At 43.7% G+C, this 144,179-nt stretch overlaps 1 protein-coding gene across 2 annotated transcripts; it reads right to left on the bottom strand.

Annotated features, from left to right (window-relative positions):
• Positions 1–37,118: 37,118 nt before the first annotated feature.
• Positions 37,119–98,037, bottom strand: SALL3 (spalt like transcription factor 3). 2 transcript variants are annotated; one of them, XM_078687565.1, is made up of 4 exons: positions 97,598–98,037; positions 76,918–79,854; positions 76,361–76,701; positions 37,119–40,145 (listed from the first exon to the last, which is right to left on the bottom strand). In XM_078687565.1, exons 1-4 carry the CDS (start codon positions 97,767–97,769, stop codon positions 39,720–39,722), a joined length of 3,876 nt encoding a protein of 1,291 aa, XP_078543691.1. In that variant the 5' UTR covers positions 97,770–98,037; the 3' UTR covers positions 37,119–39,719. The 2 variants fall into 2 exon arrangements, with proteins under 2 accessions (XP_078543691.1, XP_078543693.1); XM_078687567.1 differs by lacking the exon at positions 76,361–76,701 and having other exon boundaries at positions 39,972–40,145.
• Positions 98,038–144,179: the final 46,142 nt, after the last annotated feature.

Below are 144,179 nucleotides of genomic sequence, written 5' to 3'. Positions count from 1 at the left end.
TTAGAATTATATGGCCCATCAGGAGAACTTTGCCGCACGCAACAGGGAATTAATGAGCAGTTCCACGCATATTACACGGAGCTTTACCAGAGCAAGGTTGTGTTGAATGAGGATGTCCTCGGGGAGTTTCTACCGGCGGCTGATCTCCCAGAGCTTGATAACTCAGAGGCTGAACAACTAAGCCAAGACATCACATTGGGAGAAGTGAGAGGTGTGATTAAACATATGGCACGTAAGAAAACCCCAGAGTAGATGGGTTGCCGGTTGAGTTCTATCTAACCTATATTGATCTGATAGCACCTAAATTAGTGACCCTCTACAATGAGGCAAAGATGACGGGATATCTTCCTGTCACTACCCGTGAAGCGATAATAATTCCCTTATTGAAACCGGGGAAGTCGCCCTCAGATAGAACTGCGTACCGGCCACTTTCTATGCTTCCTACTGACTATAAGATCCTGAGTCGGATACTGGCGGCCCGGTTGCTCCCCCATATGGCCCATTTGGTGCACGAAGACCAGGCGGGATTCATCCCGAAGCGGAACACGGCTGTTAATGTGAGACGGCTACTCCACATTTTGGAAGCTAACACATACTCGAAGACACCCGCTGCCATTTTTTCGGTGGACATAGAAAAGGCTTTTGATAGTTTAGAATGGTCTTACTTATTTCAGGTTATGTGCTCATTTGGGCTGGAGGAGGACTTTGTGAGCTGGAGGGCATTGTTATATAGATTCTCTATGGCACGCGTTAAGACTGGAGGTTTGATCTCGGACACGTGTGCGGTGAGCAGAGGGACGCGCCAGGGATGCCCACTATCCCTTCTGTTTTTTGCTTTGGCTATTGAGCCCTTGGTGGCCAAGCCAGGACGGGACGTCGATACAGGGGCCTCGCTGTACATGTGGTATTCAGTACATTGCGCTATATGCAGATGATGTTCTCATGTTTTTAGCGGACACAGGAGCTGCCCTCCTCGGAGCGAGACGTTTGCTCCAAGACCTTGAACTGGTGGCGGGCCTGAAGGTGAATTGGGAGAAGTCGTGCATGTTTCCCACTGGCCCGGTGAGGGAGGGTCCTCTGAATAATAATGGTGAGCACTGGAAATACAATTGTTTGACTTACCTTGGGACCCGTATTTATCACATGCAGGCAGATCTAATAGAGTGCAATGTGGGTAGAGCTATCTAGGGGCTTCAGGGCAGCATGGAGTTTGGAGAACGCTCCCTCTGTCTGTGGCGGGCCGAGTGGCCCTGCTTAAGATGGTGGCACTACCTAGGCTCCTGTATTATTTTAGGATCCTTCCCATCTGGCTCCCCATGATGATTTTTAAGAGACTTTAAACGAAGATCACTGGTTTTCTTTGGCTCGCTGGCAGGAGACGAGCGGCCCTGAAGACCCTGTCGCGTCCGAGAGGGGAGGGTGGACTGGCAGTCTCGGAATTCGAGTCTTATTATTTGGCGGCCCAATTGCAATGGCTTACCCAAGCGGTGGCTCTGGAATTCCGGGGAGTGGGCGAGAGGGAAGATGGATGGGTGCCCAGTCGAATATTGTCCTGCATTATCATACAGCAACCGCTGCATCTCAAAACACTCTCCAATGAATTCAAAATATTTGGGTTGTGTTGGATCAGAAGCCAGAAGAGGGCGCAGATTGCGCGCCCCTATGCTCCCGAGATCCCCATCACCATGTGCACGATACTTCCACACGGGGGTAATTGGTCAGCGCTCAGCCAGTGGAGGAACCTGGGCCTGACAGCATTAGGTGACATCTATCATGATAATGCCCTTTTCCCGTTTGAGACCCTGAGGGATCGAAATGATCTACCTCGCGGGGACTATCTGCTCCATTCGGCCCTAATAGCGGCCATTCAAAAGCACTGGGGGGAGGGTCTTTCTGAGCAACAGACTTCCATGGTTTGCCAATATGTAGTACTAGCGGCGGGTACCATCAAGGCAATCACATGTTTACATTGGCAGATGACACAAGAGAGGCTCACTCCACTGGGTGAGCTGAAGCAGAAATGGGAGGAGAACTTGGGCGGAGAGATCCATGAGAAGGTGTGGGCTGAGTTGATTGAACGACCTTGGAAATGCACTAGAAATGCTTGATTTCAACTGGTTAAATTTTTTATTTTGCATAGGGCGTACCTGACTCCAGCAAAAATTAACAAATATTTTAATGTGACCACATCGCTCTGCCCAAGATGCAGCAAGGAAGGGACGGATCTTCGCCACATGCTCTGGGATTGTCCCGAGCTGACAACTTACTGGGGAGAAGTGGTAGAGGTGGTATTTGATACCACTGAGAGGAATGTTGAACTAGCACCATGCCCCTGCTTACTCCACTGGTTTCCTCACACCTTCAAAAGATAACAAGAAAGTTTTTGGATTTCGGCCTTTTGTTAGCCAAATGAGAGATTACAGCACACTGGAAATCTAAGCGGGGTCCGAGTTTCCAGAGGTGGAGGACTGTCTTTCTCAGATGGGCAGAGTGCGAGGGTACTGCTAGGCTACAAGCGGCTAGTCACGCCCATAGGGAAAAAGCCTTAGAAGCTGCAAGGGCTTGGGAAGCACTAATACTATTGTTGAAAATGTCAGAGACGGACTCGGATGTGGGCTCCACCACTAGCGATCCGACCAATCAGAACTGATGACTGCTTGGTTAACACACGCATGGGGGTACGGGTGTCTCCTGTAGTCACTCATTGTTTTACTGTAGGCCTATACTGCCATCCAGTGTAATGTATGACTATTGTCCAGTGGAATGATGCGCTATGCCCAATTGCTGTTGTTATTAGCTTTATCTGCTCTATGTGCCACACCGGGGGGGGGGAATTTCTGTGGGTGGGGGGTCTCTTTTTGGTTGGTTATTTTTCAAATATGTTCTGCAGTCGTCACTATTGTGGGCCTTATCGCATTTGAGTGGTTATTTCTGACCATCTGTCATGTGCTGATTAATGGAACTGATATTTCCAACTGCAGCCCATGACTATGTAACGTGCTAAAGGCTTTGGTCTTGTTTAAATGCCAAAATGATGACTGAGGAAGTTTATATTCTGTATATGTCAGATGGTTTTGTTTTAAATTGAATAAATATATTTACAAAAAAAGTGAATGTCAAAGTAATACAAAGAAAAAATAGGGAAAAATGTAAATGTGCTGGAGAAGCAGGGAAAAGCACGGTGTGCAAAAAAACCTGCCTCAACTCTCCTAAGCAGTGAATAACATTAGGAGGAAGTCCATACCGTATGTGACTCTCCAGTGCACTAGAATAATCACACAATTCACGGAGCACGAGGTTACCAAACACCTCGCAAAAACCCAACAGCACACTGCCAGTCCTGATCCCAGGACAAGATAAGGAACAGTTGTCGTCTTGCTCTATCTGGAACAAAAAGCTCGCTCAAGGCAAAAGGGAATCCAGTCCACTCTTCGATGGTCCGCAAAAACAAACAGCAGGGCGCCAGCAGGGTGCCAGCAGGGTGCCAGCAAGGCCGGCGGCCAGGATCCTTCCAGGGCAAGGAACCGGTAGCGAATCCAAGCAGAGAGAAACAGGAAGACGGCTCCTAAATACTCCCATTCACTGTTTTCTGAACCCACCTCAGCTGCATTGTAAAAACAAAAGCAGAACTCCGCATGGACACAAAGGAGACATAGGAAATACCCCCCCCTGACAAGGTAGAAAAAAATAAAGAATCACTCACTCACCAAACAGCAGGGAGGAATCATGCACACAGGATAACGGTTGCGGAATTATAATCAGACCGTAAGAGTCTCCATGAGTGAGTGTGAGAGTATATGAGTGTGTGTGAGTTTTTGAGTGGGTCTTGAGTGGCTGTGTGAGTGCCTGAGTGGGTCTGAGAGTTTAAGTGAACATCTGAGTGAGTGTGTGAGTGTGTGAATGGGTTTATGTATAGGTGTGAATGTCTGTGTGGGTGTGTCAGTGTATGAATAGGTCTATGAGTGGGTATTGGGACTGTGGAAAACACCAGTCCCCTTTCCATAACAATGGAAACCAACTTACCTGTTTAAAACACATACAGGACAGGTGGCGCTATCTTTAGCAAGTCGAGGAAGGCATCAAACGCCGAAATGCATGCTTGCAATAAAGAAATCTTCAAAGGGGTTCGCGTGAGTGCAGTGTGTTTCTTGTGCAGAAATCCGGAGCGTACATTTATGTGTGGATCCACTTCCACACTTACTGCACCCATCTTCAAGAGTGCACATACTGCCTAAGTGGACTTTGGAGCGTATATATATATATATATATATATATTCACTGAAAAAAAACATGGGTTTTAAAGTCGTTATACTTAGGAATTAGCATTTAAAAAAACCTTAGAAATTCACTAAAAAAAACATGGGTTTCAGGGACGTTATAGTTAGTTGGACATCTGACTCATATAAAAAAAACAGAGAAATTCGCCTGTTATAGTTAGTTGAGCTAACTATACATTGCGCGCCCGCAATGCACTGCTGATGATGTCACATATTACATCACTCATGACATCACTCATGACATCATCCAGTGAATGTGTGTTTCTATAAAATGTAAATATGTTTTATATATATATGCCAAGGTGTATTGAAGAATGAATGCATTTACAAGTGCCTACTGGAATTATTTCTTATGTGCGTGACTGACTGCATAAGTGAGTGATTGAACGTGTCTTACTGAATGCATGGGTTAGTGACTAAACTGTGTAAAAATCTGTATTAGTCTCTCCATTGGTGTGTAAGCATGGGTTGCTGAATAGCTACATGAGTGTCTATATAGGTTATTGATTTGTTGTCTGAGTATCTGTATGGGTCCCTGACTTTCTGTGTGGGTGGGTGGGTGTATGAGTCTGTGCATAGATGTCTCAGTGGGTGATTCAGTGGTTGTATGGATTAAAAGGTGCATCTGGAAAGGGCTGTATGGGTGAGTTAGTGTGTCTATGGGTGTGTTGTTGAGTGAATAAATGTCTCAGTGGTATATCTGTGACTAAATACATATGTTTTAAGCCACTATGTGAGTGTTGGAGTATATAAATGAGTATACATGAGACTAAGTTATTTCAAAAGTGGGTGTACAAATAAGTGTCTGCTTCTATCAGTGATTGTATAAGACAGTAAATATGTGTTAGTATCTGTATAAATAAGTGATGTGGTATGTCTAAAAATAACGAAGTTGGTGTGTAGAACTGTATACATGTGTAAATGGGTATGTGATTCATTCTTTGCATTACTGACTGGGCGTGTGAGTAACTCTATGGATGAGTGGCAGCGCGTGACTGCATGTATAGATGTATGAGTGCATATTATAGTCCTCTATTGATGAGTAACTACATGTATAAGTGACTGGATGTGTGTGTAGACCTAGGAAATAGTGAGTGCTATGTAGTATATGGCATTCTTCTGTGTATGGTTTCAAAAATAGTAGTCAGCATTTTAAAATGGGTGTATCAAAGTTTATATTAGAGCATCAGTATGTACATCAGATTGTCACGTGGATGATGTCATGAGTGATGTCATTTGAGATGTCATCAGTGATGTCACTGACTATGTCATGAGTGATGTATTATGTGACATCATCAGCAGTGCATTGCGGGTGCGCGAGTTATAGTTAGCTCAACTAACTATAACAGGCAAATTTCTCTGGTTTTATATGAGTCAAATGTCCAACTAACTATAACGTCCATGAAACCTATGGTTTTTTAGTGAATTTCTAAGGTTTTTTTAAATGCTAATTCCTAACTATAACGTCTGTAACACCTATGTTTTTTCATTGAATTTCAAAGGTTTTTTAAATGTTAATTTCATATTTAATGTTTATAAAACCTATATTTATTCTATTATATTTTTAAATATTTTGGAACTCTATTATACTTTTTTTTTTACTTTATAAATCATGTTATGTTTTATATCTTCTACAAAAAATGTATATTTTTTTTGGGGGGGGAGAAAACTGCACTCCCATACTGGTAGCGTAGCAAGCTCCATCACCACATGAATCCTATCCGCCATATTGCTAAACTCGTAAATGATGCGCGTTTTGTATCTGACGAGTTTGTGGCACCGCATCCCGCGTAACTTCATATACGCATGAAGTCACCCCAGGTACTACTTTGGTATCCAACGGGTATTCAGTACCAAGCCACGCGTTATGTCATGTACGTATGGGGTCGCGCCTGCTGCGTGTTGCGTATTCGACAAGTACACGCTGCCAGGCCCTGTGTTACGTCACAGACATATAGTATTGTGGCGGGTACGCCATTCCCTTTTTTTTGTCACAAAAGTTTATCTAAATAACTTTAAACAGTATATGAGAGCACGCGGAAATCTAAATTATTTCAAACATTTATATATTTCTAACTGTAATAAACTTATATTATGGTAAATATATTTTGTCAAAATCGCGGCTGGTGCGGCCTCCTTGCGCGCTCGGTGCACGATTGCCGTGTGACCTTAAAAAAAGCATTTGATTGGTTCATAACATTTCCCATTGTAACAGTTGTACGACCCCACCCATTTTACTCATTCTCTCTACAGAGTTTAATGAGACACCTCTTCTGCTTAGAAAGCTTTTTTGAAAAGTATTTTCCTGTATACATATATCTCTCTAGTGGAGTAGTGTGGCTCACTGGTTAGAGGCAGCAGGCCTGGGAGCAGAAGTCAGCCCGGGACCAGGGTTCAATTCCCGACGCGGCAGGGTCGTGGACCTTGTTCAGCGGACTTGATAATTCTCGCTTCGGTGCTTACTCTAATCAGGGGTTCCACTCGGCAACTCTGGGCATTAGCTTGCCTAATCTCCACAATGGCCCCACCAATTCCAGGGATGCCTGGCTCCACCTTGCGGATTCCCAGCAAGGGACCATCCCACAGGGAAAGCCAGGACGGGTTCCCCAGAGTTATACAGCGCCGGGACGCCCCGTTGCTGGGGCAGCTGTGCGCTTTACAAGTATATTACATTTACATTTATACAACACACAACAATCATCTTGATCAATATTCATGCTCTCTACATTAGCCTTCCACGTGTGATTGCCATGCATCTCAAACGTTCCATCAAAAAATAAATATGTGTTACACGATGCACCTGGTGTGTGTGCACATTATTGTGCTGCCTTTCGGCCTGGGTATTGGTGGCTCTAAGGAGCATCATGAGTCACGGGCAGACTGCACATCCTAGATCACATGCCATCTCAATAACGAGAGTTTCTGCCCTCCCAACTCATGCTACACTAATCTAAATTGCACACGCTGCGAGGTCACAACTACAAAAAAAACACACATAAGTACACTTCCTGGCCAGGCAGGAACTGAACAACACCCAAGTCCCTGGAATAATTATTCACACCCCTATGCTGGCCTGGCGTACGCAAGCCCAGCCCACTTTGCGTATGTATAATTAGGATAACCACGATGCCACACGCTCCTCTTCTTCCACACTACCTCAAATGATATGCCGCATCCACCGCACATATCACAATGCGCAATAAAAGAAAATGGATCCATGAGGTGTACACCATCCTGGCATTCAACACGGGCTCTAAATTGTGAGCCCCCCTGCCTGTCGTCTATGAAAGGGATCCATGAGGTGTACACTCTCCTGCAATCAACACCCCATCTGAATTGTGAGCACTGCTGCCCGTAGTGTTTGCTCACACAACAATGACAGCAGGTAAGCAGAGCGGCCTGGGTGTACAGGGCCTCCAATTGAGCGTGGTGCGGCAGGAGGGGTGGGGTGATTAAGCCTGGCTGTGCTGGTGCGATCAAACGATGTTGCTGTGCGCAATGATGTGATCTCTGACTTCATTCATTCTCATCTCTGTCTCATTTTAAAGACCTGCTGGACCATACTGTAGGCCTGAGCCAGCTGGCAGCGCTGCTCTACAGACACCTCTTTAGTGCGGCTCTGCGGGAGGGGTGGGATGCATCAGTCAGACTGCGCAAGTGCGAATAAGTGTTATTACCATGTGCTATGATGTCATCTTTTACCTCATTCAATCACATCTCTGTCTCATTTTAAAGAGCTGCTGTACCATAAGGTAAGCCTGAGTTTACGGGCATCGCTGCCCTACAGACACCTGTTGAGGGCGGTTCTGCGGCAGGGGTGAGATGCATCACCCTGAGTCAGCACATGCGAAAAAGCGATGCTGCAGTGCGTAATAATGTAATATCTGACCTCATTCAGTCACATCTGTCTAATTTTAAGGACCTGCTGGACCGTACTGTAGGCCTGAGACAGCGGGCAGCGCTGCCCTACAGACAAGTGGCATTCACTTTTAGGGCACTGTAGTGAGCTCGTTGCTAAGTGTACATGCACACAGGCTTCAGCCACTGCACTACACACGCACATCGCGCTTCTAGCATGCGCTCTGTTTCTCATTTATGTCAACCTTGGTGTAACATATTATTTAACCTTGTGTATTCTTGTGCACTCCAACTCCTCTTTGAACCACGATTACCACTAACAGTTGGTAGATCGTACTTCAAAAACAAATGATGCACTCAACTCCTATTTTCTATCAAGCTTGAAATAAACCTTCATTTACCTGCAGACGTTTCCACCATAAAATTATTTCTCCCTTTTCAGACATTCCATTGATTGCCACAAGAAGGTCGGAGTGGGAGCTGACCCTGCAATGAGGCCCTGGCATTCTGACACCTTCCATCGTGGTATCAAGACACCGTCCCCGACCGGAGACCTGGTCTACCGTACAAACGTACCCTGGAGTAGGAGCTTGCACCAACACGTTGTGGGACACACCAGTGGTGGCAGGTGAGCAGTGAAGCCCTACAATTGAGCACAGTGCGGGGGAATGGGCTGGGGTGCAGCACCCTGGGTGCACAGGTGCATGCAAGCAATTTTCCCGTAGCTAATAATGTAGGACTATATTATCAAAGAACAGTGATAACATTATCACCACTTTAGCGACAGGAAACTGCCGCTAAAGCAACGATAAGGGGTTGATAATATGCCCTTGTGAATTCCCATAGAAGCCCAGGCTCACACCAGAACCTGGGCTTCTAAGGGAATTCACATGTGCATATTATAAACCCCTTATTGCCGCTTTAGCGGCAGCTTCCTGCCGCTAAAGCGACGATAATGTTATCTATCACCCTTCCTTCATAATATGGCCCATAATCTCTGGCCTCATATATTTAATTATAAGGACTTGGTGAATCACACTCTTTCTCGCAGACCCCAGTGTCCTAGACAAACAGGTGATGGAGGGTACACACTAAGGGCTGGGTGCAAATAGGCCAATGCTCTGTCTCCTCCTCCCTGTCTTTTTTTTACTCTCCCTCCCCTTCTCCCTTCTACCCACTCCCTCTCTCTTCCAATCTCACTTTGGTCCTTTCAATCAATCAATCAAATCACTTTATTCGGTATTGTACAAACACCATAAAAGTACAACATGAAAATACAGGTTAAAATGCCAAAAACAATACACAAGTTATTCAATCATGCTTTAAAAAACAATAATCATAGATTTAGGAAAGTGATTCGCCATTCATTTCAGTTCATATCAGTTTGTTTGTCCCTCAACTAAACCCCCACTCTCTCCAGCCAATTCTCTAGTGCTTCTGAGTTTGAATGCTAATCTTAAAAAGCTTGTAATGGAGAGGATGGTCAGTGAGTCAGGGGCCATTTGTAAATATAAAAGCGTGGCTTTAGCGTGCCTAAATTTAAGTTTCTTCAGCAGGCTAATTAAAAAAAGGCGCTTGGGCAATGAATAAAAAGGGCACAGTAATACAAAGTGAAGGGTATCCTGCGGAGATCGATGATCGCAGCCGCAGGGACCCTTTGGCTCAGAAGAGTTGATAAAACCTGCTGGTTCAGATAATAAATAGTGTAAAAGGTTGAGCCTAAAAGGTGTTATTAAAATTCTATCATGAGCGTTATGGGTAAGGGCCAGGTATGGCTCCATTCCTTCATTGGACCATACTAAGTTGTAAGTACTAACTGAGTGTTTGCCCCATTCCCTCTCTTCTCTGGAGGTGATTTTGTGAGTAACGAACCTCTTCCTAACAAAATCTTTTCCCCGGCCTAGTTTGCCGGTCGGGTTTGGGAAGAGGTCTTTGGAGCTTATTTTTTCCAGTTCTGACTTAAGGTATTTCAGCCAAGGAATGTCCATACCATTATCTCTGCCGAGGCAATCCAATATTATTTGCCTAGTCAGTGTTGCCTCCGGGTTCTCCCAGATCTTTAACCACGCTAGCAGGGGTCTGACTTGTATCCTATCCTCAATAAAGGCTCCTCCCAATTCTTCGTGCACGATATATGCTGGTACGCCCTGTGGGATCTTGAGGAGCCTCCTCATGTATTTATTCTCCTCCACCTGTAATTTGTCAATCTTAGCGATCCCCCAAAGTCCCGCACCGTGTGACACTTTAGAGCAGCATACAGAATTATAGAGGATCATCACTTGCTCCGGGGACCAACGGCCCAGTCGGTGGTCGAAATTCATAATTGCCCCTGTGCTAGACACTAACTTGTTACAGCGCTCATCGATTAACGCTTTCAAATTAAGTTGCCCATCGATTAAAATACCCAAGTACGAAAAGGACTGCACCTTTTCAAGTTTGTGTTTGCCTATTCTATAGGTGAAACTTTTCCGCTGCTTCCGCCCAGCTTCCATCACATATGACTTGGTTAAGTTAGCCGACAGGTCTAATTTTTTCATAAAATCCACGAAGCCATCTATTAAGATCTGGAGGCCCCGCAGAGTCCGTGCCAGCAATACCGCGTCATCAGCGTAAAGCAAGACGGGAATGGCCCGACTGCCTACCCTTGGTGAGTCCACATTTAGGCTTAAAAGTGCATCTTCTAATCCATTCATACACAGCGAAAATAGGAAGGGCGCCAGGATGCACCCCTGTCGCACCCCACTGGTGCAAATAAATGACTCAGTGCATCCGCCCTCTAAGTTATACCTTACTGTGGCCGAGGTATTCCAGTTTAAAGCTTTTAAAATTTTTATAAGGTCCTGATCTACCCCTAGCTTGCTTAATTGAGCCCACAACTTCTCCCTGTTAACGCAGTCAAATGCTGCTGTAAGGTCCATGAATGCTAAATAGACCGTTTCATTGTTAGCAATGGTGTATTTAGCGACAAGGAGATATAAGTTTATGCATTGATCTGTTGTAGATCTTTTTGCCCTAAACCCATATTGGACATCGGTGATAATCTATTGGTCCTCAGCCCAGTCCATCAGACGATTTAAAACCACGCGTCCTAATACTTTAGCAGTGACGTCTATGAGGGAGATCGGGCGGTAACACTGTGGGCTATCTCTATTCCCCTTTTTGAAGATTGGCACTATTATGGCCGTTGACCATGAACGTGGAAGCTCCGTGGCTATGGCCGCATTTAATACTCTTGTTAGGATGGGTCCCCACAGGTCCACCTTACTTAAATAGAGGTCCGGCGGGATCCCATCCGGGCCTGGTGCCTTGTTTTTAGTGAGCCCCCTAATGCCTACAATGATCTCATCTAGGGTGAATTCAAGTGTAACATTCCACCTCCCCATCCCATCACAGTTCTGCTGCCACTCACTGTTCCTCAGATTATAGAGTTTTCCAAAGTGCTCCACCCACTGACCCGGGAGAACATTAGAGCCTATCTGAGGACTATTTGCATCTTGGAAACATGGATTGTTAATTATCTTCCAAAAGGCAATGATGTCCTTCCTTTCTGCAGCTGCTCTCAGGTCCTCCCAAGTTTGAAATTGGAGGGCCCTCTTCCGTTGTTTTAGAGTCTGTATTTGAGTCTGCATTGCATCACCCTTTGATTGTCCCTGGGATCTGATCTTAGTGACGCTCTTAACTTCCTCTGTGCTAGCGAACATGCGCTATCAAACCACCTGGGGTCACTATTTGATTTGGTCCTGTCCTGTCGTTTTTAAGAGGCCAGCTATTAGGCGACCAATTTCTTCAAATGATTCCACTAGCTGTGGCCCCTCCGTGGATATATCTAAGCACTGCTCTAGGAGATGTCCCCCTTCTTTGGCTAAGGACCTATAAAAGCATTCCCCATTTATTCTCGACCATTTCAGGCGCCTGCCCTAATCGGTAATCCTTTCTACAATTGACCCCGCGCCCCTCTTTGGGGCCCTATTTGCATTTGTCGCTATCAAAGACAATACTAAAGGGTTGTGGTCGCTAAAACCACTTAGTTCTATTGAAAAACCCCGTACCCACCTCTTTAGCAACTGGGACACTAAAATAAAATCAATAAAAGAGCTGCAGCCCCTTCCCTTAAATGTTGGGATGACCGCCTTGTTAGGCTCAATAACCAACAAATCCATTGTGTGCTCAAGCCCATAATTACTCATCAGCCTGCTCAGTTCCTTGCCCTCGTGCGTATGCTCCAAATGGGGTCCCTCCTCTATATTGCAGGCAATCCAATCATTTTTTATGGGTAAGAGTTTTGGGCACAAGTGGCAATTGAAGTCCCCCGCGACTATTAGCATTGCAGCCAATGTACTTTCTTTTTGTTTGGATAAGGATTTTAGCTTTTCATCCAACTCCCTCGCTCTATAGCCTCCTGAGTTGTAAAAGTTTACCAGGGTTATGTTAAAGCCCCTGCTTTTAAATCCTAGGCCTATCATGTGTTCAGAATTCCACTTTAAGTCAACCCAGTTCCCTTCCAGGGACACATCTACGAATACTAGGAGGCCTCCCCTTGCTCTACCCACCAAGGACTTTCTTGCAGGAATCCCAAATAGTTTATACCTAGCTAACTGAAAATTTGAGTGGTCCACTTCCCAGGTTTCCTGGAGGCAAATGATTTTAAATTTGCCAATATATTCCAACCACTCCCGGTTCTGGAATTTAGCTGACAATCCTGCTACGTTCCAGGATATACAATCAGTAGTGCACCCTAATATATCCTCCTCGGGACGTGGGTCTAATCTTGCTCTCTCATGTTCTTGGGGTACCTCTATTCTGAGTGTCGGCGTGGGGGGGTGGGGGGATTGATGTGTATGGGATGTATCTTCTGTTTGCTCTTTCCCCTGTGGTTTAGAAATCTGTGGTACTGCATTCCCTACTGTGTCTTGGCCCAATTTCTTTTCTTTCAGTCAGTCCACTTCACTGAGGTGTCTACCCCACTGAAGGGGTGCATATCTGTTGTGTACAGGGAAACCCAGCCCTGCCCCCTCCTCCCTTGGCATTATCTTATCTGTTGACCACCTTGGTGTCCTCCACGCAGTATTCCCTGCCCTAAATCGTTCCTTCCCCTTTGGAACCCCTCATTTAACCTCATTTGATGTCCCACCCCAATGTTGTGCGCAACAAATTGCTCCGTGTTGGCTTTTGGGATAAAGAAGTAACTTAAGGGTTGAGCCTGGATCAGTGATCTTGAGTACGGCCAAGAACTCCAACAAATATGATCCACTGCCCTGGGGTCATTGAAGTTAATGATCACACAATCCCCCGCCACATTTCTTTCCCTGGCTCCTACCCTCCTATTACACTGTTCTATTAGAGTTACGTTTCTATTTATTTCTGTTTTAATAAAGGTTACTTTTGTTCAAATAAATAACTGAGTGTACAGGTCTTCTTTTTCTGACAACACTTGTCTATTATTTATTATGAAAATCATCTGTTTATAGGGGATTTTAAGCATAACATTATTTAATATTAGAGTGCACCTACCAAACATAATCTGACTATTAGACAAATGAAGCCTTGGTAATTGTACAACCGCAAGAGTTCTATGAGTGTATCACTTCATAACACCATAAGTACTGCCTGTGTGATTACAGAACAAATAAGGCACTGCCTAGGACCACCAAGGCTTCAGGGAATGCCGAGGCCCACCCTGCATATTTAAATAAAGACCTGGAGTGTGGCGATCCCTGAACTTCAGTTGGCCTCAAACCCCCTGAACAATTAGTAAACAGTACCTGGGAAGGTGGCGCACCCCTAGGCTGCAAAAAGTCTCTGTGCCCTTCCGCGCCTAATTTAGATGTGACATTAAGATCCCCAGTCCTACAGAGACCCCGCAATATAATAATTAGATTGTCCACGGAACATTACCCACCCACCAGGGGCCTCATTTAAAAGAACGAGTGGGACCCCGCTTTGTATTTTCTTTTCTCTCTATTTTTACCATCCCCATCCCCTCTATTACAGCGATACGAGGTTTTCCTCCTCTCGCTTCAAGTAGTCGAACAAGTATTTGCTATCACAGGGTGGAATAACAAGAGAAATACCCATACGGCCTTACGTTTTCATATCTGACATTGTTCAAAATACATTCATAGTGAAAAGAAACTTTCAAATCAACACAGATACTATAATTTTATATCATTTTCATTATTTTATTTATTTTTTCAAAAAGGCTTTTTTTCTTCTTTTTTTGTTGGGTATTTTCACCATATCATAAATTATTCTTTAAGTTTTATAAACACTTTAAATTACAATTCATTATTCACATGTCTAAGATCAGACAAGTTATTTACATAAACCCTGATGACCACACACCAAACAACAACCACTCTTTACTCATACATACCACATCACATACTCAACTTAACATACAATACATCCACTCATTTCTGCGATTGAGGTAGCCCAGATGGTACAAGTGACTTAATACGCCAGGTCAACGCGTTTCGGTGGGTTAATACCAACTTCCTCAGGACCAACAGAGTTTATCTTCTTATACTTGTGGATACAGGGTATCTGCAATATTAAATACATGATCATGTATCTGTGTCTACTCACTACACAAGAAGGACAGTGAAATATATACAAGACAATCTATTTATTCAAAATTACTTTTGATTACCCAAAGGTACGGCGTGCACCTACACATCCCTCAGCCGAGGAAGGGAGTCGCACTAAAGGATGTCTATTTATCAAAAAATAATTGTTGGTTATCTATCACACATTTATGACACCCTGCCCTTACATATTGTGATGGTAATCCTGAGATCAAGCTTAAAAGGACAGTTAGTCAAAACACGGGCATGAAGTCAACGTAATGAGATTCATTTTCCAAATTTTAACACCAATTAATGAAGTTCTTTTAGGAAAAAAAAGGGGGGGTAAGGGACCCATACAGAGTCATTACCCTGAGAAGGTTTCCTAGTGTTTAAGGATGTTTATGCTGGTGAAGAAAGATCTTTTCTACCTTATATATCAGGGAACTGTCAATGGACCAAATTCAGGCGTGGCTCGAAGTCACCAAAGCAATTAGAAACAGAGTTGGCCAATGTACCCTAAAAAACACATATGTGCAAATGCTTCAGTTAGCTATAGTGGACATTTTTAATTAGCTAATAAGGTGCAATTAGCTAGAACATTACCTTGTCTGTCAAGAGAACTGCACAAAGCTTGTAGGTCAAATTCAAAAGATACTAATAATCTTCCTTGCATTAAAACAAACCGGCATGACCTGAAAACAAATATGATTGCGTGTATAATAATTTGTATTTATGGCTTGAAACAAAGTGTATACTTTTTTTGCACTGTTGTGTTAGCCATGATATCAACACTAACCTTATTGTTGTAATTGGGAGCACACGATCTTATGTTAATGGCTTTGCTGGATGTCTTCACGGGTTTACAGGGGCGTTGTGGCTTCCTCCGGTGGTAACTTTAAAATTAGCTGTAATATTTAAATACTCCGATCATTCAAGTACAAAGTCCTATTTAGGTTGAGCATGTTTTAGTTAAATGTAGCAACACTAACCTCTTTAGTTGCTGGTAATCACTTTCCTTGAGGCTTTGTTTTCACATGTATTTATTTGTGTGATTTACTGAAATAAATTAAAAAATTGTTTGTAGATCATATGAGCATAAAACTCCTAAATAGGGATGAAAACGTGTACAGTAATAAAACTTAGAAATATCTGCGATATTAGTAAAGAACTAACTATGTCCGAAATGAAATGGTGTACATCGTAGATTCCACGACTGTACAACCTAGTTCGGCCGCTGTGATGTTTATCAACTCTCCGGGCGATATGTTTAAACCCTCGAATCTGAATTGTGGGCGTCAGTTAGAGCAAGATTGAATTATCCTGCGTTACATTCGCGTCTCTTTTCTTTAGTTTAAGCACTCGAGATCTAATATCACGGAGCCTCTAACCGAAGTTGCCCTTCTACATCTCTCCGCATGTACCAATGTAATGTTCTCAAAGAGTGACATAAATTACCGTTAGTCCATTACCCTGTTTAATCTAATGAGTCGTTTGACACATCTACAAGAAAACTGCTTGTCAGGGTTTAATACATCATGGGTATATATCTACGAGTTTACAATAAAAAATGGCACCAGTTGATACTAAAAGTGCATAGAGCGTAACCTAGTTTTAAAACGCGGGGTCTCAGGGTAATACTTACTTTCATATCGTCTAAGTTTTCCTTGTACGAGTCGCCATGCTCAGAGTCGCCCGAAAACGCCGTGAGTTGTGTCGCCCCAATGTTGCTCCTTTTAAAAGGCAACCAATCTACGAGAAAAGCCGCGCCAAGTACTAATGTCACCCGGAAGTAAAGAGTATTGCATATTAATCTGTCCCATTGTCTTGACAAGTGGGCGCCATTTGTAACGCGGTCTACTCTGAAGCTACAAAGTTCTCTTTAAATGGAATACATTTTGTACTGCCTAGCGTTTTTATTAAGAATACACGTATTGTAATATATTAGTTTTCTATCAGCTAGCGGTAATTAATTAAATAATCTGGATTTATATGCAGATAAATTATTACGATGCTATTCATGCAGTGCATATTAAGGTAGGCCCAAATGGTGTAATATTTTCCGCTTATGCATTTTTAGTGACATACCAGGCTATACTGTCGTTCAATCCTTTACGGACACTGTCCAACTGAAAAATCCCAAAACACTCTCTTTTTTTCCGGGTGTTTGCTATAAGTTGCCCCAATCTGTACTGTACTTTTTCTATTATGCACCATTTGAGATCATCCTCATTATGGTTGCAATAAATACAGTGTTGGACAATCGGTGCTGTTATTTTCTTCATTCTTACGGCAGATTTATGCTTGCTAAATCTTATCCGAAATTCACGTCCCGTCTCACCAATGTAGGAGAGGCCACATGGACACAAAATCAGATAGATAACATTGCTGCTTCTACAATTGGTGAGAGATTTAAGGGTCACATTCATGTTGTTGTAACTAATGGTGTGAGTTGTTAATGCTGCGTCACACGCATGGCATGCCCCGCATCTGTGATTCCCTAGAATCAGCGGAAGACCTGTAATAGAAGTCTGAATTCCATGTGGTTTGCGATTATTCCTGGTATGTACCAGGCGATCTCTAAGATTTCTATTACGTCTATACGCTATTAGAGGTTTTGGGAGCTGTGTTCCCTCATCTTCTGTGTCCAGAATTCTCCAATTCTTATTTATAATGTTCTTAATTCTGTAATTGTGATGTGGTATGTATGAGTAAAGAGTGGTTGTTGTTTGGTGTGTGGTCATCAGGGTTTATGTAAATAACTTGTCCGATCTTAGACATGTGAATAATGAATTGTATTTTAAAGTGTTTATAAAACTTAAAGAATAATTTATGATATGGTGAAAATACACAACAAAAAAGAAGAAAAAAAGCCTTTTTGAAAAAATAAATAAAATAATGAAAATGATACAAAATTATAGTATCTGTGTTGATTTGAAAGTTTCTTTTCACTATGAATGTATTTTGAACAATGTCAGATATGAAAACGTAAGGCCGTACGGGAATTTCTCTTGTTATTGCTGATACTGTCCTCTCTCTTTTCTGGCCAAAAGAATTTTTTAGAGGGAGTCCCAATTATTTGCTATCACAGGGTGGAAGCCATGCACCACCCTCTAATAGCAAACACAAATGTCCAGCGAATGCACACCCCAGGACATTGTATGAGCTGAGCCTGAGAGGTCGCCCTCCCTACTCCCATGATGCATTTGTTAGTATAACACTACTTACACACGTGTACTACAGCGACTGGAATGTAGTGAAGAAGCAGAGGAAGCGCAAAATCTAAAAATATAAATCCTACCAGAAGTCGGATGACATAGTTCAATGAGCCGGCGACCCTGGCATGAGTAGAAACAGATACACAAAGGAAATGGGTCTTCAGCACAACGCAAGCAATTTTGAAATATTGGTGAGTGGTGCCTTCTTTTTGCCTTCTCCCGCTCGTCGCCAAATTTTGTAGTGAAGAGGCAGACAGCAGTGGATCCAATAAGTAGATATATTACAAGAAAACAAGACACCTGAAACAACCACCAACAGGAGCAGACAGCAAAGCAACCGTCTAATCCAGCACTGTGTACAAACTCTGCAAGGTTCCCCTCATGACAGCCCTACATTCGAACATTACATACTGAGGGCCATATGATTAAGGAATGGCGTTAAAATTATCGCCGCTTTAGCGGCAGGAAACTGCTGCTAAAACTGCAATAATGGGCTTAATAATATGCCATAGAGAATTCCAATAGAAGCCCATGTTCTGGAGTTAACATGGGCTTCTATTGGAATTCTCTATGGCATATTATCAAGCCCATTATCGCCGTTTTAGCGGCAGTTTCCTGCCGCTAAAGCAGCAATAATTTTAACGCTGTTCCTTGATAATATGCCCCTTAGATTCTAGTAGAATTACATACTAACATTCTACTATTACTTAGAATGGAATACTACACAAAGCACATGACTTTACAGCAATGAGCTCATGGTTATAGCCACGAGTCTTGAGATCAGTAGGGGTACGACTTTCGCTTCCCACTCCCTATATTGTATAAACGCAAACTAACACTTCTTCCACAAGTATGCTACAGCGCCCAGAGCACATCACTTTACAGCAATGAGCTCACAATTTAGGCTCACGGTTTAATCCCCGAGTCTTAACACCAGTAGGGATGAGTAGTTCGCTTCCCACTCCCTATATACTATAAACGCATACTAACATTACTTACACACTTATACTACAGAGGCTAGTATCCTACAGCGCCCAGAGCCCATCACTTTACAGCAATCAGCTCGGTTTCATCCCCAAGTCTTCACACCGGTAGGCGTAACTACTTCGCTTCCCCCTTCCGGTATACTATCAACACACAGTAGCGGTCAGTAGTTCGCTTCCCACTCCCTGTATGGTATAAACGCCTACTAACACAACTTGCATACTAATGCTACAAACACCAGACCACATCACTTTACAGCAATGACCTCAAGGTTAAGACTCTTTGTTTCATACCCGAGTGTAGCACCATATCATATCACCACCATGCCACTCTGAGCAACACCGCACTTTCAGACCATTAACAGTGATAACTACCTACTAATCAAGAACAAATTACAATAGTTCCTTGATTCTTTTAGCTTTCAAAAATTCTCTCTATAACTGTCTTTCTACTTTCCATATAAGTAGTTTTTTTAATATTCAAGTACACATCGAAGTCAGAAATGCAACATATTCTATCAACACACTTTCTAGAACATTCTACAACACGTGGAGGTTAAATGTTCATCAATTTTTTTAAACCTATCAATATTTTTTTGCAACATTTTCTAGAAGATTTAACGGCACGTGCAGGTTAAAAGTTCACGATTGTTTTAAGTTCGAACAGTGCCTTCAAAATGCAAGTAGCAGGTGTGGTTGAGTTGAGCAAATGTTATCCTATAATATGTACTCCACGTGCAAACGCTTTTTCTTAACCAATCACAAACATACTTTTCCACAAAACGAATGAGCACCCTACTTTTAATAAACAATGCTTTTCATCTCCCAATCAGGTACTGTTTTGTATGCGAAAAGAAACTAGTTCCCCATCTTTAAACATATCTCTTATTCTACGAAGGAATTGCATGAGCTACAGACATCTTTTCATACCTTCCAGCCATACCTTCAAAATGCTAGTGTGGATCGTAGGACATAGATATGTTTTCTAGTGCAAGAGGTATGCAGATCAGAGACGTATTGACTTAGACCTAGGTTTACAAAATGTGGACATTAAATGGTTTGGACAGAGAGGATTGAAGTGGCACCAATTGTTGCCTTTGGTTAAAACCTGTTTGCATCTCCAACACCCTGACCTAATGATTGTGCACTGAGGTGGAAACGACCTAGGCACATTGACTTGGGTAGGTTTGGAAATGCTTATGAAGGACACCTTTGGACAATTGATGTTACTTTTGCCTCAAACTGTCTTTTTATATTCCAATATATGCCAAAGACAGAAGTGGAAATGGTCAAAACAATTTTGTCCTCAGATTGAAAAATCTCGGAAAAAAGTCAACAAAGCTGTCTCTGCATACCTCAGAGACCACAAAATGGGGTCCATATACAACAACAATATACGTTTTGATATGGCGGATATATACAGAAGTGATGGAGTACACTTCACAGATCAGGGAAACCGAGTTTTCCTGAATAACTTGAAGCTGTGCATCCGCACTTATATGTAGTACCAACTAATGAACACAAGAGCTCTTTTTAGAGCCACCCTATAACTTACAACTTAGGCCCGCTATTTTAGGGCCATATAACGCCAACTCCCACACCCTCGCCAAAATGTATTCTCCACATAGCTGTGGCGCAGCGGCCAGACCATCTCACTTTGCAGCTCAGACCACTCACTTTGATCCCCAGCTCTACTCACCCATAGGGGTGAGTAGTTTGCGCTTTACAAATACCATATTGATTTACCTTCGCACTCCCTATACAACACCATCTAAACACCATACGCAAGCTACAATGTTCTAAACAAAAGTTCATCCAAGTAGCTATAACTACATGCTGACACTTGCACAGATTTGGCACAGCGGCCAGAGCACATGACTTCACAGCATATGACACACAGTTTGGGCTCACGCTTTAATCCCTGACTCTGGCAGCAGCTCAGCTTAGCAACATGAAACTCTAGACAATACCTCACATATATTCCATACCCCAGGACTTTCATACCAGTACGGGTCAGTAGTTCATCCTAGTAGTTATAAACACATCCGGACACTACTTTCACAACTGTAGTGCAGGGGCCACGGCACATGACTTCAAAGCATAAGACACACAATTTGGGCTCACGCTGTAATCCCCGAGTCCCACACCAGCTCACCTTACCCGCATCAGACTCTACACAATACCTCACTTAATTCCCGTAGCCCACCACTTACACACCGGTCGGGGTAAATACTTTGCTTTGCACCCCCTCTATAGCACACCCTAAACACCCCATAGAGGTTACAGTGCTCCTACCCTCCTATTTCCCACTTTTTCCCCTTTTCCCCCTTGTTCACCTTACTCGCTTCAACGGAATCACAAAATGGCGGCCAACACTTCCTAGTTGCAACCGCTCGCACCGCTCACAGCCAATCAGGAACAAGCTTGTGCTCGTAACGCCTCAGCCAATCAGATGGCAGAATTCCCAAGTATCGATATCTGTAAATTTCAATATTTCTCAAAAACTACTGAACGAATTTACACCAAAAAAACAAAAGCGTGCTTTCTAGAGCAAGACCCTTCTCCCTGCCAAATGTGGGGTAATTCCGTTCACCCGTTCGACCTGTAGCCTTGTCTAAAGTTTCCTATGGAAATTAACATGGAGAAAACACGTTTTGGGACCCCCCTTTTTTCTCGGCCCCCCCTTGACAAATCACCTCCACTTTCAACATAGGAGCTGATGTCAACAGAGAATTAGTTTTGAAAATTTCGCGAAGATTCGTCAATCAGCGGCAAAGTTAGTGGGAATAAAATGTTGCCATTTACCTATGGTAACTAGGTACTAACTAAAACTACCTGCTATAATATATACATATATATATATATATATATATATATATATATATATATATATATATATATATCTTGCTCCAGTTTTTCCCCGTTACAGGGACACAAACGACAGCACTCACGGGATGCTTCCAGTAAGCAGTATGCTTTATTTAAACAACAAAAACAGACGCGTTTCGGTAATTCCCTTCCTCTGTGTCTACCCGTGCATTGCAACGGGGCGTCATTTGTAACTCTTACTCATAGAAACAAAAACAGGACTAATGCGACCCTCAAAATTACGGGCGCCATCTTGGAACATTGTTTTGTTTGTCCAACAGTTTCTACACAATATTGATTTAACACAATCTTAGTGTTCAAAGCATTTTCTGAAAACCCATATCGGTATATCTAATCTTGCCGTGGATCGGCAATGGCAACCATCCGGTTGCCCTATGTTCCTGTTACAATAGTTTCCTATCTGGTATTCGAATTACATAATTAAACACATTACTCAAACATCAACCAACAAAAAATCAAATGCTGATATAGCATTACATTATAACCATGATTGTTTCAATGCAGCTACGGTGCAGCTAAACACTGCTGGAAGATCAGAACCATAACTGGTAGGCCATACAGATTCTACCAAAGACATTTTCCACATTTCATTGCATTCTCATATGATCATATACCCAGATGTACTGACAGCTCCTCTCCCCCATTAAGGCCTTCCGGGCTCTTGGTCTGAAGGTCTACTATATATCTAGACTCAAGCCTACGGAGTTTAAGTAGTCTATCCCCTCCTCTCGCATTTTCTGGTACATAGTCAAGACAGAAATATTGTAACAGATTCCTGTCGCTCTTGTGCTTTATGTAAAAGTGGCGAGCCACTGGATAGGTGAAATCCCTGTTTGCGATACCACGCATGTGCTCCAAAACCCTCAGTTTTACACAATTAATGGTGCTACCCACATATCTCATCCCACAGGGACATTTTAAGCAATAAACTGCAAAGGTGGTTTGGCAAGACATGAACTTCTTAATCTTCTTGCCATGTTCAAGACCCTTAACTTCGTAGGACAGAGTGCGTTTGCTTGCTGAGCAAGCTTTGCACCTTCCACATGGAAAGAACCCTTTGGCATCACGGAGTGTCCCTTGTTTCTTTTTTATCACTGGATCTAAGTGACTGTGGATTAAATTGTCCCTCAACGACCGTGCCCTTCTAAAGGTAATCAGAGGATTGGGTGGAACATCTTTGCCAATGATATGATCTGCTCTTAAGATGTTCCAATGTTTCTTCACCATACCCCTGAACCAATTCGCATCCTGTGAAAAGGTGGTTATTATGCGAAATCTACCATCATCGATCTTTCTATCCTTCTTCTTAAAAAGATCAACTCTAGGGATGTTGGATACTTTCCGAAGAGTACTGGTAAGTCATTTCTCATCATAGCCCCTTACCAGGAACCTATTGAGGCTCTCTTTGGCCGCCTCCTCGAAATCTGCTTGCATGGAGCAGTTTCTTTTCAGCCGGAGGAACTCTCCGTAGGGAATGCTGTTTATTAATCTGGGAGAATGGCTGCTGGATGCGTGCAACGTGCTGTTGCCCGCTGTTGGTTTTCTATAAAGGCAACATGTCACTTTACCATCCTGGATTTTTACTTGGAGATCTAAATAGTTGGCTGACACCCTACTAACCTGACCCGTGAATCTCAGATTGTTCTCATTAAGATTCAAATGTTGAATAAATTGTTCTCCTTCCTGTACTGTACCATCCCACACTATAAACAGATCGTCAATGTATCTGTACCACGAAATTACTTTCGCGGTCCATGTGCTGTTTTCTGTCGCCCAGGCTACCTGCTCCTCCCACCAACCCACGAATAAATTTGCGTAGCTGGGGGCGAAGCAGGAGCCCATGGCAGTACCAGAGATTTGTCTGTACAGTTCTCCCTGGAAAGTAAAGATGTTATTATGCAGACAATATTCTGTCAATTCCAGCAACATTAGATTGTGAGCAGCAAACTTTAGTTGTCTTTTCTTTAAAAAGTGTTCTACTGCAAACAACCCCTGAGTGTGGTCAATACAGGTATATAGACTTGTTATGTCTAATGTGATCAGACAGTAGGTAGGTTGCCATTCCAGTTTTTCCAAGTGTTCGATGAAATCTGTGGAGTCTCTTATATAAGATTTCAAACTCAAAACTGCTTCAAATAAAAAGTGATCCAAATAGCGGGAAAGATTTTCAGTGAGACTGCCTATCGATGAGACAATTGGTCTCCCAGGAGGCTGCTTAAGGTCCTTATGTACCTTAGGAAGGTAATAAAATGTTGGCAAAATGGGACTAGTTGTTCTTAAAAACAAAAGTTCCTCCAGATCAATCATCGATTTGTCATGCCATTTGTTCAACAATGCATGAAGATTAGTAATGCTCTCATTGTACTGTAGCTTAGTTGTCACTTCATAGCAGCTCCGATCGGTTAATTGCCTCATAGCTTCTCTGGTATATTGTTCTCTTGTGAGAATCACGATATTTCCTCCTTTGTCGGAAGGTTTGCAGATAATTGTTGAGTCATCCTCTAAGTTCTTCAAGGCCTCTCTTTGCTGACTCGTCAGATTGTCCTTTCCCTTTATCATAGGCTTGTTTACTCTGAATTTCATCAGATCCCTTATGATGAGGTCCGAAAAGGTATCTATCGAATCCATGGGCATTTGTGGTACAAATTTTGAAGGTAATTTCAGACCACTCGGTGGAGCTTCTTGTACCACCTCAAGAAGCTCCACCGAGTGGTCTGAAATTCGATAGATACCTTTTCGGACCTCATCATAAGGGATCTGATGAAATTCAGAGTAAACAAGCCTATGATAAAGGGAAAGGACAATCTGACGAGTCAGCAAAGAGAGGCCTTGAAGAACTTAGAGGATGACTCAACAATTATCTGCAAACCTTCCGACAAAGGAGGAAATATCGTGATTCTCACAAGAGAACAATATACCAGAGAAGCTATGAGGCAATTAACCGATCGGAGCTGCTATGAAGTGACAACTAAGCTACAGTACAATGAGAGCATTACTAATCTTCATGCATTGTTGAACAAATGGCATGACAAATCGATGATTGATCTGGAGGAACTTTTGTTTTTAAGAACAACTAGTCCCATTTTGCCAACATTTTATTACCTTCCTAAGGTACATAAGGACCTTAAGCAGCCTCCTGGGAGACCAATTGTCTCATCGATAGGCAGTCTCACTGAAAATCTTTCCCGCTATTTGGATCACTTTTTATTTGAAGCAGTTTTGAGTTTGAAATCTTATATAAGAGACTCCACAGATTTCATCGAACACTTGGAAAAACTGGAATGGCAACCTACCTACTGTCTGATCACATTAGACATAACAAGTCTATATACCTGTATTGACCACACTCAGGGGTTGTTTGCAGTAGAACACTTTTTAAAGAAAAGACAACTAAAGTTTGCTGCTCACAATCTAATGTTGCTGGAATTGACAGAATATTGTCTGCATAATAACATCTTTACTTTCCAGGGAGAACTGTACAGACAAATCTCTGGTACTGCCACGGGCTCCTGCTTCGCCCCCAGCTACGCGAATTTATTCGTGGGTTGGTGGGAGGAGCAGGTAGCCTGGGCGACAGAAAACAGCACATGGACCGCGAAAGTAATTTCGTGGTACAGATACATTGACGATCTGTTTATAGTGTGGGATGGTACAGTACAGGAAGGAGAACAATTTATTCAACATTTGAATCTTAATGAGAACAATCTGAGATTCACGGGTCAGGTTAGTAGGGTGTCAGCCAACTATTTAGATCTCCAAGTAAAAATCCAGGATGGTAAAGTGACATGTTGCCTTTATAGAAAACCAACAGCGGGCAACAGCACGTTGCACGCATCCAGCAGCCATTCTCCCAGATTAATAAACAGCATTCCCTACGGAGAGTTCCTCCGGCTGAAAAGAAACTGCTCCATGCAAGCAGATTTCGAGGAGGCCGCCAAAGAGAGCCTCAATAGGTTCCTGGTAAGGGGCTATGATGAGAAATTACTTACCAGTACTCTTCGGAAATCCAACATCCCTAGAGTTGATCTTTTTAAGAAGAAGGATAGAAAGATCGATGATGGTAGATTTCGCATAATAACCACCTTTTCACAGGATGCGAATTGGTTCAGGGGTATGGTGAAGAAACATTGGAACATCTTAAGAGCAGATCATATCATTGGCAAAGATGTTCCACCCAATCCTCTGATTACCTTTAGAAGGGCACGGTCGTTGAGGGACAATTTAATCCACAGTCACTTAGATCCAGTGATAAAAAAGAAACAAGGGACACTCCGTGATGCCAAAGGGTTCTTTCCATGTGGAAGGTGCAAAGCTTGCTCAGCAAGCAAACGCACTCTGTCCTACGAAGTTAAGGGTCTTGAACATGGCAAGAAGATTAAGAAGTTCATGTCTTGCCAAACCACCTTTGCAGTTTATTGCTTAAAATGTCCCTGTGGGATGAGATATGTGGGTAGCACCATTAATTGTGTAAAACTGAGGGTTTTGGAGCACATGCGTGCTATCGCAAACAGGGATTTCACCTATCCAGTGGCTCGCCACTTTTACATAAAGCACAAGAGCGACAGGAATCTGTTACAATATTTCTGTCTTGACTATGTACCAGAAAATGCGAGAGGAGGGGATAGACTACTTAAACTCCGTAGGCTTGAGTCTAGATATATAGTAGACCTTCAGACCAAGAGCCCGGAAGGCCTTAATGGGGGAGAGGAGCTGTCAGTACATCTGGGTATATGATCATATGAGAATGCAATGAAATGTGGAAAATGTCTTTGGTAGAATCTGTATGGCCTACCAGTTATGGTTCTGATCTTCCAGCAGTGTTTAGCTGCACCGTAGCTGCATTGAAACAATCATGGTTATAATGTAATGCTATATCAGCATTTGATTTTTTGTTGGTTGATGTTTGAGTAATGTGTTTAATTATGTAATTCGAATACCAGATAGGAAACTATTGTAACAGGAACATAGGGCAACCGGATGGTTGCCATTGCCGATCCACGGCAAGATTAGATATACCGATATGGGTTTTCAGAAAATGCTTTGAACGCTAAGATTGTGTTAAATCAATATTGTGTAGAAACTGTTGGACAAACAAAACAATGTTCCAAGATGGCGCCCGTAATTTTGAGGGTCGCATTAGTCCTGTTTTTGTTTCCATGAGTAAGAGTTACAAATGACGCCCCGTTGCAATGCACGGGTAGACACAGAGGAAGGGAATTACCAAAACGCGTCTGTTTTTGTTGTTTAAATAAAGCATACTGCTTACTGGAAGCATCCCGTGAGTGCTGTCGTTTGTGTCCCTGTAACGGGGAAAAACTGGAGCAAGAGATATTGCGCGTCTGCACTAACGCGTGACAGCACCCGTCTTGAGAGTGACTCGGTATCTGGTGCGTGTGGAGCAGTAATATATATATATATATTCACTGACAAAACCTAAGGTTAAAGGGATGTTATAGTAAGGAGAAAATGTTAGTTAAAACATACCATTTTAAATTAATAAAACCACTGAACTTCACCTGCTCACTAAGAACAGTATTGTCATAATGATGACATTTCAGATGATGCAGTGATGTTATCAAACATGTCATAGATCATGCCATGGCTGATGTAATATGGGAGGTAATTAACAGTGCTTGAATAGAGCACTAGTTATAGTTACTTTAAGGCAAGAACGTTGGCAGAAAGCTAAGTCTTAACCCAGAAACTGTGCTTTTTTGATTTGGTGTAAATCTGTTCAGTAGTTTTTGAGAAATTAAGGTTCAAAATGTATAGAGATCTGGAAGGTTGGGTTCACAAGAGTCTTGTGTATTTCCTGCAGGCAAGCAACTTCACATAATGGAGCAATCTGATTGGCAAGGATGGCCTTTTTTCCTGTTGGCCATCTCGCTTTCACAGGAGAGAGCCGATCCTGCGAGATTGCTCGCTCTGATTAGCTGGCCGAAATACAAACATAAATGTTGCACCACCATTACTGCGAATGAGAAGTGTGTAAGTGGTTAGAGAACTGCATGAGTAGTGCAGAGGGGATTGCAGCAGTGCATGTGTTCGTGCCTGGGTCATTTTAATGAACAGATTCTTAATTTGTGCGAGACCGGTGTGGTCTTGTCGTACTGAAAAGGCAGTTGGAAAAAAAGCCCAATTGGCCAATCAAAATACTCTATTTCCTTAATTTGCTGTACCGCTGAGGTCCTGTGGGACCAACTGTCAATATATCACTAACTATTGAACCTTAATTTCTCAAACATGGCTGAACAGATTTACACCGAATCACACAAAAAACATGTTCTGAGTAAATATTTAGCTTTCTGCCAAATTTGGTATAATTCCCTTCAGCCTTTTTTATAAAACAGTTCCTAAAATTCACATGTGAAATTGCATTGGGAAAACATGTTTTGGGAGCTCCCTTTTTCTTGGCCTCCACTTGACAGATCACAAGCCAAAAATTCTAGAAAGGAGCTGAGGTGTGTAAAATTTTGGGAGGGGGGAGTTTTGTGAAGATACATCAAACGGTGGCAGTTATAAGTGAAACAAAAAACGCTCTTTCTATGGAAAGTATGACCAAACTATATCTACACATAATATGCTGAGGTGCTTTATTGCACAAAATGTAGTGGTATAAGGAAATATTTCAAAGTTAACTGTGAAATATGGAAATATTCAGCAGTTGTCTGTGAAGTACGGATTTCATCATTGTAAGGACAGGCAGCACACCGCTCTGCAAAGCTTTAACATTGTCTGGCTACTTGGATTATGTGGTATTGAGAACCGGATTATGTGGCAAGATTATCTAAATTATGCAGAAAAAGTGCACATTATTCAACACATTCTCTGTATTTTTTTTATTCATTTAAGATAGAAACAAAATGTGTAGTGCAATCGCAAACCTATGCAAATTATGTGTCAAATGCAGTGAATCCATAATCATGCTGTAAACGCTGCAGTCACAAAATCTCCTAAATTCACTTACCCTCATCATTCAACATGTACATCTGGGGCTTAACTATAGCATCTGTTGTACACCCGTTTCAGGAAAATCTGTACCATGCTGAGTAGTTTTCAAAATATAGATCCCCCTGGGTGAACTGACTGGCTAATCAGATGTATGGCATTTGGTGGTTTGGCAGCTGCTGCCTGCTTTCCACTCCTGGGCCTAGGAATTTGAATCCACGAGCGCTGGGCTCAACTGTAGCCCTTCAAAGAGGACTGCTATATTTCCTGTCTCCTTATGACATTGTGTGGCCTAGGTTCTTTGAGCATGGGCCATAATCAATAATGAAAGCTGCCGAGTCGTGTTCTGCCAGGCAGAGGGATGCTCAGGTTAAGATCGCTTCTATGTTATCAAATCAGAGTACCTGTTAAGAACCTCCATCTCAGCAGGCGTGACAGATCTGTGTGCTTGCCAAACTTGCTCTGATTATTGGAGAAGTGCGTGAGTGCAGATCTTAAGACTGAGAGTCGAGCAATAGGTCTTGAACAAAAGGGAAATGCAATCTTCAGGGAAAGGAGCAAGTTAGAAGTTGCTCTTGAAGCTGCCTTTATCGAGTGATTCTCCATAGACTTTGGACTAACACCATTAAACTCCTAGTTGGAGCCCGACAATCAAAGACTACAGATTATTCTAGTATAGCCATAACACTACTTTGTTCCAAAACATTACTTCATCTAAAGTCAGTAGACTACAGAATGGGCAGTGTGATCATTTGGCAAAATCAATAGGAAGAGAGTCAATAATCGTATAGGTATGTGTTACATCATCTGGTTGTTCCTCGTCATATATTTGATTAAGTGTAGTTTTAGTTGTATGTAGAATAAAGCGTTTTGTTTTTCGATAATGAACTTTTTTTCTTAGTTATTGCGCTGTGCTGAGTTTAGAGGGTTTAACCCACGTAACCTCCACTGGACTAATCGGCTCAGCTACCTCAAAGATCATTTGATGAAGGTGCTCAGTTTTGGGTTCAAACCCTTGGTGCCTAATTTTGGAATTAATAGTATGGTGGCCTAAGGATATCAGCTGTAAACTCTCCAGTTGCCAAAATCGTAATAGTATTTCCCTGTGCGCCCCCCCCCCCCGAACCTGTTTCCAGGCTCACCAAGGAACAATGTACAACTAAGGAATAGATGGAAAGAGCTAGTTGGCAAGAGTGGATACCAAAGGGAATTAATTTTATGTCTAATACAGTGGTCCTCGGGAAAGGAGACAGTTTTTGAGCCAAAGAAGCTGAGAAATGCATTGATGAGAACTAGAGGCGGAAATAGAGCCAGCTAAAATATATCCCAATAAACAGCAGCAATAAACAACATGGAGAGGTTAAAGATAAGGATCATAAACACTAAGAACATCTTTGAATTTGCACAGACTAGGAAAAGAGTGTATTGGATGAACATCAATGCACTATACGCAGCACTTAAAAAAACACTATGGGCCTCATTTATGAAAAGTGACGCATCGCTGCGTGAAAACAGCGATGTGTCACTTTTCATTGCGCCCTCCTTGCAACACCAATGATGGGTCATATTTATAGTATGACGCATCATTGCGCAAAGAGTTACAGATACGTCAGTATTTCTGACGTATCTGTATGGCGCAAAAGTGACGCATTGCTGGAGTGTGTCACAAAAGTGACGCAACTCCAGCAATGTGTCCTTTCACATGGGGCAAGCCCCATGTGAAAGGGCCTTCATCAGTCTTACGCCTGCTGTGAGGCAGGCGTATGAAATTGACTCATTTGCGTCGTAGAAGTGGCGCTGTGAAATCTTATAGATTTCACTGCATCACTTCTATGACCTTTTCTTGCGTCAGAACGCCGCCCTGCATACTTATACCTGGCGCAGGTATAATGTAGTGCAGGGGTTTACAAAGTGACGTATCTACCTAGAGGCGTCACTTGGTAAATATGGTGCAACAAGGCACATTTTGTACGCTGCTGTGCGTCACAAGAAGTGACGCACCAGCGGCATAAAAGTGACGCACGGCCTCATAAATGAGGCCCCATGAACACAGCGTGGGAGCGAGCACTCCACAATATGGTTTGTAGACCGAGAATCAAGAGTGAAACTTTGTAACAAGACAACTGTGTCAAATGCTGGGAATGCACATAGTAGTCGAGATGAATAGTTCTTATATTATGGTGGTATACAATAGAAACAAGCTATTGGGGCAAAGTGTGCGAAGCGCTGGATATCAGATAGAGAACAAGGCAGAGATTGTCTGAACTAGCAGATACTGGGCAACAAGGAGATTCTCAAGAGGACAAGCCCATTAACAGGTGTTTGGTTATGGCCCCTACGCAGATAATCTTCAGACACAGGAAGACATGTTACACACCAACGTTTGAGAAACAGGCAGAAGAATTGGTGTGAAACGTGTTACGGGAGCTCATATACAGATTTAATGACCGGTAAATATTAATATGATTTAAGCTAGATACATTAAATAAGGAACTGAGGAAAATGAAATTCAGTACGAAGATGGGCGTGGAGCTTCAGACAGCAATCAGATAATGGATATTGATGGGGCATATGAGAGGTGGGGTTTGGAATCAGGGCCGGCGCTAGGCATGGGCAGTATGGGCAGCCGCCCAGGGCCTCACGCTCAGGTGAGAGGCAGGGGGCCCCCGCAGGGCGCCTCCCCCTTCACTGTGAAATGAATTACTTTCACAGATTGCCCCCCTGCTCCACCAGGGCCCCCTCCCCACACAATTAGAATATACATCAGAGATGTCTGGTGTCAACCGCGTGGTGGCATTCCTGGGGGTGCAGGGGTGGGGAGGAGGGACAAACAGAGTGGGGAAGTCAAAGCGGCAGGGCCAGCAATTAGGGCACAGAGTGTCAGGGGCAAGGCAACACCTCTCTTAAGTACCGGCCATTCCCTGTCTGCATTTTGTTGCTAGGTGACAGAAGGCCCCTTTGTTTCCAGGACCAGCTGGACACAGGTAAGGAGCAGTGGGTGAGGGGAGGAGGGAGCAGCAATTAGGGCCAGCAATTAGGGCACAGAGTGTCAGGGGCAAGGCAACACCTCTCTTAAGTACCGGCCATTCCCTGTCTGCATTTTGTTGCTAGGTGACAGAAGGCCCCTTTGTTTCCAGGACCAGCTGGACACAGGTAAGGAGCAGTGGGTGAGGGGAGGAGGGAGCAGCCAGATCAACTGGTGCTGGGGCAGTGTTTTAAGAAAGGCCTTGTTACTGCTTCGAATGCCCAGGGGAGGGGGGCCCTTTCCCTGGGCCTCGAAGCACTAGAGCAAGCTGCAAGGTCCAGGTGTGGGGCCCCCTTTCCATGGGCCTCTAAGCACTGTAGAAATCTGCAAGGTCAGGGTGTGGGGGCCCCCTTCCCAGTAGCCACTACTCCCTCTTTCTTTTCCTTTCCTTTATTTGTTCCCCTGTGAAATGAATACAAAAAAGAAAAACTTTTTTGCTGGAAAGGTCATCTTTTTGTGACATTTTTCACTTCCAAAGTGCAGCCTTGGGAAAGAGAGAAATAAAAAATTCAAAATGTAAAAAATAACTAAAGCAAGACACAGTGGGTCGAAAAGGGGCCAGATTGACTTTATTCACAGCCAAAACACATTAGTGCCACTACACAGAGTTTACCAGTGAAGCGCTACTTTTGTTTTCTTGTCTTTCTCTAAACAGCATTGTTTTCCCCGGGTGGGGAAGCACCATTTCTGGATGTACTGCAATACCTGCTTGATGGGCGGACTGGAAAATAAAGTGCATACCGCTGCTCTGTATTCACAAATGTGGTCTTTTTAAACCATATTGCTTTCGTTTTGTAAGGATATATTCAATGGGCATTGAAGCAGGTCCATTCCGGCCCTGTAGTCATGGCCTTAACTTTTCATGCAAAAGCACTCATTCATTTCTGAATAAGTGCAAAAGCGTTAAGGTAACCATGTTGTTCCTGCTTACATTTCACATGCTTTAATTAATCTTACATTCCTTATGAGTGTTTGCTTTTTCCAGCATGTTGTCACTTTTTGTTAGGCAGCATATTGCTCGTCTAGTGCATAATTTGAAATGAGTCGCCTCTAGGTGTTTGTAGCGGGGCACAATTGGGTTGTAGTTGAAGGCATTGCGAGTTTCTCAGTGGGGTAGTATGGTCTCCAGTGGGGAGAGGATGTGGCACTATGGTCAGAGCTGCCGAATTTGGAACTGGGGAGCCAGGTTCAGCCTTCATGACTAGTCCACCAGACCAATCTCCCTGAGGGAGCATATTTCCATACTAGACCTTGGAAGGACCAGCAAGACCTTAGAAGCCCTGGTATCTTAGCATTGGCAGGTGAACCCTAGCAGTGGCAAGTGTGGGTTGACCTTGAAGGCCTGTCTACCACAATCCCTATTGAAGCCCACCGCAAGTCTTTTGGGCAGGCCTACGAAGTAGCACACCCTAGAGCAACAGTGACTCTGTCATTGAGGTCACAGGACCCTTGAGCAGGGAGGCTATAGGGTGGTGCAAACGGTGAGATCGCATTGAGCGCTGACTTTGGGTCATGTTTGCGAGTATATTATGTTTCTAAAACACTTGCTGCCTCCTTCCTGGCCTCCAGGAATTTTCGGCAACAATAAAAATGTCATGAAACTCCGGTAATCAATGTTCTTCCTAGAGAGAGATGGAGGTTTGTCAAGTGGAAGTTTTGACTCATGGAAAGATAGCGCAGAGGGTTAATGTGCTCGCTGCAAAGAACAGGTACCATGCAGATCACCAAGTCCACATAATGTAAATAGGCCAGTGGATTACTGCTTTTGTCAGAGAGATCCTATTGGTACTTGCAGTTTATAAGTCAACATCCTAACATAGAACAATGAGCTATTAACTGTCATCTAAGAGCTGCATGCCAACTGCAAGGTATAATTTACATTGTTATGGTTTTTTCCCCAGTCTTTGATTAACATAATGTTGCGAAAAGGGTTCACTTGAACATAATTAAATTCTGGTTATTAAAGAGAACTTCCAACCATGGTATTACGTTCTAAATTCAGAGTTTGTGTTTCTCCAGATCAATCACTATTAAACTATACTGCCTACTAGTACGATTGTCATGTGACTCCTAGTCCTTTGTCTTATGTAAAATTACCTATTGTTATTTCCACACATAATATTGATTATCTCTGTGTAATGTGTGATATAAAGTTCTCTGACACTCTAAACTGGTATCAGTGGTGCTGTTTATCAAATTAAATGCATCTGAGAGAGAGTGTAGTTATGGAGACTTGAGGGGCACTGTTAAAGGGTGGTAGTGAGGGAATCCGTGGCAGAGCAAGTCATTGGGGGCACCAACATTGTCGCACAGGGCTCCACCAGTGCTAAATCTGGCCACATCTACTTCCTACAGTTCTAACACCAAATCAAAAGCGTTGATTTGACAACCCCTTGAATCTGTAGCATACCTTCAAGTCAATGTATGATTTAGCAGTGGTCTCGGTTGTTCGAAGACTCTTTTTGCTTATGTAAAATCTTTATTTGTTTGCAATGGTGTCTTGTAATTTTATACTATATGTGTTGTGTTTTTGCACTTAACATAATTCTGGTGAGTAAAGAGCACACACACAAAAAAGATTGTCCTACGTCTCTTAGCATGGGAGTGTGGGATTCTGCTGAGAGGACTTACGTTAAAACAAATCACGTAATGTCATCCTAAGGTAGCACAATAATGGCACAGAAAGATAAGGGAGCTTTTTGAAATGTGCAATTATATCCATGGTGTTAGAGGTTTTCTCTTGTGTAATTTTATATTTTGAATGATTCCGCCCCTCATTACCTCAACAGATCTCCCCCCTTTATGAGGCAGAACTGGAAATTGTATCATGCACTCATCTGGAAACAATCTGTTAACGAGGAGTAAATAATATACATCTTTATGAGACCTGCACCTAGCTTTTCCATCTAAACAAATGTAATCCATTTAACAGTTTTAAAATATATGGACTTATTTCATTTGTATATTTATCTTTTTGTCCATGTTACTGATATCCACGTTAGGTCTCTTCAGGGATGCCAAATAAGATCAATAGTCCTGCGATGTCACTTTCTATGATGTCACTTCTTGTGAAGGGCGGAGGAGCGACGCCCCACTACTTTCTCGCAAAAGCAGAAACACAAAATGCTAAAACGACCATTTTATGTTTCTGCTTCTAGTACTGCGAGAAAGCAGAAGTGTTTCGTTGGGGGCGGGCGGGTCTGTTTTAGGGGAGGGGAGGATTGCCTTGCCAACTGCTAAGGGCGCTGACTGTTCGGCCAAACAAGTCTTGCGCACTCCGGCCATTCTCTATGTAGGCTGCAATGCAGCCTATATGGGGAAAATGGCCTCCCCATAGGCGCCTGACTGGTCGGCGTCCTGATCAATCACAACGCTGCCATTGCAGCATTATGATTGGCTTAGGGGAGGGGAGGGAGGCTGCCTGCTTCCTGTTCCCCCCCCCCCTTCCAAACTCCCGCGAGATCCTCCACCCGCAAGTCATGCCGGCTGCGACTGGAAGATACATGCAAATTAGAGGGGCTCACATCTTCTCTTTCGCCCGGGGCCCCAGGAGTTCTAGGACCGGCCCTGTTTGGAATAACACATTAGTGTGTAGAAGTGAGAAGAAGGGAGATCACAAAATGAAAGAATATTAAACAGGGATATAATGAAGAGAGATTGAACTCAGCTTGTCTAAACTGCAGCGGTTTGAACCGGTTTGAAGGGGGGTGTGAAGAGAGGGACTGAATTGATGTTCATTTGAAAAATGTAGTAATGAGAAACCTACACCCAAAAATGCTCCAATAGATGTTATATCAAACAACATAATTTAAGTCTATTTTAAAAAATGTATTAAAATAGGCTTATAAAAAGGGAAATGAAATACCATCTCGAAATATAAAAAAAGAATATTTTTATACTGTACTGAGCAGTCCTAGTGGAAATGTGATATTCAATGTATCGCCAAGCTGTCCACTGCTGGCTTTTATCCTGGATTTTTAAATACGCCATGTGCTGTGCACGAGGCTTACAACTGGTATGTATCAATGAAATAGTACATTTAAGGGTTCCCAGAATGCGATAGAAAAATTTCTTACTATTTCCTGGGAGCGTAATTACTTTTTTGCTTAGAGGGACCTGAACTTCAGTGGTTCAAAAAGTCAAATCCAACCTGCTGCGCCTTCTGATCCAAAATATAACTCTCTCCAGTTTTCTACTGTGGGAAGAAAACTCCATGTTCCAAAGAATTAATTTGAACAGAGTTCGAATTGGTTGTTTGAAACATTTTAAGATGTTTTTGAGGCTTTAATATATTTTAGCTGTTTCGGAGTAATTCCCCTTTGGGATTTGTTTTGAAATATTGTGTTTGCATCCATATCCTTTTTGGGGTGCTCTGGTTACCATGTTAGTATTTAAGTAGGGCATTAAGGGCACTCGAGAATATGTTGCTAGTCACTAGGGACACTGCAGTTGACATTAGGGTCAGCAGTCAAGAATAAATCGTCAAATGATTATTTTTTATATGCTGCATATTCAATTTGTTTCAAATAAATGCTCTTTTGCTTCTTGGCTAGCACACATACAAAACAATTATATAGAGAAAACGAATGTAGCTGTCCCTCTTGTTACTCATACAATTTCCCTCCTGCTTTACCACCCATAAAATGTCAAAGCTGGAGGTGCATTTCCAGAACAATCAAGCTCAAGCTGTTTCACTTTGCATCCTGCTCACTGTCTCGTGCTACCCTTTCTGCCCAAAATAACAGGCAAAGGAACTGGCATTTGGAACGCCTCAAAGAGGAGACAAACTGACGTGGATTTAATTTAGGAACTCATTCAGAGGGAGGCAGTTTCCCCGCCCTACTTAAAAGTGGGGCACTTCAGACTTTCTGTCAGTGAAACCTCACCTGTATGGGCAAGGTGGTCATACACAAGAAAACAATAAATGGCACGGACTTGCAGGAAAAAACTATATGCCTTCAGGGTCACACTGAGAGTTTGCTACAGAAACACAAAAAAAATGCTGAGAAGGGTTAAAAAAAACCATAGGGCATATGAGCAACAACCGGCGATAATTATCGCTACGCGCACTAGGATAATTATCGCCGAATTTTATCGCCGAGATAGCGTGCTATTAGCAATGCTTATCTCAAAAGCGATAAAATTGTCAACCTATCTATAAATATTTATTAGCAGATCCATGTACATACAACGTTCCCTATACTTGCTTATCCATTAAACGCTACATGAGTAGAGAATACAGATGGGCTGGTATGAATACCTTTGGAATACTTTCCGCTTTGAGCACATGTACACAGTTGTTACTTCTTTGGATTTCAAGCAGGTTAAAAATGTAGATCAAATGTCACTTCACTGCATTCAAATGTTCCACATTCTTTATTTTTAGAATAACCAAGGAACACAAATTAGATATAATATTACATCCTGCATTTATTTCAACTTCATATGACAAAAATAGTAACCTAGACTAAGACATCCATTTCAATCAGTAGATGTGTCAAGCCAACAAGATTTCATTGTAAAAAATATTGGATCTAGGTAACCATTCCCACCAGGTTCAGGGAAGCTCCTAGCCCTGCATGGTATTGTAGTATAAAAATAGGGTTTCTCTTCACCATGCAGAGGATGGACACAACCCTGAACACAAAATGGGGCCTGTCTTACAGTTCCTTCATAAGCCATCTTATTTACAACACTTTGCATGTCTCCTTTTTTAAAGTATACACATCCTTCTGGGATAGGCGATAACACTAAACGGTACCCAATACTAACAAAATAAACCCACCAAAATTGACACATAAATAAAAACATTTAAATGCTGGGATACAGCAACAATGAGCCACCTCCGTTTTCTTTTGTCAATGCTTGATAAAACCAGGCCACCCAAAAAGCAGATACCCGTGAGTCTCCTATCAAAAATTTACAAACAAAGCATTTGGGTGGTGCTGAAACAATCATGAAGAAAAGGAACTCTTAAGAAACAGTGTGGACACTGCGATTTCAAAAGTGTTAACTATACTTCATGTTGCTGCAATTAATCATTCAGTAATGCTTTGCAAAGCTTTATTAATCCCTCCCATGTGCCTTCAATGTCTTCTTTGTTGGATTATTTGTCAAGAGTTGTCAATTATCTAACTCTGGGATTTAAAAAAAAACAACATATCATCTCAGAAGATTGTCTGATTCGTCATTTTCAAGATGGAATACAAAGCACTAGTCACACAAGGGGAACAAATGTTTTCATAAAGTTACCCAGAATGACCCTAACAAATGGTCAGATGGAGATTATTAAGTGTCAAATTCCATCATGCTTTCGATGCCCATAGTTGAGGTAGTACGCAAAACACTTACTGTTCAAGTTTAGATTAAGCCTGTGACTCCCCCAGTATGCAGGCTCCGAGTGGGACAGTCGCATTTTGCTGTATGTGTAAGATAACTTATTAATAGCATCAAAACATAACATAAAGGCCATAAATCATTGTGCTTTGCAGTAATCTGATACAATATTCAACAACTTAGGAACAGATTCAAATTATTTTTAAAACACAACTTGTCCCAGTGTGTCACACAAAAGGTCAATGACAGATTTTTTTCTTTTTATAACATCAGTTTGTATTATATTTACTTGAATTGCATCAATTTTACAATCCATAATTGGTTCGTCACATTGTGGGTGTTTGGGGGTGAGGGGATTGGAAGTCAGGAAGGCGGGTGGAACTCAGAGAAAGGCATGTCAGCAGTTTCAATAGGCTTTGCAGAAAAAATATAAACTGATTGCTCTAGTATTAGAAATGGCAGACCAGATGACATTTAGAACCGTATAAGTAGTGGTGGCTTTCTCTTTAAGTAGCACAGAATTCAAACATGGTTTGACTTTTAAGACAAAACAAGAAACTTTAACAGTTTTTTTCTATTTGTCTTTAAAACAAAATCACTATTTATAAAATAGTTATCTTTGTTCATTTTCAAATTATAGACAAACCTCCCCAATACAAAATACTAAAAGTGCAATCGTATAAATTAAAGAGTTTACAACTACATTATACAAACATTACCCTTTGTGGTACAGCTTCGATAACGTTTTTTTAAACTCACAACCATTTATAGTGTTGAGAATATTTTATAGTGATAAGGTTTGCCTGCAATTTGTCTCTCGATCAATGAGTTAGACTCCTCACTACATCTTTTTTTTAAACTTTTTTTAGCATTGTCCACATAGCAGCTACAAAGATTTAAATAAAAAGGAGAAAGGTTTGTTACTGACAGGTACTTGCACATGTAAAGCATGCTACCTTTCCCAATAAAACTTCACAGTTTTGCCTGCATTGAAATCAATTTCACTTAATCCTAATAAAACAGAACAAAGAACTTGTGAAGAAAAATATCACATAGCCAGGTGTAATTTTGCAGTACAAAAGCTTCTTTTAGTTTTGGGGCCTAGGATAGTGTCTGTTACCCGCGTAATTTTAACATTATAAATACTACATACAAAGATACTGTAATAATAAACAGCATTTGGGGTGGGGGCACAAATTCACGTTTTTTAGATATCTAAAAAAATCCAAGAGTCCAACTATGTGAACAAGGTCAGTGAATGACCTTCACAGACCGTCCCAGGGAAACCATCGTTCATATTTGTTGAAAGTACAATGTAAGAAACACTTGGAGGTCGCCAATCCTCTTCCAGTTGCTCTTATCCAATGAACTTGTTGAAGTGAAATTGCTTTCAAGGCTCTCGGTAACAGTCAGTTGAACTGCTGGAAGGAGTACCATGCATAGTTTGTTTGCAAGACATTTCTGTAGCAGCAGCCCCATGGTTACCGAATTTTTCTCCAGCCAATAGAAACTCACCCAAATTTGACAGGAGGCTGTTGCAAAAGTTTTGAAAAAAACCTGTACATTACATGGCCGGCTGCTGCATTGAGAAGTGGTTCGGCAGTACTTAGCAACATATGCTTTTAGTTTATACCTATTTCTTTGTTCTCTTCCATGAACCTTGCAAATGGTCGACTAGAGGCAGAATCGGAAGTTAGTTTTTCAAATCCCAAAGTGGTGGGGCTGCTGCCTGCTCGGGATCGGTCCACACACATGGTCCCTAAAGGAGGAAGTCCACCTCCACCTAAGCTGATTGGGAGTTGAGGAATGCCTCCGTTCTGTATGACAGATATCTCATTGTTTTTGATGGCGAGTCCATTTGTGATTGCAGCAGCATACTGGTTCCAAAAACTAGAATCAACATTCATGGCCCGGGCTGCCAAATCCTTCTGGAACATCTCGGAGAACTTCAGGGCATCCCCCCCCAACAAAGCAATGGGGTTTTCCACTGAGAGTCTGCGGCCACGTCTCGCTGGAGCATTATTCCACATGTGCGTTCCCATGTGAACCTGCACACGAAACATGAGAGACATGGACACATTAGTGCATTCCAAGAAACCCAAGTCGTTCTTTATATTAAACAATATTATAACATTTTTAACCCTTCTCACTGCTATGCCAGTTAAAATAAATGTGGTCCAGTAATGGATTTTATTTGGAACCTGTGTTCTAAAAAACGCTATTACTACAGGACAGCCCAGGTAAATGGATAAAACACTGCCTGAACAGACTGCATGTTACAAAAACTCTACAAAGAAAAACAACTCCTATGTTAATAACAAGGCCCATTCAACATGATTTTATCTCAGGGCACAGATATAGCCACCTGTGTCCTAACAATGGCTAAACACTTTTGGTATAACTAATACACTAGCAAAATCAGCATTACAAACCACGTGCAAATCCACAGAGAGTGAGATGCTTTTTATTACCATCATTGAAGGAAGGACAGGGCATCTTGGCGCACTCGAGGCTTTGCCTCTCATGACCCATGGTCCCTTTCTAGACTCAACAAATGTAACAAATAAAATATGCACATTTAACCTAGAAAGTGAACTTTTTGTAATTGCTGTAACTTGTGCGATAAGGCATCCAAGTTTCAGTAACACCAACGCAAGTGTAACAAAAAAACACATATCCATATCAACCGGTTGTGCAAGAACAGACAGTGAAATGGTTAATATCAGACAGAAGTGTTTAGGAGCACATAGATGTGTCATTTCATAGCAAATCTGGGCACATGTACACCAAGGATCGGTCTATACCAGATTACTAAAAACAATTTGGACTATGAAATTACATATTTCCCAGTGTGTTGTATTGCCGCTTATCAACCGCTTTTTCCCTATCCAGGCACAGTATTTTAAAACTGCCATGGATTGCAGCAAGGTGTTGTGCTTTCCCACAGATCTCTTATATGTCCTGACAACAGCCAGACAACCTACGAACCCAGGAGCCACTGTCTGCAAGAACTGCAAACCCCTCCATGTGAGTGCTTTGTGAGTGGCACTGAAGAACGAGTACTGAGTGTGAGCAACCATTTGTGGTGTCCTCCCCAACATAAGAAGGCCATTGTTTACAATACTATCCCGAACTGGATGAAAGGGGTGAAGATACTGCATTGGCACAACCAAAAGAAACATTAGTAGAGCTGGGCAAAAAACATGTAATGTGAAATAACCACTTAGGAAGCAATTACTGGTAAAGTTAATAGGAATGGCGGTGTCCATTAGCCTCTTGGTTTTGTCAATGCGGGTTTTGCTGTGTCATTGTTTTTTTTCAAAACTTTATTGTTGGGAATCTGCTGGCCCTCATTGATCTAAAAAGAAAAATATACTAAAAACGAAACATTTTTTGGCCTGGCACTTAATGAAACTAATATGGGGATGTGCTCCTTGTGAAACAGCTGAATGTTATCACTCCTAGTGAGACTAGCCAATGGCTGAAGTGGGATGACCCACTGCCATATGTTGTAAATTATAGTGGGTCGAAGAAAATGTAAATTACACAATAACAGATTAATGGATAAAGTGGGCTGGCTGAAAGCCATTTTAATTAACTATAGTCCACCCATAATTTAAGTAAAATCAAAAGGTGTTGGCTAACGCCACACCTAAAAAAAAGTGCACCCTCCAGACACACATCTGCACGTATAACGTGCGCACACACCTATACACACACAAAATAAAAACACACAGGCACAAAATAGTCAGACATGAACACTGGCCCACAAATCGGCTCATCCACTGTCCTTTTACCTCTCTCTCTCTCTCCCCCACTTAAGCACATCTACGTCTTGATCTAACCGCACATTTTAACACAGAAACAAAGCTAATACTGCCAGGCATAAAGATTACCACAGCCCCATAAAACGCTACACTCAAATCCAAATACAAAACTCGCCGACACACACACAACACACACATACATCCTCATCAAAACGAACCCACATATTCCCAGGCACAATAACACAGAAACAAAACAACAAGCGCAAAACAGAATCAGGCATTAAGGCTCTTTCAAACAAGAAGACCAAAAAGCCCTACAGAACCCAGACAATAATATATGGTTCGTCGTCTCATTCATAAGCAAGATATGTACATATCTAATAGTTCAATATCATATACACCTTCAGAACATTTCTGACACTTTGCAGCATTTACTTGTGACTGTATTGTGCACGAACACAAGCACTCGTGCTCATACACACACTAGCTTCGCATGGACAGCTAATTCAATGCGTAGAAATACATTTCATGTGTGCAGATTTAGTGATGGGATGTAATATTTGCTCCATATAGAGGAGCAGCTCTTCACCGAAAGACAGATAACTATTCAGGGTTTCCTTAACTGCTGTTATGCAAATTGTCTCACATCATATTGGAGCAACATTGTTTGTACAATATGGGCTAGAACACACCGTATTCGAGAAAAATTTGTATTCATTTAAAATACCCATTCAGATATCAAACAATGTAATATTCCATTTGAACTCCACGAAGCAAGCTACCTGATCTTTAGGAGTCAATGTTTTCAGATATATGGACCATTATCCTTGTCATAAAAACATCATAGTACGCTATTTTACATTACAGGATTTTTCGGTTTGCAGTAGCGACACAATTTACCCTAATCTGCGAATTAAAGTACAATTTGAAGGGTTCAACAGGTCATAATTCAGGTTATTAAACCCTTTTTATTTTTTGTGTAACACAGCATGAGAAATAGAACAGCGAGAGCAGTTATAGGTCTGCCCAAGCACGGAAACCCAAGAGGAAAACGTCCCTGCATCAACACTCACCTGCAGTGTTTCTCATACCATTTGCAGCAAACAGATGAAAAGGTCTCCTAACCTGAATTATGAATTTTGAAAGCCCAAAATTATACTGTACAAACGTGCATTTTTACAAGGAATGGATCACAGTACACATCATCTAAGGGAGAAAAAAACAAGGAGATGTTTAGATCTCAGAAGCCTTTTGGAGACAAAGTGCTTCCCACATAAAAATATACTTGACAGGGACTAATTTTACAAACATCCGGTTACCAGGCCTGCCTATGGAAAGCTACTGTGCAATTAAGATATTTCTGTTTGGAACAGTACAGAGCATAATATGTAGTCTTTTCTATATCAAAATGTAAATCATTAAGGCCTTAATAGATGGCCTAATACAGGGATCGGGCTCAGTCATTGATCTTGGTATTTCCAGTTGTGCATAAATACCGCACTCCCACGATTTTTCCCCATGCAGATTCTTCCGATTAAATTTGCAAGGGAAGAAGAGGTCGGAAATTGGCAAAATCTGCAGTATTCGGGTGTGTAAGGTCAAATAATGTAAGTTATCCCTCATTCTGATTGTTTAATCTCAAAATAGGATGGTCATTTCGCTCCAGGGTAATACCATAAAGTGAGATATCATATTTACTCTGGAACTAAATTCATGGCTGGTATATCTAGACATTTAGTAATGAAGGCCAAATGTTCAAAAGGTTTGCAAATCATTCATGTTTTTGGTTTACGAGGTTTTAGCTGCCAAGCCCCTATAGTGGAATTGGATCACGTTTTTTCAAAGAGTTGTAATGTCTGAGAGATATAACGTCCAGATTACAGATGCTTCAACGTAATAAACCCTATTCACAAATGTTTTTGGAAACTGGAATTTCACTTAGGTGTCTGAAAAATGTCACCAGCAAGCGTGAATTACAAATCTTGATTCGTAGAATTTATATTCGTGAACAGTTATGGCAGCTGATAGAATTTACAACCACAAAAAATCTGCTAGTAGAACATTTTTTCTGTTGTTGTAACCCTATGGGTAGGTTTAGGAACATTGTTATTTACAGGGACAGACATGAAGGTGGCTAGCAGGAAGGTGATGAGCAATACAAACACTTCTGACCAACATTCAAAGTTGTTTTTCACATCCAACGTTTGCACCTACATGTAGTGACAACGTTGCTGCAGGATGGAATGACAAAGGTCGGTAAAGTGATGTGCCTGCTTATGGAACTGGGCCAGCCTCAGCTGGTTGGGCTACTGTAGGACTGCTCTGACTCCCTGCAGGTTTGGATATATTTGCTCAACTGTCCTTGCTGTGACTAAAGCTGCTGCTGCCTGTGGGAGGTTTGTTACGTGTTATAGTTAACTATCTACGACTTTCATTAAAAGAAAAAAAAAAATTAAAAATAATGCACCTTAACATTACATTTAACCTAGTATGTTAACAAGTTATAGACAAACCACCGGTTTAAAGCTACTAGAGAAGATTGTGGTAGATTTTGGTGAATAACCTTAGCAATAAAAGTAAAAGAGTATCAACGGTAAGAACATCTTAAATCTTAAACTCAAAAATATACTACTTGTCTGATGGATTAGGCCAATATGGTCCTGGAGGGAGGAGTCAGATGTTCTGAGATGAGCAACAGTAGGATGCAAGGTCGACAGACGCACATGGTGGACCAGCTCAAAGCATGGAGGTGTGCTAAGGATATTAACTTTCTGTTCATGACCTACTGACCTCTTTTGAAGTTGGATCATAGACCCTGCACCATGCTATAGTATTGTCTTTTAAGTGTTTACTGGTATCCACTGATCTCCATTGCAGCTGGATCAGAGTCCCGCTGCACCACCACTATCCTAATGTCTATTTGACTGTTTATTATTATCTTCAGACCTGTGTTGTAGCTAGTTCAGACTCAGCACTGTCTTATATCTTTGTCTATCTGAGTGTTCTCTGCTACCTCTTGATCTCTATTTTAATTAGATCAAAGACTCTACCCCACCTTATTCTGCTGTATAGCTGAGTGTTTATTTGTATCTTAATGCACATGATTGTTATCCTATTATGCTACCGTGCACTATACTGTACCCAATTACTATGTCTACTCACCCTACTGTAAAGCGCTCTGATATCTGCTAAGATCTTGTTCGCGCTATATAAAACTTTGAATAAATAAATAAATAAATAAATACCCATGGAAGTGGCCCTTGTACTCACTTTTTATTTGGTTCATTACGGCAATAATGTTAGGGCTATGTAACTACTGTCAGATTTATGTCATGTTTATTCACCATGTGTGGACCTTACACGCAGCAAACAAAGTATACTCTGTTCTCACTACTGCAAATTCTCAGATTTGTCGCCTCTCACAATTTATTCATGCCACTATTGAATGTTGGATGATCTGAGTACCTACGAATAGTCTCCTAACAGTCTAAAGTAAAATCATACACATAATTAAAGGGTTGTTTCTTGAACTTATGATGAAGATATGATGGCGGTGTCCAGCAGAGATTTTTCAGAACATTTTGCAAAATAATGGGGAAATGTTTATTGAGAAGTATGAAACCTAGTGGAAATAAGCTAGATGACATTAGCATTTTTCAGAGAGTGAAGAGAATGATTTAAGTGACCGTCTCTCAGATAAGCTGGAAACATTGGCAGGCTATGTACATACGCTACCCTATTCTTCCAGTTATGAGCATGTGTTGGTGGTGGTCTGAAAACTGAAAAATAGTAATGCGTGCTTTGCAGACTAAATCCCTTCATTTTTAAGTCACACCTTTAGCGGTCTAGTTGTGAAACACCTTTTCTAAGCTATCCCCAGAACTCACAGTGAGCTAATAGCGTGTCCACTGTTCCATTGGTAGGTTTTATTGTCACTCTAATTTGTTTGCTTCTTATTCGATAGCTTTGCTTTCTCTTCTAGAGTTTGCCCCTCCATGGAACATAACCCCTTTACCATCATTTTGATTGGCTTACTTGAATCCTTCCACTGCTTACTTTTAGAGAAGTACAATGTTCTTTTTTGTTAGGCACTTGATAAGAGTACGCGTTTCCTATCTCTCCCTTGTGTGCATCAACCCCCCAACCAAAGGCTCTTCTCCCCATGCTCCATGTTTCCCTCTCCCTCAAGTGCTGCCTTTCCATTGCTGGTTTTATTTTTTTTAGCTCTCCCACTCCGAGTTGCTTATTCCCACCTACTCCTGTTACACCACCACCCCTTTTGAGCCTTAAAAAAAAAGCAACATAAAAAAATGTAAAGTTGCATTTTTTGGAGTGCTCTGCAGTTGCTAACAAGAGTATTTTTTTATTTAATCATGTAAGTGGCATCCACCACCTTAGATCGGTCAATATAAAACAAGCAGAGGGGAAAGAACGTGTGAAAAATACCCGGCAAGTTGAGGTAGGAGAGAAAGGCACTTCAGGGAGGAGAGGGGGTATGAGACTGGCCCAATGCAGCACTGTGCAAGGCGTGAGAGATGCGCGGGTGGTGCTTGGCCAGCTTAGTCTGGAGAGAAGGATACTTCAAAGAAGATAAGTTTCCATTCTTCTGCTCTCCTTATATATATTTTCTGTTTTGTATCCCGCACAGTGTTTGCCCTTCTCTACTCTTGAATCCACTCTTCCCTGAAATGTCTCTCTGGCTACCTCTTTCATCACAACCTGCTATACTGCCCAACCCTGCGTGTGATCTCTTGCTCGTTTTCTCTGCCTCTGCACTGCTATCTCCATACCTCACCATCTCTTTTGTGAGGTGTTAATCTCTTCTGTCTTACTCTGCCGGATATCCCATCTCTCTCTTACCTTCTCCCCATTGTCTCTGGATCCCACCCGCTCCTACTTACGGTGTTTTTCTCTTTGTCATTTATCCCATCTCTCTCACCACTGAAGACTCTCTGTACCTCTCTCTCTCTTCCGTGAGGTGACTTTCTCTTCTTTGTCAGGTCTCTATCTGTGACTCTCTCGCTTTCTCCCCATGCAGACTGTCTCTATACCCCACCATCTCCTGTTAAAGGTCTTTCTTTACCGTCTCAGCCTGCCAGCCGTCTACAGCCTCTCATACTTTCTCCTCTGCAGACTGTCTCAGTCCCACGTTCTCTCCCATCTCAGCCTACTGTCTTCCTTTACTGTTTCTGACTCTTCCCCCTTGCATTTTGTCGGATTCCATAACCTCTCATTCCTGGGTGGGCTTGCACCCGCTGGGGTGGTGTGAACAGTCTGGGTAACCCTGTATTATCCAGAGTGATGGACTGTCTAGAGAGACTTATTTCCACTTACAGCATTGATAAATGTTTGTTATTAGCGAAAAACCTGCTGGCCAGAGACAGAACAATAAAAGTGTCTCTTCGCACAACAGAGCAGCATCCGTGCAAGGCCACTTGACATGAGCACAAGAGCAATCTAAACACTGCACATGCCCAACCACAATAAGACTGTCCATGTGCACCGTAACAGTGTGAACCATTTCTATGCAAATTAATATGCAGCGGAAAAGGTTAGTGACCGGTCCACATACATGGCATTTCAGCAGCATCTCGACAGCCAAGCATGCACCAAGGAAACGTGTGATTTGTAAATTGGACTCTGCGATAGGGCTTGAACAGCAAGGAGTTCTATACAGTTGGGACATTTGTCCCTGGGTGTGACAAGGGGAGAAGCACCACATACAAGGTGGTGGGATGGGAAAAAGAAATAGTACCTCAATAAGGTAAACATCCATTTGTATGGTGTCATTACACCGCGTACCATTACTACGCAAGCATTACAACGCATGCGCTGTAATAACGCGTAGCCTTTACTACGCATGTTATTACTTCGCATGCGCTGTTACAACGCATACGTGGTAATGCGTGTATGGATGACGGGAGTCAGGGTATGGACGAGGAGGCAGCGATGACGGCACACGCACGGAATTGCAGTGAGAAGACCAGAAAGACGGCGTGGTGGAAGGAGAACAGGTGTCAACAGCATCGAAGGAGAGGTACGGGGGGCTCCGGGCACCCACCGAGGAGAGAGAGGTAAGAGGGACTGTTTAATTTTGAAGAGTTTGTGTTTGAGTAGTGTTTTTAGTTTAAGGGTAGTGTTGTGGGTCGTGTAGGGTAGTGTTTGTGTGTAGGTACAGGGTTGGGGGAATAGGGAGGCTTGTGCAGGAGTTAATGTTTTAGGGATTAGAATAGTGTTCTGGTGTTTGTGGATTAGAATAGTGTTGTGGTGTTTTATTTTATTTATTTTATGTGCTTTTATAGCGCCTGAATAAATCCCCGAAGGGGTATCTCCGCGCTTGTTCTGGATAAGGAGATTTGTCCCATGCCTGGTCATTTACAGAGGTAGTGAGTCATAAGCTGATTAGTTAATAGTAAAAAGGTGGGTCTTGAGGGTTTTACGAAAGGATAAATGGTTGGTGATGAGTTTGAGTTTAAGGGGAAGGGAGTTCCAGAGAGCAGGTCCTGTGTGTGCCAAAGCACGGCCTCCCTGACGAGATTTTTTTATTTTAGGGACCTGTAGTAAATGGAGATTGCTCGATCGAAGTGATCGGCCTGGAACATAAGGTTGAAAAGCTTTAGTCAGATATTTGGGGCCCTTTCCTGTCAGGCATCTATGAATGGTACACAGAATTTTGAACTTCGTGCGTTGCCGCACTGGCAACCAGTGGAGTTTGGCTAGTAGAGGACGGGAGGGAGTTCTAGATGGAACATTGAGGACTAACCTCGCCGCCGTATTTTGGACCACTTGTAATTTGTTTAATTGGCCTTCATTAGCTGACAATAGAAGGCCATTGCAGTAGTCCAATCTACTGATCACTAGTGCCTGGACTAGGGTCTTCCTGTGACTATCAGGTATATAGGGGAACACCCTTTTCAATAGTCCGATGGCCCTAAAGCATGTGCCAGCAACTTGGTTGACATGATGTTTAAAAGTCAAGGCTTGATCGAATAACACCCCCAAGTTTTTGACAGTCTGCTTAGGGACAGGAACTGGTCCTAGTTCTGTGGGCCACCACTCCCCAGACCATAATGTTGCCGCCTCCCCGAACAATAAAACTTCCGTTTTGCCCACGTTGCATTGTAGGCAATTCTTGGCCATCCATCTCGACACGGCCCTCATGCCTTCTGCAAAAGATTTTTGCAGGGCAGGTGAAAAAGTTTTAAAGGGGAACAGCAGTTGGGTGTCGTCAGCGTAGGATATCGGGGTAAACCCATATGGCCTCACTAAGTCGGCCAGGGGGGCCACATACACATTAAATAATGTGGGGCTAAGGCATGAGCCCTGTGGCACACCCCTGGTGAGCTCCCTGGAGGTGGATTTATGGGAGCCCAGCCTGACTTCTTGAGAGCGACAGGAAAGGAAGCTTTCCACCCAAGACAGGGCTGCACCTCCCAGCCCTACATCCCTCAGACAGTCGAGAAGCACTTTGTGCGACACCGTATCGAAAGCAGCAGACAGATCCAACAGCACCAGAATCGTAGACCTCCCACTATCCAGTGTCATCCTGATGTTATTGGTCACTTCTAGTAGGGCCGATTCGGTGCTGTGGTTTGGCCTGAACCCAGATTGAGAAGGGTCCAGGCCTTCTGCTGCTTCAAGGTGATTCGATAGGTGGGTGTTCACGTGCTTCTCTGTCATTTTACCGATGTAGGGTAGGAGGGAGATGGGCCGGAGGTTGGAAAGATCTGTCCAGGGGGAAGCCGCTTTCTTCCTTATAGGGTTTACCGCCGCTATCTTCCATTCCCTCGGGACTTGTCCTTTCGCCAGTGAGGTATTCATAACTGACTGAATGGAGGGTCCCAAGATGGAAATCAAAGGGGCCACCATTTTAGCAGGAAGGTGATCATTTGGGGAGCCAGTTTTCATGTGGTTAATGAGGAGTTGAAGATCTAAATCACTGACTGGTGGAATAGTAAGAAAGGTGTTTTTAGTAAGTACAGAGGATACACATGGGGGGAGGGCCAGGTTTCTGTGCCTTGAGAAGCAATGATTTTATTGTAAATCAAATTTATTTTGTCCTCAAAGAACATGGAGATCTCATCGCACAGTATCTGTGAGGCATCGTCAGGGCTCTCACTAGCTGACGGTTTTACAAAACTTAGTAGGATTTTGAATAATTCCCTCGGACAGTTTCCCGCCTCATCTAGTTGTAGCGATAAATTGTTTTTCCTTGCAAGTTTTATATGTCTATAGTAATTTGACTGAGCTTCTAAAAACATTTTCCTTTCCTGCTCATTTTTAGATTTCCTCCACGCTTTTTCTAGCCTCCTACATTTCTGTTTTTCTTTCCTGAGGTCAAGGGTATACCACTTTTCTTGTTTAGTAGGAGGGTACTGTTTATGAAGTTTTAGCGGGGCGAGGGTGTCAATAGCTCGTTTAAGAGAATTATTGTATTTTTCCAGTGCCGCTTCGGCTGAGTCTACTTCGGAGAACTGAGGTTGTTGCCAATGTTCACGCAGATTTTCAACTGATATTTTATGCCATTGGCGACGATAAATAGGAGGGGATGGTGTTCTGGGTTGTCGTTTGGTAGGTCCTGCCAGATAGAACTCAATCAAAAAGTGGTCTGTCCAATGGATTTCTGTGGCAGGGAGGCACCTGACTTTAGTGCAGTTGGAAAATATAGAGTCAAGGGTGTGACCAGCTATATGAGTCGCCCCACTGTTTTTTATCTCTAGTCCAAGATTGGACAGATCTGCTGTTAGTTGTATTGATTCAAGGTCTTCAGGGTTGTCCATATGTACATTAAAATCACCAAGGAGAAAGAAATCCTCCTTAGCTCTAACATGGGGGGCCAGTAATTCCAGAAGAGACAGAGCAAAATCTGGATTCTGTCCCGGTGGGCTATATATTAGTGCGCCCTTCCATGAGATATTGCTTGCTAGGTTAATTTTAAATACCATAATTTCCAGGAGAGGGGTGGAGCTTTGTTCTAACATTGCTATCTTAAAGGTGTCTTTAAATATGATAGCTATTCCACCTCCTGTTTTAATTGGCCTATCCACATGTATGATTTTATAACCTGCTGGGACCCCTAATGTTATTGCAGCTATAGTATGGGGTTTCATCCACGTTTCGGTAAAAAAACATATGTCAGGTTGCTGGGAGAAAATCAGATCCCAGATCTGAAGTTGGTGTTTAGGAAGAGACCGTACATTAAGGAGAAGACACTTAAGTTCTAGGGGAGATGCTAATGTGGTTACATTGTCGTGGGAGCTGTTTGTTGGCACAATTGATTGATAACGACATTGTCGACATGAGAAGCAACCCTCGAGTAGCTTACAGGATAATCGTGTAACACAAATACTCGTGGGTTGTAGCTGGCGCAAGGAACTAGCGGAATAAGAAATAAAACGAGTACCTGAATTGGTAGGGTCCATAACACATGGGCCCTGGCCCCTACGCCACGTCCTGTCGCGGACGGGCGCAGACGGGCGCAGACGGGCAGCTCTTTGGCGGGTCTTCGGCGGGGCTGCGCGCGATCGCTGCACGCTCGTGGTACTGCGAGGGCTAAATAGCCCAGAGGAAGTCAATCAGTAGAGCGCTAACCGCTCTTCGTGCCGGCCAACCGGAAGTGCCTGCAGGTCCCCACGAGGAGTGTCAGGGAGGCGGCTCCGGTAGTCAGTAATGGCGTGTGGTGCAGGGGGGAATTGAATTTTAAAAAGAACACAATTTAAAAGACACAATATCACTGCTCAATGCTCAATGTTTGTGTAGTGTAGTGTAGTGTCGGGGGGATCGTGCAGGGTAGTGTTTAAGTGTAGTGAGCGGATTAGGGGTAGGGGCAGGGTTGTGCTTGGGGTGTTGTTATAGGGTTTAGGGTAGTGTTGTATTGTTTGTGTACTGTAGTGTAGTGTTTTAGGGTAGTGTAAGGCGGTCGTGTAGGGAAGTGTTTGCATGTAGGTGCAGGACTGGAAGTAGGGGCAGGGTCGTGCTTAGGGTAGTGTTTTAGGGTTTAGAGTAGTGTTTGTGTAGTGTAGGGTAGGGTTTTAGGGTTTAGAGTAGTGTCGGGTTGTGCCCGGGTGTTTCAGTGTAGGGGGTGGACTGGAGGTAGGGGCATGGTCGTGCTGGGGGTAGTGGTTTAGGGTAGTGTTGGGGGTCCTGCAGGGTAGTGTTTGGGAGTAGGGACAGGCCTGGGGCACAGGGCAGGGTTGTGCTGGGGGTACTTTTTTAGGGTTTAGGGTAGTGTTGTGGTGTTAGTGTAGGTTACTGTTTTGCTGTTTAGTGTAGTGTCAGGGTTGTGGTGGGTAGTGAATGAGTGTAGGGACTGGAGTGGAGGATGGCGTATGTTCTTGCAGCGGGTAGTGGTTTAGGGTAGTGTAGTGGTGTTTCGGTAGTGTAGTGTTTGAGTGTTTTGGTAGTGATTTCCATTTTTAGATGTGCAGGGTAGTGTATTTCTATTTATTATTTATCGTAGTGTGGTTTAAACATTTTAAAAAGGGGTTAAATAACTTCTTTTTATAATGAAACGTTATTCCGCATACCATCTTTATTACTAAGCAAGTTTTTACCTCGTATACATTAACACTTTCAATGTAATGGTATGCGAACTAAAAACTTGCGCAGTAACGGTTATTGCTAAGTAATAACCGCGTAGTAATGGCATGCGAAATAACATGTCATATTCCCTCAATAACAGTGCGAGAAGCGGACAGACAGTAATCTAAATAAAGCAATCTGTGCTTGGTCCGTGCTCGACAGGAAAAAAAAAAAAGAAGTGACACCCGACATGTGCTGGCCAGTAAGGAGGCAGCAAAGAAGAGTGGCAATGAAGCCAACAAATGGTAAGCAATGGGTGGGCTCTAAAACCTTTACAGTAATCAATATCCGTCGCAGTGACATCAAACGTGCTGTTGGCAGATGAGACCTAAAACAGATAACACCGCACCCGTCATTCTTTAGGCACATTCTATAACGCATGTGAGCACTTACAGAATGATGCAACATTCAAGAGCGTCTGCATCAACGTACTTTTCTAACTTTTTTTGTCAAAGCTGCACAGCATCAGCAAAATTAATTTAGCTTTTTACCAATGCTGTACAGCATCACCAATAAGCACTTCCACATCCAATAGGCCCAAATGTGAGACCTACTGGCTATGCGGATACTCTTTTACAAAACATTTTCATGATTTCTGCATGAGACTGACTCAGATGCACACATTAACCCCGGGCGACAACCTCCGCTCCGCCCCCGGAGTGTGCGGAGATTTGCCTTCTACGGGTTCCGTGGAGAAGGCAAATCTCAACACATTCCGTAGAGGAGCGGAGTTGGCCAGCCCCCGCCTCCACCCCCTTATAAAAAGTAATTAAACATTATTAAAAAATAAATTTAAAACCACTTACTTGGCATGTGGTATCCCTGGGCTGCCCTCCTCCTCTTCTTCACCCTATCGGTAATCTTTGTAAAAACTGTGCATGCTCGCGCGCCTGCTCATGCGCATTTCTCGCAAAAAATGTGCACGAGGAGGCACGCGCGCAGGACTCACAAGGATTAGCAAGGCAGCAAAGAAGAGGAGGAGGGCAGCCCGGAGACACCGCATGCCAAGTAAGTGATTTTAAATGTATTTGTTAACAATGTTTAATTACTTTTTATAATGGGGTGGAGGCGGGTGGCGTAGCAGAGTTTATTTTCAACTTCGTGGCCCTTCGCGTAGCCCCGCTACGCACACTACGCCGGGGTTAGTCATGATTACAATTTTCTCTTCCTAAAATACTAGTCCTGCTATCAAATCAGTTATGCCGAAATGCGGAATCACATCACAAAATTTGTGCCAACATGCAGTACGGTTCTTAACTTTATTTTCTTCACTAAAACTGTGACACATCCCCATTCCCCGACCCCATCTTTTCTGGGATAATAAATCTTGCTTTGGGTACTTTTTTCACAAGCCCCAAGAGAGACTGGTTCGTAAAAACTTCTCCGGTACACCTCTTATTATGTAGTTTTACAGAAAAGACACCCACATTTTCACCTAGAAAAGGGTTAATGTATCTATCCTTTGCCTTCATTGTTCTTTTGGAAATACTTTTTTGCCTGTATTTTCTGGGAAAGCAAGCATTAGTATGTAGGTCTAATCCATAATGTCTTCTTGGTCAAGGTTCAAGTTGGCTGATTTTAGCTGCAGAACATGTATTTAAGGCTTAAAGAATGGACAAATAAATCTACAAATAAAAAATCTCCCTTTGGAGAATACAGTACATCCAATTTTTTATTATTTTTGACATTCTTGCTCAGGAGTGTCTATGAAATATAGTCTGTGTTATTGGTACCAGACTACTCCATCTGTTGCAAATTTTCTTTACCAGCGTTATACCAGAAACAACGTTATTATGGCACATGTGGGTTCACTAGTTTGTATTTTAAAAGATATTATTTAGATTTAATAAATGTACATTGTGATCAGGATTGCAAGCATACCAACACGTTTATACTACGAGTTTACAAGTTTAAGGCATCAAAAAGGCGATCAATATTTGAGTGAGTGTCTTTTCGAGCGTCTTGGATGTGGTTTAAAAAAATCCGTGTTATGGATACATCCCTCGCTCCCGTTTTGAGAACGGACGGTTCTTTTTTTTTTCGACAACCACATAGGCCATGCGTTCAATAGAAAATGCTGCACCTCTAACTTTTGTGGTGGAATGTAAATATCTATTTTCTCAATTTTTATATGAGAACAGCGAGCATACCTGTGTCTGTAAAAAGCACTCAGCCTGCGAATGTCATGGGTGATTGCAGCAGAATCGTGTGCAATGAATGAACTGTACACGTGTGCATGGCAGTGCTACCTACCGGTGCCATCTTCATATCCAGAGCTGAAGTGTTTCAAACGTAGAGTAAAACTATGATCAGCGCGCGTTAGGCTGGGGTTGGGGCAGATGAAAGGTCTGGGCTTGTGAATGGACTGTGGGTGGTTCAAAAAAATGTAGATGTCTCCCAGCTAAGCAGAGAGCAGGTGAAAGTATTAGATTGAAATAGAAATACAAGTTTAAGATTACATTAAAAACGGGTGTTTTACCAGCGAAAAACACGTGCTAGAAACATGAGAGTGACTGTAAAAGTCGAGGAGCTACAGAATATGAACATAAAATTAGCGGGGCTCAGTTGCTATTAGTTTTCTTTCATGTGGGACCTCTGCAAATATTACAAAGAAGCAAACATTCTATATATTTCTAGGCTCAATGGAAAATGTGTTGCAATGTTTTTGACACGCAGTGAAATCGTTTTATTTTTTTCCCCATGCCGCCCTCACAATGTGATATTTCTGAACTGCCACTTTCGTTTACTCGTGTCTGCTGTTCAAGTAGGGAACAGTGCAATACACAGAAAATAAATCTGATAAAAACATGAATGTCTGCACTGCGATACATGGCTATATGTCACTCTCCATGTACAGGGGATGCCGCACAAATCACGTATAACCGCTGCGCTGCAGAACTTAAGTGATAAATCGACGTGTATTGTGCCACATACAATCAAGTGTTTGCTTTATCCACGAGGAGCAAAAATCCGCTGGAGAATACATGGCGGGAATGCATGTTCGCAGCTTTTCACTGTACCTTTTTCACCATAAGGAAATATTTTCCCCTGTGGATTAATCCATTCTCATTCACATGTGAGAAATACGGTGAGGCGGTTAAGTCAGGGGTGTAGTTTAAGATGGGGGGGCGGGAGGGGTTTACACCCCCCTAATATATGTATCTCCTAATAGAATGGTAGGGGTGCTTTCAGTCGGGTAGGTTGAGAATGAGATGCCAGTTGGATTTCAGCAGGAATGTCTACATACCCACAGACAAAAACGCACAGACACTCAGTTTTGAAAATCTTCAAAAATGTTTTTTTATTTTTCAAAATATTGTGGGGCATATTATCAAGGGGGTTTATCTCTGCTTTTTTAGCTTTAAAAGCCAAGAAACCGGAGATAAAATTATCTCCCTATTTCAGCTAGTAGGAGATAGCGACCATCTTGGGCCCGCTTTGCATGTCAGTGAAATTTATCACTAATGACATGCAAAGTGGGCGTGCCAAGATGTTAGCGACTGGAAACAGTCGCTAACATCGCTATCTCCTATTACCAACTTTTGGAGATATTCGCGCTAAGCGCGAATATCTCCAAAAGCTAACACCTGCCCCTGAGCAGTTCTTAGCCATGTTATCCAATGGTAGGTGGATAACATGGCTAAGAGCATTCGCTCGGTAATGCATGAATATCGCTGACTTTTCAGCGATATTCATGCATTTCGGCCGATTTTTATCGCTTAGGAGATAAACCTTGATAATAGCAAGGTTCCTAAGCGATAAAAATCGCTGCAGCTCGGCGATAAAAATATTGCCGCTAAGCCAACATAGCGATAATTATCGCTAGTTGTTGGTAATATGCCCCTGTGTTCTCTTTCCTAGTACTCCTACCAAATCGCATTTCTCTCCCTTTCCAATACCACTTGGACCCCTCTCACTTTTTGTCACATAATTTATTTAAAAGTTTTATAATGGCAAGATTATCAGAAAATTTGAATCTCCCACTCAATATTACAGACAAAGCTAGGCAACTGGGTGGAGTACCCTTCCCTTCCCCACCATAGATAGGCATTGGTGGTCGTTTTGGAGGTATTTCATGGTGGGAAAAGACCAGCAAAGTTTGGGGGTATTCATAAAGATTGTGTTGGGCAATCGCCCGGGAACGCTTTGCACGGTTCAGCAACCAGTCGAAAATGAATTCCAAGCAGCAATCGCAAAACTAAACGACCTGGCTTCCCAGTCTAAAATTCTATCTTTGGGAGGAAATGTCCACTGATCCTGATTCTGCAAACCAGGACTGAGGATTTTCTCTGTGACCTGAGCCTTTCGTGCATGTGACTATGTTTATATATTTACATACATTTTTAGATACCTGAACAAATTCTAGGAATTTATCGTTACAGATTTACAGCAAATAATTCTGGAGCCTCTGCCTTTCATACATCACTGCTGAGCACTACATCATTGATACTGTGAAACTAGGAAAGAAGTCTCCAAACAGACTTTGCTGGCTTAGATTTTAGGCCCAATCTTTATTATCATGCCGTAATTATGGCTCTAGAGTCAGCACATATGTTCTTCATACACTTTGGTGGGAACTACGCACCTGAAGCCTATTCAATGGGGTTCCGGTCGTTCCTAAGACACGAGGGTCGTAGTCTATGGCAGACCACCAGCAAAAACGAAGAGCGGTTTTGAGTAAAAAGAGGAAAAACAAAGAATGTGATCTGCTTTGTACACCTAGAACTTGTGATAGTCAATTGTATTTTTTTCAGTCCTAAAACAAAAGGGGAAACTGAAAGTTCTGCGACTGTATGCTTAATCCCTTCTGGTATAGCATCTTCACATATTGGAAAGGTGGGACCGACGAACTCAAGAGCTCCAAGAAGAACTGCCGAGCCCTCGAGAAAGTCTGGAGAAGGGAACCAACACCGGACAACATGACCACCCTCAAGCTTGCCACCCGGAAGACCACCAACTGATCCGCGCCACCAAGAAAACTGCATTCAAGGACAGACTGGACAACAACGCACACAACTGCAAGGAACTCTTCAACATCGTGAAAGAGCTCTCCAACCCCAACGCAGGAAACAACGACATCACCCCATCGCAAGACCTCTGCAACTCCCTCGCCTCCTACTTCCACAACAAGATCGCGGACATACACAACAGCTTCAGCAGTCAACCATCGCACACAACGACCGCAGCAACGCCACCCACCACCACCCTCCGCGCCTGGACTCCGATCAGCACCGATGACACCGTCCGCATGATGAACTCCATCCACTCCGGATCGCCGACCGACCCCTGCCCTCACCACGTCTTCAACAAGGCCGACACTGTCATCGCACCCCACCTGCGGGACATCATCAACACCTCCTTCGACACCGCCACCTTCCCGGAGAGCTGGAAGCACGCCGAACTCAGCGCTCTACTAAAGAAACCAACAGCGGACCCCACCGAACTCAAGAACTACCGCCCCATCTCGCTCCTCCCGTTTCCAGCCAAAGTCATCGAGAAGACCGTCAACAAACAGCTGGCCGCCTTCCTCGAGACGAATGGATCCCTCGACCCGTCACAGTCTGGCTTCCGAGCCAACCACAGCACCGAGACCGCCCTCATCGCTGCCACCGATGACATCCGAGCCCTGATGGACAACGGAGAAACAGCGGCCCTCATCCTCCTAGACCTCTCCGCCGCATTCGACACTGTCTGCCACCGCACCCTAGTGCAACGCCTCAGCAACGTCGGAATTCAAGAGAAGGCACTGGAATGGATCGTCTCCTTCCTCGACGGAAGAACACAGAGAGTCCGTCTACCACCGTACAAGTCAGAGGCCACCGAAGTCATCTGCGGCGTCCCTCAAGGATCCTCGCTGAGCCCCACCCTCTTCAACGTCTACATGAGCCCCCTCGCGCCCATCGCACGCCAACACAACCTGAACATCATCTCCTACGCCGATGACACCCAGCTGATCCTCTCACTAACCAACGACCCCGCCGCTTCCAGAGCCAACCTTCACGAAGGGATGAAAGCCGTAGCCGAATGGATGACGACCAGCCGCTTGAAACTCAACTCAGACAAGACGGAAGTCCTCATCCTGGGCTCCTCGCCCTCCGCCTGGGACGACTCCTGGTGGCCCCCCGCCCTGGGCTCCGCACCCACACCGACAGACCACGCACGCAACCTGGGCTTCATCCTGGACTCCTCCCTCTCCATGACCAGACAAGTCAACGCCGTCTCCTCGTCATGCTTCAACATCCTGCGCATGCTACGAAAGATCTTCCGGTGGATCCCCACCGAGACCAGGAAGACGGTCACCCAGGCCCTCGTCACCAGCCGACTGGACTACGGCAACACCCTCTACGCCGGAACCACTGCCAAGCTCCAGAAGAGACTCCAGTGGATCCAGAACGCCTCAGCCAGACTCATCCTCGACATCCCCCGACGCAGCCACATCTCCGGACATCTGAGAGACCTGCACTGGCTCCCCGTCAACAAGAGAATCACCTTCCGTCTCCTCACCCACGCACACAAAGCCCTACACGACCAAGGTCCGAGCTACCTCAACAACCGCATCAACTTCTACGCTCCCAAACGCCACCTCCGATCAGCCAGTCACGCCCTCGCCGCCGTCCCCCGCATCCGAAGATCGACAACAGGAGGAAGGTCCTTCTCCCACCTGGCCGCCAAGACCTGGAACTCCCTCCCTCCCGACCTGCGCCTGACCCAAGACCACCTTTCCTTCAGGAAGAAGCGCAAGACCTGGCTTTTCGAGCAGTAGCAGCACCCCCCCCCACCCCCCCCCCAAGCGCCTTGAGACCCTCCGGGTAAGTAGTGCGCTATATAAATGTCCATGATTGATTGATTGATTGATGTTCGGAGCGGCCCTGAAGGTAATACACTGGCACTGGGTTTACAAAGGCGGGCATAAATTGAGTGTTCCAATACTCAAATGTTTGTATTTCTGTTTCTCTCTGTTTTACATAACATATTCTAACTTCTGTGAGTGAAATGTTCTAACAACATTATAACCTTTTGATTTGGGCGATGCTGACTGTTAAACTCTTCTCCTTTGTTACAGGCCCTCATCTGTCCTTCTGACCTATAACAAGGCCTTCCTGTTTGACGGTATTTTTTTTTTCCATCTGCATTTATCCGTATTTAATTTCTGTTCAGTTCTTCTGTAGTTATCGAATTTTATTTTGTGTTTAGATGAAGCGGCAATTGGTATATTCTACATTCATTTAATTGATAAATGTATACTCACATTTGAATGCCAAACAGGTTTTAGCTATATATAGTGCAATATAGTAATCTGAAAAAAGGCTGTAGACTAGCAAAACAAATTGTATATGTGCATTTATTTAACCTTCATTGGGAAATCTTTTTTCCTTTGTTTAACTCCTACCAGTCAATCTGTACCCCTACTGACTTGGTGCTCATGATTGATGTTAGTGAGAATCATCCAAAGGAGATCTATTTTCTGCATTTTTCTGAAATGATAAATTAATAAAGACAGAACACAGATAGTTTTCTGTTTGTATTTACCTGTACAAATACATAAACTGGAATTCTGGGAGCTCTACCTATAACTTAGGAGAAGGCTTTAACTAGCAATATAGCCCTCAGCTGTGGCCAATAACACTGTATTTACGCAAATAATGTCAATCAAATAATGTCAATTGTTACAACTCCTGACATAATATTTAATGATGTATGGATCGTACTCCACTGTAATCAGCCTGCACCATCCTGGAGCCCCAAACTAGGGCAAAAGTGCTCTTGGGTTGCTTGTGTTCTGGTTCATGGGAGACTTGGCGTGGCATTTTCGGCTGGGCTGTTCTATTGGAGCAGGATCAAGGCTGATTTGCGTATAACTGGGTCTAATCGAAGGTAGCATGGTGGGCAAAAGAATGATGGCTTGGAATGCTAACCCGAGCAACTGCCAGAGGTTAGACTTATTGCAAGTATTCCTCCCACCATCTTTTGTATGTCTGCTGTAACGCCCATAGTGGCAAGTGCATGCCCAAATGTGGGTCCCATGCTCCCTGTGCCATAGAACCAAGCTGCACCGGACTGAAGGGCCATAACTAGGGTGAAACCGGGCTTGGGTTGCTTGTGTTTTGGCTTATAGAGAGAACCTGGCTTTGCAGTTCGGGCTGGAGTGATGTTGGCTGAGCAGGATAAAGGCTGATTTGCATAGAGCTACCTATGTCTAAGGTGGAATGATGGACAAAAAACAATGGACTTTGATGCGGCCCCCAGAAATTACCAGCTGCTGAGATTAATTTATGTATCCTGCCCACCAATTTTTTGTTTGCTTCAATCTTGCTCCAAAGTCTCAATATTCAGAGTATTTAAATTTAAGATAAAATATTTATGTAAGAAAATGACATACACACTGTTATAAAACAAAGGATTACTCATCAGTAAAAGTAAGGAAGTTTAAGGTGTCCTGTGCAATTTCTTAATGGTGGGGGTTTAAATAAGAACCCTGATATTTACCATTTTATATGGAACCTGCTTACATTTGTTGGCAGTGTAAAAGTAACATTCCTTGTTACCTCCTATATACTGCACAGTTCTTCTGCATCTCCTTATTGAGATTAACCACCAAGTTAATCACAAGCTGACCTTTCAATTATGTAGATTTTCTCTGAAGAAAAGCCACTTCTGAGATGAAACAAATCCTTTTTAAATAGAATGTGCTAAAAACAGGTTGACGTCACAGGTCAACATATAACTTTATGTCCCCACAGATAGTTTGATGAAACTGAAAAATGCATCCGCAAGACATTAAAGAATTCAACTTTGAGAACTAAAATTGTGCTCTTCCTATACGAATTTTTAATTAGAAGGCCTGGCCAATAAACACAGATGGTGGGCAAACTAGAACTAAAAACTGGCTAAGTCCATTTGTCTCAAATTTAGTTAAACCACAGCTCTTTGATACAGTGCAACAAAATTGTTGTGCAACAAAGGGCGTCATTAGAAATGAGCTGATGTAGTTTGATATCTTTGGTAATTTCTATTACTGCACATAACAGAATTAGGAGTTTTGTGATAACTATTGGCATGTCAAAGCTGCTGATATTTCGTGGGAAGAAGGGCAGTATTTATTGGAAGTCGCAGGTGTTGGTACTGTACACAACAAAATCCATGCGTAATACCCAAAAACTCGTGCTAGGCGATAATAAATGCACCTAATACATTCCAAACACTTCAGTATTGGTTTTTATTGGATGTGATAATTACTGCGTATGCCAGTGGCCAACGTTTAATGAGGGACAAAGTGTTGTTTTTTTAACCATACCAATGTCTCCCTAGTGAGCTATGGAAGCCATCGGCCTGCCCTCAATGGCCAGCGACATATCTGTTAACCCCCCCCACACACACACAAAAAGCATAAAACTAGTTTCACAAGTCAGCAAGGCTACTTGAAAATTCAGAACTAAATTGAATATATCAAGCCTCCCGATGCGGAACAAAAATTCTCAGACAAGTCAACCCAAACACGACCACAATCCACACATACACTGTGATCCAAGCGGATGGGATTATTCATATTAGCACACTCTCCTGAAACCCTTTGAGTCGTAAATCGAAATATTATTAGGTTGCTCTTGACCAATCTGTAATGATGCAGATAAATTGCTCCTAACAAGTTAACTGAAAATTGATCAAGAAAGGAAAACCTCTATAAGCGAGGTTTGTTAACATAAATTCTACCCCAAAAAACAACATTGCTCCATTCTGTACCTTTCACTTAACGCACACAGGACATATAACAGCCCCTTAGACTGGACTATTCATCTTCAAGCAGATTCCCTGGTTCAATGAAGATTCTATTTATGTCAGTTTGAAAAGGAGTACTGAAATTGAACACCTGTGAAATTTACAACAGGGGTACGTTTGTAAAGGAAGTCCACGAGCAAGCAAGACCCAGCAAAATTTAAGCTAGGAGACAGACACATTTAAACCATAGGCACTATATAAATCAAAATGGAAGCCTTGAAAATGCCTTTCTGCAGCCCTCTCTAGGTCCTATGTTGATAGAATGGTAAACAAGCCAGCTTACCATATCAAATATATTTTGGTGGGTCAGGTGTTAGTTGGGGGGACCCACACCACAAACCGAATTGCCAAAGTCTGCACAAGGAGCAGACCCTTGACTATAAGTTACAGTCTGCGATCAAATACCACCCGTGTGCTCTTGGTATCTTAATATTATCAGAAAGAATGACAGAATTATCCTACAGGACGTATCAAAACACAGCCCTCAATCTAAAAGAATACAGTATACATGCCGGAGACTAAGGGCCTTATTACAAGTACGGTGGTCCGGAGGAACGCCGTACTGGCGGTGGCGTCAGACCACTTCCATCACTCGATATCTGCCCACAGTGTTTCAACTGCGATGGTCGGACTGGATCCCGTGGTGGTTGTGGTGCTGACAGGGGAAGTAATATGCTGGTGGTGCAGATGCCGGCACCGCCGAGCATATTAAGACTTGTCTCTCCACCACTCTTTTCATGACGGAGAGCCCACCATGAAAAGGGTAGCAGAGAGGCAGGTAAACCTGACAGGGCCATGGCCACATCTGGACATGGGGGTGCATGTGGGGAACATGTTATGCCCCCCTACAATTGCATCTTTGTTCCTGCATGGTGTGGCACAGACGGCATGGTGCATGCCACGCCCTTCAGGAATGTGCAGTCGGCGCTTTCACAGCAGCGGTCTGCATGTTAGGCTCTCCTATCAGCCTAACATACCACTGCCGTCGCACCGCCAGCCCTGGATTTAACTTGGAATCCGGCAGGCAGGTGCACCACATCCATGGCAGTCAACCTGTGGGCGCAGCGGTGGCGGTGCTACAGGCGTACCGCCAAAGTCGTAATAATGCCCTAAGCCTCAAAGTATTAGAAAAAATGGCAGCACGAAATTACAGTTGAAAATAAGATCCCCTGCATTACATTCTAATTTGGAACTAAAGCATTGAATATTAACATTGATATGAACATCACTTAAAAAAAAGAACAGTCACTGACATTTTTCCATGTATTTGCATGTGCTTTCGGATATTTTCCCATGCGCTATTGTCTGCTTTGGACTCTAACCCATTTCTAATCAACGAGTCATATTGTGCTCAATTAGAGACACAATAGAGCAATAGACTTATGGTGTAATGTCTATATTCAACAATCTTTCGGACTGATGTAGCAATACATGTAGATAATAATCTTAAATTCACTTCTAGCATGCTGTCTACGGTTCTAAGATCAGGCAGGGCTTGAAATCTTGGCTATTTAGACAATGATCTCCAACTGTTTCTATGCAGTCTTTTTCAAAAGGTAGAGCCTAGACACCTCAGGGTACATGCCGCGCTTTATAAATCTTTATTTCATTTCATTTCTAAATCTTCATTTCATTTCATTTCTGGCAGCCACGGCTAGTGTGTGTTTCAAGTTCTGAAGACTCCATCTTAAATGTTGTGGCAATTTCAATGGCCAACTGTGGAGTGCCGTATCCAGTTCTACTGCCTACTGAATGTTTGATTTCCAGCTTTGAAGGTACTCTGTGCCACACTGAGCGAATTTTGGGACAAAGAGAGCAATTTGAGAAATACTACTGGCGGCTGCCTCAAATCACACACGAAGTCATTAGGAAGCTAGAACTGAATGGCTAATTAGATTTAACACCGACCCTGTGCAAAACGTTCACCCGGGTATGCATGTTGGAAGATGCAGCCGCTTAAAATAGCACAATCAGAACATTACATTAGTGGCTACACATTTCTCCCGCCTTTCACTCGCCATCTGATTTCTGACTGCAGATACATAGAGGCACAGACCTCTATCACTATCACTTATTATGCCTCTAACACCTATCCCCTGGGCCAGAGTGACCATTTATACCATCAGACGTTTTCCTAAGTGGGATGGCTCCATTGGAAGCTGGTACTAGAGGTAATAGAGAGTGATAGAGGTGGGAAAGAAAGAGACAAGATAGGAGCGGGGCCGGTTTGAAGGTTTGTGCCAGGGCGGCTTTTTGTTCCCAGTCCGACTCTGTCCTGTCTTTCACACTATGTTGCAGGCACTGCCTATAAGCTAGCTCAGTGGGGTTACATGGCTTCTTTTTTGTCTGATTATCTCATTGTTTGAAAACGATTAAATATGTCTTCATGTTTCATGTTTCTCTGTAGCAGTCAAGGGCCAATGTCAACGTTTTTTAAATTTAGATTCAGATGTGTAAGTTTTATAGGAATTTTTAGATAATTACTGTTACTTCTAGAACAAAACATCTTTCTACTTACACTCACATCCACACCACATGCAGTAGCAGAGCAAGTTTTCCAAGCATGCATAAAGCAGATAAACCATAGCAGCATGACGATCTTCCATCACTACACACAAAAGCTACCGAATGGCTAATAGCTTCTACACATAGGCAGCTTTCAGTAGGTCCCCCATGCTTTCTTCATTTTTCCAACAGCAGCCAGTCAACACAGGACCTCCTCGCTGCCTGCCTCATCTACAAGTCACGCACAGAACCACTCCCATTGCTTGAACCCTTCACTGTATCCTCTGGCACCAGGGATCTTTCCCATGTACTACCCCACAGCTCCTCCTCGGTGTCTCTGCAATATTAGTTTATCCCTGCCTGACGACACCACAGCATCTGTACTGTGAGAGTAGTCTCCACTGTCTTACCGCCGAGTATGCCATTCTTTCAACTGCACTTTTTTTGTTTGTAAGCATAAGAGTCTATATTGTACCATGATCCGAACGCTTAAAAAATATATATTACAAAAAAAGAGAATGCCATTCTTTCAGCAGCTCGCTCAGTATGCTCTTTCTCTGCCTTACCACAGCACCCTCTCCTTAAGCTCTCACAATACCTCCTCTATAAATCTATAAATCAAAACATAGTATAACTGCATTTTCTCTTTACTTGGTCACTGAAGATGGCTGCAAAGAGGCTCACAGCTGGAGAGGTGGCTTTAAGTGAGACGCAGGGGATCTGCATCGCAGCACCTTCCAGGGCAGGGCAGTACAAAAGGAGGAAAAAGGACTACAGAACAACAATGAGGAGCAGATTGAACCTCTGCAGCACGACAACAGAAAATAAGTGGCATGGGTGTGATGTTAAGCAATGGACACGCTAGAGGCACAGGCAGAATTTGTGAAGGAAACCCTTGTTGTTGAAAAGCAAGGGCAAGAGGCTACAGTGGCTTCAGCTCCTTTCGCATCTAGGCCACAGCACTACTTCAGGTTTAAGTGTGGATGTGCACATAGGCTAATTATAGAATCTGCATACCGCAATGGGCAATGTAGAGCACTCTTTAGCATATTAACGATATGTGAAACATCCAGCTCCTTCCTTGGCCTAGTCGTGCCATTTCTGGTACAGCCAGAGCACGCATTGCCACAGAGGCTCTAAACCCAACTACGCTAACATGTAAACAAAATACGTGGAACTGTGTGGGGCACATATGTTGCCTCCAAAGCCTTCCCTTTCTTAAAGCTTCTGTCCAAAGTGAAGAAAGCGTTGAGCTATGAAAGTTGTCAATGTCAATAGAAAGCAGCGAAGGTCTGGAATGGAGAGACTGAAAATAGCTGGATCAAGGCAGCAAAACATTGTACCACAGCAGAATAACTTAATTTTCTGTTTATGCTCAGATTAGGGATATCCAAAGTTGAGTATTCAGATGGGGCACATGGATGAGTCACTGGATACATACGAAATTCAATAGAGAAATACTGGGAGGCTGTGGTACACCTGATGGAGGAAGCGATGGGGCAACAGATTAATTGCAATATCAAATTTGCCCTCCTGAATGTATGAGGCCCTACTAACTTAAACTCCAGGGAGAGCGCATGGGTTACCTTGGGGTTGATGGTGGCAAAAAGAAACATCGCAAGATTTTGGAGGGCTCAGGGTCCACCCAGTACAGCAGAATAGGTAAAGATATGGACTGGTGTATGGTCACGGAAAAGTCCATATACGAAGCCAGGGGGTGAATAATAAATGGTCGCAAATATGGGGGCAATGGAATGTCTACAGGGGAGATATGTGAACCTCCAAGATCGAGAGAGGATATTATCAGTGGGACCTAACTATATACAATTGGAAAATGTTACTTTTATTTCGAAACACTCATGTTTCAATGTACCACTTGCAATGCAACACCTATTGCCAATCTGTGTGTAACTTGGTTACTAATGTGTCAGGCCTTGTTTTCCATTAAAAAAAAAAAAAAAAAGAGAAAAAAAAGAAATTCAATAGAAAAGAGGAAAGTGGAAAGGCAGTGCAAGAGGTGCTTGAGAGAAACACATTGTAAGCGCGGCTGGCCTTTAGTATGGGCGAGCTGGGCCCAAGGCGACAATCTTCTGAGGGGGCACATGGAGCAGTGCGCATTAAGGTTATGCCAACAGCAGAGCTCTTCTCATCTTGCTCCAGTCTTGTACTTGTCCCTCCCTGCTTGTTTCTGTATGTTTTGCCAGTTTAAAGTGGTTTAAGTCCTTTATTATCATATGGCGGGCAATCTTTTTAACACCCCTTTAGCCCCCTTCATTGTCCTCCATTCACCCATTGTCGCTGCTGGCACACATCTACAAAACCATCATCTGCGTAAGGCAGCCAAGTTATTAGTGATTTAGGTGAGCTGGGAGATATCCTAGGATGATTGTGTTCAGGGGCCAGTCCCTGCTCATCCAGGCACTGACCAGTGAACACAAAAGGAACCCCCTGTCGCCTAATTTCATGTACTACCGCCATCAAGGGCGCCACATTTCTCTCAGCCCATGCCAGGGCGCTATCAAAACCACTTTGTTTCTTTGGAAATATGTGCTTCTTTTTTCATTAGAGTTACCTATTGTGCTGGGTCTTTATTTTTGGTTTGAGTGAAAGAAAGCATTTTCCTTTCGTAATAGATCTGATGATAAATCTTTCTTTCAATACTCATTGCTGGTGTGACATCAGATAGGCAACTAGATTATGAAAAGTGTGTTAAAGTGTTGATAATTTTAACATGTTTGAGTTAAGTGAAATTCCCTTGTTCATTAATAAATCTTGAAGACATGATTAGCTGAAATAGGCACACCGGAGTCCCCTTTCTTTAAAAATCTAATTCCCGTGCTATTTGGATTGTAAGATTAAGTAAAGTAGAGCCTCATGAATGTAAAGACTATAATCTGCAAGGAGGTGAGACTAAAGACAGCAGCAAGTCCTAAACCTCCCACATATCCAATTTAGTAAATGTGCCTTTTATTATGCATATCAAAGGTTAGATGCATCTGAAACTAAAGGAGACACTGTTTATTAGCAAGTGGTGATTCTCTGTGTGTGTGTATTGACTCTTAACCTGCGATATAAGAAATACAAATACCCTACCTCTGCAGTTTATCTATTTTCAGAATGCAGTATGATGCTTTACTCGGTTCTGCCCTGTTCTCTCTAATGGCTGCCTCGTCTAGAGCCTTCTTGCTGCTACTCCTATACATGAAGCAGGGGCGGCTCCTTCATTAGAGCAGAGGAGTGTAGCCCCACGTAAAAATCCTCCCAAAGATGAAAAATAAAATGGTAATTAATTACCATTTTATTTTTCATCCTCTGTCCCGAGGCAAGCGTCAGGGCAGGGGCGGGGCCGCTGCTGAGTGACAGCAGCATGTCACTCAGAAGGGTGGAGAGTGGGCTGGCTGGGCACTGTTTAAAGTGCGCATGACTTATTGGCCAGCCGTCTTGAAATGACCAGCCACACATGCGCACTTTAAAACTCCCAACCCTGCTGTCTTAGGTCAGAAGAGTTGAGAGTCTTAAGACAGCAGGGTTGAGAGACAGTGTAGGCCTCCACGGTGCTGTGGAATGCAGAGTGAGGCTGCTCCCACCAATCCTGGCGCTGCTCACATGCTGCATGTGAGCAGCCCCAGGATTGGGCAAGAGAGTTCCAGCATCCAGTTGCAGTGACGGAGAGGACCGGAGCGAGGACGTTGTGTCGAGTCAGGTAAATGTAAATGTAGTTGAGCTTATATAGCGCACAGCTACCCGCAGTGGGTTTCCCGGCGCTTGCTTAGGGAACCCTTCCTGGTATTCCCCTGTGAGATAGCAGGGTATCCACAAGGTGAAAGTCAGGCATCCCGCCGCGAGGGGCCGTTGTGGAGATTAAGCAAGCTATTGCCCAGAGTCGCAGAGTGTGAACCCGTGAGTCGAGGAGGCACCGGGGCGAGAATTATCGAGTCCGTGGAATTTTTAGCCCAAGATCCCGCCGAGGCGGGGAATTGAACCCTGGTCCAGGACCGATCTCAGCTTCCGGGTCTGCTGCCTCTAACCCCTGAGCCACACTTCTCCAGGTAAGTTTTTTTTTTTTTAATATTCCCCCTTGTGCACACACCCGCCTCCCCCATCCTAGTTGATGCAAGTCACCACTGACATGATGACATGATGTGACGTGTTGCTCTAACGCACATAATTTAGTTTTCTCAGGGCTGATTTAGTGGTCTAGTGACCTGGCTAGAAGCTGTCCTTAACTAGTATTGGCAAAGCCAACATGTCTTGCCTTTGAAAGTCTTTAGCTGACTTGTTGCTTTGCCAGGGCTTGTTGCCAATGCCGACCAGCTTCTGCATAGAGGAAAAAATGCTTGTTGGCAATGCAGAAGAGCTTTGAAAAAAAAAAAAAATGGGCGATCCAAGCATGATGACACATTTGCACAGGTTTACCCCCACATGCACATGTATGTGTCATGAGGCTTCCTCTGCATTTTCTAAAAAATGTATTTACCCTTCCACGACGATTGACATCCCTCTTGGAAAGACAAATTAAAAAACAATAAAAAGTGCGCAAAAGAGAACTGTAGAGAAATCAATTGGCTGTTTGTACACTGCAGCTGCTGTGCCTTTCCACCAAACAAATAAATATAACTTTAACCCGTTCCGAGCTCGTGACGGAACCACTCCGTCACGAACCACGGGTGCGCTGTGCTAATGACGGAGTGGTTCCGTCACGCCGCGGCCGCTCTGCCCACGCTGCCTGCGAGGCGGAATTAATGAGCAGCTGGTTCCGTCACAAGCATGGCGGCACCGCGTGACCCCTTCCCCAGCGCAACGGCGGAATTCCTGCCGCGGCCAAGGGGTTAAAGAGAATGGGGCTGGGAGCATGGAAGGTACCAAGAAACACAATGCCAAGAAGGGAAGAGTAGTTGTGCAATGATTGGAGTCGAGGGGTAGAAAATTAAACAAAAAAAGCAATGAAAAAAGTTGAGTGAGAATGATTGCTTCAAGCAACAGACGTGCTGAGCCACAGCAACACAGAAAGCAGGGGGAGCAAAGAGTGAAGATGGAAGCAGCACACGAGGGAGAGAGCAGGAAAACACATGACTCCCATGAGTGCTGAAAGAAAAGATAAAAGTTGTTCCCTGAATGCAAGCAGTGGGATGATACAGTTCATCCAATGATTAACTATGTAAAATAGCTATGCCCTAGGAAAGAACATACAATTGAAGAGGGAGAAAAGGCATCAAATAAGAAGTAAACAAATGAGAAAGATAAGAAAGCCAGCCAATCACGGTTAACAGCCTGACTCTAAGTCCACTGTAAGTATTTGTAAGCGAGAGTTAAAAAGGAAATGCCCTCTAGATTCGTATTTTGTTCATTGAGGACATTCTCATGGCAGAACCCAGCCAAGTGTGCAAAATTACTAAAAGGAGACCTAGCTCGCGTTTGTAGACAGCGTGTCTCATCCACGAATATTCACTGTGGCTTTTACTGATAATAAAATCCTATATTTTGGATGTGCACATGAAACAGAATTTACCAAATACCAGGCAACAGTGTGACTAGCAAACCACATGTTTTTCTTTTTTATTACATTAATGCACGTTTATCAGCTGAGTCTGAAAGTAAACATCAAGCAACGTTACAACTGCATAACCGTACTATAAGTATTGTATCAATAAAATCTGTGATCCAGATGCACAAATATACATTCGATTATACATGACCAGGGACATGAATCGTAATGCTAATGATGTTCTTATGTCGTTCACTTTATTTCCTTAAAAGATCTCACAATAACCTGACACTCACATTCTGCACTACTGTCTGGAACACGTTAAGCATAGCTGTGTAGGGGGGGGGGCAGAGAGTTAGCCCGGTATGTGAAGAAACCACAGCCTTGAGCAAAAAAGAAATGATCACGTACAGGCTTTACGAACAGCAATACCACAATGGATTATACTTGACACACTAAAAAAAATTCCAAAGTAGAAAATACTTACCTCACAGTTTTCTCACATGAATTCTACCAGGTAAAACCTAAGAGAACTTATGTGGGGAAAGTACTGACAATTTTGAGATTTGCAAATCAGAAATAGGGAAAGAAAACACGCGGTATTTAAGCGTTACCCCCATTCTGATGTGGGGTACTTGAAAGGGGATAGTGTGCTTGGCAGTATCAGTACTACTGGGACCAGAATTAACTTCCAAAATAATGGACAACTTGTACCAAGGTCCTACACGTCAGAAAAAGGTTTGCACTGGGAGCCCCACAAGGCCTACACTGCTGCTCACTCTGCTGAAGAGAAGGGAAGGCGTAGAACACATCTCCTTTAAATAGAATAGACAAGACAGATACATGGGCACTAAACGTAAATACGAAAAGCCAGGTTAAAACCAAAGGGTTGTACAATGCCTGCGAGGAGCAGGGATGCCGCGCTGCTTTTTCGAGCCTGTTGCAATGAACAGTGAGGCGCGGCGGGGATGCCTTACATTTCGTTGAGGTTCATCTAGATAAAGCAGAGACGTGGGTGTAAGTCAACCCCAAAACGACCACAGCCCACCATGCCTCAGTGTGTCAGCCGCAGGGCTTGAACATTGGTTCCAATCCATGGCCTCCTCCCCCAATTTCTCAACCAAAAGGCAAGACATGTTTATCACAAGGGCAGTCAACACTCTCACTGAACTCCCGCCTCCCCGTGGCAGGGGCGTTCCATAACCATTCTCTTTGAAGGAAAAAGACAAGGTGCTTTCCAAGTGTTAAACGGAGAGTTAAAAAAAAACGCGATTGACATGTTTCGCTAAGCTTTGGATAAATATGGAAATGAAAAATGTTTGCGCACCTCTTTCGATGCGCACTTTAAAATTATATTAAAACAAATATAATTTTGAACTTAACATGCCAACAAGTTGGGGCTTTGTCTCTGTGATGTTTTGTTTTTTGGGTGTCTGTCTGATTTTAATGGAACATAGGCAAAAGTTGCATCACCCCACCCCACCCCACCTTCGCCCCCGCTCCCAAAACACTAAAGCTGCATCTGTGAGATGTTCGATTGAGAAGACAGGAGCAGTCGCCTCGGTGAGATGAAACAGCTCGACTGTTGTCCAGTGAGGAGGGAGTAAGGGGCTGAGCTGGACACAGCAACAGTCCAGAGGCCCTGGATTACAAGACCCCTGACTGCCGGGAAAAGACCTGTGCTGGAAGGCTAAGAAAAACACCTCTGGCGTTTTTTTTTATCAGCTTGTAGTAGCAATAAAGAGCTGGTATTTCCTGTTCAATGTTGCCATGGGTGGTCTGTGGCCATGCCTGTAGCCCCCGCGCCCCCTACCGCAGAGGATTAAGGCACACCGAAAAGACCCCTTCTGCCCACCGCATGCGTGTAACTCATGAAATCATAAAATGTGGTGTTAAAATGGATGAGTCACATCTCACCACTCGTCTTGCTGTCTTCCGGTTCTTTACAATACACGCAAGAACGGCTTGCCCTCATCAAACAGCTGGGTTGGTTTTGTTCCACAATGCTAATATGAAAATAGTGTTCCGCTTTATAAATATGTTATTATGACTTGAAGGTTGAACCTGATATATGCCTCATGATAACGTGAGGAGCCTTTTTATGCTGTTTAAAGGCGTTCAAAAGATTATATGTAGCCCCTACACCACCCTTCACACGTTTTGATTTAAATCTATACATAGGCCTTTTGTTTTCGCTTCTCAGCATAAAATGATGGGTGTGCTAGGAATCTTGCATCTTATGCCTTGCTTTAGTGTTGGAAGCTTTGTGCATGTAACTAATAAGTTACTGCTCTTGCGAATTTAAAATCACAAATGGATACCTTTTTTTCTTGCCACTTTTTGATGCGATGACTATTGCTCTATTTTATGCACTTTAGTCGGACACACGTTAGCACAACTTGTATACTGTACTTATGTATGCTCCCCACGTTGAAACGTTATTTAATGCACTTGACCCCAACCAGGTTACCTCAAAGGCAGCCTAAGGTTATGCCAAAGGCGGCCTGTGTCTGGCAGAAGACTGATTTGTAGGAGCAGACACGAGAGAAGTGCGAGGAGATGTGGTGTGTGAATTATTCCACCAGAATGCATTTGCCATTGTTCCCATTTATACGGATATCCGCGGGGATGGAGAGGGGGAAATATAGTCACGTGAAGCATGACCACAGCACTGCACTATCTTTCAGGGAGCAGTGGTGAGTTAGTTAGGGAATGTAGGTAGGCCTGCTACTTTTCAGGAAGACCTTGAATGTCTTTACTGTACATTAAGGTTCCCCACAGGGCACCATAGGACAAGCCACACCGGCATATAAAAAAAATGGATTACAGACCAGGAAACTTCCTGGTATCTCATGAAAATGCAATATATTTTAAGGTGTTTTGGCAAGGCTTTGAGAACTTACGTGATGCAACATGAGACGCTGCAGGTCGTTTTTCAATAACACTGAGGGGCAAATTTAATACTGCCCCTTGCGCTGCCGGTGCGTGACACAACGTTGTGTGACGCACTGGCAGCGCAACCTGCTGCATGAGATTTACAAGCACACGTAGAGCTACCCTGCATGGCTTTACCTGTGCTTGTAATTATCACCCCTTTTCATGCAACACTTTGTGTATTAGGGGAGTGACATGGGTGTTGCTGTGGGTGATTCCATGTAACATTCATGTCCACTGATGCATTTACAGATTTACGAGCAATCGTAAATCTGGAAATGCGTCTGAATGCTATGCCACCCTAGGGGTGGCGTAGCGAGGTGCAACGAGGAGAAATGTTTTCAGTTCTCCCTGTTTTTTTTCCTCTTTCAACGCGTGCTGCATTCTACAGCACTCATTGAAAGAGGAAATCACCTCAATTGATTGTTTTTGTGCAGGAAGGTGCCCCTTCCTGCACAAAAACTACCTCCCCACGACGCAGGCATCCTTGCACCACGGTGCAATGGTGCCTGGGCCGGAGCATGACAGCAGTGTGTACGCCAGCGCAGGGGGAAGCACAGAGATGCAACATATTTTTGTAAATATGTTGCATCCTTGTGCTTCGAAACTAACGCAGCGCAGCACAGCAAAATGACTTCTGCGTTAGTTTCTTGTAAATCTGCCCCTGGGTGTCTACCAGGAAAGTAAATATTTAATAATTGTGGCTCAAAGGACCATCGTTGTAAAAAGGGCATACAGGAGTTGAAGTGCAACCCAAAAAAGTAATGGTCTTGTGACTGACAGCGTGCACTAATAGCAGAGAAGGAAATGGGAGGGACCGAGAGCGATGTGATCATTATATATTACTTTTGTAGTGACTCCTGCATTAGCAGGCAGAGTGGTGAAACCATAATGTACAATTGTAAAGTAAAACGAGGTATGGTTAACTGGAAAAAATAAAAGTGGTACAGCTGGAAAAAGACTTGTAAAAAGAAGTGGAACTTATGATAAAAAAAGGTAAAAAGTGAGATGATTCTCATTAGTTCCCTTTAACTTCGAACTCTTGGGACATATGCAATAAAATGCTGCAGTGGACGTGACACATTTAATTTCAATAGTTGAAAATATAACAGAGCAACCTATTTCACACCACATTAAGTCATCAAATAGCATGTGGACATTTCACAGATTTACTTTTTTACCATTTGGGTATGACTATTGATGGCACCTAATTCACTTCCTCTATTTTCATGCTGTCCCAGCTTTGTATAGAATAGAAACCCCAGGGTTTTTCAATAGAACACGGTGTGATCAAATATTTACGGATTACCTACACGGGGTCAAACCTGACATGCGCCTCATTGTTCAAACACAATATGGTGCACCTAGTTTAGGCCTGCATATTTACTTCCTTCAAAAAGTTATTGCTAGTGCTCTCGCCTCACTTTGCACAAGCAGAGTATAATCACACAAGACAACCAGAAACATAATAATATTAACACTAATGGCTGCTTAGACTGTAAACACTAAATTATTATAGGTATTTTTATCATCCAACTCAATGGGTCTCAATTTATGGGCCCTGAAAGGATGAATCTGGACTGCTGGAATTTGAACCTTTTAACCCCGGGTATCTGATTGGAAGCTCAGTCCAGAAACAAACACATTAAGCTCGTTTTCATAACTGTGTCTTGCCTTCCAGTGATTCAACTTTAGGCTTCTTGAACAGGCAGTAAGACTGGCAAAATCAAAATATTATGCACTGCTTCCTACAGATCTGGTGCATTTCCTTTTTTTTCTTTGTTGTCGATTTGCACACAATACTTTTCAACCCTAACAATATATTACACTGCTAAGGGTTACTGTCCTTGTGCTGTAATCATCAACTCTGTGATGATGAAGGCCAATCCACCCACAATGAGGCTGGCAGATTAGGCCCTGGTATTAGTTCAGACTTAGTTTCTGATAATCATTAAAATGCAATATTGGCGACTAAGGAAGCAGACTTTCTCAATAATGCATCATCTATTATTTCATCGTGAGTTTTCTGAATTCAGAAGTTCAGTGTGGGGGTACAGTCAAAGGCGGTGTAAAGGAACGGAGAGAGAGGTTCACTTCCCCAAAAGGGCTAACATGAGTGTGGGTGTTGTTCGATGAAGGTACCTCGCCAACACAGACCAAACAGGTAACGAGGGTCCTCACATCTGTCCACATACAACCTTCACTTACATACAATTACCCACTCTCCACTGTGAATTTGCTGTGAGTAGTTAAGAGACCTGCCTAAGTGATGAATAAGCTGCTCAAATGAACAGATTAATAACACGAACGACACGGCATCTTTTTGCTGTTGTCTGCTCGGTGGAATGGTTTGCTAATTTGCCATGCCCTTATAAAATGTTCATAAAGCTAGCAGCAAGTCATCTTCTGGTAATGCAGACCTGACTTGGGATGGTTGTTCACAAACGGAAGTGATGTCATCCTAAGCATCTTGGACTGCTCTTTCACTAGTACTCTGACACGATGCTATGCAACAAGGATTTTGAAACCTTTCTCTTGTTTTAACTTGGCCGCAATAATCAGCAGCTTTCATTTTGCCTTCTGCAACCATCTCTGTCTTCTGCTGGAGTCCAGATTCACCAGCACCAAATCTTTTATCCAAATTAACACACCTAAATGAAGAAATCCAGCACCTTAAACAAAAAAAAAGCCTTTCCTTACGCAGCCTAAAGGTCCTGGAACTACCAATCTATGCTTTGTTCCTGCTCTCTGCACTTTCAGGAACAACCCGTCAGTCACACTTCTTGCTCAGCAACTGCCCCAGGACTCATCATGTGCTCTACCTTTGTTGTCAATATACGTGCAATCACTCAGGTTGTAATGTTTTTGCCGTTTAGCTTTCTGGATGTGTCTGGCATCCTAAAGAGCCCCTAGGGGTGCGTTGAGCTGCAGAATTCATTTAAATAAAAAGAACATAATGTGACAATTCTCTATAAAGGTGTTATTACCCCCACGGAGGAAGCTAGAAATAATCTAGAGTGGTCAAACCGGGTAAAACACTTGAAAATCAGGCTCCCCTTTTCCCCGCAGAGAGAATGCTTAGTTCTTAAACATGATGCAATTAAAACCAAGACTTTGCAAGAGTGCAGACTGCCCTTCAGGCCAACTCTAGTACATTTTGCATTCCCATAGCCTTACTGGTTCTCTTTGTAAGATGTGAGAGAGTTCTCCTTACCTTCAGATTCCCTTTTGTGGTAAAAGCTCTACCACAGATTGTGCAACCAAATGGCTTTTCACCAGTATGGGTGCGTTCATGTATCTGTAGTGCACTTGCTGAGGAGAAGGTCTTCCCGCACGAGTGGCAGTTGTGCTGCTTGGGAGTCCGTCGTGGTGGGGGCGCCAGCATAGGAGAGATGCCTGGACTCATCGCGGTGTGTGGTGCAGCAGGAACCTGGATTCCAGCTGGAAGGTGGGGACCCTCAACCAATGAGATCGGCTTGCTGTGACCATTCACTTCCATTTTGATCATGGCAGGCGCAGTGCTGGTGACCAGTGTAGGAGTAGTTTGGCTGGGACCTAGAGTAAAGTTGGGTTCAAATAGCTGAGAAGGAAGCTCTTTTAATTCGTGTGTCAGCAAGTGCTGTTTTAAATTACCCATAGTGGAACACCCACGACTGCAGATTGTACAAACAAACGGACGTTCTTTAGTATGGCTGCGGTAGTGAATTTCCAACGCACTCTTACAAGCAAAAGGCTTGCCACAGACATTACAAACTGTACTTTGAAACTTACCACGATCTCTGCTCAGGAACAGCATGCTAAAAGGAGTCTCTTCCTTGATGACTGGTCTGACCGGGGTGGTAGATGTCAGGTCTAGTGCACCTCCATTTTCAGGAGCAGGTGGCGGGCTATCTGGCTTCTCTTTCTTTAACTGTATCTCTTGTGGTTCCTCTAGGTTGACTACTGCTGGGGACTTTGATCTAACGCTTTCACTATTGCTGTTTGCCGGGGACAACACATGCATGGACGATGAGCACTCTGACATGGCAGGACTGCCTGCGCTCTGGCTTTCGAGATCGCCAGCCGCTGATGATGAGTCATTGCTTAAATGGTCACTGTCTCCTGATCCGTTCTCTAAAGACTTCATGCCAGCAAGCTGCTGGGAGTTCATGACAGAGTCAATCATTCGCATCTGATTCTCGAGAGCTGCAATGCTGGAAATGACGGAAGGTGGGGATTTTGGTGAAGACCCTGGGTAGGATAAGAAAGGCTTGGAGGATTCACTTGCTGTGTCCTTTAGATCAAGATCCTCTTCCATGGAATTGTCATCAAAGTCATCATCGTAGTTGCTCAACGAGTCAAGATTCTTTTCGTCATAGGAGAGATCGGAGTCCATTGCATCTTGGAAGCCCTCTGGTAGTGGCGTGTTTGGAATCTGTCCACCCATGTGCATACGAATGTGCTGCTGGAGAACAACAGCATTTGTGAATTTCTTCTGACAAATGGGACATGAGTGCTGTACTCTGAGAGGGGGCTTTGCTCGATGAACGCCAAAATGTGTTTTCAGATTGCCTTTTGTAGTGAAGGCACGTCCACAAATTTTGCATTTAAATGGCCTTTCTCCGGTGTGTGTTCTGTAATGCATTTTGAGAGCACTCTGACAACTGAGCACACGGTGACAGATGACACACTGATTCGGGTCAGTCATCTTCTTGTCAATGTTCTCCACTAACTGCTGCAGCTTTGAGGTTTCTGATGTTTGCATAGAATCCAGCAGACCGCCGAATGGAAACTTTGCTTTGAACTGGTCAGACATGGAAGGAAGCACCGGGTTTGAGAGGCTTGTCGACACACTACTCTCTGTGGTGGTAGGAACTGGGGGTGTGGAACATGTGGAAATCTCTCCACATAGAGGATGCTCTCCTAGTCTTGCATTGGTCGGAGGCAGAAGAATGGGCTCTATTTTACTGACAGCAGATACACTAAGGGTAGGCTGTGGAGATTCCACTGTTGTTGGGATACACGGTTCAGAATTATGTATGCTAGGTGACAAGGAGTTGCACTCACTAGAGGCAGGTGATGGCCTCTGAGGGGACCTACTCATTGGAGTCATGCCCGGGGAGTCACAATAACTGCTTAGGCCTGGTATCGTAGGCGGAAGTTGAAGTCCAATCGAAGTGGGAATAGTTGGTAGTACAGGCTTACTATCCAGCCAAGTAGTTACTGGCTTTTCAGGTGGCAGAGACATTCCATATGGAATTCCAGAGCTTGTGGGAACATTATCAAGATATTCGGGAACAGGATAGGGATTCATTTGGATGTGGGGATATTTTTCTTTGTGTCTCTGAAAATGAACTTTCAAGTTGCCTTTGGTGGAAAATCGATTTCCACAAATATTACACTTGAATGGCCTCTCTCCTGTGTGTGAACGCAGGTGAATTTGTAAAGCACTGTCACTCCCAAAGACCTTGGCACAAAATCTGCACTTGTGTTTAAAGAATGGGTCTTCAGAAGTTGCCTTAGGTTCAAACACGGACACATTTGGTGGTTTTCCTTTGCGGTGCTTCATGAGAGCTGATAATGGATCTAATGCATTTGCAGTTGCAGCAATGCTAGCAAGGGGATTGGGAAAGATCACACTGTTTGACGAAGTCTGAGGTAGAAGTGGGTTTGGCAAGCTGGAAGCTGAAGTGAGAGATCCATGTCCTATAAGTGGTGGTGTTGAAGGAGGGTTTGGGGGATGTGAGCAAATGTTAACAGTGTTTGACACAGGAGGAGTTAATGAAACTGAGTTTGCAATAGTGGTGGAAGATGTGCTTGATTCAGAAGGTGCAGAAGAGACACTGCAGACTATATTTGGGGTGCTCGCTCCAGAAGTAGGCTGCGAGGTGTGCTGTAGGTTCTCAAAAGTTTGTGGTTTATTGTTACAGATTGGACCAGAAATGGTGGTTGGAGCCACTGCTGCTAAATGTAGGGCAGAATGCACCGTAAACCCTTGGAGGGGGTTTGAAGTAGCGATTGGTGCGGCCTGTGGAGGTGCTGATGCAGTCAAAGCAGGACGCAAGGGCTGACGATTCATGAGCGCCACCTGGCTGCGAATCTGCTCTATTAACTGGAGCTGGTGGATCTGCTGCTGCTGCAAGGCCATCAGCTGCTCGAGGATGATTGGAATTGCCAGTGCAGTAGGCCCTGTGTGCGCTCCACCTAGTGACCTTGCTGTCTGCGAAAACTGGGCCACTGCCACTTTAGTACTGTGCAGAGTCTCCAATGTAACATTTGTGTTTGGCATGTTGTAAGTTGTCATGGATGATGGCTCTGGAATCTGAGGTAGAGGAGTAGATGTTTGTGAGGTTTCCGCACTCTGACCACTTGACTCTGCAGAGGTTTCTACCTCCATGGGTTCGTCCTCCTTCTCGTCCTCCTTCAGCTCGCAGCTGTCATTGATATCAGTCTGAATGCTTTCCTCCGCAGCCTCGCTCTCGTCATGGTCACTGCGAGTGCTAGAGGGAGAAGGCTCCGCAAACTCTTCAGCAGCGGGCAAAGGTGCAGCGGCCTCCTCGTCGTTCATGATTAGCACCAGGGGGCTCTTCGTGCAGCTCTTCTTGTGTTCCAGGAAGTCAGTCCACTTGAAGAACTCTGCGCAGCATTTCTCACACACGTTGGTCTCTTCACTCCCACTTCTGCTCTCGTTCCCACTGTCACCATCGTCGGGACCTTCGCCTGGAACTTCTGTAAAAGCAAAAGATTGCATCAGCCACTTACTTGCAAGACAACCAGCCTTGAATTTTTAAATTTTGCACATGAGCAAGAATCAATATTTTTTATTTTGTACAAATTACCCCACTTCAACACTTCAGAGGTCTCGGTGTGTAAATGCTGGGACTCTTCTACCTAGCTAATCATTTTCCTAGCACAATCCATCAAATTATGAGGCCCTATCAATTGTGGATACTGCTTCTTAATGAAATTCCATAGAAGGCATTGATTTCCAATATTTTCATACAATTCGCAGCCACCTTGTCTGTTGACTACAAAACAAGCTTTTGATGGCCTCATTAGGATTCCCCTTCACCATCACGCTTCCTCGTTTCCAACAGAATGAGAGATGCCTTTGCCAGTTCACTTAACATTGTGAAACTAATCTGTAACCCTTCAAACTCCAACCAGCACCTGACAGGATTAGCAGGGCCGCTGTTACTCAAGTGTGCGCCTGGGCTACCTGGATTTATTATCAATATACACGGACTTTAATGTAATTCTATATAACCTTGCCAAATAAGAAGCGCCTATTTCACTTATCAAGAAATTCCACAGAAACCCTTTTTTCTGACTGCAGACGCAGCGCAGACTTATCCTACATCTCGGCTTAAAAAAGAAAAAACAACATCCCACATGTCATATTGTTAGATAAAACAGGCCATTGATGTGTATTTTTTGCCGCCCTTGTCCTACAGACGCTGCAAAATATGCAAGAAATGATAAGTCTTGTGGGGTGCAAAATGGGAGTAGCTTGGAAAGGTGCGCTGACAGTCACCAATAATTGGGTGTCAAATACAATATTGCTCGTGCACCTAGAGAGGCAGCGGTATAATTCACTTTCATTTGTAATAGTACACATTAGGAATGTAAAAGCTCTATTTTATTGAGGTGCTGCAGTCAGCCACAGTTTTCATACCTATGTTCAAGTGCCCCTGTGCTATGGAAAGCTTCGGTAAATTATATGCTAGTGTCATAGAGGAAAGCCCACTAATTGGCTACACATGTTTAATTACTGTTGTAGGCCACCATTTCCTCTGACTCGAGTTACCCTCTTGAGCTGCATAACAAACATGTTTAATGAGCAGCCCTCTAATTTATGCCCGATTAAATAAATGGCTGGACAGAATTTTAAAGACTCACCTTGCAAGTACACTTTTTCATTTTTTTGGTAGGTTACGGAAAGGAACGCAGGTGCATCGGTTACTAAATTAATTCTGTTTTGCAGATTTGGACTATAGAAAGAAGCACAGTACAGTTTTTTTTTTCCAGCTGACACGATAGTGGGACAATTCATTGTGTTTCCAGTGGTTGGAGGGGGTGGAGTGAAAGGGCCTATTCAGCTAGATGTGGTCGAGTGTCTGTCTAACGGCCATCAAGCGTCACAACGAAAAAACACAATTAGTGTCTTTAACATAAGTGTGGTACGGTTTATCGTCGAACGCGAACACTATTGTTTCTTGAGCTCTTCTCTGCCCAGCACTGGTTTACACTGACCAAATACGTGCAGTGCAGGGAAACAGTACATTTTTAATCAAGAAGAATCGTGCTAATATGGTTTTACAGGCGCAACGCCTCAACATCGATATTGGCTGGTCACTGGAACTACAAAGTAAAAACTTGTTCCCCCAAAAAAATTGTTTTTGCCACATTTGAAAAAAAAGCTACTTCTGAGACGTTCTCCTTATGGTTTGAGGCCAACGCACATCATCCGCAATTCAGGAGCAAGGCCGATTTGACTTCGACAGAAACGAAACTCCGTGGTTGAGTGCGTCGACAGGCCTGCTGGCCGAAAACAAGCCCTCCCACTGGTTTCTGCAACGCTCACTGCCACGGGTCCTCCCTCTTTCCCCATAAAACTGACGCATGACCCTTGACCCGACGACTTGTCTTTCTAGCAGCTGGAACCCGGATGTAGTGTTCCTTGAAGACTGCTAGCTGGCAATTCACTGTAGTCGACACGCGCACAGCATGTGTGACTTCACAGCTGAAGGTACCTGCTAATGAAAAATCTCTTTTTTCCCCTTCTATTTTCATAAACCGACTCGTCATGTTTTACACTCCCTACTCCAAAGCCATCACTCGGAATCAGTCTTTCTGTTCATTACAAGTGCTACGCTCTCCATAATTTTTTACTGCCTTGTTGTTCATCTGATTTGTGTATCTTTTAACATATGTTACGCCTAGAAGCTGGGCCCCGGGCATCTGCATATTATCATGAACACAATACGGTAAAACTTTTAAAATATGGAAAACGTTTTTTTCCAAATGCCAAGTTTACCGTCCACATTGCATACTAAATCTTCAAAATCGGTAGGTGTGTTTAGGGTTCTCCCTATTGTTTTCTGTGTTTCTAATGTTGGTGTGATAAAGTTGTCAGCCAAGCCATGCCATCTGCTGACCAATGTAACATAACTGCACCACAAAACAAATACCACGTATAAACTTAGATTAAAAACAATATGAGAATCTCTGCTTCTCTACACTCAACACATTATAGAATGAGGGTTTAAATACACCGCAAAGACAGAATTTAATTTAGAAGGATGGGGCACACACATAAATATGTACGTGGTATACACTACCAATCAGCAATTGTGAAGCAATTTGTTATAAGTAATTTAAAAGCGGGTGACTATTGTTCACTGAAAACCAGATCAGATCGTCAATTAGTTTAAACATGAGTAAACATTTTAAACATTAGCCCCAACTTTTCAGATATTAAAATTGCTTCTGTGAACTCCTTTTCCCAATTACCCTGGCGTTTTGTTTTCAATTCTATTTGTTGATGTTTTCAACAGCACCACTTTACCAACTTAAGGCAAATGTATCTCTGTTGTACAACGTTGCATAGAAACACAAATACTAATACCGTGATTTCTTTTGACCTACCTGAACTGGATTGCACCAGAACTAATACAATGTGTGTGTGTGTGTGTGTGTGTGTATGGGGGATGGTATTGTAGGAAGAAGAGGTGCGTGTTCAATTCGGCTTTTGTAACGCAGCAGTAAGGGGCAAGTAGGGAAGGCGTGATGAGTAAAGAAAACAACTGCACTCCGGTGGAAATCCACAAAGCCCTATTGCAGAGTGCAATCATCTTACCTAGAGTCCGTGCAAGGGGATTCCATATTTCGTTTAAGTATTGCGAGCAGGTGTACATAACATTGTTATTTTTACTGGCTAGACAGCCTGCAAGAACTGCTGGTAAATTGTTGCTAATATGTAAAAATAAATGTAAAAAATGTCAGGAACAGTAGTGAGTAGATGAGGTGTTAAGGCAGCCAACTCGGATGCAGAAACGTAAATGTAAAGTGATCCCTCCAAAAAACGACCGTTCTTCAAGAGTCGTCTTTTGAAGAGCATGGAGTATTGGTGTCAATCCAGATATAGACGGAGATGGGACTTGCTCTGCTCATTAAGACGCTCGTCTTATGTCCGAGTCCTTCCGCACACCCCCCCAATCTCAATCCGCGATGATTAGCTACTTAACTTCCCAACGGTGAGAGGATTAATGTTATATATGTACTGGAGTGTGGTATGCTTGCATCATCCTTTGCATGCATTTGAATGTCAAACAGGGATGCTACATAGTTAATGTCAAAAGGTCAACAGCCACCGAGACAGTACTAGGTAAAGTCTGCTGTTGCCTCAAATATATACATCAAAATACAATGAATGCTCAAGATTACGATTTCCGGGTTTATGGTATTATTTTTTTGACATTTCCTCTCTCATATTTGCTCATATTTTACTACTTTATCTGTATGAATCCACGTTTTATTCTGTGAGAAAATAAAGTAGTTGCAATTATACTCCATATTAAGTTATTTAGAAACACACACTTGCGCCCTTGTGAGGTTAGTCTGGACCTTCATTTACACAGACACAAAGGGATAATTTCTCCTGTTCATGTGATCTGGGGATTGCTGTTAACTGGATTGAATTGACTGACGAGCCCTTACACAACAAAGCGCTAAACCTGATTTTTTTGTGTTTTTACACTCTTTATTCTTTCTGGCTGCTGAGCAATTTGCCTAAAAGACTTGAAGCCACTGTGCAAGTCTAGTGAAAAAAGCTGTTTTCCACATTCATAAATTGATACAAAGAAGGAAATAGATTGGTTTGCATCTGTTTTCATGTGTAAAAATGAGTAAAAATGTAAGAGAGATTTAGTAACCATGTTCCCTGTACAGGAAATGACGACTATGAGGTTAAAGGGAATGAACAGACTACAGAATGAGGTGGTCTTCTGGAGCCACTCTTAGGGCACTCTGGCGGGCGGCAGATCTCAGGAACTCAAAATCTCGAGAGTACAATTGTGAATTAGAGCAAAACAGGAAATGATAACGCCATTTCTTTGGTATTTACCAACAGTCTCGGAGATACAAGTCTTTTAAATAAAAATATTAGCCTAACAAAAAATAAATGGAAGGCAATTCTAAAAAAAATAAACATATTCATCACTTCAGGTGTGGACACACAGATGATCATGGCCACACAGATGATCATGGCCAAAGTTGCTTTTCTCTTGTGCCTTATAATTTATGAACGTTACACAAGTAGTCACCTCCCCTAACAATGAAATTGTTTGAAATTATTAAAATGAGAGCAGTTTTTGAACACTGTGTAAACTTTGTACTTTATCTCAGTTTATGAGTTTGCTTGTTTAATTTGCCTTCAGAAGATGGGATGAAAAAACTGAATAACACAACACATGACATACAGAAAAGAAGCAAGTTGCATGTTGAAATAAATAAAAAACACTTTTGGATTGGGCTATCAACAAAAAACAAAGCATGCTTCTTATGTTCTAACTTATGCAAAACAGCCCTGTAAGGTAATCTGTTTGGGTGTGTGTAACGTTTTAAATAATGAATGCAGTTGGTGGTAGGTTTTGTTTTGGTAAGTTTGAGCATGTGAAATTTACTAATGGAGCAAGCACCAAGTGTTCAACTCTAAACAGGGTTTTCTTCCATGAGTAGGTGTGACATTCAATTTAGTCATGAGAAGTCAACATACAAAAAATCTTTTGTCTGTTGGCTTAAAGTGTAATCATGCAATAGCCACATAGAGTATTGCTATTGTGCATATAAAGTGCAGTTATGCTGAATGCAAAACAGATACACTTGCTGTGTTCAGAGTTCCGCCACAGTGTTTGCACAAAGTGCCCTTGTGTCAAAGCTTAAAGAGCATACTTGCTATATGCACAAAGGCTGCGCACAAGCTTCTCTCAAGCGATGCACAAACAGCACACATAGTGTATGAAAAAGATATTTATAAGCTGCACCAAAGTATACCACTCAGTGCATGCTTCAGTATGGTTCCTACCAGAAGGCATAGGTTGTGGGCTAAGTTATTACACAGGGTCAAGGTAGGTTGTGCTGAGGCACTCGGCGACAGGTCAAGCGCCAAATGTCTCTAAAAATGTGAATACATCACCAATGTTTGCCCAGCAAACAATGAATATACTATTAGTACCATTGTTGTAATGCCACTTATTAGCAGCTAATCACAAAAACTTCTTGTAGCATTAGTAATTATACCAGTTTTTAATAATTACCCATGAGTAACGTTAAGTTTAAATATATGCGATCAGTTGATTTCAATTCCATTAAAAGAGTAACGATTGAGAATAAATGAATCCGAAGGTCAATAAAATAAGCACCATTGACTTCAGTAGAATAACAATACAAATCTGTATTTGGCACCTAGAAACTGCTTTAGAGGTGACTGGGCGCTTTACAAAAAGGGTTAGGCTATGACCATTTTATTAAACATACATTCACGTTTAACACAACGAAAATTGTTCCTTCTTTCTGAGGATACACTTAAGTCACATATCGACCGAGCAGCATCGTCCATTTTAGCAGACCTTTGCCTTCCTTTTAAGCTAAGAAATGGTGGCTTGTCAACAAAATTAGCAGAACTAAAAAGCGTCAATGCAAACGTACGCAAATGTCGTAATGTCAGCTCTTTCCAACCAAAGTGTTCTAGGAAGAAGAGCCCTCAGTCTTCCAACGAGCAGAGGTTGTGTGCTGTGTAACTCTGACTTTGCCTTCCTGGGGAACCCTATACGCCTCACATGTTGCTCTAAATAATTGAGCACCTTGTATATAAAGCGGGTTGAAAGATATATATATATATATTTTTTAACTTTAACTGTTAAGTATAAACTATTTTTCAGTCGAGAGGAGTCAATTTGAACACAGGCTTTCTTGTTATGGCTTCACGGGCAGAGAGAGGGCTTAACACGGAGGCAATTAAGCAACAAACGCCCTCGGTCCGGGGAGGGAACGCAGGCAATTCAAGATGAGATGCGCTTCAGTTGCACTTCGGGCGGACTCACACTTGCGCACACGTGTTTTATCCCTCAAGTTTTCTTAAATTGTTAGGAGACATTTGTTTTCTTGCAAATTAATTCTTTTCAGGTCTTTATGATAGCTCAGGGCCACATAAAGGGGGATGAACGATGGCGTACTGAGCTCAAGCTGCGAAACAGGAGGAGACAAATGGAGAGCCCCGCTGTGGGGGACAATGTGAGCAGGAATTCCAAGCCCGACAGGAGAGAAAACAGCTCTTCTTTTTCCGCGGATCACGCAGGCTGCTGACATACATTTCGCCGGTAGAGGGCAGGCTTGCTATGTGAAATCGGCAACCAAGTCGGCACACACATCCTGCTCCTCTCCGTGGCCTAAATCATAATGTGTTAAGTAACAGCCACTTGTGGCAAGATCACTCAACCTCCCTTTCCTAAAAAAACAGTTGCACCTCCTGACCAGTTGTGCGACGGTGGCTGCCTGGCTCACGGACGCTTTTAGGCTCCAGCACAGATGTCGACCGGTGCCCCCACCCCGGTGTATGATGGATGGGCAAATAATGTGGCGTTTGTTCAGGTGCGGGGATATGGAAAGGCACTGCGCTGGGGGTCTCGCCACTCAAACATGCAGGCAGAGAGCATTAAGCTATACATATATATATATATATATACACACACACACACACATATATATATATATATATATACACGGCTGATAGCGATCATCGTCAAAAATACTAACAGCCTGCAGCTGTGAGAACACTGCAACAGGCCTAAAACATACACGGTTAAGGAGAAAAAAACGAGTAAGAATTGCCTCCTGCCCAACCACTAGCGTCAGGAACGACCTCATAAACTGCCAAGTGCTGGTCCATCACCACCCCCCTTTTCTACCGGTATGCAAACAAAGCAAAGCATGCATAGCTGAATAACCACGGTACTATTCTCACCGCTCCCTTCTCTGAATAAATCCTACCAAGAGCCTTGAAGCGTCGTCGTTGTCATTTGGCAACCTCTCAATAACCAACAGAAGCTTTTGAGCAACTAGATACCTTTTTTTTTTTTTAATTCAACCTCTCCCTTGTGAAATCATGTCCCAAGCACTCGGAAGATAACGAACTACTTCCTCCGGTATAAGACACCCGAGCGCCATGAAGCAATATCGGCGAAGGCAACTAGCACTACAAAAATAAAAAAAATTGCAAAGTTCTATCAGAAAAAGGGAGGTGTGACACTAAAGAAACAAGATGAAAATGCCATGCTACTTTTCTTTCACAAAACGTCTTTTAAAAAAGAGGTTGCATTTGGGATCGGCATGTAAATGATTGAAACATTGTACTTCAGCTCAGAGCTATTCCTTCATTAACAACCTCTAGGAAGGAGATACAAACCTGGTTATTTAACATCCAAGCTTCTACTCGCCGGCTCTTCACACAGCGCCAAGACACCTATGATATTCGCGTGCTTTAAACATTTCCTAACAACAAAATTAGGAACATTTTTGTAAAATGTGCTTTTTGAAAGCAATGTCGTCCTCTCAATCAAGTAGGGCTGAATGAGAACTGACACAGAAACAGCATGAGAGGGGCAAGATCTGCATTAGAATGTCTGGTTTTATTACCTGGAGAGGTGTGAGACCAAGGCACAGAAGCCACGTAGGCTTAGCTATTAAATTGATCCTCTATAAAGTAGGATCCTTAATTTATGCGCTGTTCCTCAAAGGTTATGGCCCTCAGAAGGTGCCATCTTTATTAAAATCTTTCGCTCAATGAACACATTTTGCAATCCCTCCCAAACGCAATGTAGACAGCCCTAGATCAGCAATCTTTCACTTGTGTGAGGGACTTTTTAGATGGACAGAAAATTAGAAGAAACAAAGTCAACGGTATGGAATCCCTCTTCTAAGATCATTTTTTGCCATCATTAATAGGTTAACATTATCAACCGTGATAGAAAGGGAAACCTAAGCAGTTGATCAAGCAATGGTGGGTTTGATATGTCATATAGATACACAACAGAAATCATAATCTTGAGGAGCCCCGACTAAGGTGTAGTTTCAACGTTCTTAGCAGGGTACAGCAAGATAACGAAACGAGCCTGTACAATAGTACCAGGATATATTCAACTGTGACGCGCCTTTGCACAAAATGTCTATGAATGTGTCATGTGTGATAAAGTACATCGATACAAGGGGTTAATTTGCTTAAAGAGGCCTAATGATATGTTGAGGTTTGACATTTTGAGTGGTCTGATGTATCAGTAGATGTCCAACATAACGTGTCTTTGTAAAGTGCACATTCTCCCAAGGGTATCTTGGTGCTGAGTAACATATTGTTACCCATCTCAATAGTACTCATTTTATCGACCCGCCGGTATTTGAATCTGTGACCATGAGGTCGAACATATGCCCTTCCAGTGGACAAATTAGTCCACGAAGACACCAGGCCCAACAAGGTCTAACTCAGACCACTCTTTCTATACATTGAGAAACAGCTGTGTAGCAATACGCTGTGTTCATTGAACTGGAATGGAGTCTCGGTTGAGCCTTGATTGTTGCAATTAAAATGGGTTGGCATAAGCAGCACAGAGCTTATGGTATGAATTTAAATTGTCGTCTATCGGCCACTTCCAATTCTTGCAGAAAGGTTGCGAGAAAGTGACACCAGAACAAGTACTATATATATTATATACTCTGCTCAAAACTATCGAGATTATTGTTTTTATGCTGTTTGAATAAAAAAAAAAACTTGAAGAACAAACTGTGGACACAGATTAAATATTTTTCTCTCTTCTTGTGGTGCACCTTCGCTTTTTGTTTTATATATATATATATATATATATATATATATATAGAGAGAGAGAGAGAGAGAGAGAGAGAGAGGAGGGGGAGAGAGAAAGAGAGCTAGATGTGTTATCATCTTCCTAGAATACACTTGGTTATATTTTATTTTAGCTTTAAGTCCAATACGGTATTTTACATTTTATTCTTCATCTCGGATGAGATCTGAAAAGAGAGAATGCAGTTCAAACACAGATGCATGTCTCTGTTGCAATATTTGTACATGGTTCAACTTCCCCCTGGAAGGTTGCGTACACGAGGAAAGTAAAACACTAGGCGTTCAATGTGTCAAACAGGTGGACCTCGTGGACCTCACCACAGTGCCTTGAGTGACAAACCAATTCAATTGATGAGCTGCGGTACAGCTTATGGATGCCCCACTCTTCCTTTACTGCTGACAAAATAGTTTTTCGATTCCTACTAAAAGTGCTTGCAGTGAAACAGCACTGCATGTATTGAGGAGTGGTAGTGCATGACAGGGCTCGCGTTATCATTGGTCTACTGCTGACCACTGCATCTACTTGCAGATATCAGGCAAAATACTGTGCAATATTTTCCCAAGATCTCTAACACTAAATTACATCTACGCCTTTTCAGCCTTGTAGAGCACAACTGTTTTCTCTCCCTATCAAGCAGAAGGAAGAGGGTCATCATTTTATTACAAAGTTATTGGAGCGCATATTACCTACAAGGCTCTCTTTAAGAAATATGGGGCATTCTTAATACTAGACCTACCAAAGGAACCAGAACATTTAAGTTACCAAAACCTAAAATATATACCAAAACATTAGCGACAATAAAGGAAAACCTTTTACGAAACAGTTGTGTAGGAAAAGCACCTAAAAGAAGGAACTTTTGGAATTCCCGCTCTGAGCTGTCATGGGGATCGTGAATCAATATTTTTGGGGCCACACTGAAGGGCGCCTACCATCCTGATGCACGGTACAATTTCTGTCGCTGCAGGAGCCTAGGAACCACTCAGTGCATATTCTCACGAGGTCTGAAAGAACGTTGTTGCTATAAACCAACCATACAGTCCTTGCGCAAAGCACACCCAAGATCTGACAGCTCGGGGATTTATCCTTCCACTCTCTCTCAGGCAAAGGAGGAATTTACTCATCTGCCACTGAGGATATATATTATTGTATGCAGTGAAAATGCAATAAAATTGGAATGTTTCTAATAGTTATCGGACCATATTATTGTAGTCTTAAAATATAAAAAAGTTAGAGGCCTAAGTACATCTCTAATTATGCAACAAACGATCAGTGGGTGTTACTGTATACAGGCGGTGGGGCGATCTGATACCGAAGGCTCGGATTCTCGTAGGTGAGCAGCATAGGTAGTCTTTCTACTGATTTCAGAATGTAAAAGATGCAGCAAATCTGGGAATAAGTGTGACAGATGAAATGGTGACACACAGGCTTAGGGCTTCGAAAAGCAGAGAAACTCTACAACACCACGATAACACTAAATGCTCTTGACTACCTCAACCAATATCAGTAATATATAATGCATGCAATCAATAAATATGCATACGCGTAGTTGAAACATGAATGTGTCTGTGAATGAGTGACAGAGGGCATGTGTGCAGGGGAAGACATATTCATGTGTTATTTAATGTTAAGAGTAGTACACAAAACATGTTGATTTGCATTCACAGTAATATCTGTCTATCTATCTATCTATCTATCTATCTATCTATCTATCTATCTATCTATCTATCCATCTATCTGTCCATCCATCCATCCTGCTGCCTTCCTACTCATCGGAAGCCCAATGCGTCTATCCATTCGTATGAATATATTGATGGAATTAATTGGAAAGAAGGGAAACAGGTGTAAAATCAATATGGTTCCGGGAGAGACCAGAGCGGTGGCCTTAAAATAATGAGGGGGAACCAATGAAACAAACCCACACAAATATACATATAAAAAATGGAGGCATGGGACCCTCAAATGTATTGCTGATGGTGATTCGCTCAGATAACTGAGTTTGGAAATTATGTACTGCCTGGAAGAAAAAAACCGCAAAAAATATCCACTTCTCAAGATAACAAACACGAGAATAAAAGCAGGAACGGTTTACAGTAGCAATAGCTTTCAAATTAATCGCATACGCCCATATATGTTACACACACATAAACATATACTGCATCTGTACTCATACACCTTTAACATATTGAGTAAGCTTAAATAACAGTGCCATATTACGTTTCTTCCAGCAGCTTACTAAAATTATAAGTTACTGAGTAATGCAGATAAGTGGCTGTTTTGCACCACTTAGGAAACCTTCGAACATTAAAGACCTCCTGGTATCTTTCCTGTTGATGTTAAAAGGCAGACTGAAGGAAAAAGCAGGCCCTTCTCCTGAAAGAGTCGCTGTCACCGGTCCGTCGGGGAGGTAGATGGGCCTCAGATAAGCTCCCAGTGTGCAGGGACAGAGGGATCTCTAGTTAACACTCAAATTCAATGTTAACACTTAACAGGGCCGTGGTAAGCCCAGCCGCCAAGGTCAACTGCACAGATGCACTAATTGTATTATGAGCTTGACATCTAGCGGCCACCCCCGGCAGGCAAAGGTTAAACCAGCAGCTCCTGTCGAGGCCCTGGAAGTACTCACCCTCGGGGGATCCCCGGCCGGAGGGAGCTCGCTGGCTCTTCCCTCGGAAGTCCCACCTTTTCAAAGTCACCAAATACAGAGGCGCCTTCCACTTTACTCGGCCCAAGCAGGACTTAGAGGTGACACATGGCGCCAAAAGGAACTCGGACTGTGCTTCAAACTGCACACGCTGGGCCACCCTTGTTCCAGCCACTTTTAAATGCCTGCTCCTTTTAAGTCGAATGCAAGTCAGCCTGCGCTGCTTTCCTGAAAACATGAGCATTGTTAGCGACATGTCCCCTAAAGTTAGCCAAGTTATTTGAGGCATGGGAGACGTGTATCACACACACACACAAACAAACACACACACACACACAAATGTCACCCCATCACCATATGTTTTATTTTGTAATGCTGTCTTTTTCGAAACAACAACTTACAGACATAGGGGATACCCCAAGATGGTAACAAGGCGTGTTTTATCATAGGGACCTCGAAAAAAATGTGACATACTTTGTTTGAGCAAGGCTCACATTAGCAAATGTGCACCAACACGATCCAAAGGTATTTCAAATGCAATGAAGGCGTGAATGCTACCAGCTGGGAGATTATAATATAAATCAAAGCCGGGAAAAATAATGTAATTGCAAAAAAGCCAGAGTAAGATATTACCAGATTGAAAATGCAGTAAGAATCTCCATTAGGAGTCCCACTACATACCTACGGAGTTTTCCTCCCCAAGGCCTGGTCTGCGAGAGGCAAAAGTAACTTGACATCTGAAGAGTGGTTAATCTTATATGTTGGCCCAGCATATTTTCAAAATGCAGCAAGGGTCAGGATGGGAATCAGGCCGTGCCCAGGCCACCCATCCAGTCGATGTATTAAAGTACGCTGCATCGTCCTGAGCACGTGAAAACACCATATTCTTGGCCTCTTTAGCTTTTTACACTCGAATACACCACATTCAGGTCTCTTTCGCTTGTTACACTCGAAAAAACCATATTCTGGTCTCTTCAGCTTTTTGCCAATCAAATGTTTAAGTATTGCCGAGGCAAGCTACGACGCCCCCCTTGCTTCCGACCTCAAGACAACCCTACGGACCGTCTGCGACTGACGAAGGAAGCTCCTTATGGCCCCTCAAGATTATACTAAGACTTGTCCAAGATTAGCAGCCTTCGATGAATTCTGACCCACTTTTTATGCCACATGCGTCGCTTATTGTCTTTCCTACTCAATACAGCTAGCTCTCTCTGTTAACACCAAGGTGAATGTGGCGTCTGACATACTTTGCTAGTCGAGAGATTTATTCGCGGCTACACAGTAACTCTTTCTGGACCATGTTTGTAGCAGAATTAAGGACCCCCCTTATCCATATGTAAGCTGGATATTAAAAGATAGTTTTGCTAAATAAGTCGGGATTGGTGCGGTCGCCGGGCATGTTTATCAATACTTATGTCTTCTTATTTCACTCACTGGCTGCTTTTATCTCACAAGCCACACAGCATGTGCTTCGTGTTGCAATAATGTATTGCGGGGAAAGGTCTCATCTATCTAAAAAATGACGTGCCACCAGAAAGATTGTTACTTTCTGGCTGCAAAGTTGTACTGCAATGACAACGACCTGACAAAAAAAATGTGCACACATCAACGCCAATTCAGCAATTTCCTTAAATTAAGAATGCATTCCTGCATATTGGCATCCTCATGCACATGTATCTACGCATCCATTGTGGGTTTATTTTCAACACTATGAAGGCAGTAGGTACTCAGAACAGCAAATTACTTCTCGAATTCTTCTAGAATTATAATTTGCCCACTAAACAGAGCTATAAGAAATACTGACTTTTGATATCATGAAATACAGAGGTTGCAGCTGTATTCACTGTCAGCTCCATGGCTTTTAAAGGGGCCGTCCACAGTATAGAGAAAAACAAGCATTTTTCTTTGCCAAATCCTGCGGCTATTACAGAATGTTCCTTCGTTTGATGATGTCACTCGGCGTTTGGAGACCCACTGTGACATCATTCACTAGAGGGCTCCTTCAAAGGCATTCCGGCAGATCTGAGCAATTACCCCAAACTTCACCCCCATACAAACTGTTTCGTAAAGTTCCCTTCATCGAGTTTTTCTTGCCTGCCCCTGTCTCTTATGTAGGGCGAGCAAGCACGACTTTCCGTAATGGGAAAGCCTACACTATCTTTGGCTTCCGAAAATAAAACGGCAACCAGTGCACATCTTAAAGGATGCTCGAGCCAGCTCTGCATCCCCTTAAACATACATTAGTTGATATTTTTTGTTAAAGGAGTAGCTCCTGTTACCTCAAATATGCATCATTATTGTGAATCGCCATTAACACTGCTGTGCTTATTACTCGCCCTGTGGTTTGTAAATACGTAACTTTTCTGAGAAACGGATTGGGTGAGTTGGTGCCCCTAAATAGTTGTGCCCTCGCATTTTTAAACGTCCTGCTCTGCTTGCAGTCCATTGAAAGCGTTGCATTTCAGTTCATTGTTTGGCATTAAATGGGGACCTCCAACAATCTGAAACGAGTTAACATCCGCCTATTGTGTTTCTAAGTGCTCTCAAGCTGCAAGGCCGAAACCACCGTGTGTGGGCTTCCCTGCACCAGCCACGGCCCATGCACAATAATCATTTCAAGTCCCGGACAAGTAATTGGATCTCGCCCTTCATTTAACAGCCAATCAAACTCAGTTAGCATTCTCTTTTTTCGAGAAATTAAATCTTTACTGGCCTCAGCCTCCGAGTATCAGAACTCTGCCTTTTTTGCAATATAATGTCATGGTACTTTTACTGTCTATGCCCTGTCCGACAACACAACGAGCGAGACTCACTTCATGCGAATGTCTGGCGTTATAAGATCAGAAAATGTCTTCTAGAATTAGTTATATGGCTAAAAGTGTCATTTCCTACCCAGAGTGGCCTGGCAGAGGGCATGTTCAATAGAGGGTTAGGTGAAAACCTATTCAAAGCGGGTTTCTTCAGCGAACTAGTACCGCAGAGCCAGTCAACCTCATTTTGTTTAAAGGCATATCCAGGTCCTCCAAAATTAAAAGCTAAAAAAATGGGGGCTCTTGTATTTTTATCATGACTGTAGTGCCTGGGATTATCCCCCCTCCCTCCCCCCATTCTTCTACCACAATGTTTACACATTTCAAGGCTGTCTGAACACGAGCTCCCTTCCAATCTGCAAACTCCGTGCAAGTGTTTCATTTGCGGCTTTACATAAGAGTTTGCACCACTGCAATTTCTGGCATTCCATGCCCCGGCGGCAAAGTGTTACAAAATAAAACTTATGTCTTCACACTAAATTACTGTCTCGGGATACGTTTTACATAACTCTATCAGCTAAGTGTGTTTTCACGGACCAGGAATGCGACCCGTGTTGACCGCGGCCTTCTGGGGTCTAAGCAGTTATTTAAATTGTTGCATTTCGGGGGGCTATGCCGTGAAAGGGCGCTCCCCATTCAGCGCCCCACAATAAAACCCGCGTTAACATTCCTCGCGGGGACGCAGTGTCGCGCCTTTGAGGGGAGGGCTGCCCCCCTCATTCGGCAAAAATAAATCCATTCATTTGATCGTGTAGCCATTGAGAGGCGACACAAAACAAGCCAAGTGTGAGAAATGCTATGAGATGAAGTAAACAAAAACATTTCCATGACAAAAAGGAGTCTCTGGCCTTTAATCCACCCACCATATGCAAGCGTTTTCTTCAGCATAGCGCCTGATTTGATCTCGCATAACAAGACTGCACGAATGACTGCTGACATCAAATAATTGTTTGCGGGTTTTTGTGATTGAGTGTGTATTTATACATGTATACACACACACACACACAAAATGTAAACACGTGTAAATACACATTACGTCCATAAGAATAATATATTGCCGTCACAGACATATGATATTCAATATCATATAATGTATTGGAGAACTGCATGCATGTTACTGTACCGGCATGTATGTGTGAACAAACACGTGAACGTTCAAAGAAAAGTCTACATGCCAAGTTATGTACAATTTACAGCATTTGTATCTACTAGTGCAAAAACTGCTGGATTAAACAGTGCATTTATGTAAATAGAGCGCTGAGACATTTATGTGGAAAGGGAAGATTTGAAAGCAAACTTATAACCTGATTTAATTATGGTCCTAAAGTTTTTTTCATCCAACAAAATTAAGAAAAAGTGTAACGTACCCCATTGATGTGAAATGCAGGTTCCTAATCCATCCTCCCCTACACCTAGACTAAAACAAGTAAGGGGGGGTCTCTTGACCACCCACCCCCCGCCCCCAATCTTCAATTTCCGGGAAGGAAATAGTAAGCTTGAAGCTTTCCATAATGTGACAGCTGTTTTCACGTGATGAAGTGAATTCTCACTGCCCCGAACCTCAAAGGTTAAAAAGTTTAGATACATTATGGGCAGAGTGAGTGAAGGGAAAACAAAACGTCTCTGGGGCAGCTGTACGTTTTTTAATGGTGCAAGGCATTTCATAACTAGACTGAACGTTTAAAGGGGATCTGGAATAGGAAAGAGCGAAAGGAATCTATCTATCCGATGAGACCGAAATAAGACCGAAATAACTAAGTGCGGGAACACGCGTTCACAGGCTTCCTATGTTGAGGGGGTGTCTCCAGAGCAGATACCCAAGGCATCGGGGCGATAATGGGGGTAACCTCCCACACAAACACTACTATCAGAAGCAGCAGGCATTACAGGTGTCTCAGACTGACAAACGTGGGGGAGGGGAGGCTTTAAAAGAAGGGAAAGTTTGGAATCTGATTAGGATGTGTGCCCAGGCAGGGTGTGGAGAAGGGGCAAGTGGGCGAAACCGGCATAGCAGGAGCAAGGGCGAAGGTTAAATCACCCTCCTCACCCTCCCTCGCCAGGGCACCACTCTAAAGCCACCCCTGATTGAGAAAGACAGTCCCATAAATATTATATTTGAGTCCAAATGTGACTACTTTTCTATGACAACCCTCTAAAATATCCATTCGCAGTTTACAGGAAACTTTATGCGTGGGCAGAATTGTAAAATCAGTGGTCATTCGTGATAAGGGTTTAAGGCAGAGAGCTATCACTGCTGCCAGAGACGAGGGCGCCTTTCTCTCCTCAGCTCGTCTCTGTCCATCTGTCGCCGGTTACCCCTTCCTGAACCTGCAGACACCCCCTCCTGCTGCAGCACAGAGCCTGCCTGCCCCCACCACCACTACACGCAGCCAACTTTAACCACCACTCTCCTTCTACCACTACCAAACACAAAGCACACCTGTGCAACAGTAACACAATGCCCGGTGCCAGGTCTGAGGCGAGGAGGGACACCAGCACACTGCACCCCCAGTGGACACGGGTGGATCCCAGAGGGTGTGTGTCACTGGTGTACAGGCACTCCACACATGGCAAGCATTCCTTTGCAAGTGAGCCCTACACACAGAACCCGCGGGTAGAGGTCCATGTACTTACTCCCTGCCACATTGAACCTTACTCCAAAGAGACACTGGGCAAGTTTCACTCTCCCACGTTTGGCTGTGAACTCGCCCCTCTCCCGTCTTTCCAAAGGTCGCCATAGATGCCCCAGCCCGTCCTTCCTCCCAAAAAACAACACACTACTTCAAACTCTCCAAAAACAACAAACTATGCAGGGTGGGGTGCTGAAGGGTTACCGGGCAAACTACTTCCCAGCGCACATACAATCCCACCGGTGACCAGGTGCTAGCATCCCTGCAAATAAGGTAAAAAAAAAAAACGAGGACTAAAATATCCAACTTTGCAAAAGTTTTCGCTTTTTTGCTGTTGTTTACTGTCAAGTTTGGGTGACCACGTTGTTCCCAGTGCCAGCATTTAAAATGGATAAAAATGCACACAAAAAAAACAAAAAAACATGCAAACCAAAAGAAAGTGGAACGGTGCACCCTGTGGAGCCCCGGGTTCCCACTTACCGGTGTCCCGGCAGAGCGCCTCCCCGGGCGGCAGCAGCGGCGGCAGCTCCCCGTCGGACGCCAGGTGCTGGGGCTTGGCTTGCTTTCGCCGAGACATGCTGCTGGCAAGTGCGAGCCGGGGCTGCTTTTTTTGCAGAGACATCAGCACCGGCGGCGGCGGTAGCAGCAGCATCAGAGGGCGAGCGAATAAAAAAAAAAATAATAACGTGTCTCCCACCGCCTCCGCCCCCACCGCGCTCTCTCGACAAATAGTCGAGTTGCAAAAGCAGAAAAAAAAAATATGACGGAAATTAGCTGGTGTCGGTGCGGCTGGTGCTGCGCATGTCGGTGTATAATTCGGGCTGTGAATAATGCATGGCGATTAATGGGTGTGGGTGTGTGCGTGCGTGAGTGAGTGTGAGGGGGCTGGCCCTGCTCCAGAGCAGAGACACACACGCACACACGGCCCTGGCCGCCTCCTCTTCCCCCTCCCCCTGCCCCGGGCCGCCTCCTGCGCGCGCCTCGCTCTGTCTCTGCAATTAGCAGCTGCCCGGGCTCGCGGGCAGGGGGGTGGGAGCCTCGCGCGCTCAGCCGCCGCCGGTGTTCAAAACAAAAACACTCGGCCGCCGCTGCGCTGCTTCTCCCCGCTGGGTGGGACCGGGACGACGCCTCCTTCGCCCCCCCTCTCGCCCTATTCACGGAAGCGTGTTTGTGTTTTCTTGCCTACCTGCCCCCCCTCGGCTGGCCGGCTCCACTTCACTTCAGCGGCTTCCTCTTCCCCAGGGCGGCGCGAGAGCGGGGTCAGCTTTTAGTTTCTTTTTGAAGCACTCGCCTCCGTTTTTGCCACAAGCAATGCACGCCCTCGCATTTAAAGTTGCGTTTGCGTGTTTGCATTGCGCCGGGGTTGCAGAGCAGCCTCCCTTCCCCGTGAGGTGCCTGCTCACCGTCTCGCTGTTTATTTTTGCTGGCTCCCGTGCCTGGTTCTGTTTCTCTACGAGGGGTGCGTGTTTCCCCCTCAGCCCTCCTCATCTCGAGAGGCCCTCACCTCTGACAGGCAGCCGGCTTGCTGGCTTCACGCCTGTCCCTGTCAGCCCGTGTTTCTTTCGCCCCTTGTTTGCTTTGCAAGCCTGCGCCATGCCTCCCAGGACCGCCGCCGCCGCGCGCTCTGTTTCCAACACCAGATGGGAGCCTGCCCTCGTGAAGCCCGGCGGTCGGGAGGGCGAATCCCTCGCCGCGGTGTGTGTTCTTGCGCCTCCTGCCTGCTGCTGCCTTATCAGGCAGCCAGTGCTGCGATCACCTCTCTGCTCGCTGCTGTGTATCCGAGCCCCTCTCCTCGCGCTCCTGTACCCAGAAAACAACTGTAACTTCCACACTGGTGCCGCCATCCGACGCCCAGTCACTTAAGTTTGCTACAGATAAATGCCCTGTTACCTTATTTTTGGAAGTTTGTGTATTTCTTTGCATTCTAACACTTGCATGCAGTCATTCTCCCACACAGGCGCTCCTGCCTCCCTGCTTGCACTCGGCGATCTCGCTTCACAGGTCAGCCCTTATAACCCCTGTTGTGCCCACTTCCCTGGTCTTGTTTACCTTGTTTTTGGCTACCTTTTATTAGTCCCTACCAGAACCCCACGCAGCCACGCGATCCTGCGCCCACAGCTATCCGCCTGCATGGTTATTCTTTCCACATATTTTTTATTTTATTTTCAAAGGTTTTATATAGCGCTACTGGACCCAAGAGTATCAGAGCGCTTTACAGGGATGGTGAACATAATTACTGTTACTGTTACTCTTCTAGGGTAAAGTTACTTTTCCGTTTGTGATTTTTTTTACTTGGAACTGTACATACCAGACTTACAATCCTCTCGCTGCCTGATGTGGGTATGCTTTGATGCCCCACCGTCTCGCAGCTCAGAAGAATGTCTTCCCTCCGCTTGTATTTCTCACTTTTTAATCGCCTAGGTTCACATTCGCCGGGAAGACGGTTTTATTTGTGGGGTTGGCAGTTTGTATTTTCTTTGTGTGGCCCAGAACTATGTAAGAGGCACACATTGCAAGTCTCATATCCGCCTTAACAGTGAAATACATTACACGTATGGATGCAAGCTTTCCCAGGCCACGTGTATCTATCTCAACGGTGCGTGATATTTGGGAGATGTGATGCGGTGACTTGTTTTTATGTATCATATCCTAAACTTTGAAGGTGTAATGTTATTTCAAAGGGTGGGAGGTGAAAAGGTCGCTGGTTTGTTGTTTTGTTGCCAGATGGCTCCTGCTTTTCAGCATGTAAGGCGTGATAGATTTTTTTTTTGTCGAGGGGGGCGTGTTTCCCCGACTGGTTTCAGGAGTCTGAGCGTGAGGCGCGGGGACCGCCTAGGAGAGTGGCCCGGTGCGGAGGCACCTGGGGCCGCGGAGCCCGCCCCCAAGTGTGGCAGGCAGCCTCCGGCAGGAGTCCCCACCGCCTCTGAGCCCTCACAGTGCGCCTCCGAATACACACACCGGCTCTGCCCTCCTGTCTGCGGGCGGAGGGAGGGAGCGCTCTGCGTGGGTGGTTCAGCAGGGCGCCCCCGCCCTATCGATACAAGTTTCAGTATCTCATCCAGCGCCTGCCTGGAAGCAAAGGCACGCACTGCCTCCTGAGAGGAGCAGCTTCCTGGATGGACTGTGCAGGCACTCGTGCGTGTTTACTTCAGAATGTGCACTAACACTTGGACCCGGCATCAACGAGCTGAGTTTGCCAGGGGGTCACACAGAGTGCGCGCACTGACCCAGTGCCCTGGGGCGCTCCCACGGCGGGGACTGCACTGGGGCTGTACCAAGGGCGTGCCATTCACTGCGCCTCTCTCACTTACTCAGTGGTCACAGCTGCACGCACATGGCCCTGGAATTTCCCCGGTGCGCTAGATGGGTTCAAAATCAGCTCCAGCGCAATCGGGTCTGTAAATTAACAGACATCCTGACCTGCCGTGTGGCGCAAACACAGTGTCCCCAAAAAGTTATTGCAGGCGCTACGTGCTTTCAGACAGCGTCTGATCAGGAGACACCCCCTATCTCCATGTAGCAGGGGCTGACACCCTCCTGTCGGCCACTGGCTTCAGGAGCTTAATCTAAAAGAGCGTGAAGTCCGTGTGCGTTTCATTACACGCGTTTCTTATTCAGGTACTTGGTAAGCGCAAGCACTGTCGTATGGCATTTCCAGTCAACCCTGGGCCTCAACACTCTTGACAGTGGGTTCATACTGTGCACTAGTCACCCCCACCCGCCTACTGCGGGGAGGGGGTGCGCCCCCCACCCGCACTGCACGCTTTTTTTTATTTGTGGGTGTCTATTTCTGTTTATTTATTCGAGCACCAGTTCCAGCAAGCCCCGGTCGCCACTCCTGACTTTTGTTTAATTTTGAGGGTGGTACTTAGAGGAATGTTTTATCCTGCGCTAATATGGGGTGCATTGTAAATTCTGAGGGGCACCGTCGGGGGTCAGCGGTGGGTGCGAGGCTTTGGGCGGTAGGCAAGCAGCCCAGCGCCGGCACAAAAGGCAACACGGGCCCAGCTCCCAGCGGTCGATCGGCAAAGGGGACGACGCTCACGCCCCGTTTAGTGTTTAAATGGCCATCCGTCTTTTGCACGCAATGGGCTCGTCTGTCAGAATGTTTTTTAAAGGGGAAGGGTGGCATACTTAGTGGCTAAGGAGCCAGCGCACCCCCTCCCCTCAGCACACCACGCTCCTCACCCTTCAGCGAGTTTGCCACATGTACCGCACACATCCTAATTACTGTTACCACCACCTCACCATCTCCGTGTTTCACCGCATTCCCCACTGTTACGACACCCACCACTCTCCTTGCTTAGCACGTCTGCGGCATGCATCTCATTTACCAAAACCATCGCGCTCTAAACGTTCAGCTTATTTATTAAATCAATGTCCCATATTCTCCACGCCAACCACATAAACCCAGATATTCACTGCACGCAGCACTCACTGCACACTCATCAGGTACCCCCGGAAATTATTAAAGGGTATTAGCTCCGACAGATTTCCTCAACCACGCCACCGCCATTCCTAAACTTGTATATGGAGTAAATGTCGCACTTGCCTATTGCTACTTACCACACCGCCCGCTGACTTTTGCTTCCTTCCCGTACCGGCTCCGTTTAGTAAACTGCCTTCTCCTATGCCGGATACACTAACACACATTTTTAGCTTTTCTTTTTCCATTGACAGTAAATAAAAAAGAGAAAGGGCAAGGTCACATCAGAAAGGAGTAAATTGACTAAATAGGCAATTTGGTTTATTTTTTAAAACAAAAGACCAGGCGAAACAAACTGTCAATGAGAAAGTATGCTCTTTTTGCTAATGTATTTAATATAAGAAACAACGCCAAAAATGGGGAATCTGCCCTCCCTGAAGTGCAGCGGGCGGCATTTACATATTCACTTGTTACAAATAAGGAGACATTCGTAATCTTCAGACACACACGTCAGCCTTTCATTTCTAGTGATTATACATGCTGTGTTGTATTCTTTAGAGAGTCGCAGATACGCTTAGGACGTGGGCTACTTTAAACTCTGCAGTTTAGAACAAAGTTTTTCTCTGCGCGCATAGAAACAAAAATAGTGCCATGCACGCTAAGCGCGAGGACGCGCAAAGCATGCCGTTTTTCTCCGCTCCCCTATATGTAAGGTTTTTTTTCCGACAAAGATGTCGTATTCAATTGTCCAATCAATGCAATGCGGCTTCAATTTACTTATTTCTTAGTAGTGTGCAGCGCGAAAACTTCTAGGAGGTGTCCTCGCCACCACAATTTCCTATATATATATATATATATATATATATATATATATATATATATAATTGTATTCTTACATATGCGCGCACATAGATAGGTATTATGTTGCTCTGTGTGTTATTTTGACCACTCACATATGTGTATATTTAAGTATTGTATTATCGGTATATTAATATATGATTCTATGAAATTCGTATTGCCAGTTTAAGCAGCAATGCAAATTCATAAAGTTGAAAATTACATGTTTGGATACATATTTATCAATATAAACATGTAGCATACATGTTCATAGTCGTGTCGCAAACGAACATGTCACGAATGTTTTTTATTTTGACTCCAAAAACGTATTTACAGTATTTCCCGCAGGTAAATTGTTTTACGAAATAATTTAAAAAATGTATTTACAGTGGGCACATATTGTTTATGGGTGAAAAGTAGTTCCATGGCACAACACGGGGGAAGTTAGCCCTTCCGTCCCGGATTAATATTACATTATTCACAATCACCGCTGGCTTTTTACGTGACTTAAACGTATAATTACGCTGCCCCGCGCATTTGCATCACGCTTGGCAGAGCGGTTGATCTGGTCTGAGCCTGCAGAAAAAAAGCGGAAAAGCCGCTGCAGTTGTAAATTAACTATTCGGAAATGCCGGGCAACCCTGATTTGCAATGTCTTGACTGCAGAGTTGCAACATCTGATTCCCGATGCTAGCTGTTCCTTCCTCCAGCAACAATGTAAGAAAAGTTCCTGGTTTTTCTCCTTTACAACCCCAATTTCGGCTTTGTGTGTATGTTTTGTGAGCTGTGCGACATTAAAAAACACATCCAGTTGTTTGTTTTTAATGTCATAGCAAGCAGGCTCCAAGTCTATCCATAAAACAAGGTCATTAGCATGGTAAAATTATTATTGGTGGGGGTCATTGATAGCGCCACCTGCCACTTCGTGACCATCAGGATGATAAATGCTTCCTTCAAAGGGGCTCTGCGCGGGCTTTCGCAGCCCCAGCCCCTTGCAGCCCGTCAAGTGTCGATTATAAAGATGTTTGCGTTCTTTTATTATTTTTCGAAGCAGGTAGCCAAGCTTCGGGTTTATAGTGCAGGTGACAGAAACCTGTCTGCCATTTCCGTACATACAAAGTACATTGTGTGTGAGATTTGTACATTTATGTCTATTCAGACGCACAGGTTTTATGTGTGTATACAAGATGCATTTATGTGCGTGTATAGCGCCTACCATGATAAAAGCAGTTTTTTTTAAATGAGGTAACAGCACGTTCCTCTGACGTCTCGGTTCTGTTTTGAACCCATGACGTAGTGACTGTACGGATCTCGGCTTGGTGTGTAAGTCTCCCACTGGAAGGCTTAGCCTTTTCGGAGTCTAGGTATTTGCTGATTTATTCTGCTCTCACTTCCGGAGGGTGCGCGTGGGCCTGTGGGGCGGTTGGCTCCACTAGCACGGTGTCCGAGGCCGCCAAGCACCGCCCCTCGCCTCCACGCGGCTAAGCGTTAGGACCGTCACATCCGGCCCAAGTTGATTCAGTGACACCGTGTCCTCACAGCTGGGCTCGAGCCCATGGCCCTCCTCGGTGTCACGACCCCGGAGGCAACGGCATTGGCTGAAACGCGTCCTTCACCCGGGCTCACACCCATGAGCCCTGGCAATGGAAGGAAAGGCTCACTCACCCACCTTGCTCATGGGTGAGGAAATGCATTTTGTTACTTAGTGCAGGAATGCCCTTGGAAGCAAAGACTTTTGAATTCAACGAAACCTCACTACACGTTTTATTTCACAGGTTAATTGTCTTTGCAGTGACACAGAATGTGGCGTAAGGGACAGAGCTGTCGACTTTGGAGCTGGGCGACCGGGTTGGAGTCTCAGCGTGGGCTCAACAGCCTGTGATTCTGGGAAAATCACTTAGTCCCCACGTGCCTACCAAAAATGATTGCCTCCTTGTGTAATGTAACTGGTGCTCATGTAAAACACTGCAATACCTTCAGGTCGAGTTCGCACTGTATACAACTGGAGAAAAACCCCAATAGGAACAACCCACCACGCAAAAATTCGCACACAGAGCCACATAGGAGAGCATATTCATAAATTGTTTACAAAGAACAGCAAATGCTTCCAAACTCTTAAAAAGACAAACGTGGATACTGATATAAAAACGTTGAGAAAAAACACATTTATAAAATCGTACTTCCAACAGAGCCACACAGCCTCAACATACCATTAGGCATGTTGACTCTCATATAACCAAAAAAAAAACATGTGCCTAGAATCATATAAAACAAATACACATATCACTACACACACAACTATCCGCAGGTTCATATACATAAACATCTTAGTAACTCACAAATGAACATGCATTGAGTATTGAAACAGAACCTGATAACCCAGTGCTCTGTCACAGGCAAACATTGCATGCACAAACATGACACAAGAAAATACAGACAAGTCTACTCTCATCATGTGATACTACACATGTACTCAGTCTCACACGCAATAATATCAACTAATAAACATAAATAAAACAACACAACCACAAAAACAATAACACTTAGAAATTCACTATTCCAGGCATTACAAAGTTTGTGACCGTTATGGTGCAGACAAGTTGACTGCTCCGTGTTTGGAAGGAATAAACAGTTCAACCTCATATGGGAGTAAGTGTCGTTACACTCACTACCATACCAATCCATCCCAGTACAATTTACTACTTCACCTTTCTAATCCATTCCCATCATTCTATCCCTATTTCAAAACACTACTAAATAAACAAGAACTCAAGAGCACAAACTTAACACAACTAACCTACAAGGAGGAAACAAAACCACACATATTATCAATCTGCTAACTCTAAACTTGGGTTCTGGAGTAGTGTACTAATTGTCGCAAAGCACCTCATCAAGGGTTGTAAGCGGTATATAAATACAATTTGCAATTTACAACTCATTTGTAGTCTCTCTACTTTTTTTCTCTATCGTGCACACACAAACAAACTGAAACAATTCTGAATTGATACAACCGAAAACCACAAAAATGCAAAATACAAGCAGACATAAACACTCTCCCAGAAGTAAAAAATCATACTTACTGGCCCACATACATCCATACACTCGCAAACCCACTAGTGTTGCCACACATAACCACACTCACAAGAAATAAGTCTACGGGCAGTTGCCTAAAACATCATGCCCAAAATACAATGAGCATCAAAGATGCACTCAATATCTCTCTCATTCTCATACAAAGCATACAGTTACACACAATGACAATGGTGTACCAGTTCACAATTTCTAACTTAACTGTAAAATATATCAGCTTACAACCATGTCCACTCACAAACACAATTACACACACTGTAAATACAATCAGACATAAACATTCTCACTGCCACAAAAACACAAACGCATACAACCACAGTCTCACAAGCAATCATACAAAAACTAATGGACGTGCATAAACACAAATAGCACACAATCTAAACAATACATTCACACATAGAAACTCATTCTCCCTTTCTTACACACTTGCAACCATATTTAAAAAGAAAAAAATCATGACCCACCCACGCTTAACAACAGAAACAAAATCACAGACATGAAGATACTTTCAGACTTAAGGACTGACAGCTACAAAAAGACACCCATACACTTACACACAATCAGAAATAATAACACAAATACAGTCACACACAACCACACTCAAAGTAAATAAAAACACACACATTTGCACATAAAACATATGAACAAAACCCTGTAAGACTTAATCAAATGTCTGTATCTCTCAGTATCTTTCTTTCTCTCTTACACTCTCTGTCTCTCTCTCTCTCACACCCACACACTGAAAACAATGTATGGATTCATAGCATCGTTCAATTGTGATCAATACATCATTGTGTACAACCCTATCACACACAGACACAACTGTTCTTCCTCAAAATACAATCAGACATAAGCATTCATACACCAGTAAAACACAAATGCACACAGCCACATGCAATAACTTGAAACTTATTTGATACACAGCTCACTACAATCACACACAATCACATAATAAATTGAAAAACAATTTACAAACATCCACACACCCATAAAAAAACAATCTCTGTGTAAATAATTCCAACCACACACTCAGTCTCTCACACACACAAACACAACTAGCCATCATCAACATGCAATTAGATAGATATATATTCTCATCGGCACAAAGTGACGTATGCATAGAGGCTACCATTCGGCCATCGTGAAAAGGGATATAATACGAAGACAAAACTACACAGCCACAAAATACAATTACACATAAGAAACCAATGCACACACCTACTCATGCACGGTGTATCCAACTCTGTTTCTTTCTCTATCTCACACACAAGCACACCTAATTCTACATCTTACCACATATAACAAAAACAAAACTATATCCATACAAAAACCACGAGTATAACATAATTAGGCCTAAATGGCACTTTACCCACAAATCACTTCTTCACACAAACCAGACACGAATCATAGAAACTCACATTTACACCTCTCAAACACACACTACTCGCATAGACTTTGAAGTGCACCTGTAATCATAGACAACCTTTATGTTTGTATTCATCTTATACTGGGGCGCCATATAAATATATATATTTTTTTAAACATCCACCGTGGAGTAAGCGACACAGATTGTGTGCTAGAATTGCAGGTACAACCACGTAGCAATCCCCTGCAGTGCTCTTTTGTCTAGTGCAACACTGTACAGGCGCCATCATTGTTTAATAATTGTAAAAAACACAGTATTAATCTGTGACACCATTTAAAGGATATACACTACAACGTACTTTCGTGCGTGTCCGTTTATATGTGTGTTCACACACATGCATAAATATTCACATGCACACATACACACACAAGGGCACACATTCAAGCCGCTTTAAACAATCAAAGGTTTCCTCACTGCGGCTGCAGATATTCCCAGAGATTATTATTAGCTTGTATTAATAGATGCAGGCCTCAAAAGACGGAATCAGCTATTGATAATTGCAAGAAGTATACAGCAGCTACTGTATCGATCGGCTTGTCCCTTATTCCCCTGGCGCGGCAGAGATAAGAAGACACACACTCTTTAGTGCAATATAATTTCTTTTGACCTATCTGCTTGCTACAGACTTATGATGAATAGCCCTCGCGGTTAAAGCCCTTTATCACGAAAGTTACCCCTTGATATAATATCGATTCTTTATAACTACCTCCGAACACAAAAAATCAAACTGTCCACTCGGCCTTCATCATCATCAATATCATCACAAAGGCTGAGGAAGAAAAGATCAGGGGCCGGGCGGCGCGCGCCCCCTCCCACAATCTGCCCGCCTCATCTGTATGTGCTGATGAGGGGACAGGGAGGGGGGCGCTGGGAGGGGGAGGGGGCCCTTCAACGACAACAAACACATCAGGAGGAGGAAGGGGGCAAGGTAGCAGCGTTAAATAAAGCACCGCTGCGCGAGCCCGGATCAATGCGGAGGTACACCAATACAGAAGCGTCCGGCGCGGGAGGGGGGCCGTGTGTGAGGGGGCCGGGAGCACGTGACGCGAGGGCTGCCCCCCCCCTGCCCTGTACATGACTCTTTCTCTAGCACCCCGCCCCAGACAAAAAGCAGTTGGGAGAAACCCCTGCACCTGTGGGCTGCACCAATAAAAGGAAGGGAGGGGGACACGCCCCCCAGGCACACACCCAGCCCTTGCCCTGTCTCCCCAACACCGCCCTTGGCTGGTTTTGTACGGTTGTTATTTTGAACTTCTACACTTTAAAAAAAAGTCACCCCACTCAATATTCTTATCACAGATTTAAGCATAACTGGATCTCCTGCTGCGTAAATCTAAATGTAAAATCACACGTGTCCGTGCTGTACGTGGAGAAAAATTTAAAATATGAAAGGCAGGCATTGCTATGCATCACTTCACCGCGCAGGGCTGTTATATAATAAACCAATCATGTCTCGCAGGTTCCAGACCCTACTCCAGCGTTTGCATGCATTGCAACGACCCGTTTGCAGCTTCTATAACCGAGATGGTTTATGCAAAATAAACGTTTACCCTTGCACCCCACATAGCAGCCATACCCCAACGTAATGAATAATTACCTCACTTCCCTTGACTCCACGCTCGTTTTCGGCGCTCTGGAAATCTAAACGGGTACAGTTCCAGCAATATAAGTACAGCACCTTTTAATTAACAGTTACAACACCCTGTTTAGTCCATTTGAGTAATCGAATTCCTGGCAGGTGTCAGCCTCACAAACCACGCATCGACGAGGAAGTAACCACGAGCTGTAAATCAACAGGTGAGGGCTACCACATGCCCATTGGCTGTCTGAGTCATAGTCAGTGGGATACAAGCCTCGGGCCTGGCCAATCACAGCAGGGGAGGGACCAGAGGGCATCGTGGGTGGCGATGCGAGGTTGATTTTCAGTTGACATCACAAATTACAACCTTCCTGACACCTGGAGAGGAGGGGGCTGCAGTAGGGCGACTTGTGAGAATGGGCCACCCAATCAACCACTCTTAACTCGTGAACCTCCGCCTGTTTCTTCACGTGGCTTCGGAGTTATTAGGAGGCGAGTCCCCGGTGTGTAGTGGGAGTTAGGCCCTCTCAGAGCTGGACTGAGTAGGAGGGTTGAGGAAGAAGTGACCTCTCCAAGTTCCCTCAGGGCCTCCAAGGAGAAGGGGATGGACACCAATGTCACTGGGACACCTTCCCACCCAGTTAAAAAAAAACAGCACACTCAGGCAAAATAAGAAAGTACATCAAATCATGGAATTGCATTGAAAAGATGCCATTGGGGATGTCTGGTGGAAGGGGCTGCAGCTACTGAATATAAACACCAACAATATGGTGGCATACGATTTTCGTGGACAGAACATTGAGAGACAAAATATCGAAAGGTAAGTGAATAAACTGAAGTATAGATTTACTATTCCTTTGTAACTCCACATCTGCATACCATGAACATGTATTTACCACATAGGTACATATGTGTGGAGTTAAGTGTGGAAAATGTAGATTTACACTCTAATGGTGCACAGCGCTTTTACATTATAAACTACTGCCAGCTGATACTTCTCTTCTCCAAGCCAATCAGATCAATACACAACCAGCCAGGAATTCGCAGTGGTCTTGGGCTTGCAAATTTGGAGTATGGCTCTGAAATCAGGCTTCCAATGCATTCATTTATTTAAGGGCTGAGTTTACTAATTTGTGGAGTTTACACTGGTGGATCCATCCTCCTGTCTGTCTAGCCATCCATCAAATGCTCTGTCTATCCCATGTGCTAAAACACACTTTACTAGCACAAAACTGCACAAAACGGCTACCACAGTGAAGGCCAGGTCCCTATGTCAACATGTTCATGTTATGCAAATGAGGTATACATGTACAGGTAATTAATCAAAATACAAATCACTTCCCTAGTGATTTTTCAGAAAATCCGCCACGGATAAGGACTGTCTGGTGCTATGTCACACACCCCTTGTGACCTTCATCAGTCTAGGTTCATATTAAAATATAAAAACAGAAACTGAAATTGTCTTCCTGAGGGAGAATATCCCACACAATGCTGATGGCAACACCCTCCTCACCAATCTGATTCTTGTTGGCTTGTCAGTGGCCTTTGGCAGTGTCCCTCTTCACCTTTAGTAAGTTAAATTGAAAGACCCCTTGGGCCACCATTGAGTGGTTCCTTTTATTCCTGTGAGTAGTGGGAAACACTGTAACCCTGGAAACAACTGCAGAGCCTCGAAGGGTCCCCTAGTCTCACTCTCTTCCTGCTCCTCATCAATGTCTAGATAATCCCTCTCATATCCTGTTCTTCATTTGTAAGAATCATAAATGCGAGTGCTCAAATGTGTTCATTTTCACTGAATGTCAGGGTTGTCTAATACAGACGATTTCTGCACCTCATGCCTCTCTCTTCCACCAACCTAGATTTCCTGTCTTTTTACTTCACTCTTGCAGGCTCTTCTTATCCATGATTTCTCCCTTTGTTGCTGCGTTTCTATCTTTGGCTCTTCTTCTTTATCCATTTTTCCCCTTTCTCTCACTGGCTCTAGGTAAAGTCAGACGATGAAAAATAAGTCCTATCCCCAAAATATGTGTGGCAGCGCCTACTACCTACAAACCACAGCACAAATTAAGCTCTGCCCATGAGCCTATTCAAATCCCACCACCTGTCCTTTGACTCCTGTGCTGACAATACTTAAATCTCCCTCAAAGTTAGCATAATCCCGTCCCCCTGATATACATCCGTAAAAAACTGTTGTTCAGAGATTTTCATTTTTGATTTGTGTTTTTTGGATCATTAGAGAAGTAATTTAGCTTCGGTAGACATTGCTGATCCAGGGCCAAAGTTTTCTGGATGACATTTTTAAAAACGGCGTATGTGTTGCAGTGATGATGTATTATTTCAAGAACCAAAAGACCTACATACTTCCTTTTGAGGTCAAAACATAGGTTTAAGGAGTCAAGTAGTCTCCTAGAGACAGAAAATAATCCCTCAGAGCAACCCTTCGGCCATTTTTGAAAATAGTGGCTATAATAGAGGAAGACGAGACATAGAAATGAAACAAATAATATTGTTTTAAAATTGTTTTATGTATACACCAAACAATGTTTATGATCTGAATATTAAAAAAAATATTTATCACTCCTGTTTTAGACACATTTTCATAGTTCACTGTATTTATTTGTTTTCGGCAAACGCATGTAGTACATTTTCAGAATGTTGAACAATTAAGAAGAGCATATTGACAAGGACATCTTTTTGTAGCACAGGCTTTGCAAGTACATGTACGTGTAAGTTCTTTGGGTAGAGGCTTTAGAAATTTCATACGTTTTAGCCCCCCATCCAATATCTTCCCAATCAAATTCAGACAGATCTTTCTCTACATTTGCATGATCCAAAACATTTACACATCTTCTGATCAAGTAGAGCCATTTTTTAATGTGTCCATGCAGAGAATATGAAGTTGGTGGATGGTCACTTAGCGGGACTGATCTCTTGAACTCATTGTACTGAAGATTGTCAAATGTGTGGCAGTCAGAACTCATTTTCCACACTCGCACAATGTATCTTCCTACATCTTTAAAGTCACATTCTTCTTCTGTCTCACTAAATCCTTTTTAGAAACTTCACAGGTTCAGCAGTTAAAGCTCCAAGCTACGTTCCAATATTCCTCATAGTATCATCATCTGTAAGAATATGTGCCTTGATAAAAACACTGGGCATCTCTGGGTCAAGTTTCTTTACAGAATGTGAAGCAGGATTAAGTGTCTTTTCTCACCTGTTCCATAACAATCCTTGATTTATTAACATTGCAACAAATCTAAGTAGCAGAATATTAACATCTGTGCCATTTGACAGTACAATGACTCGATTGGAACCATTTCGAACAGCCCACTCAACATGAGGCACAACACGATAATCAGCTTCCTTAAATTTGCTGTTACGTTCTTGAAACAATATGGCCTGTACCGTTTGAATATATCTCTGCAGGAGCCAACTCCTAATTGACAATCATTCCACTTGCAATATTTGGAAATTCAGGGTTCACTGAAACATCAGCAATGTTTTTGAGAGTTAACATTTCAAAGTTCATCTTGTTCGATGTTGATGACCAGAATTGATCAAGTTGCACAGGTGTAGGTGTTGAATTTTGATGCAGACAAGGTCAATTGTTCCACTTGTAGACATTCGTTTGATTCTCACATTCTTTGACAGATAGTTCAAGATAACTGTCAAAGACAATGTGCAGCTCTTGCAAGGTGCATACTGACATTGATATCTGTAGAACAGTCTCAATGACCTCTCCGAAGTTTTGCATGGATGAAATCCTAGCCATTTGCAAATGTGGCATATATTCCACAACAACAGCAGTTTTCATTGAGGACACCTTTTCAAATTGAAATTCATGTGAAAGTTTTTTTTTATAGCTCTTGTACAAGCTTGTGCTTCACTGGTTTGGTTGCAACATCTCCATCAAATAAAGCGTATGTTGGAAGAAGATCATGCAACAGAAAGTCCTTGATAAATTCACCCCTTTCTTTTGCTACATCCACCTCTCTTTGTGCTTGTGAAATTCATATTTTTGTAACCTGTTTTGTAGTGGCTGGTTGAATGAAATTCTTACTATGGCAATTAAAGAGTGGGAGTTTAGCTTTAATGATTATGTCAAACAGCTTTTTCTCTTTCAATACAAATATCTTCTGTTTCAGTTTTGTGTATAGTTTCGATACATGTTCCAGCACATCTAGTAGACATGTCTTTATATCGTTGTCCACATATTGTTTGGTCACGAAGTCGTATAATCACACAGGCTCAGTCATTTCAAAGGGGTTTCCTTGCTGCTGCATGAAATGAAGAAGGCTGTCAACCGGTTTATTAAAACCTTTCCCTTTCTTTCCCACAAGTTGATGGTGAGGAACCTTTTCACAATGTTTCATTTTTTTTTTAATTTGTCATCTCTCTGAAAGTATTGAAAAAAAAATAGGACGTCATGGTAAACTGAATCAAACAAGTAGAGGAGTACCACCAAAGGAAAAGTAAAAGGTTTCCTAAAGGGCGGGTGTTTTTGACAAAAAGGAAAGGATTCCTCCTTTTGTAAGAAACCCCTCACTCACCCACCTGGTGGTGACATGCTTCATCATCGGGGTCCACCCTGGTGGCCTTGCGTCACCAGGGTGTGCTTCGACACCTGTAGTACAGTGGAGCAGGTTGTGAATGTAGGTGCAAAAAAAGGAAGTGTTAAAAATTGTCCTGGTTTAACTTAAAACACAAATTTTATTTTAAAGTAACTGGACAATGTTAAAAAAGGTGGCGAGATACTGGTAGGGGAGTTACGACCCGTGTATCTCTATATGTGTTGGTGGGTTGGTCAACATGTTTCTACCATAAGGGTTAATACCCGGTATTCCTCAGGACCAAAAACAAGGAGATGGACGGTATGGGCCCCCTAAAAGGCGCACCCTATCCTAAATCCTTGTGTACCTGTTGGCAAAATCGCCAATGGTATGAGTGAGTTGAATAAAAAAGACTTACCGTCTGCTGCTCCACTAGCCGAGCAGCGGACGGTAGAAGTAGGTTACTGGCCATAGTCTTCACCAGCAAACTAATATGTTTCACTGCGTGATGAGCCTACCCCCTACCCGCAGAAGCATTTGACAGCATCAAATTAAGTCTTTTTTATTCATGCTCACCAACTTGTGATTGAGCACTCATACCATTGGCGATTTTGCCAACAGGTACACAAGGATTTAGGATAGGGTGCGCCTTTTAGGGGGCCCATACCGTCCATCTCCTTGTTTTTGGTCCTGAGGAATACCGGGTATTAACCCTTATGGTAGAAACATGTTGACCAACCCACCAACACACATATAGAGATACACTGGTCGTAACTCCCCTACCAGTATCTCGCCACATTTTTTAACATTGTCCAGTTACTTTAAAATAAAATTCGTGTTTTAAGTTAAACCAGGACAATTTTTAACACTTCCTTTTTTTGCACCTACATTCACAACCTGCTCCACTGTACTACAGGTGTCGAAGCACACCCTGGTGACGCTAGGCCACCAGGGTGGACCCCGATGATGAAGCATGTCACCACCAGGTGGGTGAGTGAGGGGTTTCTTACAAAAGGAGGAATCCTTTCCTTTTTGTCAAAAACACCCGCCCTTTAGGAAACCTTTTACTTTTCCTTTGGTGGTACTCCTCTACTTGTTTGATTCAGTCCTTGACCAGGGGAATAGGAGTATTCTCCGTTCACTACAGGTGAACACCATCCCTTGCTCTCCCCTTTGTTTTCCAGCGTCATGGTAAACTGCCATTGAGCAACATATTCACTTTTACATGTCTGACCAACACTTCCCTTGAAGCTTTTCTGTGATCTCTGGATCATCTGTTTCAGTTTCATACCAGGAGCCACAGTATTGAACTTTTCCTTGCTGTCTTTCACCAGAAAATGTCTTAAGATGAATTATCTATGTAGGTATGGTTTTCTCCACATCTAGCTTCAGTGTTTCCAAATACCAGGACCCATATTTCAGGCAGTTTATGCAATCAAATTCACGAAACACAGTAATCAGTGACTCCACAGTCTTTACGTGCAGCTCCCATTCACCTTCCAGATCAGCATGTACCAAGTTTTCCACTGGAGCTATCATGTGTAAAACATATCCCCAGTTCCTGAAAAGTTCTGATTTTTCTTCACATTCTTTGACAAACTCTACAAACTTGGTTTTATGATTTTGAACAGAGTGTATTGAAGATTGCCTGGCTTTGAATTATGTCTTTTGAATGAAGTTCACCCTATGCTTTGTTCACTTCTGAGATAAGATATGAAAAACCTAATTTGTCCTTCTTGTTCCAGAAAACATTTCAACACAATGTTTCTAAAGCCTCAGATATCATGAGCATACCTTGTAACGAACAAACATAACGATTTCCCCTCAATACTGACTGGACAGTTTTGCTTCCAAAGATTTCAGTCTCAATAAGTGCATCGTCTATTCCACATCAACTGAGATAAATTCCTGCACAGCACAACACAACTTTTGCCATGTGGAAAATGCCCGTCATCGGATAAAGATCATCAAATTCTACTGGAATGCTCATAAAAATGTCAGCTATAATACAGAAAACACCTTTATCGCAGAAAATTTACAGGATAGACTGGTCTTCAAGCTGAGCAAGCACATTTTGGAATTGTGTTTAGAGCTATCTATACTGTTGCATACTTTGCGAGTGTAGATTATATTACTGGTAAAAACCCAACTTTCAGTGGGACAGTATTCTGGTAGAACAGAGAATGAATTCTAGCCCACAGAGGGACTGGCTTTTCTTCATCCTCCAGTTTCCACTTCATAAGTGATATGATAAATTCAGTTAAATCAGCTTTGCAGACCGCTACATCAGGTAGAAGATCCATGTCCCCAGCCACTCTGAGACTTTCTGGTAGACTGGGACTTGTTGATGACTTGTAGTGATTTTGCACATGTTGATAAGACTGTTGGCTTATAAGTTTGCAGCTTCATTTGTTTATGCCCAGAACTGACACAGCTTGTTTTCCAGCAGCTATTTCATTGGTACAGTCTTGAAAAGCAACATGGCAGTATCATTTTTTAAAAATAAAATCTTTATTACGATTTTGTAGTCAATTAGGATCTCAAAACCGATGCAATTACAACAGAATCACAGTACAGTGGTATCGTTCGATGTCACAGTACAGCATGAACCGATCAATCTGCACACTTACAACTAAACTCGGGAAAAAGAAACATCGTAAGAACCAAGACAGTCCTGTTAGAGGAATACAGTAATATAAAGAATCTGCATTAGGACACCTAGTACTGAAACCAGCTTCGAACAAATGGTGCACAAAAACAAAACTTAAGCATTAAATTCCTAACTTAACCCCCCCCACCCTCCCCCTGGGTCACGAACATAAGATCTGTCTTCTTCTGCCATGTATCAGTTATCTAGGACTATGTTTATCAGGTGTTCTACACTGTTCCAGGGCTGTCCTCCCGTCTCTCCCCCTCCTTTGATCCGTCTTTGTCAGGCAAGATTCCCCCAACCTTTGTGTGGTGGGGGCCTCCCCCACAGGGATCTCCAAAACATTAGGTGCCATGCCCTCGCATCGTCCTCAAATTGTTTGTCCCTGCTGACTCGATTCATTCGGATTAACTCCGCTGTCACCCATTCCCTTAAGTCTTTGGCCCAATATTCCACCTTGGGGGGTTTCGGAGCCATCCAACTGATTGCCATCTGCCTCTTTGCTAGCACCAACCCTAACTGGAGGAATCTGCGTGTAAGCTTTTTCCCTTTGGGGTGAGGAAGGAAACCCAAGAGTATTTCTCTGATGGACTGGGGAAGCGTCCACCCCGTTACTAGTCGTAGGTGCTCCAGTATCGACCTCCCAAAAAGTTGTATGTCCGAACAGTCCCATATCATATGTAAGAATTGAGCCTCATTGGAACCACACCTGCGGCAATGTGCGGAGCGATCGGGGTAAATTTTATGAAGCACCCGTGGGGTCAGGTAGGTTTGATGAACAATATTAAATTGGGTTAGTCTGAATCTAGTGTTGGTACTAATCTGCTTAACTCCTTCATGTACCTTTTTCCAGTCAGAGTCCGTTAGGGGTTCCTCCAGTTCCCATTTGGCCTTGATCGGAAGTGGGTGCATGTCTAGATCGTCCCGCAGTGCCCTGTAATTGCGAGACACCAGCCTGCGACCCCCCAACAAAGTAGTTAGGGCTTGAATGGTGGCAGTAGTCGGTGGCTCCTCCGTGAACGCCGGCCACAACTCCTGTGCCACCGCCAACATCTTAGCGTTTTGAAGGTATTGACCCCTACCTAGTTCGAACGTTGACCCTGCATCCTCTCTAGTAAGGAATCGTTGACCTGAGGAGAGGTTCCCCCATTGTCCAACAACCACCCTCAATCCATCTAATAGTGGACATAGTTTGGCTTATTTGTTTGAACGCTACCACAGCCCACAGCGGGGCCTCAGGGGCATAGGGTGCATGGCGCACCACATTTCTGATTGCAGATTCCCAGGCTAAGGCCACATGTCTGATAATAAATGAAAATCGTTTGGGTACCCATGATCCCATAATGAGAAGGTCAGGGAATGCGACCCCCCACTGACTGTCCAGCAATAGCCTCTTCTCCCAGTTATCATTCTCGTCAATCCACTGCACTGCATGTTGCAGCTGTGTCGCCATATAATAAAAGTTCAGTCGAGGGACCTCAATTCCTCCCCGCTTCCATGTCCTCTGTAGTGTGTCCAATTTTACCCTTTTTCTTTTGGTCCCCCATAGTAACTCGATCAGTTGATGATCCAACTGGCGGAAATATGTCCATGGTATGTGGTAGAGGGAACCTTGCATAACATATAGGCAACGCAGCAGGACCACAATTTTTATCAGGGCTACCCGCCCCATCGGAGACAACGGCAGATCTCGCCAGAACTTGACTGACTTACGGATGCCCTCCACACATTTTCCCATATTCCGCTCCAAATAGGCCCCCAACTTGTGTGCCAGCCTAATCCCCAGGTAACCCACCGTATCTTTAATCCAGGTCATCCCCACAGTGGGTAACTCACCCTCCTCGGCGTGTCTCAGACGGCCGATGAGGAAGAGTTTAGACTTTTCCCGGATTAAGGCAAAGTCCCGCTATCTCGCCAAAGCCAGTCAGCTCCTCGAGGAGGACCGGAACCGCCTCTCCCGGATGGCGAAGGTACACTAAAGTATCGTCGGCATACATCGACACCACATGTACCATCAGACCCAGCTGAATACCTCACCATCTTATCTTGCTCCTGAGTGTAATTGCCAGAGGCTCCATCGCAAGAGCGAAAAGGAGCGGTGACAGGGGGCAGCCCTGCCGAGTACCTCTCTGAAGCTCCAAACTATCCGATACCTGGTTGCTCAGGCGGACTCTGGCAGTTGCTTTAACTTAGAGCAGTTTAAACCAGCTCAGATATTTGTCCCCCAGTCCCATGCGCTCAAGTACCGTCCAGATGTAATCCCATTCAACAGAGTTGAAGGCTTGTTGTATCATATGTCTAAGAAACATAGGGCCCATTCCGCCTCCTGTAATTCCGGTGCATGCCATACGTGTGCTAGTCGCCGTAAGTTATGTGTGGTATTCCGGCCGGGAATGAACACGGCCTGGTCCGGGTGGACCAAACGGGTCATGTATGGGAGGAGTTGTGCGCCAGTAGTCTGCTCAGTATCTTCTCATCGATATTTAAAAGAGAAATGGGCAGATAGGGCCCCGGGGACAGGGAATCCCTGTCTGGTATGAGGATCATGGACACTAGCGTCTCTATCATGGTACCAGGGAGCTCTTTTCTGAACAATTCCTCGTTAAACACCTCTAAGAGGTGATCAACTAACTGGGTAGTAAATGTTTTATAACATTCGGCTGGGAGGCGGTCGATTCCCAGACACTTCTCCGACTTCACTGTTTTAATTGCTGCTAAAACATCTTCCCTAGTCAGTGGGCTCCCCAGGGTCTCAGTGTCTTCCTCCTCTAGGTTGGGAAGCGTTATATTGTTAAAGTAGTCTTGTAGTGTATGCAGGCCGGCAAGGGTACTAGTCGAGCATGTCTGTCGTAGATGAGTCGCAAATTCTGCAAGATTTGCATTTTGTGTATGCAGGACATCTCCCTCAGTGTTACGCAGCTGCAAAATAGTGCTCCTGATCTATCCCCTCCATATATAGCCTCTTCCTATAGATAGTGTATTGATGTTCTTCTAACCAAGACTAGGCCTCGTGTAACTCCCCCCGAACTTGCGTCCACTCCGCCCCATCTGTCCGTGTTTTATGAAGTGTGCTCTCTAGGGTCTTTAGCCTCTTTTCTAAAATGTCAATGTCAGCATGTAGTTGCTGTTGGACCCCGTGAGTAGTTCTTATGCAAACCCTCCTGATAACGACTTTCATACCCTCCCACTCATTGGATCTAGTGGCAGTGGACCCCCAGTTTTCAGCAAAGTAATATTGTAAAGCCTCCGTCACAGTCTACACATATGGGGGGTCCGCAAGGGCTTCCATATGGAGCCGCCAGAGCGGAATGGACATCCGTCTCAGTCCGCTGATCAGAGTCAACCGCAACGATGCATGGTCGGATACGTAGTGTGATAAGTAAGAAATGATCTTTGTTGCAACCGAAAGGCCGGGCGAGAGGTAACAGCGGTCAATGTGGGAGAAGGTGTTAGTTGCGGGGGTAAAGCAAGAGAACTCTTTTGTGGCAGGGTTACACGCTCTCCACTCATCCCTCAGAGCATACCCTGTAAAATACCCATGAGGGAGTTCACCATATGGGGTTTTGTGTGCTCTCTAGGGGGCTCTCTGTCTAGCATCCCATCAAATATACAATTAAAGTCTCCAAAAAGGAGGATCTCAGCCCCCATGTACGGTGTTGCCGCTTTTAGGACTGCCGGGTAGAAATCGGGACTGTCCAAAATGGGTGCGTAAACATTAATTATGCATAGTTCCCATCCTTCCCACCTCCCAAACAGTATTGCATACCGCCCTTCAGGGTCCAAAACATGGTGAACGTTTTGGAATGGGACCCCTGGCACCACCCACACTGCGGCCCCTCGTGCAAAACCAGCATAAGAGGTGGCGTATATCTGTCCCCTCCAGCGTTTGCGTTGGCTCGTTATGGAATTTCCCCATATGTGTGACTCTTGCAGCCCCCCGATTGCAATCCTATATCACTTCAGCAAGGCATGTATCCTGCAACGCTTGTCGAAAGCCGCCATTCCCCTGACATCCCAGTTAAGGACCTTTAACGTTTGTGCTGTCATGGCAGTGTATCCATGAGCATATGAAGTGTGCCCTGTCCATGTCAGTGTATTGCCCCTGTCTGTTCCAGGATCCGGGCATAATGATGTAACCTTTTGTGGCCCTAAAACTTTCCCAATTAACAAACCAAACTATAACAACTGAACTGTGATTTATCCATCCCACACCCACGGGCAGCAGTCTGGATCCGTATATGCATCTTACAAGTCCTATAACAAACTGTCATATAGATAGGCTTTGCCTTCACACTGTGTTAAGTTAGCATGAGCTTATTAGAAGTTTAAACGCCATTTTACCTTTCTGCTGCTTCTGCACACGGCACATATTGTTATTAGAGCTTTGAGCCTAGTAGAATATTTTGCTTCACACAAGAATAATATGTTTTGCTAGTGTATCAGCTTTGCTTGGTAAGCTATGTCTGAACAGTGAGTGCCGAGGTCTTCAAGGTTATTTCAACACAGTGGTTGTTGTGAGGTCTGATCTGCTCACGTTCTAGACATAACACATAGGCAGCTGCTGCCAACTCTGGCTTTAAAGTAAACAAACAAAGTGGCCGGACAGCTTGTGTTGAGATACTAATGCAGTACCTAGTACAATGAATTACCAGGTTGAACAGACATGTGTCTGAAATTACTTTTTTATTTTATAAAAAGATTAGAAAAAAGCTTTCTTTATAGCGTCAAAAGACACAACAAAACATTTAACGAGTTTTACAAACGATACATTCCATGAATGAAAACAACAATGCAAATCAATAAAGGTTTCAACCAATGAAATTCAAGACAGTATGCATTTCATAGACAACTGTGTTATGCCTCGAATTGAGTGATCTATGAGGCACCAATCCTGGATATGGAATAAACAAGTGGTCTAACAGAATGGAACACTGGCCTACTTGTTTATCATCTGCAAAAAGATACACAGTGCATTTACCACCAAGTGCTACAACGAATAGGAATTACACGGAGGCAATTCTGCAGTTTACACATGTATTAATTACATTCCTATCGAGCCCTAAAACATTGGTATCTTGCAGGAAAGAACGTCGACGCGTTTCGAACCCAAGTGTGTTTCACGGGTTCTCCTCAGGACATGGATTGGGGGGTCGTTGTCACTATAAAATAATTACAAAAACTATATCAGAGAAGGGCTAATCGATATAAGCTTCTCGCTAGGACTCACACACTTAAAAGTTCAAAGGGTACCTTATTGGCTGGGGGTTTGGATCACTCCCTGCAATCAAAAAAAGTTCAAAGATCCTAATTAGGGTCATGTCTCCACAATGCCTCTCACATTTAACGAGTGGACTACAACATCCAAAACATACCTCGATGATGCGCCAAAAACGATCACAAGGAGGGATGCCGGCACACGTCGATTGTGCAACATGCAGATCAGGAAAGCTAAACAAACGGGGGATTCTTGTCAATAAACCACACTGAATGTACGAGAATGGTGAATGGGGTTTATACATTATAGAATCCTACCTTCGTTATACGGGCATAAGTCCCTTCATAGACGCTCGTTCAAGCGGCGGCCGCCGCCTGGACTTGTGCGCTGTTGGGACACAAGACGAGCGTTTTAGTAAAGTGTCACATTCCGCTTTTTTAGTATGAAACTGCATCAGCAGTACATATAACCTTACTTCTCTTTGACGATTCAGAAGAGTTGAATTCCGGCACCCAGCTCCTGTGAACAGACCGCTAGTGACTGAAAGGGGCGTGTCTAATAATATTTAAGCCCGCGCCCAGCGCGGTGTATCATGGGAGACGTAGTTCTCATATCTTCTCTCACAAGATACAACGGTTTTTTTTACACTAAAGGGAGGCATTTGCTGGGGGCACATATATCTGGCGACAAGGAATTCTTTTGATTAGACCACATAAAAGTGTGATGTCACATCGTCACACGAACAGCAACGTGCGGCAGCAGGTACACGTGGCGGGCATTCAGACAGTTACAGGTTACTGAATTCATTCAGATCGTTCAATCCATCCATGGCAGTGTTGAACTTCAAAATGAGGTAAGCCTCTTTTTGTGCCAATCGTACATCAGGGTCTCCACCCGCTCCAGGAGTATTTTTTATACTTGCAAGAATTGTCCATTTGAGGTCATTGACCGAGTGTGCCTTCTTCATGAAATGGGACACCAGGGGGGCTGTCAGTACTTTGTTATTTATTCTGGATCTGTGTTGAATTATGCGTTGGCGCACTTCCTGGGTGGTTTTGCCGATATAGACTTTACCGCAGGGGCATGTGATGGCATATATTGCATATTTGGTTTTACAATTCGTAAAGTCTTCATGTCGCCAATGTTTTTTGCCGTCCGTGAAGTGAGTACCTTCCATCGTGAGGCTGCATACCGAACATGTACCACACTTGTGATGTCCTTTCACTGGTCCCATATTGAAGAGTGTACTCTGTGTTTCCTTTTTTACAATGCTTCTAGTCGGAGCAATTTGTTGTCCAATGCTCCGTTTTTTTTTCAACGCAAACAGTGGTTTGCCGATCTCAGGGATGATTTCTTCAACGAGGTGCCAGTTGTTACGTATGATCTTCTGCACCGGATTGGTGTGTGGTCCAAACGTCGAGACACACACCATCCTGTCCAATTTTGGTTTGTCCCTCTTCTGCAGGAGATGTTCTCGAGGAGTCCATCTAGCTCTTTTCATCGAGTGTTTGAGCAGTTTAGCAGGGTATCCTCTTTCCTTCAGCTTGTTCGTCAGAGCTTCACCATGTATCACAAAGTCTTCTGTTGAAGAACAATTCCTTCTGACCCTCAGGTACTGTCCGTAGGGTAGATTGTTTCTCAAACTTTTAGGATGATAACTTTTGTAGTGAAGGCAATTGTTTTTGTCCGTTTATTTCTTGAACAGAGTTGACTTCAGGCCTTCAGGCGTGGACTTGATCTCGACGTCCAGGAATGGCATGGTCTTGCAATCATACGTCAAGCTGAATTTGATGTCTGGACTTCGGTTGTTGAGCCAGTCGTGGAATTCTGCCCAATATGGGCTCTGTACGGATTGTTATTATACACGTACTTCTCCTCGTATAATAACAATCCGTACAGAGCCCATATTGGGCAGTGGCTGAGGTACATAGATGATGTGTGGTGTATCTGGAATGGTACACCACAATCCCTGGAAGAATTCCACGACTGGCTCAACAACCGAAGTCCAGACATCAAATTCAGCTTGACGTATGATTGCAAGACCATGCCATTCCTGGACGTCGAGATCAAGTCCACGCCTGAAGGCCTGAAGTCAACTCTGTTCAAGAAAAAAACGGACAAAAACAATTGCCTTCACTACAAAAGTTATCATCCTAAAAGTTTGAGAAACAATCTACCCTACGGACAGTACCTGAGGGTCAGAAGGAATTGTTCTTCAACAGAAGACTTTGTGATACATGGTGAAGCTCTGACGAACAAGCTGAAGGAAAGAGGATACCCTGCTAAACTGCTCAAACACTCGATGAAAAGAGCTAGATGGACTCCTCGAGAACATCTCCTGCAGAAGAGGGACAAACCAAAATTGGACAGGATGGTGTGTGTATCGACGTTTGGACCACACACCAATCCGGTGCAGAAGATCATACGTAACAACTGGCACCTCGTTGAAGAAATCATCCCTGAGATCGGCAAACCACTGTTTGCGTTGAAAAAAAACCGGAGCATTGGACAACAAATTGCTCCGACTAGAAGCATTGTAAAAAAGGAAACACAGAGTACACTCTTCAATATGGGACCAGTGAAAGGACATCACAAGTGTGGTACATGTTCGGTATGCAGCCTCACGATGGAAGGTACTCACTTCACGGACGGCAAAAAACATTGGCGACATGAAGACTTTACGAATTGTAAAACCAAATATGCAATATATGCCATCACATGCCCCTGCGGTAAAGTTTATATCGGCAAAACCACCCAGGAAGTGCGCCAACGCATAATTCAACACAGATCCAGAATAAATAACAAAGTACTGACAGCCCCCCTGGTGTCCCATTTCATGAAGAAGGCACACTCGGTCAATGACCTCAAATGGACAATTCTTGCAAGTATAAAAAATACTCCTGGAGCGGGTGGAGACCCTGATGTACGATTGGCACAAAAAGAGGCTTACCTCATTTTGAAGTTCAACACTGCCATGGATGGATTGAACGATCTGAATGAATTCAGTAACCTGTAACTGTCTGAATGCCCGCCACGTGTACCTGCTGCCGCACGTTGCTGTTCGTGTGACGATGTGACATCACACTTTTATGTGGTCTAATCAAAAGAATTCCTTGTCGCCAGATATATGTGCCCCCAGCAAATGCCTCCCTTTAGTGTAAAAAAAACCGTTGTATCTTGTGAGAGAAGATATGAGAACTACGTCTCCCATGATACACCGCGCTGGGCGCGGGCTTAAATATTATTAGACACGCCCCTTTCAGTCACTAGCGGTCTGTTCACAGGAGCTGGGTGCCTGAATTCAACTCTTCTGAATCGTCAAAGAGAAGTAAGGTTATATGTACTGCTGATGCAGTTTCATACTAAAAAAGCGGAATGTGACACTTTACTAAAACGCTCGTCTTGTGTCCCAACAGCGCACAAGTCCAGGCGGCGGCCGCCGCTTGAACGAGCGTCTATGAAGGGACTTATGCCCGTATAACGAAGGTAGGATTCTATAATGTATAAACCCCATTCACCATTCTCGTACATTCAGTGTGGTTTATTGACAAGAATCCCCCGTTTGTTTAGCTTTCCTGATCTGCATGTTGCACAATCGACATGTGCCGGCATCCCTCCTTGTGATCGTTTTTGGCGCATCATCGAGGTATGTTTTGGATGTTGTAGTCCACTTGTTAAATGTGAGAGGCATTGTGGAGACATGACCCTAATTAGGATCTTTGAACTTTTTTTGATTGCAGGGAGTGATCCAAACCCCCAGCCAATAAGGTACCCTTTGAACTTTTAAGTGTGTGAGTCCTAGCGAGAAGCTTATATCGATTAGCCCTTCTCTGATATAGTTTTTGTAATTATTTTATAGTGACAACGACCCCCCAATCCATGTCCTGAGGAGAACCCGTGAAACACACTTGGGTTCAAAACGCGTCGACGTTCTTTCCTGCAAGATACCAATGTTTTAAGGCTCGATAGGAATGTAATTAATACATGTGTAAACTGCAGAATTGCCTCCGTGTAATTCCTATTCGTTGTAGCACTTGGTGGTAAATGCACTGTGTATCTTTTTGCAGATGATAAACAAGTAGGCCAGTGTTCCATTCTGTTAGACCACTTGTTTATTCCATATCCAGGATTGGTGCCTCATAGATCACTCAATTCGAGGCATAACACAGTTGTCTATGAAATGCATACTGTTTTGAATTTCATTGGTTGAAACCTTTATTGATTTGCATTGTTGTTTTCATTCATGGAATGTATCGTTTGTAAAACTCGTTAAATGTTTTGTTGTGTCTTTTGACGCTATAAAGAAAGCTTTTTTCTAATCTTTTTATAAAATAAAAAAGTAATTTCAGACACATGTCTGTTCAACCTGGTAATTCATTGTACTAGGTACTGCATTAGTATCTCAACACAAGCTGTCCGGCCACTTTGTTTGTTTACTTTATTGAGAGCGGTCCAGGCCGGATAGTGACAGGACCCAAGCCTTCCCAGTCCCTTTAACTCTGGCTTTAGGCGCGTTTAATAATGCACTGCGCAGAGCATGCACACACACTTGATGAATATTCGCATGCAGAGAGCTGGTGGAAGATGATGTGATCCCTTTCCACTAAGATCAGAGGTATGGGGCCCCCCTTCTAAAACCCAAAGAGACCTTCTTTAGATATAATATAATATACTAGCAAGGGAGGGTAAGACTTAGGTGCCATTTAGCCTTCTTCCCTTTAGCATTTTAACATGCTTTCTCCCTTTGTATTTTATGGACTAGTAACTATGCTGAGAACCTTGTTGCTTGTAATATGTTTGCTTGTATTAGCTAAGATACTGCGCCTGAGAACACGGCATTAGAAATTAACATTTCAAACTTGCACGTGTCTTCATTTACTCCTCATTTTGGATTGATATGTTAGTATAACGAAAGAGTGTTCATGTGTTCCACGTTACCTGAGGTGTTCTAAGTCCGTGTTCTGGAATGTCTAAATCATTGGGGGTATGGAAGAACCAATGAGACACTGATTGCTAGTCTGGGAGGTGATTTTGGATACTGAGGTGAGTTTTGGTGCACCCTAATTCACTGAGGTTCTAGGTCTCTATGCACAGTTCTGTGTATGAGCAGAATCCCTGCGACATGGCGCCCAACCATTGGTGGTCTTATTACATGACACTTGAGTAGTGCTTCTATCAGTCCTTAACCCCCTTCACTATTGTTTCCGGAAGACAGTGGTGTCGGACAAACCTACCTATAGTTACATAGGTCTTTTCAAGCTTGAATCTTTTCAAACGGTTTCCTTTTGAATTACTACCCAGTTGTGCTACATAGTTCTTATTTTACCTCTTTCTTCCTGTGTCACTATGGCTGACGTTGACATACCGCAGCATAGTTGGATTGCGGTTCCCAATCATTTGCAGGCATATGGCGTTGGAGGGCATGGCAGTTATTATGGTTGTGAGTGCGGAAGTGGCTTACCCATACAAAATGTTCTATTCGTGGGTGACCTTCCCAGCTGTGAACGCGAATACTAATGTGTTCGACACTTATACTGCTACTGCCGTGCCTCAGGAATATGTTCCATATTGGACACAGGAAGTTCCGATTAATGCTTGGCAGCACCGAGTTTGGTTTAATGGCGCCCTACCCCACTCTTTGTTAACTCCAAGGTTAGGTCCTTTGTCCATTCCAGGCGCTACCTGGCCTGTTTTGGCTGGATATACTCCGCATCCTAGACATGGAGCGGTTCCCGTTGCAGATTTACGGCTGTTACATGCAGTCGCAATGAGTGTAATTCGGTCGTTAGTGCAATACATTACCCGCAATCTCCCGGGCGGGGCCCCGGGTGCTGCGGCGCATCCGGCTGGACCGAGCGGTATGAAGCTCAGTCCTGCTATGGTTAAAGCAGTGATGGGCAAGCACCCCCAGGATAAAGATGATATGCCTTTCTGGCTTGCCGAGAAATTTCACCAACTGGAAGCAGTATTTTTTAACACGACTCCTGTTGAAAAACAAAGGATTCTGACAATTAGTTTGCCTAAAGACTTGATACCAGAGGCATGTGACTGTGAGTCTTGGGGTAAGATTTTTGCGGCGGTGTATACGAGGTGCTTCGGCACTCCGTCAATGACCGTCCTTCCCTCGGTCATAAAGCGTGTTCAAGATGAGCACGGATCTGAGGCAGCGGTTGAATTGGGTATGCGGCTCTGCGGCAGTTTTGACATAGTTTCCGATCTCGTACTTGCGAATGTCAAGGGAGATGCGGTAAGCTTTCAGGTGTCTAATGCTTTGCAGGCGGTTCCCGATGCTGATAAACCTCGCCAGTTACCGAGAATTATTATGGCGGCTTTTAAAACCGTGGGCCGTAACAGTTTGGGTGTCAAGCCTTTTTCTACAAAAGAGAAAAAGCAACCCCAAGGGCAGAAGTCGGAAACAGACGACCAGCCCAAGTCTAAGAAGCAAAATTGGCCGAAGAAACAGAAACAGGGTAAACAACAGCAGCAGAAGCAAGGGTCTCATCCTGCGTCACCGGTGCCTGCGCCCGCAGAACGTGTTTATGACTTGCGCGATCGCGCGATGATAAAATCACCTGATCGTTTTCAGGTTTCTGAACAATGCTCTCCTCGTTCTTTTCAGGACTAATCGGCCTCATTGACCGGTGGTGGAGGAGGCGGCAGAGGTCGGGGTGGCCAGCAGGGACGCGACCAGCCCCGCCCAAAAGACGGTAAAGGCAAGCAGGATGATTCAACACCGAAAAGACCCCAGTTTCAGAAAAAGAAAGTTGCCGCTTTAACAGCAAGATATGCCACAGATAGTGAGAACGCAGCTACGGAATCTGACATGGGCTCTGACCTTGCTGGACAGCGTGGTGGAGATTACCATAGTGCGAGAGGCCCTGTGTCCACTACTGAAGGTGACAGCGACTGACCAGTATGTTGTTGTGGAGACAGCTGATACCAGAGTAGCTCCCCCTGATAGACTTTATAACATAGTCCTTTTAATTGAAGGTGACATACAACGTACCGTAAAAGGGGTATTTTGGGAAAATCTTACGACTACCTATGACATTTTGTTAGCGGAGGCTGACTGGCCCCCACCTTTTGTTCTCGCAGATCCAAGAGGGGAGGAGGTGATCCTCCCTATTTTCGCGCACACAGTCTCAAAGGAGCATGCGCTGAATTTTGCAGAAGAGTGGGCTAAAGCCCTTGCGCCGGCTCTCTACCGTACACACTGTGGTTGGGATACATTTTCCCCACACCACGAAATTCCCTTACGGTCTATGCCACAGCCTCATCCTCAATATCCCATCCGACGTGAAGCTAAGGCTTCCGTTGCGGAAATCCTTGAACAATTGGAATATCAAGGTGTAATTGAAACTTGTGTGTCACCGATGAATAACCCTCTTTTTACTGTGACCAAGCCAGACGGCTCGTTCCGTTTGGTATTGGATTACCGGCATCTTAACTCGCATTGTCGTACCTGTGCAGTACAGAATACCCACGGCTCTGCTTTGGTGGATGGTCTTGTGCGTAAACGGTTTAAAACCACACTTGACATTTCCAATGGTTTTTTGCCCACAATTTAGATGGTCTAAGTTCCCAATGTACCAGTTTTACAAGTGGCGGCAAACAGCGCCAATACAAACGTTTACCAATGGGCTACAAGAATATTCCAGGCGTGTTTGCTGCCCGCATTGTCTCTCTCTTAGAGAGAGTGGACACAGATGCGTGTTTGTATGTGGATGATATATATCTCACAGACGACGAGCTTTGGGCGCCTCTGTGTCGCGTTAACCGCATAATTTGTAACTTTGCGGACTTCGGTTACAAATTCAACTTTGCAAAGTCTCACATTGCAGAGTACACAGTGTTGTTCCTGGGCTATGAGCTCAACAATGAAGGTCGAGGATTGGCTCCTCACTTCTTGGAGAAATGCGCACAACTGCGCGCTCCTACAACTCTGAAAAAATTACAGTCCTTGCTGGGATTTTTGAATTTCGGGCATACATATATTCCTGAATATGTCCAGCGTATCAAGCCTTGGTATGCTTTGATACAACCTGCTTTTACCAAATCGTGCTGGCTGCCAGAACACTCAGCTATTTTGCAATCTTTGCAGGCTGATCTTTAAGAATCTAAATTCTTACTGACTCGTGATAACCACACCAACCTGGTGATAGGAATCATCCCTGGGGTGGTGGGTTTCACTTACCTTACTTTTAACGATGGAGACACAGTACCTATTGCTTACAAGTCACACTTGTACACTTCGGCTGAAATGCGGTTTTCCTCTGTGGAAAAAGTTTTGACAGCAGTGCAGATGGCGATTCTTAAAGAACATGCACTGTCGGAGGGAAAACGCATGTTGGTTGTTACCCCGTATCCTGCATTAGAGGCAGTTACGAAAGCCAGTGTACCAAATTCTAAAGCTTTGCACCCACGGTGGATACAATGGGCAGCATCATTGACGTCTCCGGATGTCACATTTATTTTTGATGCCTCCCTACAGTCGCAGGAGTTTTTGCACTATGAATTTGTTCATCCTGCGCCTTTGGCTATGCGGCCTTTGGAGGATTTCCACTGTATCATTTACACTGGTGGTTCAGCGCATGTTGCGCATGGGTATAAGCACGCATACGTTTCAGCTTGCGCTATTGTGGTAGGTGCCATGGTGAACAATGAGTTCAAGTCCCGGGTCGTGCACACGCAGACTTTAGGGGACTGCACCGCACAATTGGCAGAGCTTTGTGCTCTGATGCTTGCATTGGAGTATGCTGATCCTAGTGTGACGACTCTTATTGTGAGTGATTCTTACTACTGTGTCCAGTCTTACAATGAAAACCTGTTCTTTTGGATTCAGAATGATTTTCGTGATTCCAAGGGTAGCAGAATAAAACATAAAATGATCTGGGTCCGAGTGGCTGAGCTTAAAAAGCGGTTGCCTCTCGTGTTTGTAATTCACACTCTCGGTCATCAGCGTGTGGGAGTTCACGCTGTCGGCATTTCGTTGGCCGATGAGGCTGCGAAATCAGCAGTATCATCATATTTGGTTGCAGCAGTTACACGTTCCAAAAGTAAGATTGATGATGATATCTTGGCAGCTGTTGCTACAACTGAGAAGGGAAGTAAATATCCTAAGGGGTTCCCTTTAAAGTATTCATACCACTTAAGTCCTGATAAAGTTCCTTATGTGAAAATACCTGACGTTGGTGAACGGTTGATTCCCAACGCGGACCGCAGACCAGCTCTGATTACTGCTGCCCAAGAAGGTGTTACGTCTGCGCATGCGGGCGTTTCGGTTACTGTTTCTCAGCTACAACAACGTTTCAGGTGGCGGAGACTGTACAAACAGACGCGTGATTATGTGCTTCAATGTCACATTTGCCAGCAGATTAAGCCTTCAACTGCTGCGCGTCCACCCCAGACACAGTTGTACATTTCTAATAAACCACTTGGATGTGTTTACTTAGATCACTGTGGTAATTTTTCTTCTGATACTGCGTATAAGTACATCTTAGTAGCAGTTGATTCATGCACACGCTTTGTGTGGGTGTGGCCACATCGCAGCGCTGATTCACGAACTGTCATAAGAGAATTGCGTGTCTTTGTAGGGATTTTTGCTTGTGGTACCTTCCATTCGGATCAGGGTCCGGCTTTCGCCTCTAAGGCGTATAAGGATGGAATGACTTCGTTGGGGGTCCAAAAGTTTTCGTCTCCATACAGACCTGAGGGTAATAGTGTTGTGGAACGAATGAACCGAGATGTAAAGCAGTTTTTGACAGCTAGATTTATAGGCACTGGCAGGAACTGGCTGGCCCACAATGACAATGTCACGATACATAGAGTGGCCGATTCTTCTTAGTATGACACCAGCAGTCTCATGTCCTTCGATTGTGAGAAATTCTGTTTTGGCCCCGGCTTCTAATCCAGTGCCTGATGTTGCCCTCGAGATGCCTGCAATTTCTAGTCCTTTATTGACTACACTGCCTGGTACTCAACTTGATGAAACAGACTACACTTACCCAACTGACTTATCGATGCCTGATTTGCAAACTCGCTTGGCTACAGAATCCAGATTTTCATTTGACACTGATTCACAAACATCGAAGAAACCTTCGAAGGTCTCTGTTTTGGCTAAATTGTTTAAAAAACATTTTTTGATTCCCCCTTGGACCTACATTTGGTTGGTGCTTTTTTCAATTTACCTTTTCATGTCAATTGGCTTTGTGGTGTTTTTGTTTCGACTTGTCAATGGACACTATGTCGAGGAGAGAACATGCATTCGACATATCAATGGAACATTGGCTCCCCATTCCTCATCACACAGATTGAAGAGAGACTTGGCTTTTGTTAACATCACTGCTTGGCCTGTTTTAGATGGGATAGTATGGGATGCTGTTCGTTTTCAAATTCATGGGCCCACTGAGGTTATAAATGTCCCTATTGTGCTTAGAGTTTCTATGGGGGATGTAGTTAAACAAAATATACATTCTGATGATTGGGATGTTCAGGCCGTAGAAGCTTTGTTTTCTGATTTGAAATATTATGCTGCCTTTGATGCTGAAGATTTGTATTTAGAGTCTGCTAATTACGGTGATTTATATTATTTCCAACATTTTGGCAATCACTACCTGCATAAAACTAATACCAGGAGGAACACTGTAAATTGTACACAATGAGAGCATTGTCCAGCTCCTGTACAAGGCAGTTCTGCTTCCTTTTTTAAAAGGTTTTCTTATTTTACTGATTTTAATCAGTCGAATCCCAATGCATTTTATTTTAAAATGACCAAAAAGTCCACATCCAAAGTTAGACTTACCGATACTAAATGATTGTACTCGAAGTCCTTTCTCGACCAGTTGGCTGTAGGTGGCTACGAGTTATGGAAGGATACCATTGACCTTAAATCAGTTTGCGGTTCTAAAAGCTGGCAAGTGCAAGGCACTGAGGCTTTGCATCGAACATGCCTCATCCCGAACCATATGTTGTTCTTGAATTCTACAATTTCACAGACAGCATGCTTTGGATTGGCTGCTACAAAAAAATTAAATGCTCCTTCTTTTCCAGAATTAGAAGAATATTCCGGCTGGAATAATATCACTAAATGTTCGATAAGAGAGTTACAAACTCTGTTGCTAAATTCTTCCTTTAACATATCCAGTTTGGATCCTAAGGGTTGGTTGCTCTGGCAGAGGAGTGCTGATTCTTGCCAGCATCGTTTTCTGGGTTTGGCTCAAGGCTTTACACAGGTCAGGCTGGATCCCCGTTTTGAAAGTGACCATTCTGTTACTACCTATTCTGTAGGCAAATTATGTCAGAATTGGCTCAAACATTCCACTTTGGCGTCAGTTAAGCTGCATTTATCTAAACTGACTGATGATGTTGATCTGAATGATTTTATAAAGGGCCCGGCTAACGGTAGATCTAAAAGATGGATATATGCTATTTACAACAAAGTCTGGAAAACTTCCCAGATTGAGGCGGCTACCCGCATTAGAGCTATAGATCAGGCTAATTTAGAGAAAGTGCTGGCAGTTGTAGATAACAGCATTAATACGCTTTCTTCACGCATTTACACATTAGACAATATTGTTTCATCTGTTGTTGATATTGTGCAGGATGAAGTGTCTGTTTTGTACCATGGTCAAAATCAATTGCGTTCCATTATGCGGTTTGCATGGACTTTGCAAACCTTGAAAGCTGGCAAAGTGCCATGGCATTGCATGAACACCTCATCGTTGTTTGCCCCGTTTAATTTGACTGACAAGCAGCATTTACTGTCAATGAAGGATGCCTCCTTTTCTTTGTTACACATTGTAAGGTTAGAACCTTTACCGTTTTCTGTGGCAGAGGCCAATTCAGCAACGTGGCTTATCCACGGGTTAATAATACTGCCGTTCCCTCTGTTCAAGTTCGATGGGTGTGTAAAGTACTTTGCGATTGGCAGATATGAACCTCTTGGAAGAGCTTATCTCCATGAAGCTTGGTCGCTTCCATTTACCTATAGATGCCTTTGGGAGGGTAAAGAAGTTTATTTGAATGGTTGAAGATTGCACTGAAACACCAGATCACTCGTTGATGTGCAGTCATATCCAATTGCATGGCTCTTGTAACATGAATGAGCCGAATTCGGCCTGTATTTTGAAATGTACACCTGTGCCGGCAATTGTGCCCACATTCACATCACTGGCAAATGGGAGTTATTTACTTTGAAACAACGAGGATTGCTGTGGGCTATTAAAAGGCATTGTTTGTGTGGTTACCGTCAGTGAGTGTGTGGTTTACTGTAAGAATGTAATGTATCCACCCCCGCATGGGAAGCTTGATGTTTCCATCTGGCCTACAATTCCGACCTTGAAAGCAGAGTTCAACATGATGAGTCGCATAAGAGCTCCATTGTCCCAGAAAGAAGTTGCCCTCACATCTGCTCGTGAGACATTCGTCCTTCACGTGGCTAACACCCGCACAGAGGTGCATGCAACTCAAACTTTTATTAAACTGTGCGATTACTTAAAATCTATACAGTATAAAACACGAGGAATATCACCAACCCCCGGCGCGCCCGTCACCAGGTAAAACCATATGTACAATTTTAAATTGGAATACTGAATGGTTTTGCTTCATTTCGTCCAATCAAAGTTCTGTAAAAAAAATGTGTTTATTCCTTAACTTCACGCCTTCTAGAGTCTAGGGGAAGTGTGGAAGCACATCATGATCGTTCGCTCTGCACAGTCAGTTGACAGTAGATGGATTCTTCTTCGGACCCTTGTCCAGCCCTGATTTAATTTCTGGGTCCATTAGTTCTAGTTAATTTACGGGAACTCCCTAGGTTTAACTGTAAGCTGACATCGTTAGGGCACCAGATGGCGCTCCTTGCACAGTGTCGAGGTGCATGCTTTATTAAATACTGACTTGCCCTTGCATTTCGGTGAATTAATTTACACAATCTTTAATGCATCCTCCACAACGGGGTTGTCACACTTTTTTAAAGTTGTTAACAGTGGCCTTGTGACTTCATTTCAAACTATATTCGGGGTCTTCCCTGCTCTCTTTCATTCGATCTTTTCCAGCCTATTTGGTGGATTTCCCATACTACTGGCTCTGGCTGCAGGCGTTCTTTTGCTGTTTTGTTTAATTCAAAATGGATGCACGTCATGTGTTCCGAGACAACCTGTCACGTCTGGCACTGTTTCGCAACAGAATGCTTGAGTATTGAGTGCCGAGGCCTTCAAGGTTATTTCAACACAGTGGTTGTTGTGAGGTCTGATCTGCGCTTGTTCTAGACATAACACATATGCAGCTGTGGCTAACTCTGGCTTTAGGCGCGTTTAATAATGCACTGCGCAGAGCATGCACACACACTTGATGAATATTCACATGCAGAGAGCTGGTGGAAGATGATGTGATCCCTTTCCACTAAGATCAGAGGTATGGGGCCGCCCTTCTAAAAACCAAAGAGACCTTCTTTAGATATAATATAATATACTAGCATGGGAGGGTAAGACTTAGGTGCCATTTAGCCTTCTTCCCTTTAGCATTTTAACATGCTTTCTCCCATTTTAATTATATGGACTAGTAACTATGCTGATAACCTTTTTGCTTGTAATATGTTTGCTTGTATTAGCTAATATACTGCGCCTGAGAACACGGCATTAGAAATAAACATTTCAAACTTGCACGTGTCTTCATTTACTCCTCGTTTTGGATTGATATGTTAGTATAATGAAAGAGTGTTCATGTGTTCCACGTTACCTGAGGTGTTCTAAGTCCATGTTCTGTTTGTCTAAATCATTGGGGGTATGGAAGAACCAATGAGACACTGATTGCTAGTCTGGTAGGGGATTTTGGATACTGAGGTGAGTTTTGGTACACCCTAATTCACTGAGGTTCTAGGTCTCTCTGCACAGTTCTGTGTATGAGCAGAATCCCTGCGACAAAACCATACATACCGCCCCATACCCCCACTCCCCTCCCTCAAGCTCTCCGATGTCCGGGCATCAGACCGAGGGTCATGTCCCGAACTAGTCCGGTCCAAGATGCCAACAGGGATATCCATGGAATGCTATGCAAGAGAACAGATAACGTCAGGGCGCGAGATTACTCTCAAGCTTCCCGGATGGACCTGGTTTCTGGTGGGGGCGTCACTAGGCCAGCTGCCGCCCTTGCTCCCAAACCACAAACATATTAATATACCTTAGGACCCAGAACACATTGCAAGTCTAGGGTGAAACAGGAAATAGGCCTATACTTCAAAGGTAAAAAAACTACCCCACGTTCAGAAATGTGAGCCTCCAGGAAAGGTCAACAACAAGTACTCAAACCCGGTTCTGGTGACCCCGTTCTACCAATCACACAAGTAATAACTTTTCTGTATAGTTCAGCCAGTAGTGTTCAACAAATACAATCATTTATGGCACTGCCCAGTCCCTCCTTCTCCCGTGTCATGTTTGTCTCTGCCTCTACTGAATCCGGGACAACCTCAGAGTCTGACGCCTGTTGTGTGCCATCATGGAGGACTGTAATCCGACCCAGACTCATCGTTTTCTTGTGCTGCTTCTGCCTTGTGGGCTGTCTGCACTCCTCACAGAGGATTGCGAGGAAGGCGTCCCGGAGGAAACTCGTGGAAGGCACTAAGTGTCTCCCATCCGGAGCTCTGGCATCCAACCACTCTCATGCTTCCTCTGCAGAGAAAAAAACACAAGGTCCAGCCTTCACTCTCCACCCAGAGTTTTGCCGGGAACATAAGGCTATATTTTAGGCTCAAGTCCCTGAGCCGTCGTTTTACTGCGATTAAAGACTTCCTCTGTTCCTGGACCCTTTGCATATAATCCGGGTACACTGTGATGGAGTGTCCCTCAAAAAAGAACCGTTGTCCGCTGCGAGAGAGCTGGAGCAAAAAATACCTGGCCCTAAAGTTGAATAACTTTGCGATGATGGCTCGTGGGGGTGCCCCAGGTCTCGGAAGGGGGGGGCAGCGAACTCTCTGTGCGCTCGTTCAACACTGAAGAACTTCAATAACTGTTTAGGAGCCATTTCCCGGGTGATCCAGTCCTCCAGAAACAGATCCACAGCAGAGCCTTCTGCTTTTTCTTGAAATCTGAGGTTCCCTCTCCGCGACTGACCTTCTGAATCCCCCGCTCGATCATCAAGCTTAATCACCTGTTGTTTCAGCTCCACCACCGAGGCACAAAGGTTCCTGACTTGTTCTTTCAGAGTTGCGGTATCTTCCTCTGTGGCCGCCACTCTGTCCAAGACCTCCCTGAGATCGCATCTCAGTTAGTTGCCATCTACGGCCACCGCATCATTCTTTCTAACCATCTCATCCCTTGTCAACTGTACAGCGTGAATTACATCAGAAAGCGTTGTGGGAACATCCACCGCTCCCTGAGGAATGTCCTTGTCCCTTTCCTGGCCTTCATTTCTGTTCAGGCCATGGGGTAGCCATTGGGCATAGTTTGATATCTTGTTTGATTGTGATTTCGTCAGTTGGCCTTTCCCCATATTGCCCATTTAACTGCAACAGTGTGTCCTGTTTACCCCCGCTTCGTCAGGAGAATACCAGAAATGACTCTCCCCAGCTGCTGCAAGTCCGGTAGAGGGGCAGTCTCAACTAGCGTGTGGAGATCTACCTCACAGGCCAGATATGTGTGGGACTTCAAATCTCAACTCGGGCTGCATGCGTCTTGGGCCAGGTCTATCATGTTCCGCAAAGCTCCAACTCTTAATCAGTCAGTGTCAACATCCATCTTTAATCTCCAGGGAGTTAATCATGCCCCTACCTCCAAGCGCAGACGCGGGCCCTAGATCATTCCCTTTCTTTTCAGGGTCTGTTCCTCTCATCTGTATCTGCCAGGCCGGATGTGCACAACCGCGCCAATTGGTCCGGGTCTCTGTAGCTGCTCCCACCCCCACCAAGGCAGTCACTCTGCAGACAGCAGGAGGCCTACCCTTCCTCCCAGCAATACTGGTCAACCTTTCACCGGTCTCGGCCGGTCCGGGCTCCACAGGGAACGACCAGCTACCTCAACAGCACAGCAGAGGTAAGGCAAGGCCCCCAGTCCCCCAGCTCACCTCAACAGATTTACATATCACGGTGCACTCCACATGCAGCGCGCGTCCATCTGGCAGCGCAGCTCGCCGCCCTGGGTCTTCTCCACGGACGCTGGGTTGCAATTGGCGATTTCTCTGTGTGGCCGAGAACCGAAAGCTCCCCAGGCCCAGCGCCCGCCAGAGCAGAGGTAAGATGGCGCAGGGGGTGTCTCCCGATGTGAAACTCCGGTTTCGCCGTCGCGGGGGCCCGCGCCTCACCCTGCGCTAGTATTGGAGTGGGGAGGCTCACAGGTCCAGTGAGGTCATTTGATGTGAATTCAGGAGCCAGGATACCACAGGATCGTTTTTGAGTTTAGGCCGTCGGACTGAGCTCTTTCCGAGCACATCTACTTGGCCATATTTCCAAGCCACGCCCCCAACATGGCAGTATCATATGTGCAGGAGGTTCCAGACAAAGAAGAGCGGTCTTCAAAATCAAAATTATCATGAGCAGCAGATGTAAATCCTTTTCTGGTAAAGTGACTAGGAAGTGGTGTGCTGTTGGATTCACAAGATTTTACAGCATGAACTGCTAACTGTTTCCTGCTCTGTACTATGACATTACAACTTATTGATACACCACTTTTATTCACTCAAGTGATTAGCTATCTACTTTTGTACTTGTCATAGATTGTGTGGAAAGTCATTATATGTAGCAGAGTTTTCTTTTTCCTGTTATATAATCATAAAATATGATTTAGAAAAGACAGTACATTTGCACAACTTAAGCCTGTTGGTTCATGGGATTGTCTTCCACTTGTTTGTTTTGCTGATATTAAACAATGATGTAAAAAATGTTAAGACATCTTCAGGCATTCTTGATAATTCCCAATATTTGTGGGGCTCTGGGGTATCACAAAAGTTGTCATTAAGTCCAAAATCTAAATCTTTCAGGATGTTTCTTAAAATGGTTTCTGCTGATTTTACTGCATCCTGTGATTTTATTTTGGCAGCAAGAACTTCTGAGTCAAATTAGCCGAGAACACCATAAGTGGCTCATTCTTTTTTGTTAGACTGACAAAAATGAATTCTGTCATTGTACATTCTCACCAGAAAAATCTTAATTTTATTACTATGGATCAATACAGTTTCATCAATGTTGACCATTAATTCTCTGATCTCACTGAGCGTGACCCCGCAGCCAGCACTCAAGAGTGGCTTTAAAACTTCATTGCTTTTTCATAGAGTGCAAACTCAACTGAAGCTGGTGGTTATGTTGCTGCTTGTACATTCATATCTTCTAATGTATGCACGTATGCAGTTCGAATGGGCATACAGATCCGCTGCAAATACATTCACCTCACTGTTTAGTTCAGCTACTTGGCTGAAAACTTCATCTTGGAAGAAAATAGCTGCAGATAAAAATATGCCCTTTGAGACTCACGTACTCTGTCCTTTTTTCTTTCATCAGTCCCTTTGGCCTTTGTTCTGGCTAAACCATAGATGACAGAGGGTTTGGTTGTCGTCACTTTCTCAAAAGACTCAGGTTCTTTTTGTGTTTCACTGGTTTCTAGTATTTTTATTTTTTTTTTAACTTGTGTGCACAAGTCTTTCTTTTGTGAACAAAACAGCCATAAATCCAATAACATATTATTCTGAAAAGCAAAGTAAAATAAATTAATGCACAAGGAGGGCTAGTGAGTAGCACTAGGACTCTCGTGATGCTAAGGTATCCAAAATAGCTCATGCTTCCTAACCAAAAAAACCCATAAATCAACCTTAAAATGTTGTGCAGTCAGCAAATTAACAGCATCAAAGAGTCTAAAATTATTACTTCTTGAAGCCCAATTATCAAAACCTGACACAAACACATATTGAACAATGTTACCTTCCATGAAATGACATAGCCTTGACTGATGGAAAATCCCAGCAATGGCAAACCATGGAAAAAACATAAAGGCCAAAGGATGAAAAGGGCTGAGGCAAGCCTTAATCACTCGGTTTCTGGTACTTTTTGATACATTTTTCCAGGTTTTTTTCCATTGTATGCCTCTTGTAGCTCTTGTTACAATGATAAAATATTTGATCCTCTACACCTACCAATTTCAATCTTTTGTGAACTTCGTCTTGCTGTATTTCTGCAGCATCTCAACCTCTCTTCTCTCCAGCCCCAGTTGATGTTAGCTTTTCTTTCAGATTAGTTTGCCATATGACACATTTTTCTTCATTGAAGGATCCTTCAGATTTTGTAGTTAGCAACACTATGTCAGGTGGTAAAGATCTTCTGCTACCAGTTGCTTCGCTCATGTTTACGAATTTCAGTGAACAGAAAACCTGAAACAAAAACATTATTAAAATAAATTACCAATATGATAGCTAAAACACATCATTATAGATCATTTGGAAAATGGCAGAAGGGTTGCTCTGAGGAATTATTGTCTATCTCTATAAGACTACTTGACCCCTAAACCTATGTTTTGACACCAAAATGAAGTATATAGTCTCATGGTTCCTGAAATATTACATCATAACTGCAACACATTTACCATTTTTAAAAATGTCATCCAGAACGATTTACATCGGATAGGCAATGTCTACCCAAGCTAAATTACTTCTCTAATGATAAGAAAACACAAATCAAAAATGAAAATCTCTGGACAACAATTTGTTTATGAAGGTATATCAAGGGGTCAGGACTAAGCAACACCTATGACTCCTTTGCCACCCCATTGCAAGCTGTAGTGATAGAAGTGAGTACAACTTAAGAGAGCACAATCCTCAACTTTAGACGCAAACACTTGTCCCTCTCTTCTTCGCAGTGCTCAAAACCCACCTTCATGGTCATCCCTTCACCTGAGAACCCAAGAAGAAGAATTCATTGTAAGGCAGCCCAGGCGCAGCTTGGCTTTCATCCTCTTCTCTTCTTGCACCCACAGTTAGCATCCTGTTTCACATCGCACTTTAAAAATATTTTTTTTGTGAATACCATCTTTTCTTGCTTACCTAAGTACTAGACCAGCTGCCGACAGGAGGCCCAAAAGCCACACCCAAGCTACAAGCAGGATGAAAGAAAAGAGTGCAAACATCCCCCATTTCTACAGGGTCTTTGACTCCCCAGCCCCTCCCTCAGCCTCCAGCTAAATCCTTGCTCCCTCTTATTCTCAACTCCACCGACTCTCCTCTATCCGGTTCCCCTTGCAGTACAGTCTGTCTCCCTTCTCCAGACTGACCAGTCTTTCTCCTCTCCACCCTAGTGCTTCTAAATTCCCAACTTTTTCTGTCTCTCCACATTAGTTTGAATCAGCCTAACCTCTTCTTCTCTAAGCTTTCCTACCTTTCTAACCAGCCTCTCACCTTCCCTGACTCCAAAGTCAGCCTTTTTTCTCTAACCCTCTTATGCACTCATTTTTGTAGCTTCACTGACACACATTGTCCTTGGTATCTCCCTTTCACCCCAGACTCTTCTTCTTCCTAAGACTCCCCAGCCTAATTCTGTTTCCTTGATGTAGTCCCTTTACCATACCTATTTCTGCTTCTTCTAACACCTCAGAATCTTCACCATCCCTGACTTTCCACCTTCGTCACTGCCTTTCACCCTTGTACTGTGCCAGACAGGTTTACTAGTCTTACTCTCAATCCATTGGCAATCTGGACTCAAACATCTGCTAGTCCACTTTGCAAATTGTCATTTTATGCGTAACATATATGCTCAGCAGTGTGTGCGTTTGCGTGCTTTTCATACGAGCACTAATAGAAGGTACACTACAGTTGCAGTTTTTCTCTTGTAAACTTCACAGAATTCTTGCAAATTCTAATATTTATATCCCAACTATGCTAACATTTCTGCTTGTGATTTTCATGTTCTTTCTGGAACTTTTGTGCCCCTTTCAAGATATTTTGTGAAACGAAAATTATTGCCAATAGTAACAATTTCTAAAGTTGTGAGGAAACCACCTTTAAAGTTAACTTGTGAGAAAAAGGCACATCTATTTTTAGAGCCAACTTGCATTAGTGAGGAAATGTTGTCTGTTTGCAGTAAAACAGCTGTGGAAATGAGTAGATATAGGGAAAACAGAAATTTTCATGATAGGCCAAAAATCGGGACCCCTAACAGGCACAATGGGATAGAGTTAGAAACCTTTCCACAGAGTAAAGTTTCCACGCTTGGTAACACTGCACTAAATACATCAATTGTGTGTTGTAATGAGTCCCCAAGACGTTGGAGCCTTAGTGCTATTTACAAGGGTAAACATGCTCTTAACCAGCACACAGTCTCTAATGCCTGCTCTCTGTGCCCTGACACTCAACTAACTGTTGCCCAGCAATAGGTCCTGGGCTCACTGTGTGCAAGGTATGCCCAGATGTAGATTCTGGGCTCACTGTGCCACTGGATTCGAGCTAGCCTGGCTGATGAGGGGTGATACCCTGAAACTGGTCCCAGGATTCATGTTTCTTGTCCAGGGAGAACCTGGCTTGTCAGTTCGGTTCGGAGTGTTCCCACGAGGGCAAGGGTCAAGGTGAGTTGCATATGGCTAGGTCTAAACTGGGGTGGTGAGCAAAAGAACAATCGATTTAACGCTGGTCTCTTGACTGGGGCTCAAATGTTTGATTTGTTTTGCATTGCGTCCATCATTTGTGCTTCTTTTGCTTCCTCGCCCTAAGTGCCAGGACGTTGGTTCCGGACTCACTCTGCCACTGGATTCAAACTAGCCTGGCTCATGAGGGGTGAGACCCTAAAACTTGTCCCAGGGTGCTTGTGTCTGGTCCAGGTAGGACCTGGCTTAGCAGGTTGGGCCGGGCTGTTCCCATGAGGAGCAGAGTCAAGACTGATTTGTATATGGCTGGGTCTAAACTGGGGTGGCATGGTGAGCAAAAGAACAATGAAGTATTTAACCCAGATCTCTTAACTGGGGATGAATATTTGATTTGTTCCGCATTCCATCCATCATTTTTGTGTGTTTTGCTCAGCAATATCTATCCGATTAATACCCTCTATCAGTCACACACTTCGCTCCATACTTCCCATCAAATAATCCATCCTCCCCTGACGGTTTTGAGCAGTGGCTTCTATCACTTTAGTGCCCTACCACCACTCCAAAACTCCTCCTCCTAATTCTGATGAAGGATCACACAGTGAAAATTGTTTTAAGGGTAGCAGATATGTGGCTGTCCTTGACTTACAGTTGTTAATCTCTGATACCTACTAATTAGGGTGGGGTTTTTAAACTGCTGACCTGTTGTGCTGAATATATGATAATCCATGTTGATCAGTGGTCCAGTAACTATGGGGCTTTCCAGGAACCATGGACGTCAGTTGTGGGTAGCCAGGAGTAGCAAGTTGCTACCCATGTCTTGCCCTTTTTTACCCCTGGCAGTGTCCTGGTTGCTTATGGTCCCAAGGGTCATGAAGGCCGATACAGCAACATAAAGTAAGCAGGGCTCTAATAGCCACATTTACCTTCTACAGTTTCCAGTCTCTTTTACCTCAGTGGTAAATAGGAAACGTTTGAGGGGCTAAATAAGGGACATGGGACAGCAGATAAAGATATCAGGGTCATACTGTGTGTGATGTCACAGTGCCACCACAACATAGTTCTGAAAGGGGTGTTTTACCTGCCTTTGTTTCCTTCTGCATCCATCTTGTCTCCTCCTGTTTCCTGGCAACTCCGAGACAGCCAAATCTGCCCTGCATATCTTCATCTTTCATATCCCTATATTGTGGTATCAATTTCTGAGGTTATTCACGCCATATGTCCCTGGTTACCATGTGGCTTCATGCCACCTTATGTCAACTGCTGCAGTTTAGCTAATAGCAGTTTACAAGCTGGGACTTGCAGTTTCACTTTTTCTTTTACATGCATCGGTTTATGAGACCTACCGTGTAGTATCATGGTGGCTTAACAGCCCAGAGTGGCTAAAGGGTGTCACACATAACCAGGACCAGACTGGAAACCAAAATCAGCGGCTAAAACATTCAAACCAGCCGCACACTGCATGACCCTTCGAGTGGACTGGCCCTATGGGGTCCTGCAGCCCATCCTGTCCTAAAAGCAGCATCAGTTTAGTTGCAAAAGGCCGGCGTGGCAGACTGGCCAGTCTGGCCCTGCACATGACACGGGGCAGTTGACAGTTGCAAGTTTAGTCTGCCATGGTCCTGGCAGACCTGTTCAGTTTGCATGGAGCTGGGGGTCTCCAGGCCTTTTAATAATTCATGATCCGGATTGATCAGCGGCCTGAACGCTCCTGTCCCTGCTGGTGTCCCTCCACTCCCCTTCCGTGTGACTGTCCCCAGAGACCATGGCTCTCAGCAGTGCTCATCGATGTTTCTTACAGATATTGCAAGAAGATTAAATCAATCAGACAGTCAATCACCCACCGAAGCAGAGCACATGCAGTTCTTTGCTGCCTCCTTTCCCCTGCTATCTTTTAGGGACTTCTTTGGCCAACGGGGGCCTTTTGGGATCAGAGCCTATTGCACACGGAGTGTGGTGGCAAGATCAAACGCTGAGAAAATAACGAATGTGCACTATTACAACCAACCACCCACCCATTAAGAGCCCGATTTTTTTTCGCTTTACTATTATGTTGCACTTGTACATATTTGCATCAGTTCTTCTTTAGTAATGAATGAAATTGAGCCAAAGTGTGTTGCTACTTTTCCCCGTTGCAGATAGAAAGTACAACCCGCTGCCTCTCTGCCCTCTCTCTACATCGTCTATTCTACCCACCCTAATTTGAAAAACATTGCTAATAAACGCCCACCCAAAGACACGAAAATCAGCTCTATTCTGTATCCTTCTCATTACGCCTCATTTTCTGTCAGATTTATTTAATCAAAACCACAGCAAAAACAGTGATCTGGCCCGATTAATGAAACTATGACACAAAGGAAAGTAGGCGACTGACAGCTCAAGGTTTGTCCCCACTTTCCCTTGTGAAAAACAGAAATGAACCTTCTTATTTCAGTTCTTTGTCCAAAATCAGCAGTACATCTAGATATTCTTCTAAAAGCTGCAAAATCAAAGTGTGTTATCAAACTCCACTGAGTTTCTCTGTATTGACCGTAGGCCATTTGTGTTAAAAATGTTTCAATGCCGCCCCCTTCTTTGTGTAAAAAACAAATAATCTGTCATAAAATTTCACCGGGCCCCCCAGAAACACAAACATATGTTTTCAAACTTATTCTTTAAAATTGGAAACTCTAAACCTATTTAACAATTCAAGCAGTGCATTTATGTTCAGTTATCCCTTTAAAAAACTATTGCTGTCAGTTACTCG

Source organism: Lissotriton helveticus, chromosome 4_1, assembly GCF_964261635.1.
Source record: "Lissotriton helveticus chromosome 4_1, aLisHel1.1, whole genome shotgun sequence".
Classification (NCBI taxonomy): Eukaryota; Metazoa; Chordata; class Amphibia; order Caudata; family Salamandridae; genus Lissotriton; species Lissotriton helveticus.
Note: the sequence above shows the minus strand (reverse complement) of the source record. Positions and strands in the feature narration are given on the sequence as shown.

What these genes read in the sequence shown, in the direction of transcription:
- SALL3 (XM_078687565.1), bottom strand. Translation starts at nt 97,769, where the DNA reads ATGCTGCTGCTACCGCCGCCGCCGGTGCTGATGTCTCTGCAAAAAAAG. An exon ending in GTTCCTGAGCAGAGATCGTG is followed by an intron (nt 76,702 to 76,917) that starts GTAAGTTTCAAA and finishes ACTTTACTCTAG; the next exon opens with GTCCCAGCCAAACTACTCCT. An exon ending in CCACAAAAGGGAATCTGAAG is followed by an intron (nt 40,146 to 76,360) that starts GTAAGGAGAACT and finishes TTTCGTGTGCAG; the next exon opens with GTTCACATGGGAACGCACAT.